The sequence below is a fragment of the Polypterus senegalus genome, chromosome 6 (assembly GCF_016835505.1).
Source record: "Polypterus senegalus isolate Bchr_013 chromosome 6, ASM1683550v1, whole genome shotgun sequence".
In the NCBI taxonomy this organism is placed as follows: domain Eukaryota; kingdom Metazoa; phylum Chordata; class Cladistia; order Polypteriformes; family Polypteridae; genus Polypterus; species Polypterus senegalus.
The window spans coordinates 94,825,770-94,969,948 of NC_053159.1; the positions used below are offsets into that span (position 1 = coordinate 94,825,770).

At 38.6% G+C, this 144,179-nt stretch overlaps 3 protein-coding genes and 1 long non-coding RNA gene across 4 annotated transcripts; 2 read left to right on the forward strand and 2 right to left on the reverse strand.

The window, feature by feature from the left end:
* Positions 1-2,688: 2,688 nt before the first annotated feature.
* On the forward strand, positions 2,689-43,095 carry LOC120530577 (L-asparaginase-like). The gene is made up of 7 exons (XM_039754998.1): positions 2,689-2,802; positions 7,167-7,262; positions 18,470-18,633; positions 21,514-21,597; positions 31,664-31,763; positions 42,277-42,339; positions 42,504-43,095. The coding sequence occupies exons 1-7, from the start codon at positions 2,698-2,700 to the stop codon at positions 42,600-42,602; spliced, it is 711 nt and encodes a 236-aa protein (XP_039610932.1). The 5' UTR covers positions 2,689-2,697; the 3' UTR covers positions 42,603-43,095.
* A 2,888-nt stretch (positions 43,096-45,983) lies between these two features.
* Positions 45,984-64,034, reverse strand: ncf1 (neutrophil cytosolic factor 1). Its single transcript, XM_039756553.1, has 11 exons — positions 63,933-64,034; positions 62,219-62,299; positions 58,363-58,438; positions 57,520-57,685; positions 56,260-56,318; positions 54,914-55,036; positions 54,334-54,441; positions 51,352-51,469; positions 49,481-49,594; positions 47,897-48,090; positions 45,984-46,782 (listed from the first exon to the last, which is right to left on the reverse strand). The coding sequence occupies exons 1-11, from the start codon at positions 64,002-64,004 to the stop codon at positions 46,640-46,642; spliced, it is 1,254 nt and encodes a 417-aa protein (XP_039612487.1). The 5' UTR covers positions 64,005-64,034; the 3' UTR covers positions 45,984-46,639.
* A 91-nt stretch (positions 64,035-64,125) lies between these two features.
* On the forward strand, positions 64,126-117,463 carry LOC120531289. The gene is made up of 3 exons (XR_005634090.1): positions 64,126-64,276; positions 73,118-73,193; positions 117,041-117,463. It is a non-coding gene; the product is annotated as an uncharacterized LOC120531289 (long non-coding RNA).
* On the reverse strand, positions 91,624-115,103 carry prkrip1 (PRKR interacting protein 1). The gene is made up of 6 exons (XM_039756554.1): positions 114,914-115,103; positions 110,131-110,209; positions 108,134-108,234; positions 107,596-107,681; positions 95,172-95,236; positions 91,624-92,079 (listed from the first exon to the last, which is right to left on the reverse strand). Exons 1-6 carry the CDS (start codon positions 115,055-115,057, stop codon positions 91,973-91,975), a joined length of 582 nt encoding a protein of 193 aa, XP_039612488.1. The 5' UTR covers positions 115,058-115,103; the 3' UTR covers positions 91,624-91,972.
* Positions 117,464-144,179: the final 26,716 nt, after the last annotated feature.

Consider the following 144,179-nt stretch of genomic DNA (forward strand, 5'->3'; position numbering starts at 1 on the left):
TAGTTTCTTTACACTGGCTATCTGTCAGTTTTCGAATTGATTTTAAAATCTTCCTGTTAGTTTTTAAATCTTTACATGGGCTTGCTCCTGTCTATTTATCTGAACTGTGTGTTTTACACCAGCCATCCAGAGTGCTTAGATCTTCTGCTCAGTTGTCTCTTGTTGTCCCTCATACCAAGTGTAAAACCAAGGAGGACAGGGCTTTTACAGCTGCTGCCCCTCGCCTGTGGAACTCTTTACCTCATCACATAAAGGAGTCGTCTACAATTGAACTGTTCAAAACAAGATTAAAAACTCATTTCTTTTCACTTGCATTCAGTGACCTTCAGTAATACTCATGGATTCCTCTTTGTGATTATATAACATTATTTCTATTTATTTTTTATCTATCTTATTTTATGTTCATATATTTTATTACTATTTATGTTTTATTGTTTATTGTTTTTGTTTTTTCTTTTAGTCTATTATTGTAAAGCACTTTGGCCGCAGCATTACTATGTTGTTTTAAATGTGCTATATAAATAAATTGACATTGACATTGACATTACACATTTATAAATTTCAATGGCTGGTCTCTTCTGACTTATCAGTGTTGTCGTTTGTAATCAGAATATTTGTTTGATGGATGTCTTGGTGCTTTTGCTTGTATTTTTTAAATGAGTGCATAAAGAATCATTTCTTACCAGTGCTTAATGGGTGATAAAGCAGGGTGGTGATATGTTTCATGTTGATAAGTAGAATTTCACTGTACTCTGCACATGTGAGAATTCCGATCCTATTAACCTAAAAATGTGTAATGTGTATGTAGTACACTGGTTTGCCAGACACTTTGCTTTCTCAAAGCTAATAGGACGAGGTGTTCATTCACTGAGAAGCCATTATCAAACTGTGGCTGCAGCCATTGTTGTTGAAGTTATTGAAATTCATTTAGGAAAACTTCAAAACTTATTGTAGTTAGACAGCTGGGCCGTGTTAAGCCTTCAACAATCCTTCAGTCACCTCCTAAGGATTCATCCTAATATTCACTTCCTGGACTGCCTTTTTCCATGATGGGAACCCAGAAACATTCTAGAAACACTGTTATGATATGGCCAGTGCCAAATGGGTCTGCCCGGCAGTTTTGTTAAGTAACTTTTATAGAAGTTTAATCAAATATTTTAATCAATACATGGTAATTTTTACAATTTAATACAAATATAAACTTAAATGAAGTTGTGTCAGTGGATTATTAAAAGCACTAGCAACTTGGCGCGCGCTACGCTGCATGTTGGATGACCACAGTTGAAGGACTCAATCGTAAGGACCTCTCGTCGGGTGTCTCATTGGCACGCTTTTGCCTCTTTCTTTCGTGATCACGGCATAATCTGTCTTCTCTCTCTGTAGGGGTTTCAGTTGCCTTTCGTTGTGCGGCAGAGACGTGTCATTGAGCTAATCTGTGTGAATGCTGAGTGTCCGTTTCTTGCAACAACAACAACATTTATTTATATAGCACATTTTCATACAAACAGTAGCTCAAAGTACTTTACATATTAAAGAATAGAAAAATGAAAGACACAATTATAAAACAAAATAAATCATTAATTAACATCGAATAAGAGTAAGGTTCAATGGCCAGGGGGGACAGAAAAAACAAAAAAACTCTAGACGGCTGGAGAAAAAATAAAATCTGTAGGGATTCCAGACCATGAGACCGCCCAGTCCCCTCTTGCGAGGGACTGAGACTTTTCTACGGGGCGGCTATACAGCCAAAAGGAATGCGGACCCGGACACGGACACCACACTGGGCTTTTATTATATAGATAAGGGTAACTATAGGGTTAATGAAACACAGAAGGTTGCCCACACACACTGACACACTCATCTTAAGAATGAAGTAAAAGAGTAATAAACACCCCCCGATAAAAAGTGAGAACAAACTAGTGAGAAATTCCAGTTACCCCTATTATGAAGCGGTGATAAGATCAGTGGGAAAACCAGTAGGACACCCCTACTAACGATGCGATGTTTAGAATAATAAAATGAATCGACATGTATATGAAGTCACTGGTGGCTGTGGCTGATTGGCTACGATGATAGCATTATCATTATTAAATAAAGTAATGGTAATAGGAAAGTATAAAAGTGAATGAATTGTTTTATTGATGGCTCACTCCATGAACTGAGACATTTGTGCATAGCTATGTGCAAATAAAGAATCATTCTGCATTTTCATCTCGTCTCCAAAAATGATTTATTTAAAAAAAAAAAGGAAAGTTTTTCCCACAGCCCATGTCCCGTGGATTTGAAACCCCACAGTTAAGGTTTCAGCCCGGCTGCTGACTCCCAAGCAAAGTTTGTTAGTACTGTATATGGAAGTGCTTGTGCTAAAAGTTATAAATGTTGGAAGCCAATGTGCTCAAGTAATATATACATGTACAGTACATATATATAAAATTTAAAAAGTGGAGATTGGATAATTGCAGACTAATTGTAACTTCGAAGATATAACTGAAGATGTTTGTTAATTGAATTTGCTGTTCCTTATTGTTTGCTTTGCCAACACTTGGCAATCATGGTAGGGATGTTCTGCAGCTAACTTTTACTGACAGAAAGTGCATGCTATGAAATGATGGACGTGCCATTTGGAGACGGGTGACAATACAGATGTAATCCTCCTGTTTTTAATGCCGCTGGTTTGTTTTGCAGCTACCCACCACCATGGGAGTCAAAGTCTCCAAGGCCCCAGAGGAAGGATACAAATTTTACGCTGCCATTGTGTCAGCTCTTGGAATGGACAGAATAGGCTTCCCAGACAAGTATAAGGTACCTTGGGTGTGCAATTGTGAAGAAAGTTGCAAGAAGGGATCCTACTCTGTTGGGCCCTTGAGCAAGGCCTTTAACCTGATAATTGCTCCAAGGGTGCTGTACAATGGCTGACCCTGCGCTCAGACCACCAAAGGTCATGCAGAAAGAACATTTTCCCTCAGGGATTAACAAAGTATATAAAAAAGTGATTAGCAACAAGAAGATGTCTAACTTTTTAATAGATCAGCAATTCAACTGCCAAAGTACTTTGTCCAGGCTGCCAAGGAAGTCCAGCCATGACATTTTAGATAACATTATGGTGCCACTGGAAAGTGGACAGGATTGTCATAAATTGGTGCATTTTTGTTGGCCAAAATCTTATGCCTGTGGAGGATAATAAAAAAAGCATATTTCTGTGCTCATGGCCACAACTTTTGGGCAGTATAAAAAAAAGTATACTATAAAAAGTATTCACCCCCTTGAAAGTTTTCATATTTTTTATTAAACAACATTGAATCAAAATGGATTTAATTTGGCTTTTTTGTCACTGACAAGCAGCAAAATATTCCTTAATGTCAAAGTGAAAACAAATCTTTGCAAAGTAGTTTAAATTAATTACAAATATAAAATACTAAATAATCAGATACGTATCAGCCTTGAGTCTGTGTGCGCAGGTCTTTCTCCATCAGCTTTGCACATCTGGATACTGCCATTTGTGTCTGCTCTTCTTTGTAAATTTGCTCAAGCTTTGTGAGGTAACATGGCAATAATTGTGAGTGAACAGCCCTTTTAAGTCCAGCCCCAAATTTTCCATTGAATTCAGCCACTCCAGGTCACTAACGTTGTTTTAAAGCCAGTCCTGTGTAGCTTTGGCTTTATGCTGGTAAGGTTTTTGTCTTGTTGTAATGCAAATCTCCCCCCAAGGTGCAAGTGGATTACATGAGGTTTTTCCTCAGGCATTCCCTTGTATATTTTTACATTCATTGTACCTTCTACCTTCGCAAGTCTTCCATGGCCTGCTGCCACCACCATGCTTGACCGTAGGGATGGTGTGTTTTGGATAATCTGTAATTTGTAGCATTTATTCTAGCGGCCAGTTCTCATCAAACCATAACCAAGATGTCCTTTGCGGTTCTTTTTTTTTTTGGCAGTGGCTTTCTCTTTGTCACTCTCCCCTGTAAAGCCATGACTGTTGGACACTGTAGCTTGTACCTCCTTCAGAGTTATCACATTTCTTTTGGTGGCCTCCCTCTCTAGTCTTCATTTTGCACAATCGCTCAGTGTGTGGATGGCCTGCTCAAGGCAGATTTCCATCTGTGCCACACTCTTTCCATCTCTTCTGTCTTCTGTCTTTCCTTCTGACAGAAGTATATAGATATTGTTTGACTTTAAACTTTAAGTCGGAGACTTGTAGAACGTCTAATTCGTGTTGCCATCCAGGAAAAGTAGTGTTTCTTCCCAATAAAGAGGCGTATCTGCGAGAATTAATACATTTGTTATTTGGTGAAAGGGAAATTCACATATGCAAGTGGCAGAGACTTGAAGTGGCTGGCACAAAGCGACTGTGCAGGGGTTGGTGAGTGAAACGAGCAGTGGGCAGAGCCCCCTAGTTTGTAATGAATTTAGATCTGTGTTCACTGTGACATTAAGAGCCTTTTTCTGTTGATCATTAACAAGGGGCCTGAGTTGCCTTGAAACCTTGCATAGTGTAATCTTTTTAGTTAGCCAATAAAAGATGTCATTTTGTTTGATTTCTCACTGCATCCATAATGGCTAACACGTGCAACCCCTTACTACTTCTGTTAATCAGTGTGTCTTAAAACCCAAGTTAATGTTGTATAATAAAATAAAATGTAAAAACTTGCAACAGAGCAAATGTTTGTATAAGCACTGTAAATACTGTAGCACCTTTGCATTCTGACTTTTGTAAATTGTGTTTTCCAAATGTTTGTCCAAAGTATTTTGTAACTTTATATTTTTGCTTGAGTAAACAAGGCCACTCAGTAAATAAATAAGATGTTCATGCCAGGTTAATTTAGTTAGTAGCGCTGCGGCCTCATAGCTCCAGATCACTGGCTTTAAACCTCAGCCCAGACACTGCTTGTATGGAGTTTGCACGTTGTCCCTGAGGCCGCATAGGTTTTTCATTTTGTAGTCTTGATATTCTCTCAAGGACGTATAAGTTTGGTTAGTAGGCATCTCAAATTCGGCCCAAATGTGTGAGGATCTTAAGGTGACTCAAATATTGATTGATAAAAATGATGATCACTGTACTGTTGTTCTGGCAGGCATGGAACCTGGTTTTGTGTGACTATATAATTCAGTTCAGCAAGCTCTAAAAATGGATGGCTGGAATTACTGATATCATTGTACCTAGGATAGGCTCTGGCTCACCTTAACCATGTAGCGAGTTTAGCACAATCGGATGGTTACTACAGTTAGAGACTTACTGTGTTTATTACTTTCTTCCTATTTATATGAAAAAAAAAATCAACGTCAAGTTTTAAATGGAAATCTTGAAATCTGTAGTATATGTTGGATAGATTCTCTTTCTGTTTTTGAGTTTGTGTGTCCTTGATTTCAAATTTCTTATTCTTCTAAGAGCTGGAGTATGCTATATGGTAAAAAGTATGTGGACACCCTTCCAAATTATTGAATTCAAGTGATTCAGGGACATACATTGTTAACGGGTGCATAAAGTCAAGCACATGGCCATGCAATCTCTATTGACAAACCCTGGCAGTAGAAGGGGTTGTACTGAAGTTCACAGCGACCTTAAATGTGGCTCTGTCATAGGATGCCAACTTTGCCACAAGTTGGTATGTGAAATTGCCACTTTACTAACTGTAAGTGATGTTATTGTGACATGGAAGCATCATGGAGTGACAACATCATGGAGTGACAACAGCTCAGCCACAAAGTGGCAGGCCACATAAACTCACAGGATGGGGCCACTGAGTGCTGAAGCTCCAAAAAATCACCTATCCTCTGTTGCATCCCTCACAGCAGAGTTCTGAACTGCCTCTGGAAGTAACATGAGCACAAGAACTGTGCATCGGGAGCTTCTGGAAATGAGTTTCCATTATTTGACCACAAACCTAACATTACTATGTGTAATGGCAACTGTAGGCTGAAGTGGTGTGAAGCATGCCGCCATTGGACTCTGGCACAGTGAAAATATGTTCTCTGGAGTGGTCACACTTCCGGCAGTCTGATGAATGAGTCAATGCCATGAGAATGCCACCTTCTGGACTGCGTAGTGCCTACTGTAAAGTTTAGTGGAGGGGGGCTAAGCTCTGGAGATGTTTTTCGGGCTATGGCCTAGGCCCCTTTTTTCCAGAGAAGGGTGATTTTAATGTTACCGTATTCTAAGACATTTTAAACAAGTGTACACTGGCAAGTTTGTGATAACAGTTTGAGGAAGGACCTTTTCTGCTCCAACCATGCTTTGTCTCTGTGCACAAAGCCATAAAGACAATGTCTGATGTGGATGAACTTGAGTGGCCTGCATAGAATCTTGACCTCAGCCCTCATAAATAACCATTGGGATGAATTGGAACACCTATTGTGAGTTAGATCTTCTCCACCAACATCAGTATCTGACCTCACCCGTGCACTTTTGGCTGATTGGGCACAAATTCCCACAGACACACTCCAAAATCTTGTAGAAAACTTTCCCAGAAGAGTGGACGCTCTTATAGCTGCATGTTAATGCCCATGGCTTTGGAATGGGGTGTCCAACAAGCTCATACAGGAGTGATGCTCAGGTGTCCACAAACGTTTGGCCATATAGTTTTGCTGTATATGTTTTGGTTATATAGTGTAATTTGGCTTGAGACCTTTTGGAGCTACTGCACTCTCCATTTGTATATTTAAACAAAAATATATAGCATATACAGCTGCAACAAAGAGAGGCTTATGTCATCCTTCATTTCATATATCATCTTTCTGTAACAAATACCATATTGTTGTGCTTTCCAGCTGCAGAAAAATTGTTCAAATAAGAGGAAGCACACTGGAAACCAATCTAATTTTAAATAAAGTTGTAAAGAAATACTAAAATGGGGAATTTATTAGTTTCAAACAAAGAAATAAGTTCAGGGAGATCATTAATCTATTCATCCATTTGCTGAACTCAACCACTTCTGAATTCTGGGATGTGCATCCCTTGCTAGCAACAACGGACACAACCAGAATTTAACAGGACATCAGTCTAACTTCCGTACAATTTACTAGTCTCACTTAACCCAGTTTTAGGGTCACTAAGGGCTAGAAGCCATTACAGCAAAGTTAGTCAAAGGTAAGAACAAGCACATGAGTTTTATTTAGGCACAGATTACATGTTTGTGTAAGCAGGATTTTTTTTTTTTTAATGTTTGCAGGAAACCAAGGTCATCCAGGCAGCCATGTTTCCCTATCTGATGTGCAGTTCAGCCAGCCAGGGAGATATTCTGAGTGTGAATGAGCACATCCGAGAGGTACGTCAGTGCTTGATATCTAGTGTTTTGTTTTTCTAGATGTATGGGAACAAATCATCTGACAACATAATCATTTTTGTTTTGGCCAGTTCCAGTCTTGGTTTTAAGTACCTCCATTTGCTTAGATTCATAACAGAAATATAATTTATTTCAGGCCAGTGGCGTAACTGGGGGCGGTCCACCCCGGGTGGCACATTTTTGGGGGCGGCATTATTGGCCACAAGGCTCAGTACAATTCGTGTGTAAGCATCACTCATGTATGAAAAAAGTCCAATTTTCTGATTTTTAACCACAAATGCTTGAAAAATAATGTTCAGACTGTATGGCGTTATTTCAGTGCCACTATTCTGAGCGCACGTAAAAAAATATTGCAAGTGCAAGTGTTGCATTTTGAGGAGAAATTTATTTTGAGCGTACAAAAGCTGAATTTGAGTGAACAAAATTCATTGCTGCGTGCAAAAAATGTATTTCAGTGTTTGCACTTATCCATATACACACACAATAGCACCCCCCTCTCGCTCAGTTTTTCATTTAAACTTGCTTGCAATGTGTTGCTAGCTCACAACATTCTCTGCTGCGGCGCTCAACTCTCTGTACACGTTATAAGTGTGCCACAAAACCAACCAATCACAGACTTGGTTTCAAAAATTCTGATTGGCTCTTACGGTCTCCAATCAGCTCGCTAGCTGCTGCATTCGGAAACAGTCGAAATGTAGCTAAATCCAACTAAACTCAATTAAACCCCAATTTGCGGATAATATCTTTAATTATTTTATTTTATACGTGTGCTCAGAATAGTGGCACTGAAATAACGCCATAAGACTGTCTTTCTGCATCAGACACAGCAGTTGAAATGTATGAGGCAATGACAAAAATAAACATAAACGTTACACCGATAATAATTTCTAGGAAGATAAACAACTAATTTACAATTTATAATTTCGTTTCGTTATTAATCCGAATGCATTCTTGCTCTGCGCAGAAAACATCCCTACCTATTACTTTGGTTCTGGTTTTCGTAGCGTAATTATATTAAACTAATAATTAGAACATGGCGTATCAGTGCATCTATACTATATTCTTGTCTAGTTGATGCTTATAAATGTATATAAAAAATGATTGCTGTTTCTTTATATATGAATAAATCTATGCAAAATGTATCTTAATTTTTCTCTATACGTCATTTTAATTTTCTATTTAAATAGTTTAACATATTCAGATATGTTGGTGGGCGGCAAATTGAAGCCCCGCCCCGAGCGGCATGAACTCGAGCTACGCCACTGTTTCAGACCTATGGATAGGACAAGGCAGATACCGCAGGTTTCTCAAAAAAGATAATGACAGCCACCAGAGATGCTGCAGTTCTTCACTAGCGAAAAACAGGGAATGGTGGACTGTACTCTGTGAGCAAAACGTCTTTTTTACTTACTGGGCTTGAGGTCACAAAATTGGCTGAGCAGGTCCCACACACGTTTCTTCAGGACAAACCGTAGCCATTTCCTAAAGAGTCCTCTTGGAGTTGGTGACAAACTTGTGGAATTGCTGTGTTGACATGTTATTAGATGGTCAGGGAGGTAGTATCCCAGTTCTTCAGGGCTTTTAGGTAAAAGTCATGAAATATTGTGAAGTAGTATAGAGGCACCTAGCCAGGCAGGCAGAATGACAGAAAGAAAGCAGAGTTTCGAGCAAAACAGAGTGACGCACAGTGAAGGCTAACAGGCTGACTACACAGAAATCCAAGTTGGCTGGTAATGTCAAATTGCTTATTTTTGGTAAAGCAAAAACAACAAATTACTACAGTTAAGTTAGTAATATCTATGCATATCTGTATTTCACTCAGGATTGCATGTCACAGAAATAAGAACACAGCAGGAGTGTTACTATCATTTTAAAGGGTGGGGAGACAAAGCTGTGTCTCTACACTGCATGACTTCTGAAAGGGGGCAAAGGGGGTCAGCATTAGAGACACTTTGAAAAACAAACAGTACTAATTTTCTTAATGTTGATCACTTTGGCTGGGAGCTCACCTTTTAAAAATAGCCCTGACATGATTACTGGTGAGAGGAATTTATTTAAAGGAAAGACTGCCAGTCATTATGTACTGTAAATTATTGATGTCCATGTGAAGATTTTTACAAAGCAGCAGGGATATTCATTCCCTTTTTTGATGACAATATAGTGACTTTTAGAAATGAGATTTGAGTTTACAAAACTACTGACTACTATAGTCTTTGAGGGACAGGATGCTTATAGTAGCCATCTTTTTATTTTCTAGTCAGCAATATTTTTTTATATTTTTCTGCTTTAGGCAACACCAGAGGCGTGACCACGGGGGGGCTGGGGTGGGCACTGCCCCCCTGAGACAAGCCGTGCCCACCCTGCGAAGTGCTCTGTCTGTCCAATGAAAACTCTGGAGAAGAATAACATTTGGTTTTCAAAACTGAGTTTCTTTCCAATTGGCCCGTTTGAATTTTGGGCGTATCCGTCAGTGCCTCCTCCACTAGACAGGCACCGTGCTGCTCAGTGCTCACAGTTCACTTCGCCGCACATTTTGCAGCATGTTTTGAACCAGTTGACCGCATTCGTTAATTAAAACAGCGTATACGTTCCATTCTTCTTTTATTTTCTGGTTGGTAACACCAAAGGCTATGCATAGGTGGCTTATTAAAAAGTAGACATCTTCAGCCTCTGTCCCTCTGCAAGCTGCTGGCTCCACGGTTGAGCCCAGCACCGCTGCTACCAACACAGAGCACAGCGCACCCACGTCGGGAACTGAAACTCCAAAAGATGTAGATAAGCCTACACAATCCTCCAGCTCTGCGCTCGTTTCGGGTACTCCAAACCTCTGCCTTCAACAAAATATACAGTCCAGTCTGTCTGACTTAAATATGGATAGCCCATCCCAGCCCATTTTAATTAAATATCCCAAGCGCGCATTCGGAAAGACACTCAGATGTTTTAGTGCCAGCTGGTATCAGTTTCGACCATGACTTGAATATTCTGTTGTCCATGATGCCAGCTTTTGCTTTGCCTGCCGCAAATTTAGTGTTTCCAATTCAGACTGCGAGGGCATATTCAACATACACGACTACACTAATTGGAAAAAAGCTCTAGAAAAAGACGGTGGCGGCTTCCACAAACACGCGTCTAGTATCCTGCACGTCAGAGTCATGTCTGCATGGCATGAGTATTGGCGCCGGGCAGAGACGGGTGAAAGCATAGTTCAACTACTGGGTCCAACCCAGATAGAAAAGATATATAGATACAGCATTATGTGAAAAGCACTTGGGAGGCCGTTCAGTTCCTTGCAGTCAATGAACTGGCTCTGCGTGGTCACAATCAGAAGGTGGGGAGGAGGGACTTTTCCTTTCTTTGATTACACAATCAAAAAAGATGCAAAACTTGCAGAAAATATAAAATGCATCTCAGGAAACGCAAAATACACATCCAATGTAATTCAAGAGGAAATAATTGAGACTCTTGCCAAAATGGTGATAAAAGATATCAGGACCAAATATGACAAAGCTGACTCTCCTGGACTTTGCATTAAAAGTGATGGTACCAGGGATCGCTGTAACATTGAGAATTTGTCTGTAGTGATCAGATTTGTCCAGAACTCCATCCTTGAAGAATACCTGATTGCCTTAATTGAACTGAATCAGCTTGATGCTAAATATATTTGTAACCAAATTCTGTCACATCTCTCTGAGCTAGGTTACAGCCCAGACAATTTAGTGTGTCAGTGTTTTGATGGTGCTTCTGTCATGCCTGGGGGAAGGCGTGGTGTCCAGGCTTTATTACAAAACAAAGTTGGTAAGTACTGTACATTCCATATGTACACTGCTACAACCACCAGCTCCATTTAGCAGTGATACATGCAATGGAATCAGAACCTCTGGCTAAGAAGTTCTTTAACTGGTCAAATTCATTGAACACATTTTGTCACAGACATTGTTTCACACACATACAATACACCCTCACTGAAAAGACTTCTAGAAATACGATGGACCAGTCATTATTATGTCACAAAGTCCATTGTCAACAATGAGGAAGCTATAAGGGGGCTTCTGTCAGAGCTAGCAGAGGCTGACACTGCCCCTTTTGACGTTTGCATAGAGGCATGTGGTCTTTTGACCCAATTAAAAAAGCAGAATTTCTTCAATACAGGAAAATTCCTCCTTCATGTGCTTGGTGTGCTGAAACCAGCCAATGCAATTCTACAGGCACATGCAGTGGATTTGTGCACAGCTGGGGAGGTGGTGGCAGCTTCACTGGCCACACTGAAGGAGATGAGATGCGACTCATTCTGGGAGGAGCATTTCTCTCAGTGTGAAAGTAGGCCTACCAATTCGCTCAAAAGGAAACGGAAAAATAATTCACAGCTTGATGATAGTATTATCGTGTCTACGCTTGGGCATGGTGACTCTGATGAACAAATTGCTCCTATCAGACTTTTAAAAGGGCTATGTTCAACATTCTTGAAAGAGCTATTGTGGAAATGGAGACAAGATTCTCTCAGAGAAATGTTGAATTATTGAGGGCCACATCGTTTCTCCTGCCAAAATCAGAATTATTTCTTGATCATTCTCTCCTGAAATCACTCCAGGCACTTGCAGGCACAGAGCAAAATAGCATGAGCTTGCAAAATGAAATGGCTGTGGCAAAAGCAATGTTGATCAATAAACTGCCAGCTGATGCTAATCTCTCTGAAGCATGCAAATGCATTCAGCAGCACAAAGAGGCCTTCCCTATGTTGCATTCGCTATATGTCACAACACTCATCATTGGTGTGTCTTCAGCTGCATGCGCCGAACAAACCTGCATTCAAAGAAGAGAAATTTAGTCATTCTGGCACATGAGAAAAACATCACAGAAAATCTAGATATGAATGAATTTATTTCAGAATTTGCCAAGAGAAACTGCAGACCGGTCCTATAGATAATATCCAGGTTATACACTAGAAAACTGATATCCTATAGCCTTCCTAATGACTACAATGAGCGACGTTTCTGTTCTTGCTCTCATATGTTGTATACATTTGATTTTATTGATATTTACCTTGTAGATGTAGTTCTATATTTGTTCACAAAAAATAATAATACAAGTTCCATTGCCTCTGTTAATTTTATTGAACAATAGGTTATGCCACAATTTTTGCTTTTATATGTTATATAAAACTATGTTGTTGTTATTATTTGACCCCCGTACAAAAATGGGGATGGATGAATGAATGGATATTTTTTGCTCCCCCAGACAAGCCAAATGCCCACCCACACATGATGTTCTGGTCACACCTCTGCAACACACACCCAAAGCATCTGCATATATATTCTGAAAATGTCATCAGATCCTCTTTCACCATGGTTTATGGTCTGCTTGTTTATAATGATGACTTTCACTTCTGTCTTTTAATGTCACTCGGTCAGCCACCTTTTTCCTGTTTGTCACTTTACTGACAGGAGACGGTAATAATATATAACAATATCCTCATATATTGTCACTTTGTCAACCTCAGAGAACCATGGCACTGTAGAAACATCTGCTTCTCTCCTAGTTCTTCAAATTTTAGTGATGTCATAGAATAATAATAACCTAGTCAATTAGCTCATTTGTCAATAGAAATTCTAGAAATAAAGTACAATAAAAAAACACCTGTAAATTTAGCTGTCGACATGGCCAGCTAGCTAGCTAAACTACAAGTGCACACAAACCTAGTGACTCTATTTGAATGCACACACACAAACACACAAATAGTAAAAACACAAGGGGAATATGAAAAGGAAGCACCTTTTAATGTCCTGATGAGAAATAAAAAGAAAGTTAGTTGGCTGTGATCCATTTGTTGCAATGCTCATGAGATCAAATTGCAGTATATTTCAGATGGGAGCTCCGTACTTCACTTAAGAAGACCCAACAATGAATGTCATCTTCTGGTTGTGCAGCTGGTTATAGGCAAGTCTTGTCACGTCAGTCATCCTCCAGTGGCTTCTGTTCCATTTAAGAAATAACGGAAAATGCATTTATTCTAATGCATCATTTTTTTCCTTCCCCCTGAAACAACCTGGACTGTTACCCATGAGGCACACCGCATGCTCATGTATTTGACTACATATATTGTCACTTATGCGTGTCCAAGGACCTTCTCACAGGCATGGTTCGAGGTATGTGATAACCCACAAAGACAAGAGGGGGCTCTGCTTCTAACATCATCATCTTCTTTCTCCACAGTGCCGAGAAGCCACCCAGTGAGGACATTTGTCCCCGTCCCTTCCTGTCCAGCCGCCATAAAAACCTGGGCATCCTGGAAGGAGGCACCATTTCTTTCTTCGAGCGACCCACTGGGTTAAACTCCACTAGCTATGAATTTGCTGCCCAGCCCATCTTTTTAACAATTGACCGAGTTTTTTCTTAATAACAGGTCATTTGCCAAAGTGATTTTTTTTTCTTTTGTTTTTTGCTTTGTCTTCAGACAATAAATGGGATGACACATTTGGCACCCTAAAATTTCTTGGAGTCTCAGAGATGTAATTCCTGGACCCATCTAAGACATGTTGAAATCTCAGTAATCAATGTAGACCTTGGTGAAGTCAATGTTAACATTTAAAGTGCACCATCTATAATGCAGTTAGAAAAAAATATGCAATTCATTTTTCATTCCAACACATGGTGTATCACCAACATTAGCACTGCTTTGCTGAATCGCATATCAAATGGGATAAATTATATTCATGCATACTTCTTTCCCACATCCACACTCTACTACAGTGGACTAGAAAATAAAGGTATTTTATGTGTTATGTGTTGTTTTATGATATATTAAGTAATAGATAAAGTTTATTTCTTAAAATACAAGGGTGCGTCGCCCCCTGCTTGCTTCACTCACTAACCCTCCACTAACACTAAGCCACTTTGTGTCTCTGCCGCTCCCGTATGTGGATTTCACTTTCACCAAACAACAAATCTTTTAATTCTCACGGATATACCTCTTCATTGGGAAGAAACACTACTTTTTTTTCCCTGATGGCAACACGAATTACACGATCTACAAGTCTCCGACTTAAAGTTTAAATCTGAACAATATATTCGACCTCTTTTCACTGTTCCGTTATGTCACCGAGTAATAATTTCCATTTGTTTGCGCTAATGTGATCTTTATTATAATTTTTTTGAGACTTTTGAATTTTAGTACTTTCATTATCTCTAACCTGCTCTGCATGTGTATTGCGCCAATGTTTTTGAATTCTTTATGATGTTCTACTTTGTCATCTACTCTTTGTCTTTTATTTCTGGCTCCGGGCGTGGTTAAATCTCTTGGCATAAAGTCTCATCTCACGGGACTTGAAATTATCTCTCTGAAAAAGTCTTGTCTCATCCCATGCTAAAAAATCTAATCTTGTCCCAGGATATTTTTATTATAATAGAGAAATTGTTAACTATTTTTTACCATAAGTAAAGTAAGTTGTTTAATTGATTTTACTGTATAACAAGAACAATTATAATTAGTAGTTGGCTTCATTTTTATTCTACAAGTGATTTCTGTATTTATCTTTTAGAATCATTATTTCCTTGGGGTTTTTCATTGTCAACAGGCTCTCTCCAATTTTATCTATGTAAGCACTCTTAGCCTCTCCTCAGTGAAGAATAAATTTAATGGAAGTAAATTGTGTTTACATGGTAGTTATTATGTGCGCACTTTCTGGTTAGTGAGACCTCTGTTTCCTTTTTTGTTAGGCCCGGGGTCTCCTTTCAGGCAGAGCACTGTCTCTTATCACCCAGCATTTGGGGCATGTGGCCTGATGAGCCCCTTGGCTCAGAGTAAGTGACCTTCTGGATTGTTTTTTTTGTACGGCTGTAGTCCCCAGTCATTTGGGTTCTCCAGCAGCTGATAAGAGACATTGAACATAAGTGATGTGTTTGAGGGCTTTTATCATATGGTATACCTGTGTATCCTCCTTCCATGGTCAAGTTTCTAATTGTTTATTCAGAAAGACACAGTTTGAATCCTCAATAGCTCTTTGACATGATTGGGACAGCATCCTGCATAAAAATAAGAATCTGATTTCTAAAGCAAGATTTACGCAGGATACCAACACATTCTCTACAGCTCATTTGTCTAACAAAGAATTCACACTCCATAAGCATCGCATATGTGCTTCATGGTGAGAAAAGTTACCTGACAGCACCAATTTTATTTTTAAAGCAATAACTACTTTTACAATAAGTTCCCATGTTCTGTCTGTTGTGATGGCATGCTGTACCCATCTAAACAGTGTGAGTCCTGTGTTTATTGCCTTACTGCCTGTCAGTAGAATGTAAAAGACAGACTATAACTGAATTAAAAGTGTGAAGTAGAAGAATAGATGGACATGGGAGTTGGCTGAAGTGTGAGAGTAGACAGCCTTTTTGATAATATCTAAAAAAGAAAACAACTCTTTGGTACTAAAGCGAAAACGAATCTCTGCAAAGTGATCTAAATTAATTGCAAATATAAAGCACAGATTAAGTATTCACCCCCATCAAGTCAGTCTTTAGTACATCCGACTTTGGCAGTGGTGACAGCCTTGAGTCTGTGTGCACTGGGCTTGATCAGCTTTACACATCTGCCATTTTTTCCTGTTCTTCTTCTTTGCCAAACAAGCTCAGTGAGGTTGTGTGGTGATTGTGAGTGAACAGCCTTTTTCATGTCCATCCACAAATTCTCAGGTGGATTGAGATCTGGACTCTGGCTCTGACATTCCATTGTTGTTTTTAAGTCATTCCTGTGTAGCTTTGGCTTTATACTTGAGGGTCATTGTCTTGCTGGAAAATAAATCTTCCCTCAACATGCTTCAGATTTTCCTCCCGGATTTCCTCTGTATGTTGCTGCATTCATTTTACCTTCTACCCACACAAGTCTTCTAGGGCCTGCTGCAGAGAAGCATCCCCAGAGCGTGACGCTGCCGCCACCATGCTTCACGGTGGGAATGGCATGCTTTGCATAATATGCCATGTTTGACTGACACCAAAGATGGCGCTTAGTCTGATGGCTAGAAAGCTCAATTTTAGTCTCGTTAGACCATAGAATCTTCTTCTAGCTGACTTCTGGAAAATTCTAAATGCGATGTCATGTACATTTTTTATTTTTAACAGTTTCTTTCTCTTTGTCACTCTGACTTGTGAAATGCCTGGACTTCAGTTGTTGTCTGCACTACAGCTTGTAACATGCAAGTTATCACAGGTCTCTTGATGGTCTGTCTCACTAGCCATCTTCTTACATGATCACTCAGTCTTTTTACATGGTTTGCTCAGGGCAGATTTTCAACTCTGCCCTACTCTTTCCATTTCTTAATGACCAAGGGTTATTCGATGACTTGTGTCTCCATCCTGACTTGAGCTTGTCAATCCCCATTTGACAGAGTTTCTTGGAATGTCCTTTTGTCTTCATTGTGTAGGTTAGTCCACAATACTGCCTCCCCACCAGTGGGACCTTCTATATAAGGGGCCCTTAGATTACAATCAACTGTAAGAACAGACAGGTGATCTCCACTGAACTAGTTATGTGACTGTGAAATCTGATTGACTACCAGAGCAATGATTTAGGTGTGATGGATTATTACTTGTGCAACCAATTATTTTGTGTTTTATATTTCTTTATTATAAAAACAAATCTTGTGACGATACAATACTTTTTTCCTACGAGGAGACGTGATCTTTGGAAGAGAGATCTTTTGAAGAGAGACAGAGAGACACTTTCACAACCCGCGAGACGGACAAGTCACATCATACTTACAACCTTTGGAAGCAAGAGCAGGTTAGAGATAAAAGTAGAAGTAGGAAAATTCGAAAGTCTGAAAAAAATGAGAGTAAAGATCGCATTACCGCAAACAAATGGAAAATATTACTTGGTGGAATAATGGAACAGGGAAAAGAGATCACATAGTGTTTGAGGATGTCTGGGGGACAAGAGAGACAAGGCAGTGAGACAAAAGGACAAGTGCTGTACAGGCTTTTAAACGTTTGAAGGGCTGCACAAAATGCAGATCACGCAACACAGCAGCAATCCAGCAGCTGATCAAGCAAAGAGGAGGTAAATAAAAACAACTGTTATTTGTTTCCTATTGTATCACCATTTAAGAGGGGTTTCGGAGAAGCGGCCGCATCTCCTTTTGGTATGTTCAGCCCCCTTCTTCACAACAGCGTGTAGCGCTGGTGAGGTTGGGGGAAGAGTGGTAGACAAGCAAAGTGCAGATCACGCCACACGGCAGCAGCAAGCCAGCAGCTGATTGAGCAAAGAAGAGGTTAGAAATATATATATATATTTGTTTCCCGTTGTATCACCGATTAAGAGGGGTTTCGGAGGAGCAGCCGCACCTCCTTGGGGTGCATTCAGCCCCCCCTTCACAACAGCACATAGCGCTGGTGGTGGGGGGGGTTTGGGAGGGGTTGGTGAGTGAAGCGAATAGGGGGCGAAGTCTTCTACTTTGTAATTAATGTAGACCACTTTGTAGAAGAGTCTCTTTCTGCTGATCAGTGTCAAAAGGGCCAAATTACATCCAGTATGATTTAATGTTGTATAACAAGACAAGTGAAAACTTTCAACGCAGGAGATTAATACTTTTACATGCACGCCATACTATCTGGAGCTACCTACAGCATACTAGATGATGTGTCATTTCAGGAAATGGCTAGAGAGGTCATGAGAAAGTGATTTAATGGAGTCCTTGAGAGTGACATTTTAATTTCCTCTTCTATACCAAAACAATGTCAATGCCACTAGATAATAAACTATGGGAGTAGCACTGGACCCTTGGGGGGTGGCGGCAGATTGCAGTAGAGGGGGAGGATTTGTGAATGTCGTATAATTTTTGCACACTAAACAAGGAAACTGTCTACAATGGGATGTTATCATCATGGGGATTTAATTGCACTATTATCTTGTGACATGCTGTAGGTAGCTATCCAAGATAGGAATCTTGATCGAATGCAATAAAAGGTTAGTCATTAATGATAAGTCACTATGCCAAAACATTCTGTCATTGGAGCACCATTAGAGGAACTGCTGTATGCGTTCTAAGCTATATCGTATTATGGTCTGTAATAAAACTGTGTCTCATATTGGTTGAGAGCAACATATTGTGGTTATAAGGTTAATCTTTTGTTTTATATCTCTGCTAAAAGCAACCCCAGTTTTCTTCAACTGATGACCACTAATGTTCTCTATGTTGAAGGGTGCAGATGTCATGACAAAAGACAGCGATGGTCGGACACCACTTCACCTGGCTGTAGCATCAAACAAAATGGAAATGGTCAAATTCCTTCTGAGTAAACGAGCCAATATTCATTGCAAGGACAATTTTGGTGACACGCCATTGAGGGATGCAATTCGTTGCCAGTAAGTTTTTGTTCATGTCACAACTTTGAATTCAAAGGATTTCAGAAAACTGCCTGTTATCACTGGAGCCCAATTCTGGGCAGGCCAGGGGTTATGTCAGTCCTCCGTTTCTGGTACCACTCTTAGGATTGTGTTTCAGGCATTACTACAGTCACTACGCAGAAGCCTTAACTGAGAGAACAGGATGAATGAAATAGTGAAAGAGTTGTGGTTTATATCGTTGTTATTGTCACATGTACAGAGTACTGTGGTAAATGGAGGTGGATTGAAAGGATACGAGCAGTCTTCATTTTTGTGCCACAGAATGCTAGAGAGTCCTACTCACAAAATGGTTTGGATTACTTTGCATTAATTTTTTCTTAGAAGGGCATTTACTTATACTAAAAGAGACATAATCAAAATCCTATTAATGTTATCTCTTATATACTGTATATAAAATCCAACTGTCTGTCTGTCTGTTTGTCCGATTTTCGTGCGAGAACTACTGAACAGATTTAGACCGGGTCTTTTTCTATAATTTGCTTGAACATTCCAGATGATTTTGCGACTTCTCTCATCGTGCATAGTACGCTTACAGGAGCTATTTATTCACGCTAATTTGAGACAGAGGCTGCAGGCCGAGGGGAGGGGGAAGCGTTACGTCAGGAGTGGTTAGTCAGGCAAGGCCCTTCTCACTTACGTGCCAGCCTCCATTCAAATCATTGTAGCTCAGGCCACATGTTGTAGCATACCTTGCATCCGCTTAGTGATAGCTGTTTTGTTTATTGATTTTTAAAGTTTGTCCTGTTTCACTGCTACGCGGGTGGAGCCGCAGGGGATGGTTAGTTTATAATAAGAATGTATATAACGTATTTTGCTTTACACAAAAATGTAGCTAAAGAGTAATCTACAAACACTCTGCACATTCATCAGTTCTGGTACCTTTTAGCAATACGACAGGAACCAACTATGGATGGGATGCCAGACCATGAGTGGAAAAGATATCTGTCCCAAGGGGGAAATTTAGCTTTTTACATTAGCTCAATAAATAAATGACTATCATAACAAGCAAACAACAACTCCTTGAAGTACATACCAGATTTACTAAAAAGAAAGAAAACTTCTGACTTCACTAACGACAAAAAGTACAGTCACAATGAAACTTCATAAAGGTATATTGCTATTAATATACAGGCAGTTGTCAACTTAAGACCTATGCATCTTATGACCATTCAACTTACGACCACTACTGCGTCTCACGGGCAAATGGCAGCTTTTGCCACACCACCTCCATATGCTGCGACTCATTCATGTCAATCTCAGTTTATTACATATGTCTTGCAATTACAGCAAAAAAGACAATTGATCTCGACACACATGAAGCAGTATGTGGGAGGAAAGAAAGCGAATGCGATCACATGTGACTTTAAGTTATCCCATTATAACCAGTATTTACCACGTGCACTGTAATAGCACGCTCTGGCTTTGAATCTGGTTAACCTCCGAAGCTTCTGCGTTGTGACTCACAATGTGCTGCTTTGTGCAAACTGCCACAATGGGGCAATGAAACCTGCACACTGAACCCCTTTATGTGTTAATGTTTGTTATTAAAAGGTTGAAATGTTAATAGAGAAAACATCTGAGTGCTCAAACTCTGTTGGTACAATGCCTGCTCTCACAGTTAACACAGTGAACATGTGAAAGGCTCACACTGATGACACAACATAACACGGACAAAGAAAAGATTTAATAATGTGTTAAAGGATAAACACCCATACAAGCAACAGTAATAATGAAACAAAAAAATAAAATAAAAAATAATTTTAAAAAATTACAGGAAATCTATACAATGTGCTAAGAATCAATCAATCAATCAATCAATCAATCAACATTTATTTATATAGCATATATTCATACAAAAAAATGTAGCTCAAAGTGCTTTACAAAATGAATAGAAAAATAGAAGACACAATAAAAAATAAACATAATTCAACATTAATTAACATAGAATAAGAGTAAGGTCCGATGGCCAGGGTGGACAGAAAAAACAAAAAAAAACTCCAAAGGCTGGAGAAAAAAATAAAATCTGTAGGGATTCCAGACCAAGAGACCGCCCAGTCCCCTCTGGGCAATCTACCTAACATAAATGAAACAGTCCTCTTTGTACTTAGGGTTTTCATGGAAGGACCTGATGATGATTTTCACGTAGACTAAGAATAATGATAAAAGAGGATATAAAACAAACAATATGACTTATGGGACTTACTATACATACGGTCAGGTTTGAATACATTTCCCAGTCCGTATTATGTCCAGATTGACTTACAAATGGTCCATCAGATCTGAATGTGGTCATAAGTCAACAACTACCAGTATACAGTAGGAGCCCCAGTAGTGTTTCTTGATATACTTCTGTTGAATAACTCATTGGTTGAAAGTACTCAGTCAGAGAGAGGATGTGTGGCATTGTTCATAATGGCCATCAGCTTAGTCTTCCTTCTCTCCTCTGCTGCTATCTTCAGTGAGTCAAGAGTGAGTCCCGTACCGTAAGCCTGTCTTCTTAATTAGCGTATTGATTTAATGTGCCTCTCTTGATGTGATGTTACCAGTCCATCACATCATAGGAAAGAAGATCACAATGACTAGCACAGAGTTATTAAAACACAGGGGATGTCACTACCCAATGGTTCCACTGGTACAAAAGAATGAAGCCATGGCAGTGGGGTGAGTCCACAACTGTTACTGAATTCAGCTAGTTTGTGGGGTCACTAGCAATAACTGATGATCTGTCATCAAAGCAGAACCTTAAATATGAACCCCTTACTTGACCAATTATATTAACATTTCAGCAGGATAATGGCTACCTTGACTTTTCATTTGTATGCTTTTGTTCCTCTAAAGAAGTCTAGAAATGGTGGAGTTTCTGGTCTGCGAAGGAGCCTGCCTAACCATTCAGAGTGAGGAACTGGGAAGAGAGCTATGCTGGTGAGTCTACAGTTCTCACAATGACATCCGTCTAATTTTTCGCACCTTCTCTCTCCTTTATTTTTACAATGAAGGATCCTTTTAAGTCCAGACTGGAGACTGCACAGTGTGAGAGGAGAATAGAATAGAAATATTCATATTCAACCAGCCTGATGGTGACTTTTTCACATTTTACTGTGTTCAGATTTTTTTCCGGTATTGCGACAAAAAAAGCGACAGTTCTACACATTATTATAAATGTAGCGTGTGACATATAGATGCCATGTTTCTTTCCAAAGTCTTTTGATATCCATGTTTGTTATAACAATCAAGTGATAAATTTGATTTTCAGAAATAAAGATGGAAAGCCTATCTGGGATTGAAGTCTTGTTAATGCTTGATGACTAAAGGTTACACTGAATGCATAGCCCTAGGTTTAATATTTGTCTTGGGACCATGGACTTGATGTTCAGCAGTTTTTGGTGGAACTGTTCAATTCTGGAGCATTTACTGAAGTTTGGGTTTGGTGGGGGAATTGTCACTGTTGCTGCTCAGAGTGTCCTTCTGGCCACATGGAGTTGCGTGTAGTGAGTCCCTTCTGGCTACTGGATGACTGGATTGATTGCAGCTTTGATGCTGGGTTAATGCAGAGGGACATTTCTAACCCTGCTGTGGGCTGGTGCCCTGCCCAGGATTTGTTCCTGCCTTGCGCCCTGTGTTGGCTGGGATTGGCTCCAGCAGACCCCTGTGTCCCTGTGTTAGGATATAGCGGGTTGGATGATGATGAAATTTCTAACCTCACACATTGAAGGTAACAGAGATGGAAATGTATGCTTTAAACTTTCTTTATAATGATCAGTACTTGGAGAGTAGTGTGAGAGCAGTGTGTCTCTACAAAAGGAAAATAATCAGATGTGGCCAGCACGTGACTTTCTCTGTATTTTCAACATGGGTACAGTACTATACAGTCTGAATTTGATTTGCTAAATAAGTTGCAGTGTGCAGTACCACTTTTCATGTTTTATTTAGCAAGTGAAATTTTCATCAATTCCTTCATTCATAGTTGATTTAATTTGAGAGGAGAAAGACTCCTATCATGTAGCTGGGGTGGTATTGGGGCTACCACCTCCATCTCATAAGCTGAAGTTTGCATGTCCAAAAATAAAACATTTGTTTTAAACAAATATACACTGTGGCAATTTAATAAAAGCATACAGTCTAATCAATTTTCCTTATAGTTAGATTTTGCATTCTGTGACTATTCCATCTGAAAATTTAACTAAAACTTAAGCTATATATGGAGCTCAAAATTCATTCTGAAATGCCAGATTTTGTGAACTTCTCAGCAGTTGTCTGGCTGTTGTTTTTTTCAGCTTTAAAAATTTGGAACTTGATGCTGAATATTTACAGTTTACGCAAAACCTAATGAGACCATAAGACTAATTCATGTGATTTGTCTTCAAAATTTCATAAGAATCAGTCCTCTTGAGCTACAACGTCCTCAAATTGTTTACCACAGACACAGAAACACACACAGCCTTCTAAAATTGCTCAAAACATGTTCTTGGGGTGTCAAAACATGTATTTCCTTCAAAAACTGGAAGCTGATGTTTTTCATTTAAACAATGCTTTCTCTGTATTTGAAATATGGGAAAAGTTTTCTAAAGTGGAGGTTATGCCCACCACCTATATGTCTGTAACTTTAATTTTTTTTTTTTTTTCAATACAGGGAGTAGTTAAAATGTGCTATACATTGCTATGGACTTTAAATTAAACTCTAGTAAGTACCTTTGGAAAACAAAACCTTTCAATCAGTACATTATGAAACACACTGAGTGCCTGCTTCCTTACACATGCCTACTGTGGAGACCGGCCCAAACACAGACAGGCGGACATCGTAGGTTCACCCACAACACGTTTATTATACATAATTATAATTACAATAAGTGCACAAACCCCAAAAGTCCCCCAAAGTCCTAGCCAACACCAAATGCCTCACTTTCTCTTCAGGCCCCCTCCTTGCCTCCTCTAGAGACCTCGTCCTCTTCCACCTGACTCTAGCCATTGTATGAAGGGAGGCAGGCCCCTTTTATGCTCCCCCGGATGTGCTCCAGGTGTGTCCCGGCAATCTTCCACCGACACGCCCCAGTGTGGTGGAAGTGCCGGCTGCATCCCCGGAAGTACTCCGGGTGTCCCTACTCCTCTTCCCCCCAGCACTTAAGGGTGTGGCGGAAGTGCTGAGGTCCAGGGCGCCAAGGGCATAGGGGAGCCCCCTGGTGGTGACCATGGGCCCCTACAGGCTTGAGCTTCAAAGTTCTGTACCCATGGCTCCCAAAGGTACCAGGGCGGTCGCCACCACATGGTCTGGGGAAGGCACAAGCCCTCCTCTGGTCCCCCTGGGCATCCCAGCCGGGTCGCCACCCCTGCCATCTCCGACACTACCTAATAGTGAGTTAGTCACCCCTTTGTGGTCAAAACAGAACAGGGAGTTTAAAACACATCACAGGGGTGCCAGTTCATGTTTACTCCAGCTAATAACTAATCAGACCTCCAACTCATTCTATCTCGTCCCACAAATGTTTAATGTAATTGAACTCTGGAGACTTGCAGTGTCAAGACATTACAACAAACTCAGTGTCTGATATCCGAAAACATTTCATATATCGATATACCTTTTGGCAGGGGTCTCCAACTCCAGTCCTGGAGAGCTACTGTGGCTGCAGGTTTTCATTCTGACCCTTTTCTTAATTAGTGACCAGATTTTGCTGCTAATTAACTCTTTGCCTTAATTTTAATTCATGCACAACTTAAGACTCGGGCTCCTTAATTATTTCTTTTGTTCTTAATTAGCAACCAAACAATAGTAAAACACAAAATGCATCAACACATAAACAACAACCTACATCCATGACACAATAACTGAAAATAAAGAAAGGTGAAGGGCTCAGTAATGTTGATCTGCTCAGGTCCACAAAATATTTTGACAGCGCTATTAAAAAAGAAAATCAACAGTTTTGGAAATGTCTGCCATGGCAGAATGAGTGCCATGGAATTAAATAACTGGCTTAATTAGCAACGAGATTTAAGAAACTAAATGAAGTGAAGTTGGTTGGAGTTTGAGGCCCCAACTTAGCTGGTCATCTGTTGGCTCACTTCACATCAAATTTATGTTTAGATGCTGTTTAAGGAAAAAAGAATCAATTCAGCAGTCAGAGTCTCAAGAAAAGTCAATTAAAATAAAGGGAAATAGTTAATTAGCAGGAAAAACTGGCCAGTAATTAAGAAAAGAGTTAGAATGAAAACCTGCTGCCACAGTAGATCTCTAGGACTTGAGTTGGAGACCCCTGCCTTAAGTCATTCATACAAATTTAAATTAACTGGAATTTCCACAAAACCTGGCATTCCCGTCATTGTGCATCAGCAAAAAGTGTCATTCAACAGACCAGGCAATGTTTTATATCATCCAATGTCCGGTGTGTTCATTGCAACTGCATCTTCTTGTTTCCCCTGACAAGAGTAGAGCTTGATTGGATTGTTGATCCCATCTGTCACTTTGTATGACAAATTGTGTGTTCTGATACGCCTCTTTTCAGCACTCCTTTTGTACTCAGCAGTTGGTCGAGTTGGCTTCCTTCATCAATTTTTTTAAAGTTGTTATGATTCTATTTTTTTTTAATATATTATAGATGTATTTGATATTATTTGTGTCTTTTTGTTGGTTTTTGTAAAAACAGTCATTATAATCTTATTAAATCTTATTACAATGCCTGCGTGTTTATTGTGGACGGTATGTTGGGGTCCTTATACGATATATTTGTTTTACTCAAGGATTCACCCTTGATATTCTGTTGTGGATGTAGTACAGACATGAAAGAGTGGCTTGGGTGGCTAGAAGGAGCTCTAGAAATGATTGTTGATCAACAGCCCCTTCCTGTTGTTTACAACAACATTTATTTGTATAGCACATTTTCATTCAAATGATGTAGCTCAAAGTGCTTCACAAGATAAAGAAAGAAAAGTTCATAAAAAAAATAAAAATAAGATTAGGTAATACTAAGTAACAAAGAATAAAGTAAAGTTTGATGGCCAGGAGGACAGAAAGAACAAAAAAAAAATAAAAATCTGCAAGGGTTCCGAGGCCACAAGACCACCCAGCCCCCTCTGGGCATCACCAATACCTCAAGTATTTCTTTTAGTTATGTAATATTTTTGTTTTATAAATTGTTAATTTGGTTTGTTTATATCTTATGCTTTCATTGCTGCTTAGTTTGTTGTTTATTCTATTTTTCTGTTTCTTAGGGGTTTTTTGTTATTTGCCCTGTCTCCTGTATGGGGAGCCTAAGGAGGTGGTGCCACCGAATTATAATGCTAGGGAACTGGCTTCAGCAAGTACATATGGAGATGCTGCAGTTTTGTTTTTTGATTCCTTTTCTCATTGTGCATTTTTTTGATTATTGCACTTCCTGGCTTTTGATACTTTTTATCGCTCTAAGGCAGGGGTCCTCAATCCCAGTCCTGGAGAGCCGCAGTGGCTGCAGGTTTTTGTTCTGACCTGGTTGCTTAATTAGAAAGCAATTCTTGCCAATAAAGCACTAACAAGCTATGAAATTAAATTAACTCTGCTATGTCAGGTCATTCTCATATCCTAGATTTTCTTTCCCTTTCTATCATGCAAATGATTTGAAGGCTAAAACTTTTTTCTCTTCATTTTTCTTCCAAGTATTTAATTAAACCCAATAGTGCAGATAAATACACACAGGTGTAAATGTAAATAAGCTAAATGGAGAAATGCTGCTCTCTCTTGTCATTTGCATGTTATAGATAATAAGGAGCAATTAAAATAGCTGTTTAAGACAAAATTAAGCAATAAGGGCTCAAAATCACTAAAGTGAAGCAGAAGTGTTACTTTAGCAATAAGTGCTTTTTATTAAGCAACTGGGTTGGAGCAAAAACCTGCAGCCACTGCGGCTCTCCAGGACCGTGATTGAGGACCCCTGCTCTAAGGTACTGTACTGTTTTTTGCTTTTGGATCTGTTTGTTTCATTATTTATTTTGTTCCTGCCTTACTGATTTCTATTTTAAACAAATATTTAAATATAAATAAACTTTTTTTTTATTTGGATCAGAGGTATTATGATTTTCCTCTCCTTTTTGTGAACATTTTGTTATTTAACCTCCTTAGCGTTAGACCTGAGCATCACTTGGGCTGTAAAAACAATGCTAAAAGTGTTACTCTCAAGCATTGCTCAGGCAACTGTATAGACGCGTCTTGTGTAAGCATTAGACCCGAGGATTATTCGGGCTGTAAAAGTGCCAACAACGTTAGTGCTGAGCATGCCTTGAAAACGATATAAGCATGCCTTGCATAGGCGTCGGGTGCAAGTGTTACCCAGGCAATGGTGTAGACATGTCTTCTCCCAGCCTTATAATGCATCTCATAAGAAATGTTTTTCAGCAGCCCAAATGTTGCATGCTCTCAACAATGATATGAGTGAAGTGAATCTCTCTTCAGTCAGTGAAATTGAAATGTATAGTGAAATCGAAAGTGATTCTGATGAATCCAAAAGTGGCGCTTGTGTCAACCGCTGAAAAGAAAATCTGCAAGGAACCATGTTACTATTGTCCCAACTGTGACGCTGAATTGTGTATTTCTCTGTGCTTCAAGATATACCACACAAATGACACATTACGACAGTATATACAGTATTAGCATTATTTTTTGTATTATTATTCATTATTAATATTATTTGTATCATTATTATACTTTCTACACTTCTGACTTTGTACTTTTAGTATTTGTACTTTTTAGATTTAATAAATATGTAATTTTTCAAGTCATAAAATGCAATGCTTTTTCAAGAAAAAAATGTAACGCCAAGGAGGCTAGTGCCTTTGCTCTATTTTAGTGCCTGTGTAGGCCGCAAGCCTGTCTATTGAGTATAAGAGTGCCTGAGGTGATGAGGCTTGCTTCTTTGCAGCAGACCTGCGGACAGTGTAAGTCTGGCTGTTTTTTTTTAAGCTTGCTTGGTGTGTAGCATTATCACGACCAGAGGTGGGTAGAGTAGCCATACATTATACTCAAGTAAGAGTAGCGTTACTTCAAAATAATATTACTCAAGTAGAAGTAAAAAGTAGTCATCCAAAAAATTGCTCAAGTAAGAGTAAAAAAGTACTTGGTGAAAAGACTACTCAAGTACTGAGTAACTTTTTAATCATAATAAATAATTTATTTTTTAGAAATGTTGTAATAAGACAGACAAAAATATAAAATAATGTGAAAATTCTATTTCCAAATAATAAAATAAAAAGCGAGTAAAAATAAATAACATCTTTACAAAAATAAAGATGCACAAATAACGCAAAGTTCCAAATCTCAGTTTTTCACAACAAAGCTTTTGAAGCCAATACCTACAGTAGGTAACATGTATGTTTGAACAGTGCAAACTGCTTACAGTGACAAGATATTCTGTTCACTTGCAGCATAATACTGCATATTCACTTGGCCTCCAAATAGCACAGTTGATAGAAAATAACATTAGAACAAGGCAGCTTGTGCACGTACAAGAAGTCTCACTTTACCTTGACTGTCTGTGTCTGTGCATGTTTGGTTAAAACGTGCTTGTTCTTCACTCAGTGAAGTGATGGTTAAGCTTCAGCAGGAGTTGGCTCTCATTTTTTATGTATTCTTTCTTTCCCTGTCTGCTGTTTGTGAGGAGTTTGTGCCGCTATGCTGCCACAGTTTGTGTGTGGTCATGTGACTGCATGGCTACGTCTGATTTGTGAAACGGAGCCACATGATTATTTTTCCTATGTCTGATTGGTGAAACGGAGTCTTGTGATTATTGTTGCTACGTCTGATTGGTGGAACAGTCATGCAGTAGATCCACTGGCGGCTTCTCTCTGGCAAAAATATAGGGTATCTAATGGAAAACAAGTAATGATTTGAGTGTTGCCCAATGTAGCGGAGTAAGAGTAGCGTTTCTTCTTCACAAATGTACTAAAGTCCATCTATCCATTATTCAACCCACTATATCCTAACTACAGGGTCACGGGGGTCTGCTGGACCCAATCCCAGCCAACACAAGGCGCAAGGCAGGAAACAAACCCCGGGCAGGGCACCAGCCCACCGTAAAATGTACTCAAGTAAAAGTAAAAAGTATGGTGCAGTAAAACTACTTTTAGAAGTACAATTTTTTTGAAAAAGTTACTCAAGTAAATGTAAAAGAGTAAATGTAACTCGTTACTACCCACCTCTGATCACGACACCTCCACCCATGTGACCATATGGCCTGTAGTCAGGAAGTGAGCATTTACCAGATATTCAACTGGCAAGAGGAAGTAAAGTCCTGTTGGTAAGAGATAGGATGAGCAGGAAGAGCTTTTGCACAATTCTTGGGGTAGAGCAGCCACTGTACATGGTAGTCAGTGACATCTTTAGGGCATCTGGGCATTAAGCTGTCATTTGTCTACTTTTATGTTGCAGTTCATGTTCTCCCTATTGTGTTTAATATTGTCTATACTACACCCTGAAATTATTATACATTTGGCTTCCTTGGGTCTTCTTTGAGTTCAGGAGTGGCTCATGAGCAGCCTCTACATTCTTAACTTATAGATATTTTTTACATGCTCTTAGCACAGGGAGGGCAAGCAAATTGCTTTGGACCACAAAAGTAATCAGTGCTGGATATCAAACTAGCAACATTATATAATCCAACACCCTACCCACTACGCCCCGTTGTTGTCCTTAAATGCTGGCACTTGTGAGGTTTTACAGAATGGTGACTAGAACTTCTTTGCTACTTACCTTCACATTGTTTACTTTTAATTCTTAATTTAGTTGCATCTCAGTTTTACAAGTTGGTGGAGTATCACACACAAGACTCTCTTCATGAAAAGGCCACCTTGGTAAACAATTGATGATTAAATACATATAAACATGAAATGGCTGAGACTGTACTCATCTCATTTTTATGACACTCCTAAACTCAGGTGAACCAGTTAACTACAGAAGTCAAACATTGAGTATAATGTAGTGAGTGTATGTGCACTTGTGGTGGTATATATTTATAAGTTCATGACAAATAAAAGGACAGATAGGGCACTGAAAATTGCAGAAAGAGTTGTAAAGACCAATTTAAAGAAACAAAAAGAAGTGTTTGGCAAAGCATCTGTTCGCAGAGCTGGGCTAAGGGCAGGAGTCAAGGAGGACACCAAGAGGCTTATGACTACTTGTTTTGTTGTGATAGAGACCCGGGATCACCCTATTCTCTGTTTTATACTCTTTATTATGTAACCTGAAAAGAATACCTCAAATCTCATACTCTTATCACACTGTCAGGTAGTTCAGCACTCCTCCTTTCTTTTATGTTCTATGCAACTAGATTAGAGTACCAGAACAGGCAGGAGAGAAACGCTGCACATTAATTTATGTGTTATAGATAATATGCCCAAAACAATAGACAAAAGTACAATTGCAAGTGTTGGCAAAATAATACAACATGATAGTTGGCTATTAGACTCATTCTCTTATTGATTAATCTCTGCTCTGACCTGTTTGAATATGGCTGCCAAGAGTTGTGGTCTCCTCTTCCATGGATGGTAAACAGAAGAGAAAGACACTGTGCTTCTTTGATACTTTTGCCTTTACCTTAGCCCAGTGTCCTTGACTTCCTACTTCATACTAGTCCTATTCAGCCACAACTTAGTCCTCCAGTCCAGCCATCATTCTAGTATAGGCATTTCCTTCTGGAGATGGGGCATCATAATTTTTGCCTATCTCTTCCATTCCAGGATACACCAGACTGTTAACAGGCGTTAAGCTGAGTCCACCTGTATTCCCCCAGGCTAGCTGATCAGTCCATTCCTGGGATTTTTAATATTCCTAGTTTAAATCTGTATTAAGTTCTTAAGTATTTGTTTTTTGTAAATATATGTTTTTTTTAATCATAATATTGTTACACAGTCCTGATGACATTAGTCTAACAGTGTACTCACATTAGGCACGTTTGTTCCATACCATGCTCAAGCATGATCGTTCACCCTCCCTGCACTTACCTGTGATTAACGTTCTGGGCCCGGCCACGCATTCGTCATGACCATGCAACTTCATGTAAATCCAAAACAAAAATTAGAACACAGAGTGACAGTATGCATGTCAAAATGATTTTACTTATTTTGTGGTTGTTTTGGAGTCATGCATGGCAGGATAACACTCTACCCTCTTGCAGATTTATTGAGTGTGCAGCTCAGTATTTCACTGTTAATTGTATTGCACATATGAGAAGATTTTTATGGTCACAAATGATGAATCTGCAGCTTTTCTTGCCAACTACAGTTCATGTTCATGTGTAAGGTGAGAATAAAAACTGCATTATCTGACTTGTTGCATTATTGACGTTGTATCTGTTCTCCATGCTCGGGCACATTTAGTGTTCAGCAATGTTCCCGAATGGCCCACCTATTCTAAGCGGGCCAGGGCATGGCCAGGGCATGGTACAATCATTGACAATCACACTAGTCAAACAAACTAGACTTTGTGGGGTTACATGTGGACAAATATGATCGGGCATGGAACAAATTACCAGTGTGAGTACATCCTAACTTAGTTACAGGCTAAGAGGAAGAACGATTGCTGGAAGTAGATTAAGTTGGTTTCAGAAAATTACAATGTAAGCATCTTGTAATTAGTAGAATATTGTACCCTCAACCATAAATTGAAAGAGAGTGTTTGGATTATAACTTTTGGCTTATGACTGAATTAATTGTAAAGCATCCCAGGTACATACATGAAGATTGTGATTAAAGACTATCATTATGTATGCGTTCAACAAAGAGTGGTATCACTGTTTTTAAATATATAAATATATATATATTTATGCTCTCTATTTCTATTTTTAGTTTCAGTTTGTATTTCAATTTGGGAAGTACAGTATATCTAATATTTATCCACTTGGGACAATTAACTGGCTTTACATTGCAGAAGATAAAGAACCTGAGTAATGTCCATGTACTGTACACTGTGTCTGCATACAAAGAGGGTGCTGATGTACTGAGGAATCATATTTGCTTCTTGAATGCCTTCTTTCAGCCTGGCCTATCTTGGCGATATTAAGCAAATGCAGATCTGGATTGCAGCTGGAGCACGCTTGAGCTACACGGATTACGATGGCCGCACTCCCCTTCATGTGGTATGTTAATGTATACACAGTAAAGATTTGTTTAATACACAATATATGGTCAAAAGTTTGTGGACACTTGACCATTGCACTGATGTAAACTTGTTGGACATCCCACTCCAAAACTATGGAGTTAGCTCCATGTAAGAACCTCCAATCTTCTGAGAAGCCTTTCCACAAGACTTTGTAGAGTGTTTATGGGAATTCATTTTGTGCACTGCAAAAAATAAAATCTAATCAAGTGAAAAGTATTTATATCATGACTTTAAATCTTGTTTACCTTATTGTAAGAATTATTGACTTCTCAAAAAAATTAAGAAATAAGCTTACTTTAAGAAATCTTGTCAAGTAAATTTTGCATACCCTATTAGCAGATTTTTTTGCTAAATAAAAGCAAAACAACTCCTATTTAAAGTTTTTTTATATAATTTCTGTAAATGCGTTTTTGTAGGGACTGATGTTCACAATCAGTGTTCCAAAGGTGTTCAATGGAACTGAGGTCATGCTACTCAAGTTTATCCATACCAGACCAATCAAGCCAAGTGTTTATGAACCTGGCCTTGTGCACAGGGATACAGTCACGCTCGACCATAAATGGGCCTCCCCCAAATTATTGTCACAAAGTTAGAAGCGCTCAGTTGTCCAAAATGTCTTTGTATGATGTAGCATTAACAATACCCTTTGTTAGAATCAAGGGGCCTAGCACAAACCCTGAAAAACAGCTCTGAACCTCTACAGTCATATGACAAATTTTGGGAACCCCTCCTTAATTCTTTGGATTTTTGTTTATCATTGGCTGAGCTTTCAAAGTAGGAACTTTCTTTTAATATATGACATGCCTTATGGAAATAGGAGTATTTCAGCAGTGACATTAAGTTCATTGGACTAACAGAAAATATGCAATATACATCATAACAAAATTAGGTTCATAAATTTGAGCACCCCAACAGAGATATTACATAAATACTTAGTTGTGCCTCTTTTTGCAAATATAACAGCCTCTAGATGTCTCCTATAGCCTTGATTGGTGTCTGGATTCTGGATGGAGGTATTTTTGACCATTCTTCCATACAAAATCTCTCCAGTTCAGTTAAATTTGATGGCTGCTGTGTATGGACAGCCTGCTTCAAATCATCCCATAGATTTTCGATGATATTCAAGTTAGGGGACTGTGACGGCCATTCTAGAACATTGTACTTCTCCCTCTGCACGGATGCCTTTGCAGATTTCGACCTGTGTTTTGAGTCATTGTCCTGTTGGAATATCCAACCCCTGCATTAACTTCAACTTTGTGGCTAATGCTTGAACGTAATCCTGAAAAATTTGTTGATACTGGGTTAAATTCATCTGACCCTCGACTTTAATAAGGGCCCCAGTCTCTGAACTAGCCACACAGCCCCACAGCATGACGGAACTTCCACCAAATTTGACAGTAGGTAGCAGGTGTTTTTCTTGGAATGCGGTGTTCTTCTTTCGCCAAGCAAAACGCTTTTTGTTATGACCAAATAACTCAATTTTTGTCCCATCAGTCCAAAGCACTTTATTCCAAAATGAATCTCGCTTGTCTGAATAAGCATTTGCATACAACAAGTGACTCTGTTTTTGGGGTGAGTGCAGGAAGGGCTTCTTTCTTATCACCCTACTATACAGATGCTCCATCCATCCATTATCCAACCCACTATATCCTAACTACAGGGTCATGGGGGTCTGCTGGAGCCAATCCCAGCCAACACAGGGCGCAAGGCAGGAAACAAACCCTGGACAGGGTGCCAGCCCACCGTAGGGCACACACACACACACACCAAGCACACACTAGGGACAATTTAGAATCGCCAATGCACCTAACCTGCATGTCTTTGGACTGTGGGAGGAAACCAAAGCACCTGGAGGAAACCCACGTAGACATGGGGAGAACATGCAAACTCCACGCAGGGAGGACCCAGGAAGTGAACCTGGGTCTCCTATCTATGAGGCAGCAGCACCACCCACTGCACCACCATGCCGCCTATACAGATGTTTTTTGTGCAAATTGCGCTGAATTGTAGAACGATGTACAGATACACCATCTGCAACAAGATGTTCTTGCAGGTCTTTGGAGGTGATCTGTGGGTTGTCTGTAACGATTCTCACAATCCTGCGCAAATGCCGCTCCCCTATTTTTCTTGGTTTAACAGCAACTGTGCCTGTGGCCTTCCATTTCCTGATTACATTCCTTACAGTTGAAACTGACAGTTTAAACCTCTGAGATAGCTTTTTGTAGCCTTCCCCTAAACCATGATACTGAACAATCTTTGTTTTCAGATCTTTTGAGAGTTGCTTTGGAGGATCCCATGCTGTCACTCTTCACAGGAGAGCCAAAGGGAAAGAAAACTTGCAATTGACCACCTTAAATACCTTTCCTCATGATTGGACAAACCTGTCTATGAAGTTCAAGGCTTAACGAGCTAATCCAACCAATTTGGTTTTGCAAGTAATCAGTATTGAGCAGTTACATGCATTCAAATCAGCAAAATTACAAGGGTACCCAAATTTTTGCATAGCCAGTTTTTCACATTTGATTTCATTTCATACAACTAAATACTGCTTCACTAAAAATCTTTGTTCGGAAAACACCCCAGTACTCAGATGTTCCTAGGAAATGAAAGACATACCACTGTTATATTTTTTGTTGAAAGTAGAGTAAATTATTATGCAGGCTGAGAGGGGTTCCCAAACTTTTTCATGACTGTATCTCTCCTCCATTAAACTCTATAGTAAGCAATATGCAGTCTGGAAGATATCATTTTCATGGCATCTGCCAAACTCAGATTTATCCATCTGACCACCAGACAGTGAAGCATGATTTATCATTCCAGATAACAGCTCCGAAGTCTAGTAGTGGTGTGCTTTACATCACTCCAGGATTTGCTTGGCAATGCACATAGTGATCTTAAGCTTGTGTACATCAGCTCATCCATGAAAATCCATTTCATGAAGTTCCCAACCCACAGCTCTTGTGCTGATGTTGCTTCCAGAGGCAGTTTGGAACTCTGTTGTCAGTGATGCAGCACAGGATAGATGACTTTTACACTCTATGTGCTTCAGCAGTTGACTGATCTGCTCTGCGAGTTTGCATGGTGTACCACTTAGTGGCTGAGCTGTTGTTGCTCCTAGCTGCTTCCATTTCACAGTAATAGAACTTACAGTTGAATTGGGCAGATCTAGCAGAGCAGAAACTTCAAATACTGACTTGTGACAAAATTGGCGTCCTTTGACAGTGCCACTTTTAAAGTCATTATGATCTTCAGTACAACCTATTCAACTGCCAATGTTTGTCAGCGGAGATTGTTTGGCCATGTACTCCATTTTATGTTCCTGTTAACAACTGGTATGGCTGAAACCCTTGAAATTAATAATTTGGAGGAGTGTCTAGCTAAGTTTAGCCATATAGTGTATCTCCTTTGATAAAATGGCATGTGATCTGTGCTATCAGAATTTCTCTAATTTTATTATTCAGTATTTTAAACCTCTGCTTCACGCTGATCAGACCGGCTTTCTATTCTGAAGCAGGAGTTTTGTTTTGTTTTTTTTCCCTATTAGCTCTTTTTGTATGAATTGATTTTATTCTTTTGAGTATGAAGAGGTCTGCTAGACATTTGTCTACTGATGATGATTGTTGATGCCATCAGTCTTTATTTTATATTAAGTAGTATCTTTCACAGAATATACCAAAAGGTGCTTTATAAGCAGATCATCAACTACAGCGGTGGATACTTTCCCTCTGGGCTTTACGGCAAGCGGAGTATAAGAATTTTTACTGTTTTGCCATTTTCATAGAAAAGGATTTAACTTTGTCCTTTGGGATAAAAGGGACTACTGTGCTTTTCTTTAGGAGTATTTTGCACTAAACTAAATTAATTGGTTTTGTTATCTTTTGTTGGATAAGCACAAATGTATATGATTTCCTGATCTCTTTATTTTAGGTCTTTTTAATATTTGATGTCACTTTCTACCACATGTTTCACTATTGCAGATGTTGTATTTATGTGTTAAAAATCAGATACCCCACAGCTCATCTTCATAAATACTTCAGTAGCAAACATTTTTCTATCTTTCATCCTCCTGTAGGAATAAACCAAATTATCCCGACAACTCTCATAGAGGGAACAACTGGGCTGGGAATTTGAACCCAGGTCCCTAGAACTGCAAGGAAATGGCACAATCCATTGTGCTGTTTGGAATAAAATTAGTGTGAAGTCACCTTTCTTCCGCTGCTTTTAAGCCATTTGTAAATGTTTTTACAGTTTTAATCTTCGCCTATGATTTAACCTATGCAAGAGGCAAAAAGAAACCTACAATGCCCAGACATTAGAATTTTCACTAACAGAATAAGCCCAAAAGATCTGAGAGTATAAAGTAGAAATTGAGAATAGAGATAGGAATTAAAAACATTGAAGAGTAAGGAATTAGCAATCAGAATAGGAGAACAAAATCAGTACATGTGTATAAATTTGGGTACCACAGGGGCAAAAAAAGGGCCTGAGTGGATTAGTGTTAAGGCCCATTTAATATACTATAGCTTAGAATAAGTGAAATATAACATACAGTATGTGTACATTTAAATTTTGATTTTAAAATACATCATTTACTGTATCTGTCATCACATTGTGTTTTATATATTGGTTTGTAAACCTTACCATTAAGAGTAAAAACAGACTGAACAACAGCATCAAAATAAGTAATATAATTTCACTGTACTGTATCACAAAGAAATTTGAAAGAAGACTCGATTGTATCACACAGTTTCCTAGATTTTATTGGCTGCCATCAGGCTGCAGGTTTTGGTTTGGAAAGACCAGATGTATTATCGTAGTATTTCCCTCTACTTACCATTTACCTGTTTTCCTTCAAAGGTAAGGGTAATCGTCAAGTTCGTTATCAGGTTGGTCTACTGTTGCACTTTTAGATTAATGCACACATACATAGCTATAGGCATACACACAGACCCTAACCACAACAGTGCCCCATGAATGACACACACACACTGATAAACCTTTAGCACTTTAAACCACACAAGTGCTTTAGGAATAACACAGCCTGTCAGTCTCCCAGCACTTCAAAAGACTTACTTATTATAGGCACGAACAACATACAATGTTTTAATGATATCTCAGACCTAAATATTACTTTTGGTCTACAAGAATACATTTAAACATACAAAGACTCAGCATTCTTGACTATAGGCCATTTATCAGCGAAGAATACCTTACTTTACGTACAGTTCCCTACTATCGAGTGGAGCTCTCACTCGCAGCCTTAATAAACCTCGCACCACAGAGGTAATGGGAAACCTCTGGCCACAACAGGTGCTCAAAGAAATCTAACTTATTACTTCAATCACTCTATAGAAATTAAGACAAAACATAGAAAGTTAAAAGCAGCATGGTATTTATTACAAGAATAATAATACCACTGGAACAAACAATAATAGAAAAATAGGACTAATAGAAAAGTCTGGATATATATATATATTGTAAGATATGGCCGGCCATGTACCCCGGCCAATACCCCAAGCCGCCAGGTGGAGCCCTCCTTGCAGCATGGAGGTCCCCAGAAGACCAGCAGGGCATTATGGACCATGTAGTTTTTATGCACCGCCCTGCTGGATGCCATGGGGGCCACGAGAGGGAGCTGCAGGGAGGACCAAAGAGTTCTTCATGCCCTATGACCCGGAAGTTCGTCATAGGAAGAGCGACGGGCTTCCGGGGTGAGAAAAAACATTATTTACCCTGACCCGGAAGGAATAAGGACTTGTGGACTGTTGGGAAGGAACACCTCCGGGTCAGGGAATATAAAAGGACTGTGGGAGCTCCCAGACGATGAGCTGAGTTGGGAGGCAGTGTGGCTAAACGTCTGGGAGTGGAGGATTGGTTTATTGTATTTGTGATTTATTGTTTATTGAAGAATTGTGGAGAGGAGCGTGCTTTGTGCACTTTATTATTATAATAAAATATCATCATTGGATTTTACCTGGTGTCTGACGTATAGTCTGAGGGTACAATGGTGCGAGAAGCATCTTATTCTGTTACAATATATATATATATATATATATATATATATATATATATATATATATATATAGTCTTTAGAATAAGCTAACGAAAAAGTTACAGATGACAAGGATGAATGTCACAGGCAGCTTGTGATCTAGCACTTATAGTTACTCATGATGCTTTTTTGACGATCAGTGACGTCTTAGTTCCTTCTTCTTCCTCTCTCCTTCCTTACTCACTATATCACTCCTCAGACGAGGCATATTTATTCTAAAATTCTACTGTGGGGTTTTGCAAGATGTGATTGTTAGATATTCTGATTGGCTGGCTGTCACTATGAAGGATTAATTCACTGTCTGTTTTCTCGATATTCTGATTGGCTGGCTGTCACTATGAAGGATTTCCCAAACAATAAAACTTTTTTATGTTCTCTGAGGTGTCACTATGTCTTCTTTTCCCAGACTGTAAAATAATTAGATGTCCATCCTTTCTCAGGTCATAAAGTAATTGAATCACCAGCATATCTTCCTTTCTTTGTTGGAACATCTGTTTTAAAAGTGAGATATAACTGGGAAGAAGACATGCTTCGATTTGTCCTGAATGTAGTTCGTCTGTTGTCTTGTCTTGAACAAAATATAATGGAAATATAAACCAAAATGTACAGATTTTGTACCCCACAATACCAGGGGCCTTATGCATAACTCCGTGCATAGTACTCACACTATAACATGGCATAAACACAAAAGCGGAAATGTTCGTACGCACAAAAAAATCCAGATGCATAAATCTGTGCAAACGCCAACTTCCACGTTCTTCCGCTACATAAATCCCGGACAGCATGAAAAGTAACACACGTGCACGCGCCTGCTGTCCTGCCCCAACTCCTTCCAGAATTACGCCTCTTTGAATATGCAAATCAATATAAATAGCCCTTAAGCTCAGCCTTCTGTGAAAAGACAATGGCAAAAGCAAGAGGGAAAATAGAAGAATTTCAGCAAATACCAAGTGGAGGCAAGGAAAAACCTACTATTTGTTGGTTTAAACAGTGGTATAAACAACAAAAGGAAGTTGATCGAGTGACAGAGTGTCGGAGAAACTTGAAAGCTCAAGTTCACAAAGTCGCACAGTGCCCGAAACAAAAAAGAAGTTGTCACATATCAAAGTCGCCATGAAAAGGCGAGTTGTAGCCCACCGTCTTAGTGTCATATGAAAGCTTATTAGGGTACAGAGAAAAAAAAAAGGCACACAGTGGGGGAAAAAAGCACGAAATGTCAACTCTAATCTTAAAATTTCCACTTTAATCACATAGTTTATTTTGTCATTAAAGTAGAACATCATAAACTTCATCTTAAAATCATTTAATTTAGTTTCTCAAATCCCATCGTAACTAAAGTAGCACGTTAAATGCTTTGTTTTGTATTTGATCTTCTATGTGTTCTATGTGTGTGAATCACTATGCGATTCTTAAACAGGCTTTCTCTTCCTCCGACAGGACACAGAATCCATAACATTCATGATATTACAGCTCTCTGAATAACTAAAATACTGAGATGTGTACATGATATCATTTTCATGATGATAGGAGTTAAAGCATGTTATTAAACATGGGAACACAGTGGCACAGTGATTGTTCCTGTCTCACGCAAGATGGTTGCTGTGACATGAGCGACCTTCGATGAAATAATTTATTGCAGCAGTACTGTCTCTTTCAAACGTACTAACCCCTAATTCCTGTCTTTCCTTTTCTTTCTCCAAATACCCAATCGCCACACAATCAGCTCTGTAATAGATGTTAAGCCATCTGTAAGCTTAGAACGCCGATTCTTCAAAACTTTTAAGGAACATTGAAATATCTTCATAGTACATGTTTAATTATTCTATCCTTCCAGTGTTGTGCCAGCACCAGCAGGAATACAGGGCGAGGAAGGAACAATCCGTGAATGGAGTGCCAGCTCCTTGCTAGTGCTGTCCACCGTGTCCTCACATGTTTAATTATCAACAATATAGGTTATTTAAAATGAAGTAAAAATGTATTTGTATACTATAATAAACATATTTTGCTGCATTTCATCTTAAAAATTATATCCTTGTCATATGTAAATACGCGCTTTATAAAGTGGCTCAAGTTGTGCAATATTATAACTGTACCGCAAGTTTACAGTGAGGTGATTGTACTTATAAGTACAAATAGTTCTACAAGGAGCACTTGATGGACTGATTGAGTGCTTTTAGAGCTCTTGGGATGAAACTGTTTCTGAACCGTGAGGTCCGTACAAGAAAGGCTCTGAAGCATTTGCCGTGTGAGAGCAGGTCAATAGACAGCATGGCTGAAGCAGCGTGTGCTTGATGCTGTACAGTAATCCCTCGCTATATCACGCTTCGACTTTCGCAGCTTCACTCTATCGCGGATTTTATATGTAAGCATAACTAAATATATAACGCAGATTTTTCGCTGCTTTGCGGGTTCTGCGGACAATGGGTCTTTTTAGTTCCTGTACATGCTTCCTCAGTTGGTTTGCCCAGTTGATTTCATACAAGGGACGCTATTGGCGGACGGCTGAGAAGCTAACCAATCAGAGCACGCAGTTAAGTTCCTGTGTGCTGAATGCGGTGTTAACCAGGAAGTCTTGTCTTGCTCATTCAGCATCAACGTGTTTCGCTGTGTAAAGAGTTAACTTTTGTGCTCTTTTCTGTTTATCTTTGTGCATAGTCAAGCCCTTCATTAAGGCTCCAAAACGATCTGCTCCTGCTACTGCATCAGGGTCTGTGCCCAAGCGCCAACGGAAGATGTTAACAATTGCCAAAAAGGTAAACGTTTTGGATTTGTTGTAAGAAGGGAAAAGCTACACCGCTGTAGGACGCCATTACAGCATCAATGAGGCTACGATTTTTTTATTTAAAAAGTAGGAAAGGAATATAAGATCTACGGCCACAGTGTCCTTTTAACCAGGGTGCAAAACGAGTTGTAACTGGATGTAATAAGGCAGTAGTCTGGATGGAATCTGCTTTAGGGATTTGGATTGAAGAAGAATAACGGCGGTGCTACTCAGTTGCCTGAAGTGGCTCCTTTAGAAGGGCTGTAACGCTCTCCTTTGTTGTGCAGTAAAATTGAACTCATCGTTATCAGACAAGTCATCGTGTCATTGTTGGTGAGTAACCGTAATTAATTTTCTACTTACAGTACTTAGTACATGTACGTACGTTTAGTGTCACTGTACACACATTTACTGTATACAATTTTTCTTGCATTGTACGTATTTATTGCTGGTGGCCTGTCTATCGTAATGACTGTAACATATGTGATATCAGAGACACTCGATATCTTTAAAATAATATTTAGGTTTTACTGTATATAAACAGTGTGTTTACATCCATAATTTCAATGAATCTTACCTAATATCTAAGAGAATATAAAGGGATTATGCTGTATAACTGTGCGGGGAATATTTATAAACAGTGTGGGAGAGTTTATAAGGGCTTAAAATATATAAAAATAACCATACAAACATATGGTTTCTACTTCGCGGATTTTCACCTATCGCGGGGGGGTCTGGAACGCAACCCCCGCGATCGAGGAGGGATTACTGTATACCGATAATTCTCTTTCCTATCAGCTGCTGTACAGCTGTGATTCCCCACTCAGATACAGTGATATAAATACACTGAGTGGTACTGTGAGAGTGATATGTAAAAAGATGATCCGCTGTGGCAACCCCTAATGGAAGCTGCTGAAAGAAGAAGAAGAAAAAGGTGCAGTGAGAGTAACAATGCTAAAGCAGCTATGGTATTTGGAACAGTTTGGCTATTCCATGGATCATTATATTGTTAAAGGTTAATTACAATAAGATGCATTAAACTAATAAACAATATGCGGTTAATTTCAGTGTATTTAAAGCCATGTCAGGGAGGTGGACCTAAAATAAAGAGGGTAACCACACAGGAATAGTAGCACTGCTTTGACGCTGGGTGCCGCCAGTTTGCAAAGCCGAGCGAAGAACTTGCGTATGCCAGGGTTGGACCTACCATTAAAAATGTGCATGGCTTTACACCAAGTTTAGGTTTTATACATCGCGATTTGAGCGTGGAAACATTCGTACACAATATTTTTGTGCATACGCACTGTTTATACATGAGGCCCCAGGTGATTTAAGAACAAATTTATCCCCAGCCTTTGGAATTCTAGTAGACATTTGGATTCTGCTCTAAATTATTATTGTGTACTGTTTAAGTAAGCTCAATTTTTCCCCTTGTTGATATTCTAAGTGGGTGCTGATTTCACAAATAGCTGTTATTTGCTGCCTCTTGACTTTTTTTCTTGGATTTGTGCAACAATGTCTTATGATTGCATTTTTCTACTACAAACAAATTTCCCTCTATGATAGAAAATGCATACCTAACCTAACAGAAAGTTGTAATATTAAAATTTGTTTGTGAAGTACATTTATGTTTATTATTATTATTTTTAATCTAAATAAAATTCTCTTCATTTTCAGGCTGTCTGCACTAACCAGGTGGATGTGGTTGTATTTTGTATAAATAATGGTGCAGACCAGAAGGTACGCTATCTTTCAATCCTACTGTGCAGTAATATTTGATGTCCATTTCAGGCCTTTGTGTAATACGGGTACTGTATATTCTGAGTTTGGTTGGATAGTTAATACATTCACAGTATAAGAAAATGTATCTCATCCTTTTGTTTTGTGCTTCACCTAATGTTTAGCAGAAAGACCTGCTTGGCAACCGGCCAATTGATGACGCCCGGCGCATGGGTTACCTTCACATTGCGAACCTACTACTGCAGCCCGATGAGGTGTACTGAAGGACAAGGGGTTGGAAGACTGCCCAGCTGTCTAAGCCTGGAAGAATACCTTGCAGAGCTTTGGGCAATATTCACATCTTACAACAGCCCTGAACTATGTAAACATGTGCAGTAGTGGATGGATAAATCTAACTGAATTTCAGTAATGTCAAATATACTGGATATCATAAGCAGTACATAGTCAAGAAATTGAAAACTAGAACCTATCTGTCATCACTCCATCCATCCATTGCATTAACTTGCTTACTCCAAAATATAACCCACAGGCCCAATTTATCTCAGGAGACCTCCCCTGGCAATATTTGCATCTGCTGCATCTCACCTTTAACTCTGAGACAAAACAGTGGAGCAGGGTTCAGGTCTGCTTTCCCAGCAGCCCCACATACCCAGGCACAGTTCACAGACAAAGTTACCAGCACGTTCACTGTCTAGGTTGTCTCTGTCTTCTCACATTCCCAATTAGTGTACAAAATTGAATTAACCTGTTCCAGCGACATCGTGCATAAAACTGATGAGACAGGATCTAGGGTTTCTCCATCCTGTTTATTTAGAAAACTGATGATTTAATTGGTACTGTATGTTGGTGAAGGCATGCTGAGACCTTTGATCTACATCAGAAGGGGATCTCAGTGTTAAGTTACTGCTCTTCATTTTGTTCCTTTGCCAGCTGTAGTGTATAGTACCTTTGATTCAATTTCTGTCTTTTTTCTGTTTAAACAAATTTGCCTGCAACTGTGCTTGTTTTCCACTTTTAGAAAAATAGTGAAATAATTTTCCACACAACCATAACCATTTGACATCAGTTGCTCAAATCCTCTGTTAAATTCCTTTTAGGGCCTGCACACATGTGTGTTAATTTTGATTGTTGTAGTGATTTGTTCCCAATAAAATTGGTAGTAACACCCTTTAAGACTAATTGTTACTAAATGGGTTTAAGTGGTATGGAACATAAGATGAGAGACCTCATGGGACTGAAATTGCATTATATAGACTTTTCCGGGCATTGCCTGTGAGCAGTTGACTACCAGATTGTTCTCATTTTTCTCAGTTTTTGTGAAGAACAGAAAGCTGCTCTTCATGGTACCTCTCTATTTTCTAAATTAGGAATTTTCCCATTAGGAATAATGGAAAGTGAATTAATCCATTCCCATACCCTAAACAATGCCCATTTCAATACTCTTAAACAGCAAGTACACATAACTTAAAAGTAAAAATAACACAATAAAATGACCTAAATACATTAAAACAGAAACGATAAATACAATACGTAAATACTGTATAATAAAATGAGAATTGCATTTATTGTACCTTAGTGAGGAGTGCTAATGTCCCATGTGGCTGGTAGAGATGAAGAGAAAGGTTACTGTTTGGAAGAGGAGTCACTTTCCATAAACATGCTTCGTAATAAGACCCTTTCTCATCTTAATTGTTGATACTACAATCTTCCTTTTAGGCTTTGCTGCTTGCACACTTTTCTTGGAAGCCATGGTTAATTGATAAAGGTTTATATATATATATATATACTAGCGACTGGGAGCCCGATCAATTCGGGCTACAAATTCTGCGTTTGTGAAATCCTAACTTTCTGTGCAAAGAAATAATTATTTGTTTTTGTAAGTCCTTGAAATGATTTTGTTATCATGACACTGATTTGTGCTTAAAATAGACCTTTTCGGCCAATGTAATGAAGAGCTTCCTGTTTAAATGGGGCTGCGAGACATGAACTCCGCTCTTTGGCGCACCTCATTTGATTTTTTTCTGGCAAACAAATTTTCAACACAAGCCGTATTTTACGACTATAATCAGAGTCGGAGTAATAATTATGTTGGCATGGTCATTTTAGATCTGAGATCGGCTAAAATTTAAACAATGACCGTTGTTAATACCCAGCTGTCATTACTCAGTTTGCCAATGGATGTCAGAAGGGCAGATGCCAAAACCGAACTGCCCAAAGATAGATTTCGATGTACCAAGCAAACGGCGATATGTTCTAAATTACTTACGGTTCCAGAGCTGTCGAAGGGTTTAAGTCAGTCGACAGTATTAGTCCTGGAAAGTACGTCCCACCAAATCAACATTCCAAAAACCAACCGAACTTACTGTTACCTGCTCGAACCAACACCGACTTACTATACTCGGCCGTCCAGTGGCATCACTGAAGCATTCGAACATTCTTAGCCAATCATGCTATACTGCGTCCACATTTGCCACGTTATGTTCTAACTACAGAGGCATTGCATGGTTCTAGCTTGTATTGAGTGGAGGTATTGACACGAACACCATACATATGGATAGTATCAAATTATATATAAGGATACGCCCAGGAGGACCGGAGGAGAGCTCACACCTTCCCCAGACCATGTGGGGGTGACCTCTCTTGTGCCTATGGGGACCACAGATACAGAGCTTTGAAGCTCAACCCTGTAGGGGCCCGTGGTCATCGCCAGGGGGCGCCCTATTGCCTGTGGAGCCCTGGACCTCAGCACTTCTGCCACACCCGGAAGTGCTGGGGGGGAAGAGGAGCAGGGACACCCGGAGTGCTTCCAGGGATGCAGCAGGCACTTCCGCCACACTGGGGAGTGCCAGTGGAAGATTGCCGGAAAGCACATCTGGGTGATTATAAAAGGGGTCGCCTCCCTTCATTCAGTGACTTGAGTCGGGAGGAAGAGAGAAGTCTGGGAGGAGGCAAGGAGGCGGCATGAAGAGAGAGAAAGCATTGCTTGGTGGCCTGGACTTTTGGGAAATTTGGGGTTGTGTGCTGCACTGTACATAATAGAATGGTAATTAAACGTGTTGTGGGTGACATGAACGTTTCCGCCTGTCTGTTTCTGGGTCGGCTTCCACAATATACAGTATGTATATAAAGTGAAAAAACACTGAAAACACACAAGTGATGAATTTTACGTATGCTGTGTAAGCACCTTCTGTTGCTGCTTTTTTTCCCCCCACTGTGCTTGCTGTTCAAATATAGAAGCATCGTTCGAACTCTGGATCAAATTTCTCTCGAATTTAGCGTTCAAACTCTGGAACGTTCTCAGCTATAATCGTTCAGTGTACAAGGCACCACTGTAATTAAAAAAATAAACAAATTTGTTTTCAAAATAATGTTTTTTTTATTATAACAGTTCAACTTGGAAGAAAACCAGCTTCTGCAAACATAATTCAACACTCTGCAATTACTTTAGGTGACTAAAACATAACTTCAAACTAAGTGAATTATCACATACAGATATTGCCTCTCATGTGAAGTCAGTTCTACAACTCAGTTTAAGGACACACTTGGTTTTTATGGTCCCTAGATCAATTTTACTTTCCTTCCTTTTTCTCATACTGCTGGAACTGAATGAAAAGAAGCTATAAGTTGCCTACACAGGACCAAACATGGACAAAACCCATGATAGCAAGAATCATCCTGCAAATCTCTTGTGTTGTGGTCCTCATGGGATAAATATGCATATAAAAAAGAAAATAACAGTCCTATTGCCTCACTGGAACAAGCTATATGTGTGGTGGTCCATGACTACCACCTAGGGGTAGCAGGTCCACTTGTGCACATGTACTCCTGGCTCGAACAAAGCCCACACTCCTCCTTTCTCTATATAATGGCCTCTTAACCTCCACCCAGCTGAGTCCTTTACTCTGTCTCATCTTACAACTCAAAGCACATCTACCTTGTTGTTAAGAGGGTTGTAACTACTCCAAAGTATGCCCTGAGATAACTTTTGGGATTCCAAATACCACACAGACACTTTAGGGTCATTTGCCTAGAGCACCCTCTAGTGACCCTAGAAACTCTTGCAATTCTATGCTGTGGTCATCATCAATAGAAACAGGTGAACTCTAGATAGAATGTTTTCTCCAATAACTTAGAAGACCAAATACATTCTGCAAAGACAGCCTTGGATGAAATGTTCACTGAAAAAAATATGCTTTTGCTTCTTGTCATATATACAGAAATATTTGTAAAATAAATTATGACAGACTGGCTGGTGTTGCTCAAGCCTCTCCAGTATGGTACAAATGATTCCTCTGCAGTCTCAGCTGGAATTCCGGATGCTGACCTTCTTGCGTGTGGTTTCAGTACAGCGTTCCAAAATGACCTCCTTACTGGGTCGAGGGGGTATGACAGGAAGAGCCTTCTGTTCATTTGGCTGATCAGTCTTTTTATGGTCAGTGTTTTCTGTAATATACATAAATAGATTGTCAGTAATTTTTTATACAAAATATCACAGAAGGCTTTGAAGCAGACAACAATGCAATACAAAGAGACAGAAGATGCAATTTAATAAGGAGCAGATTAACCGGAGGAGTTGATAGATTCAGCAGAGTCAGTTTGATAACCACAATGAAAAATTGTAGGACTTAAGGTGCAATTTGATAGCTACCCAGCACCTCCACAAAGGTGAAAAAAAGAGAGTATTTGAAAGCTGCTGTACAGCATGGCTTTGAAAGAGCATGAATGATGGATTTAAATGATCTTTCTTATTTATGCACATTTTTTACAAAAAAGAAAATTACACCCAAAAGTATTAATACAAGATATGTCAGTTACCGGTATTACGTAATGAAGGAATAATTCAAAAACACATAAGGTGTCATATAGGTACCAATGTTTTTTTTTTTTATTTGTATGGTCCATCAGTCCTCCTATGAGCCCAACTTCTCAGATCCCTCCTGATGGGATGCAACAGCCTTTCTGAAGACAACACTGACAGCATTCACATCATCACACCTGTACAGCATACTTTGACCTGCGCCAGACTCCGAACTATCAAGGTAAGACAAAACTAAGTGGGAACTGTAAACAATGATGATTTCTACTGTGACAGTAACACAAAATCTGCTCACAGTTTATTCTCCTTAGTAGATCTTTTTTTGTAAAAAAAAGCCAAATATGGCATCCTCCAATCAGAGAGACAGTGTGATAAATAAACTGAACACAGTATTGGCATCATTAACAAATTATTTGAATTATAGAAAATATAATATTAACACATTCTTGAAAAACAGCTATTTACTTTTCCTTTATTCTGCTGTGATGATTTGATTATTGTCTTGCAGCCAAATAGGAGTTTAAAAAAATCCCACAAAATTAAAATAACTGCCTCTCGCTTTGTTCCATACAGACCTCATTCTTATCTTGCAAAGAACCAAAAACCTGACTTTAATTTAGTTATGCACCAAGTTGACCTCACCCAGTATATACAATTTTATTATGAATGGTGCTATATAAAAATGCAGAATATAATTAAATTGAAAAAAAAAATGGTTGAAAAAGACAAAAAGACAATTACCAGTATTATTCAAGATCTCCAAAACAGAGGTCAGTTTATTTTGCTGGTTGAACTGTCCACTTTGCACTCCTCTGTTACGGTTAGCATGCGGACCACGTTGCTGTAGGTATCTGCGGCTGTTGCGGCGGTAGGTCTCTTGGCTGATACGCTGACGTCCCTTCTGGTGAATACTCTGGGCATTTCTAATTGTTGACCTACAAAATTGTAATATCTTATTAAACCAGGAACTAAATGTGTGTAAGCTGTTCATTTTGTAATATGTCCATCAATATAACTTGAACTAAACATTTTTCTTTTATTTTTGTGTTTGAGTGATTATCATGATATATCTATCCTAAGACAGAGTTTATTTTGATTTTTTTAGTTCACCTACATTAAATTACACAATTTTCTGTAATACAAATTATAAATACAACATTCATGGGTAAAAGCAGTCCAAGGCTTCATTTCCACCCCAAGTTTATGACTTTTTGCAGTGATGTTGTACTGTTGTTATAGAGGTTGTCAACTTGTTATGAAATATTCAGATATGAATACAGCCCCACCAATTAGTAACAGTGAGAAGAATCCTAACTTTTTTCAACTGGAAATAGTAAAGTTGAAGGCATGGAAAAATTGAGACAGAGTAACATGAGAGCCACACTATGGAAAGCCACTGCTGTATTTCACTTTCACACTATTTCTTCTTTGTTTTTTCCTGTATGACTCATTTTGTCCGTCTCCATGCTTTGTAAACTGCTCTAAAATTGAGAATGTATCATAAGTCCACATTCACCCTAATGCAAGTAGATCACAACCAGAATTTCAACAGAACTTAACAGACACTTTAAGCAAAGTTGTTTTTCTTTTACCACCTGTTTCCAGATGCCAGCAAAAGAGGAACTAAAACTGCCAGTCAAGTTAGAGATGATACGACTAAGTGAACACATTTATGTATGAAACTCCATGGTCTATTTATAGCTACTTTCTTTTTGCATATAAAAACTACTACTAATTTTGGCCTTAACAATTTCTTTCTTCTAAAAGTTCTCAAAAACAATTTTCTAATACATAGTAATTGTAAGAGCCACATCCTTTAAGTTAATATTGGTAAATGTACTTTAGTTTGCTTAGTTTTGAACTAACGGAAGATTCAGTTTAACACCCTAGTTAGAGGTAATAGAATGCTTGCTCTGTGTGACAATAGAATAGCCTTTTGATTGAAGGTAGACAGCCATGAAAGAAACATGAACTGTTAGACAGGTATTGCTGACTGTTATGCATGGTGTACTTAGGTCAAACGTAAGTCCCAGTATATGCTATAACAGATAGAAACCTTAAGTCAAATACCATAGACAAAACATTTTCCTTTTTTTGCACGTATTATCAACCTTTTTCCATATTTTTTGTGTGAACTGTTTGATGTAAATTTTACTAAAAGCTTTAAAATTAAGACACTTGGACTGTGGATGTTTATTTTTATACAGCGGATCATACAAGTGGTGGAATGACTTTATAGTAGTAGCTGCATTTAAACTATTTTGAACTATTTGGAAATCCTTGACAAGCACAGGTACAATAATTCTAGAAGTCATCTGAAGTTACCTTCTTGGAGGAGGTTTTGCTCCCTCATTCAGGGTTTTCACAGGATAGTCAGTTCGCTTCTCTCCAGTTTTCTGCAATAGCATCGAGGGGTAATATCCAGTTTGCTCACCTTTCCTGTCAGCAGAAAGTCAGGTAATTGTCAGAATATTGTGACGTGTGAGTCTCTGTTTTTTGCACCCCAAAACACAAGGCTGAGACTCAGTACTTTAGCAAAACCAACTTTATTCTACTTGAAACGGAAACAGCACGGCTATTTATTGTAGCTGGATCTACCACTCTCCGATACACAGACACAGCAATCAGGCAGGGTCTTGGCCAGGTTAATGGCCAAGTAATACTGTTCCCTACAGTTATAATGTTCCTTGCATTACCCATCGATGGCAGGCGCTCATAGCATGACGGCGATCTTTTCACGTTTGTTCTTGCGGCGAACTGCCACAGTGGTGGGTGCCCGCTGTTGCCCCGGGAACAAACAGGCTATCTTCTATAGATGCGGCGATCGTATTTTGGGATGCTCTTCAGGATGTTGTCCCATTGTGGGGAGCCCCAAAAGAGTTTAGGAACCTTACAATATATATAGAAAATACATTTCTGTCCCATGTGGTGATTTTGAAAGAGCAACTGATTTGATGGTCATTTGAGATATTTTCTTAAATAATTCTGTTTAGTGCAGTTGTATAGTTTTGAACAAAGTATGTTTGTGTGGCTTATGTATACCATGGGACAAATATTTGACTCACCAAAATATGAAGCTCAGAGCAGCTGATTAAAAAGCTCTATATTATAATAAAAAAAATCCAGGGACGAGATGAGACTTTTTAGCCTGGGACAAGACATGACTTTTCCAGAAAGATACTTTCACGTCCCACAAGATGAGACTTTGTGCCAAGAGATTTAACCACGCCCGGGGCCGGAAATAAAAGACAAAGAGTAGATGACAAAGTGGAACATCGTAAAGAATTCAAAAACGTTGGCGCAATACACATACGGAGCAGGTTAGAGATAATGAAAGTACTGTACTAAAATTCAAAAGTTAAAAAAAAAATGATAGTAAAGATTTAAAAGAAAAACCTGAGACGAGACATCCTTGGAGATAATTTAAAGACCCAGGTGAGATAATTTCAAGTCCCATGAGACAAGACTTTATGCAAAGAGATTTAGAAAAGTCCTACCCACATCTAAAACATTTACAACCACGCACACGGTTCACGATATTCACTCACGGGCAGTTATACGTTGCGTTATAACAATGTAATTCCAAACACGCCATCAAAATACAATGAGATATTGATGAAAAGGTAATTCAAAATATTGTTTTTACTGAAATGTTACAGTAAAAAATGTAAGTTTAAAAAGTATTTGAGTGTGAATTTCAAAGTCAAAAAGTCGGAGACTTATAGATTGTCTAATTCATGATGCCATCAGGGAAAAGTAGTGTTTCTTCCCAATAATGAAGCCAGTCTGCGAGAATTAAAAGTTTTGTTGTTTGGTGACCTAGTAGGTCTAAAAAGTAATGATAGGAGAAGACCGTTTCTAATAGAGAGAAAGAAAAAGCAGGAAATTCATAAAGTGGCTGAAAAATATGAATGCAAAATTTCAATAGCTTAATTGTAAAAAGTCTAATGATAACAGTTATATTTGTCAATCAGATGGAAAGGTAACATTTCTCCCAAAGCTCTGTTAGCTAGTTTCTTCAACCCCACATCCACTGATATAGCAGTCACATTCTTCGACCTTTAAATCAGCTGCTTGAACAGCTTGGACATGCAATTTGCATTGTTTAAACCTTGATCAATCGGAGTCTTCTTTTCAGTTTTACATGCTGCACTGTGCAAGAAACGATGAGCTATAAAGTTACAGTACATACTTACCTCACAACCCACCAGCCATCCAAGAGTTTATGAATGACTTCAATGGTCACATCCTGCTCTAGACTGATCTCATCCTCTTGCTCAGCTTTGTACGGCTTGGTGGTCTGGTATAATTCACCTGTGTACAAAATAGGGAGACCAAGTCATGCAGATTTCTACAAACACAGTTTTTACGGGTTTATGAATAGAAAATACTCCAGTAAAGAATAATGTTCATAATCCATGGGGTATTCACAATGTTAGATAGTTCTTAATTATGATTTGCAATGATAACTGTGTAGTCATATAGCTGTTTAAAAAAGTACTTACCCAAAAATAAACAGCTGTGGAGTGCCTTGTAGAATTAATAATTTAACTAAGAATAATTCTAAGATGTCCTACAGAGGTACAGGGAGTGCAGAATTATTAGGCAAGTGAGTATTTTGACCACATCATCATTTTTATGTGTATATTCCAACTCCAAGCTGTATTAACTTGAATGCTTATTGGATTTAAGCACGTCAGGTGATGTGTATTTGTGTAATGAGGGAGGGTGTGGCCTAAGGAGATCAACACCCTATATCAAGGTGTGCAGAATTATTAGGCAGCTAGTTTTCCTCAGGCAAAATGGGCCAAAAAAGAGATTTAACTGACTCTGAAAAGTCAAAAATTGTAAAAAGTCTTTCAGAGGGATGCAGCACTTTTGGAATTGCTAAGATATTGGTGTGTGATCACAGAACCATCAAACATTTTGTTGCAAATAGTCAACAGGATCGCAAGAAACGTGTTGAGAACAAAAGACGCAAATTAGCTGCCAAAGATTTGAGAAGAATCAAACGTGAAGCTACCAGGAACCCATTATCCTCCAGTACTTTCATATTCCAGAGCTGCAACCTACCTGGAGTGCCCAGAAGTACAAGGTGTTCAGTGCTCAAAGACATGGCCAAGGTAAGGAGGGCTGAAACCCAACCACCACTGAACAAGAAACATAAGTTGAAACGTCAAAACTGGGCCAAGAAATACCTGAAGACAGATTTTTTTCAAAGGTTTTATGGACCGATGAGATGAGAGTGACTCTTGATGGGCCAGATGGATGGACCTGTGGATCAGTAATGGGCACAGAGCTCCACTCCAACGTGGAGGTGGGGTACTGGTATGAGCTGGTATTTTTAAAGATGAGCTAGTTGGACCTTTTGCATTGAAGATGAACTCAAAATCAACTCCCAAACCTACTGCCAGTTTTTCGAAGACACTTTCTTCAAACAGTGATACAGGAAAGAGACCATGATTTTTATGCAGGCCAATGCTCCATCACTTGCATCGAAGTTCTCCACTGTGTGGCCAGCCAGTAAAGGCCTTAAAGATGAAGGAATAATCACATGGCCCCCTTTCCTCATCTGACCTAAACCCTATCGAGAACTTGTGGGCACTTCTTAAACGCTAGATTTACGGGGGAGAAAAACAATACACCTCTCTGAAGAGTGTCTGGGAGGCTGTAGTCACTGCTCTACAAAAAGCTGATCGTCAACAGATCAAGAAACTGACAGACTCCATGAATGGAAAGGCTTATGACTGTTATTGGAAAGAAGGGTGGCTATATTGGTCATTGATTGATTGATTGATTTTTTTTGAAATGTCAGAGATGTTTATTTGTAAATTTTGAGGTGTTTGTTTATTATTCTCACTATAACAGATGAAAATAAACAAGTGAGATGGGAAAATTTTCATTTTTACTTTAGTTGCATAATAAATCTGCACACTAATAGTTGCCTAATAATTGTGCGCACATATGTATTCCCCTGATGATGTTCACACTCACATTTCCGTTGTGAAACATTCAGATTTCAGGTTTATTAACATTTTGGATTGACAGATAGCACTGTGTTTGTTTCATATTAAAATTAATCCTCAAAAATACAACTTGCCTAATAATTCTGCACACCCTGTAGATAGCCACTATCGTTTTAAGATAGTGAATGACTATCAGATTAACAAATTCATTACTTTAATTTATGAGTTATTTTCTCAGTGCGCAAACAACCACAATAATTCTAGTCAGTTATACTGTCACTTACTCATTTAACAGACAAATGTGTCAGTGAGGTAATTCTTGTAGTGCAATAGCATCAGTACACACTTTTTTGAAGTCACAATGATCCAAACCTGTCTAGTTATTGCCTTTTTGTGGTGAGAACTGTGCATCTCTCCGTGTCAATTTCCAGCTTAACTGACATACAAGCTTAATTACTATCGCACAAATGTTGTTGATCTCCTTTGCCAGTTTTCACATGAATTGCACGACTGCATCTGGGAGCAACTCTTTTTGTTATGAAGTGTGCATGATATGCAATTATGACAAATAATATAGGCTGTTCATTTTAAGAGTTTAGAAAATAGCTTTTTATTTGGTAAGCATCACATTACGCCAATTTAGGTGTAATGTGGTTATTGTATTCAGTCAGAATTTGGACAGTAAAGTTCAAAACTATTGTAATCTGTGTTGTGTCCACACCTAATCAGCTGTTGTCGAAAAATAATTTCCAACACCTTAAGCCATGGCATTGCTTAAAGCACTACCAGAATGTGCAGGTTTCACCCTGTTTTTTTCCTAACTTCATGGATCTGTACAAGTCTATAATGATTTAGATGCACTGCTAAGTCAAAATACAGGTTAAATACTTCTTGTTCATGTAAGCTGTTTTTAAGACACTGAAGCAGCAAATTGTGAGAAAAGAGCTTTGTCGGTTTTGTGAAAGTTACAGAAAGACAAAAGGCCATAAAATTCCAAATTGTTTCCTTATTTTTCTTTTCAAGAAAACAACAAAAACATGCTCTCAAGCTGTCCTTATAGTTTACAATAAAATGACAAAAACTAAGTTGAAATACAACGTAATTACTTTCAGTCACAATAAATCTATTCATTACTGGAAAACGTTTGTGGACGTTCTTATCGATTCTGTTATAAAGGAAAGACAACATTCTTCAAATGGTGTTGAAAAATACCTTCATAGTTGGGCTCCTGATCTTCTGACTCATCTGGACCTTCTAGAGGTTCCAGGTATGTTGCAGGAAGCCAACCACGATGAGACTCAGTTTGACAGAACCACCAGCCTGGACAAATATTGACAAAGGGGATGACATGAGAAAATAAAAAAATCCTATTGAGAAGTGTTTAATTCAGTGTTTACGTTACTTATTATATTCCCAGTAACCACATTAGCCAAGTGCATTTACTGCATGACAATTAACCATGCAAGAGTTTTCTGACCTTTTTTAGATTTAAAAAGAAGCCTAAAATATACATCTGGAAGGGACATTCACCTCCAGAAACAATGAAATTACAGTGAAGTAAACAGTTCTAAAGCAGCAACTTGAAATAAGAACACAGAATTCACATGAATGAACAAAAAAATATGTCTTGATTTATTTAATACTTAAACTTTGAAATTAATTGGCTGACAAATGATTAATTAATGTATACAGTCCAAGGAAAAATGGATAATGGGTCAGGTTTAGGTGAATCAGGGCACTTAGACAGAAAATCATGAATTATTATGTTACGTTAGTATAATTATAAACTTACCACTTGTACTCTTCTCCACAACTTCAACAAGATCTCCAGCCTTCATGCTGAGTTCATGCTTGGAGCTCTTTTTGTATTCTGCAATAAGCCTATATGTCTGTAAAATGATTGGCCCAGTGATTTCTGCGAGAGGAAAAACAGCATGTAACTCCATGAGAAAGTATGTAGAACATGATCCAGAATAAGTGTTACTTGAGCCAGACAAAAAAAAAATCTTAGTTCTTTTGAGTGGTAAAGGAGTCAATGACAAACAGTATTCCTCTTAGGTGCTGTATATCTAAGCAGGAGTAACCACCCAAATTCAGCTTCATTTTATTACAATTTTTTGTTAGGGTTGAAAAGCCAATACTAAGTGACCAAAAGACCAACCATATTCCACCCTACAACTCAGAAAATAAACCTAACATAAATCATCAGATCAATAAAATTGAATTTAAAAAAAATCAGGGAATTAGCACTCCAGCCACCATAAAAAAAAAAAAACTCACATTGGTTCCATTCCATCTGAATTAGTGTGGTGCTGAGGTGTCACTCATTGCATGGCTGCACTCGGGTCCTAATCTGGATCCTGAGTTGGTTTGTTGTGTGGCGAGTGCGGCAATGCGCTGTATCAGCGTGTGCTCCTAACCTCTCTCTCTCTCTGTACAAATCACCCATTCCGTACAACACAGTCATTAAAATAAAACCAATGATACTTAAAATAGTTCAAGTCGATGGATGATGTATACAGGAGAAAAGGTATAAATGTTTCATAAAATACTGAAATTGTACAAAATGATTGTTCTAAAGAAAAAGTTAATAATGTAATCCTAGCAGAATTGGTAGCAGCTTAGGAAAACGGCTTTTAAATAAGTTTCCCCCTAAGTGAAAACAGTTGTTCCGTATCACTAACAAGCCCATGACATCTTAACACTCACAACAAAAGATTTCACAAACCCAGACCCAACTTTTCCCCTCTGTTGGCTCCTACTCAAAGTTATATATTCACATACCAATCAAAATTAATTCAAGACCCACTTGCTACCCTGGACTTAAAGAGTTAGCTCTACTCATTCATTACAGTTAACCTACATGTATGTTTACAGTAACAACAGCTTTCAGATAGTACAACACTAACAGAAAATCATAATATAATGAGACTTATTACAACACTCTTGTTATACACTTTTTTGGTTTTAGTCAAAGCCAGATGCTATGGTTTGATGGTTTATGTAAGTGTCATTTTATATGAACAGATTAACAGGCCGTAGGTATAGCATGCAGTCTCTTCTCTTTCTCTGTCTAATACATTATCATCATAATCAGAATTAGACATCTAAATTAAATCTGTGTTTGATATTTTTTACCTGATTTATCAGTCCTAGTTTGTTCTTTTCCCATAAGAAAGGTCTCATTCCTCTTAAACCTGCAATATAACATGGAGAAATCAACATAAGGCATTGTATTCCAATATTTTAGTCTTAAAGAAATGTTGGATAAATGTAAATGTATTTCCAAATTTAGAAAAATAGACATATCCGGTTTAAAAAAAAAAAAACAGGGTGCCTTCCCTTGAAAGCCTTTGTATTCCAGTTTTATGCTTGTCTCAAAAGCAGGATTACCAGTAGGTTAAAGATATGCAAAAATCCATTTTAAATGTATCAGTGCATCAAGTGTAAATGCACTACCAAGCACCACAATTACTTAGGTAGACAAATACACTCAGACAAGGGCTATGTACAATTATTAAATTCTCTTTGAACTGCTGACACCTCAAGATTTTCTCTATCTTAGCTATAATTTTTTAAATACTATGCATCAGTGACTATAATGGATTACCTCCAAAAAACACAATAAATCATCTACCCAATGGAGAGTGAACCAGTAAATACAATGTTTCCAGGCCACCCAACTGGAAATCAAAACAAGTGACCAAGCTACTAAACTAATGTAATATTCCTGTGACCTGAAAGTGCTGACCTTTGGCTACTGACATAATTGTATTGTACTTGAATGCTGATTTATATAGCAATTTATTGTGGTAAATTTTGCATGTTTCTTCCAAAGAAATGCATTTAAAGTGGCTGGCAATTCTAAAATGGCTTGGCATTAGCAGTCTTGTGTGACTATAACTATAAAATGTGTCCTGCCTGTAACTCCAAATTACCCTTTTAAACTTGTAAAACGAGGTTCTCACAGAGAATGCTAGCATATGCTTTTTTCATTTTTCAGATCTCAGGAAGCTACAGCCCCTCCTAGTAGCATTAGACCAGTCACAGGTCCCCAACCTGAAGTTTACTACATTTTCTGTTAAGTCAAATCACACATGCAACCACACATATTCCCACATACTAAAACTGGGTTTACTTAGATTTGCCTATCAACATGTATTTAGATGCCAGGTGCAAGCTAGTGTCCGTGAAGGTGGGTAAATCGTATTATTCCATAAAGGAAGTTCACCGGCCTGGACCCACACTAAGGTAACATTAATCTCCACTATGTCACTGTGCTGCCCTTCAGTGCAAAGCATCCAAATTATCTTCTCTCAAAAATACTGATAAACATTTTCCTTTAAATAAATGTACATTTTCAGAAATGTTTTGGATGATATTGATTTGACTACTCACGGATGAGGAGCAGGTGGATTCTCATCATGCTGGCGAACTCGGAAGAAGTCAAGTACCAGATGACAATGAGAAATTTTAATAGGCAAGTTGAGTAGTGTACGGCAGTAATCAGCCAGAGTGCCCTGACGAGTTTCTGTGGTCTTCTGGTTGTCAAACCATTTAGGAGCTAATTAATAAACAAATAAACAAACAAACAAACAAACAAACATTAAGACTCCTCAAATTCAGGCATTATTCAGGTGGTAATATCTGGATGCGTCAGATGGGAGGCTGCTCTACCAGCAAATGAGGGTGTGCAGCATTGTGATTGCATATGTGTGAGGTTGATTAGCACAGTCTATATTTGGTTGCTTCAGGGTAGTTAGTTGCACTAACGTATACATATACAACAGGATTGTGATTTATAAAGGGTAAATTTCATAAAAATATGTGCTTTTTATAAATGTATTATTTTGCCACTCACATATTTTCACTCTTGAATCTAGGCAAAGTTTTATAAATGGTCTCATTCTTATTTTGTTAAGAGATTACCATGGGGGTCTGCTCATCCTGACCTGAACAGAAGTATCTAGACTAAACTGTATTTGTGCAGATGGAAGTACATTTACAGAATGGTTCAGATAAGAGCAGATCATTTGGCAGATTGAGGAGAGTAAATTCATTCATTTCTTTGTTTTTATTTTTTTACAAGCAGTGTACCACAATGCAGAACCATAGCACACTTATTCATATGGCATACAGTATGCATGCTTGGTCATACTGGGCCAGCTCAGAATGTGGCCACACTACTCACTCCATGTTACATAAATAAATAAATTGCAGGCAAAGACTTTGTATTCTTACCAGGTAAAGATGGAATAATTCTGTCTTTATTGTCAATTTCACCAGCTTCAATGGGAAACATCTCCTTTAAATTTTTCTAAAAAAAAAAAGTGAAAAACGTATTTTAACCTATTTTAAATCTGGGATAATTGTTTTATTCTTTAATTATATTCTACTAAATCAATATAGAGCTGGACTAGCTCCAATTGATTTAGTAACAATTGAGGTATAGGTTTTCCAGTGCATCCTACTTGGATTGGACTAAATTAGTATAATTTTTAATTTAAAAAAATGTAAGTATCCAGTTGTGCAGCAGTGAACTGAAACTGTAAGACTATCAATTAAGGGATGGAAAAACAAGAAATAGTCTAATGTTAAAATATTATATGAATCCTAGTGCTGCGTGCCAAAATAGTAATCTTTCATTATTTTCCATTCTGAAAAACAACAACATTAAGGAAACTTTATTAAAACACAGCATTTGTATGTTTTAAATGTTTTTTTAAAATATATAAAATGTTAGTAGAGCATTTCATAACTTCAAAGACTTTAATTTAACTCCTAGCCCAGTAGTTAAGAGTGAATAGTATTTATTGTGTGTCTTTAATTTTACTTACAACAAGTAGATTTTTATTTTACACAAAATAGACTAAATAGGTACAATTTTCTAAATGAAATCTAATGAAGACAGTGAAAACTTAACTTTTGATAACAGGATTAGCAACAAGACTAATTTAGAGATATTCATACTCATGTTGCAGTATTTTGAACATCTAGTGTTATATAAATAATTATTGCAGCTAGAATACACAAAATATACTTATATGCAAATAAACTGTACAAACCTAATTGCTACATGTGGCTGTATCAACAAAGTTGGTATATGTCAAATGTTAGCAAAAGCAAATCAGTCAATAAACAAATGGATGTGTTTCTGTTTTGAAAAATTCACAAATATTGTGCTTATCATATTTAGTTGATGCCTTTCTGAATAAAGACAAAAGAACTCAGGATCATAACTGCCCCATTTTTTTTTTCTATTAGCCCAGCAGAAATGTTGAAAGGTGAATATTAAACAGAGGGATCAGAAGTCAATTAAACAGTAGAATATAGCAGTGGCTCTCAAGCTTCTGGTCCTCGAGTGTCACAGTTGATACAATTTCTTATTCAGAGACACACTCTATAACATTAAAGTATTACTTTTGTTTTATTAACTGCCTCAATCCTGGTTTGACTTTTAAAGGCTAGAAACAAATTCCAGAATATAAGTAACTTATTCAAGAATTTTACAGCTCACTGATTTTTTTTAATAAAATGACATAGGTAAAGGTGAATGAATAGGTTAAATACTGTTTTCTTAATTTTTAGTACACAGAATACTTAACATTCATTACTCTTTCCCTTTTCATTTGTGTGTTTCTTTTTAAGACGTTTCTCCCTTAAACAATGCACTATAGTTTTGTTTAAAAATGATAATTAAAAAACAGCAGCCACTGGACAAAAGTACAATATGTCCTAAAGGGAGTTGAATATTGAGTTCAATTTGAATCTGTGCTGCTCATCATGTGGCTTAATAATCGGATGAGAAAAAATAACACAGAAACTTTCTCATGTTAGCTGTGAATAAAATACACATGTCCTTCCAAAAGTAGAAAAATAAAGCAACTTCTGATTCATGTAATAAAGGCAAAACAAAATCAAGTGTTCAGTTGTACTAAAACGTCCAATTAAATGTTAAATTTTCCAATGACTAATACATTGATCCGAATGTAAACTAGCAGTATGCGTGTCCTTCTAAGTTCGAAGACCCCTGCAATACTGCATAATTTTATTTACTACCAACAGCAATGATTGCTGAATATTACATATGCATTTAATCTACAAAGAAACTTCTCAAAAAACCTGAAAGAAGTTAGGAGTGGCTGTAGTTTCAGCTGAATAGGTATGAGAACAAAAGTGTCTAAAGATGTGTATCTACCATTCGTTAATTCAAATATTATACAAGACCTTTGATTTTTCTAACCTAAGTTTTCATCAAACCATGTATCTTTCTTATGAAAATAGGAAATGACTCCCATCTGACTGTTATAACATTAAAACATTGCAAAAATTCTGCCAAAATTCCCTAGATATTTCCTATTCTAAAGTCAGTCAGTGACCTATTTCACAACATTTGAAAAGAAACAAAAAGTACAAAAATGAAACAAAAAACATACATTTACCATAGCATTCTTAACTTAATTCAGCCCACAGATTTAGTATTTTTTACAGTCATGTACATTTATAAAACAGTCACCTTCATAATATGAGAAAAATAACCCATAATCATAGGTCACTTGCATTACAAATATGCTTGTTGTGCAATGTGATGCAATCCAGTGATTGACATAAAGCTGGGGTTCACACTGAAAACCAAGAGGTTGTAGAGTGCACATGTGTGAAAAATTAAGCATGGCACTGATAGTTAACATAACAAAATGTTTCTGGTACTTGGGAGGAAACTGAAACTCATGGGAAAAACATGAAGAAATGAAACTATAAAACACTTCTGACCACAAACCATGTTGCAACAGCACAAGCCAACACACCGCCACTCTAGCCAAAGTGACCTGCATATATCATTAATACTGGATAATTACAATTAGAAAAAAAATCCAGAATTAAAGGAAGACAGTTGTGACTATCTTATAGAGAATTTTTGTTCTAAATGTCAGAAAATTATGTATAGTTATAGAACCACCATATTTTAACCACCAAAACAGTAGACCTTGTGTGTTCTTCTGAAATGATTGCTTTGGAAGTACTGGTTATTTAGGATTCTCCTATCTTTATAAAAGCACTATATACATTATTAATCCACATTCAGTAAACATCTATCAACACTTGTTCAGATTTCTTTTCATTTTCCATCTACTATAGGTGGGTTCTAACAGAATCAGTTGTGGATAAGAAACCAAAATCTTGAAATACATTTATATACTGTACATATACATTTTTTAAAATCAGCTATACGTTTAAATTAATTACAGGTTTTAAGGATCTTGGTAATTTATTATATTTGCAATAGATGGTGCCTAATCTCTCTATTTAGGTTATGACGTTTAAATTTTGTCTAAACACATGTTTTGCCTCTTTCATTTTCAAACAGATATTTCTCATTATTAGTTAAGGGACTCTGTTGATCTATTCACATGTTCTGTACATTTTTGATATGCACAGGGTATACACATTCTTTCATAATTTATTTGAAACTTATCATCATGTTTTAATTATCTTCTACCTCACCTGCCATTTTGTTGCTTTTTAAAAAGTGATTTATTATTTTCCATACAAGTCTGTGCCCAGTTTGTGAAAGCTAATGATGCACTGTATTTATGAAAACACTGTTACATACTATAGGTATGGTTAGATGATACATACATTAAGGACGCTTTACTCAAAGAAACTAAAATATGCATGTCTTATTCATATCTTTAGTCAACTCTGCAAAAATACAATTGAGGCATTGTTTTTAACTGTTACTGATGCATCCCTATTGAGATTTTCTTTTCATTTATCTGCTGTGGCACTTTGTACTACTTCTTTATTGTTATGCTGCAACTCGACAATATCACATATTTTTTAGGAGCCTTGACTTTCATATTGTTTGCATGTTGTATATACCATAGAGACCATCATCATAAGTCGGAATATTGTAATTGTACAGTACTTCTGCTTCCACTTTTAATGTTTCATCTAGGTATTAATGAACTGTTGAATTTAATTCATAAATTACTTCTCTTAAAATTAGTGAAATGCAAGCTTTTCATGATCTGAAACTTAACCATACACATGAGTGGTGGTTATAACAACACAGGAGAGTTTGTAAGTGACTTACATGAAAAGAGTAGATTTCTGTGAAAGTCCTGTAAATCAACTTCTCTGACAAGTCACTCCATTTCACCAGAAACATATACACCTGCAAATTAAAAGAAATAAAAACAGCACTTCAGAGCGATTTGAAAATTGCAGGGTGGAGTGAAACCCCTTCTTCATATTCTTTAACTAGCACAGGCAATCAGATTTATACTGCATTTTGAATTATGTTTTAGGGGCAAAAAAAAAATTAACTATTTAATCAAGAACAGATTATTCCAACAAGTGTACATCTATAAAAAGTAGTATATTTGTAATACATAAGACAAACATAGCTAACGTGCAGGCTAGCCATTTACTTTTCCAGAAAAAGCATACTACAGATTGTTTTACATCTGTCTTTCTTTACTTCTTGTTTTCTGGAAAATGCTACTTCCTCTTTCTGAAAGCATATCTAATATCTGTTATCACCACCCAACTGTTCTATATCTGGTATTTTACAAAAAGGTCTGCTGTTACAAAATGCACAAATAAAACATGTGCTGATTATTGTACAGCTGCTTTAATCTGAGAAAGATATTCTAATAATGCATGATACTATAACTGTAATGTGCTAATAACAAGAGTTCATAAAACATACAAATGGGTGTAATGTTTACATTTTCTAAATGACTTTTGATTTTCACCCATTTCATTTTTGTAATATTATTTTATTGTCTTGCAGTTTAATCATTTCTCCTTTATTCCAAAAGAAGTTAAGTTAATTTGCAAATCCAAATTGGCCCTATGTGTGTGATAGAGGGTGTGAACACAAGTTGGCTCTGTGATTGACTGGTGCCCACTCCAGGGCTGGTATCGAACTTACATTTAATGGTGCCAGGCCTGCTGCCCTTCCTCCCCAAACTAGATAAAGAATGGTTTGAGAATGTTACGTTTTTTATATGCTCTTTGTAACTAATATGTCAGTGGCAATCTCATTTCTTAGTGTCACTATCTGCTCTTTACACATTTTAAAGGAGAAAATAATGCTACAAAAAAGCATACTGTAAAAATGATATCATTAGGATCGAAGATATAACGTGATCGTGCACACTTTTGTTATTCAAACTTCTTCATTTCACTCAAAACTTTCCAAATCGATCTGCATTGCCAGCTCTGGCCACAATAGTTCTGCTTTTGTGCGTTTCTGGCAGCATAGACAGAGAACATCTTTACAGCTAATGTGCCCCTGGACCTCAACTTGGATTGTCCCTATCGGAGTTATTCTAAACGTAGTTATTCTTTGAGGCATCTCCGGAATAGTTACTCAAAGTCTGGAACAGATCACGTAGCTACAAATAAAATAAAATAAACACAAACCATAAGTACAGTACATGCCACCTATTAATGTCGTTTTAAATATATTTTTCTGCTGTAAATACATTAACTCTATCACATTTATATTATTTTATATAATTACATGTCAATAGCTATCTTTATTATTGTTCTAGTTGTTTAACTTTTCCTATTAATGTACAGTAACGTTTAATTTGCTTGTTAAACTGATCTTTAAAACAAAAGTCTGCTGATTCAGGTTTACGTATGACACGATTGTCATTCTCCTTTACCCCCTTAACTACATGGTGTTATATGTACTCAATGAAACACGCTGTGTTCAATCGAATTCCTTATTAATTTTATATTACTAATACATGCCATTGATGCCAAATATATAATAAAGTGTAGAGTACACTCACATAGTGCTGGCTTGGGAAGAATCTCCGCTCAAAGCCCAGGAGCTCCACATGCAGAACAACCGAGTCACCCATCGTTCGTATTCCACGTTGATATGACCCCTGGAGCAGCTGCTTTTAAACAGTCAGCATGGGACTGCGAAAAGGGAAGGGGCGTGGATACGAGACCCCGCCCCATCACAGTCTATGGCGTCAGCTTGAGGTCGGTAAGAATAAATTCTTGCTTGGAATGTGTTAGTCTCTTTCACTTTGTAAACTCCTTTAATCTATCACTCACACTAAAAATGATCGCATGTAAAGTAAAAAATCATCAGTAACACACGGAATAAGTTGAAAAAAGTATAAAGGTAAGTAATGCAGAAAACTCGTAGCAGAGAAAAAGTTGGAACACGCTTTAAATCTAAACGATTGCTTGGAACAGATTCAAGGTTGGCTCCCCATATGCTGTCAATGCAATAGAGATAAACTCCGACAAAACATCTCACTACCGTCTGCAGAACTGTGTTCCTCTTTGCGCAATATATTAACGGATTATCTTTTAAAGTATAAAAGCTATTCTCCTTGCGTAACATAGTGTATCACTATAAGAACTCTATCCGAGTGTTTTTTAAATGAGGTAACTAACGGGGCATAACCGCAGTAAGATGGGTACAGTGTCTGTCAGTGATATACTAAATCATGTATTTTTATGATTTTGTTTTCAACCTTATGATGTTGTCTGCAATTCCATCTTGCGTTCTTTTTTAATGATGGAGTGCTCTGCTTTAGGCACTATTCAGTATATTATCCAGAATGTTTTTAATTGTTGCTTACTGTTTTGCTTCTTATTTGAAAATGTTAGACTGCTAATTATGTAAATCAGTGTATGCTATTATAGACACTTATTATTTTAACATACAGGACATGTTAAAAGATACAAAATATAAAAGTCTGTTTTGAAGTACCCGGGTGAAAGAAGCCTTTGGGATTGATTACAGAAGTTTCCAGAAACGCACTGACAGATTTTTTAATGGAACTGGAAAAAGAATGGGTTAAATCAAGTCATAGACTATTTGAGAGGTCAATATGTGGTAGAACAACAAGTCCTGGATGGTAAGGGGGTGTAAGAGGTTATTTTAAATGAATCTGTAGACAAGAAAATAAGAAATCTGACATAGGAGAGGAAACCTTTCAATTCATCAAGTCTGTTTGTTTAGCTAATAGCTAAACCGTCCCAATATCTCATCCAGATCCTTCTTAAAGGGTGTCAAGCTTTCTGCTTCAACTACATGTCTTGGTAGTTTGTTCCAGAGTCGCACAACTCTTTGCATAAAGAAGTGCTTTCTGGCTTCAGTCTTAAATGCACTTTCTCTTAATTTCCACCTCTGCCCTTGAGTATGTGATTCGCCCTTAAGATGAAAGAATTCTGCTGGATTTACTTTATCAATGTCTTTGAGGATTTTAAACACCTGGATTAGGTGCCCACGTAGTCTCCTTTGCTTGAGACTAAACAGGTTTAATTCTCTGAGTCTGTCGAGTAGGACATGTCCTTAAATCCAGGGATGCACTTGGTTGTTCTCCTCTGCACTGCTTCAAATGCTGCTATGTCTTTCTTGTACACAATACTCTAGATACAGTCTTACTAGTGCATTATATAGCTTGAGCATAATGCCCTTTGACTTAAATTCAACAGTTTTATGATATATCCTTGTCTTTTTTAATGATTTCTCCATTCATGTCCCCAAGATTTCTTAAATTCTCTTTTATTGTCTTTTAAATGGAGTAATACTGAAAAATTGCTTGTAATTTGTTTTGGCTTCTCTAGCAATTTTTATTTCTGCATTAAAATTTCTGTATTATAACGACCTCAGGGACAATCTGAATGGTTTAAATGGAGCGTTGATAAAGGCAGAACCCTGTGAAGCCTTGAATTTGCTCTTTGTTTTACTTTGCTGTGTGCCAGTAAAGCTCCAGAGACTTTCTTTCAGTTTTTATAAAGATTTACCATGGACACTGTTCAAAGTGATGTGTTGGCTGTTGTGTTACCACAAAGCTAAGGGTCAATGGTTATAGCTAATACCCTCTAAATCCCCCAAAGGGGAACCTTTGCAAAATTAGAAACTGGTGACCTTTCTGTTTAGGTACTATAAGAATAAGCAAAAGCATTCAACAAAGTTATTTAGTCGTAAATGGTGAAGGTTTCCCAATTTTCATAGTATCAGTAACAAAAGTCAAATATTGTAAAACATACCAGAAACTGACACAAATATACTACATAAAGATGATTGAATTTGTGGCAAGTTTTGCATTTTCATTAGCATATGCAAGCAAGAATTTCACCATACTCTATACATATAACAGTAATGATAAAATAAACCATTAAAATTAATAAAAATACTATCTTTTATTTAAATTACAGGTTTTACAGTTTGAGTAAAGACGGCATAAGAGAGTCCGGGACTGGGACTGAACTGACAACTTGTGGTTTAAAATCCCATGCAGAAGTCACTACTCCACACTATCTACTTTTTAGTTTGTATTTTTTATTATGCTGCTTGAAAGTTATAAAAATGTGCAATATGTTGAGTCTGCTAATACTAAAATACTCAGATATGTGTTTAGGAAAAGAAGACCCTTCTGGGTGTTCAGTAAATATACATGTTAGAAAAAAAATGTTCTTAGTATGAGTATAAATTATGTAAACATTGTTTTACTGTTTATTATCCACAACAGTTTTTTTTTTATTCTACTAGGCAATGGAGATTAGGTTGGCCACAATCAGTACCACAATTAGGAACTGATTTATTAACCCTGTCACTATATGAGCCAGGGTTGCAATTGTCAACCTCTGTGTCCTCATAAAAACTTTAAAACTTAATAGACTTTTCATTAAAATAAGTAAAATAAGTACACAGAGTCTAGAAAGAAAACCATTTCTACTCACAAAAACACAATATAAAACTAACTGGAGCTTTCTTTTAATAAATAGGTTTAAGTAACAGAATATAAATAAATATCCATTTTTACATGTATACTGCATTTAAATAGACTACAAAAATAACTGCTTGTCTGATATATATACTATATATTTATTTTAAAAGTTATGCTGCTTGTCAGTCCTGTAAAAATAAATAGCAGTCCTGGGAAAGTTAATGTGTTCATAATATGTTCCTTAATATGGCCTGTTTAACACATTAAAGAATAATAACGCATCTGCGGCCGGCAACACGGCAAACGGCTCAGGCAGTGCTTTAGGCAATTTCATGTAATTTTTTTTTTTACATTACGAAACAATAATACAAAAAAAGTTAAGTGTGTATCTAAAGAATTGCATACACATCCATTACTGTGTTTATATGCTACCTTTTAAAAATTGTATGAAATAAAATTTTCATTTGAAGTTTTAGCATTTTGTATTACACATTTCACAACGATATGCCGTTTGTCAGTATGTAGCTCTGATGTTCATTTCCTTGATATATACATAATGAAATAGGTGCAGGGGCATTGGAGGAAAGGGGCTGGGGGTTACAGCAGGCCTGTTACATCATTAGAGAAAAGTTGTGAAGATAACAGTTAATCTCTCTCTCTTTTCATTCCATGTTTCTGTAAAAAGATTGAATTAATGTTACATCCCATAAGTGCTAACTAAATAAGTTATCTTTGAGTTGCACTAAAACCATCCAATAAGTCTGTAGTATCTCTGTACTTAGCTTGACAGTCTGCTGGAGAGCTGACAATGCTGTCTGCCTTAATATAATGACAGAATTGTACGAAATAGAAATATAATGATTATCCCTACCTGCTATTCCAATCTGCAGTATCTTTGCTAATTTATGCAAAGAACGCAATATAATCATCTAAGCAATGCATGGTGTCATTTTTTAGCGAGATGGCAGCTATGGAGATCTTTTTTAGCATGACAGGAACAAAGGTGTGTAGAGCAATGTTTTGCAACCATTTTTCTGTGGTGATATGTTTTTCTAACCCAAAAAGTCCCAAGACACACCACGATTCTACCAAACTAAAAAGCATTAAATCTATAAACGTGCTAAACAGTCCAAAGGGATGGGACAGCTCAGAGATTGACGTTCAAAGACACAGCACTTAATTTTCAATCGTTGATGGTGATGAATAATGGGGATGGTATTTGTGGAGTTTTAACACAGGTTTTAATGTATGCCCAAGAGATGCATATTATTTTAATTAAATCAGTCTTTAGTAGTGCATTCAAAGTCAACAGTCATTTTGATCGTTTTTTTTATTTTGACACGTCTGTGTCTCATACGCAAATTTGAGATTTAATACCTTGGACTTGTTTTCTTCTTGCCTTCTTTTAATTTTGCCTTTTAGGAAGACATTTAAATTCAGGTGTTACTTGCTCAAGTAGTATTTTGTTAAAAGTTCAGGTGTAAGGTTATTGTTTAAGATTAAACTATGCGTTTATTTTTTTTAAATCATTTGTATGGATTCTGCGTTAGTTTTGTGATTCAGCAAGATTTTTGTATTAATTTCATAACTGCAAGTTTCAATGTTAGATGAGATTAATGTGATGAAATGCATATATTTATGTGATTAATTAGTTCATTTTTTAGTTGATTCACAGCCCTAATAAATACACAACACAATTGTAGGCATATACCATCCAAATACATATGTTTTGTGAAAGTTTTGCCCATGAGTCTCCTACATACATTAAAATGTTTTAGTTCCCATTTCTGAACTGCATGTGCTGATAGTCGGTGATCTGAATGACACTAGAACCTGAGATGCTGATCAACAGGTATGTGCATCATTGAAATTCACCAAATATCGGTTAGATGTAAGCTTATTGTCATGTTTGATTTTGAACCGCTTGAGTTGTGCTTCTTATTCCAAATGCAATGCTAGAACAAAAGTGTGCAACTCACATGTGGAGAAAATGACATGATTTACATAATGTGACAGGGGCTTGGCGTCCTTACCCACCCGGGACACCCCTGCACACTATATTCAGGGGGAGCAGCCATGAACATTGCAATACCTCCACCTGAATGCTAGTTGGCCGCTTCCCTGGGGTGGAACAGTGCCTCGGGTTCCTGCAGGGCATCCTGGGAACTGGAGTTGGGTGCAGCCCTGTTGGGTCCCACATGTACTGCCAGGGGGCGCTGTATTTGGGACTCCTGAGCCCGTGTGGGCAAACAATTCGTCACACCCGGAAGTGCAGCCGGAAATCGGGGATCAAGCACCTGGAGCACTTCCGGGTGAATTATAAAGGGAGCCAGCGACCAGCACTCAGTGGCCAGAGTCGGGTGGAAGGAGGACGAAGCTTGGTGAGGAGTGGTGGAGAAGTAAGACAAGATTTGTGTTATTGTGCGCTTGGGACTGACAGACGAAGAAAATAAAAAGTTTATTTAATTTTACTCATGCCTCCTGTGTCTAATCTGTGTCGGGTCGGGCGCTATATAGCGTCTTTCTTACCATACATATTTACATACATGTTATTACATCACACAGGGCATTTCAGTTTGGTTTCTTGGAATACTTTTGGCATTATTCACAACTTTTGACTTTATAAAAGGTGCTTTGTCTCAAGTCAAAGAAAACCCTTTTAAAGAGATAGCAAGTCTTATTTGTTGAAAACATTTTTTTTAGATTGGCTCAGAATTTCATAAGCCTGACTCATCTGTTACATAATGACCTTGCCACCATGCTGAAAATCATTGGTAGCTTGTGCACACCCTTCTCCATACAGAACAGGTTAGACAGGGCTCTTCAGTGTCATAGATTCTCAATTGCTGTGTGTCATATCTTTTGTTGTTAAACCCCTACTTAAGAAACCTAATCTCGACCCCTCAGCTCTTGAAAATTTTAGACCCATCTCCAACCTGCCTTTCTTAAGTAAAGTTCTGGAGAAGGCAGTCATTATGCAGTTAAATGACCACCTCAATAAACATGCTATTCTTGATAAATTTCAGTCGGGTTTTAGAACAAATCACAGCACAGAAACTGCACTCGTTAAAGTAGTAAATGACTTGCGGGTAAATGCAGACAGAGGCCATTTATCTGTTGTCATCCTCTTAGATCTGAGTGCCGCATTTGACACCATTGATCACAATATTCTTAGAAATCGCCTTAGTCAATGGGTGGACCTCTCTGGCACGGTCTTAAATTGGTTTGAATCCTACCTGACGGGGAGAAAATTCTTTGTGAGTTGTGGTAATCACATCTCAAAGACACATGATATCCGATATGGTGTTCCACAAGGCTCTATCCTGGGTCCACTGTTATTCTCAATCTACATGCTTCCGTTAGGTCAGATTATCTCAGGGCACAACGTGAGCTACCACAGCTATGCTGATGACACACAGCTGTACTTATCAATAGCTCCTGATGACCCCGATTCTATTGATTCACTAACAGAATGTCTGACTTGTATCTCAGAATGGATGAATAGTAATTTTCTCAAGTTAAATAAAGAGAAAGCTGAAATTTTAGTGATCAGCAATAATGGATACAATGAGGCTATTAGAAATAAACTGGATACATTAGGATTAAAAGTCAAGACGGAGGTAAAAAGCTTAGGGGTAATTGTTGACTGTAATCTGAATTTTAAATCACATATTAATCAGATCATTAGGACAGCATTTTTTCACTTAAGAAACATAAGTAAAGTTAGACCTCTTATATCACTGAAAGATGCTGAGAAATTAGTTCACGCTTTGTTTTCAGTCGACTAGATTACTGTAACGCACTCCTCTCAGGACTACCCAAAAAAGACATAAATCGTTTGCAACTAGTGCAGAATGCAGCTGCTAGAATCCTAACTAGGAAAAGAAAATCAGAACACATTTCTCCAGTTTTAATGTCACTACACTGGTTACCTGTGTCATTCAGGATTGACTTTAAAATTCTGCTTATGGTTTATAAAGCCTTAAATAATCTCGCCCCATCTTATATATCGGAATGTCTGACACCTTATATTCCAAATCGTAACCTCAGATCCTCAAATGAGTGTCTCCTTAGAATTCCAAGAACAAAACTTAAAAGAAGTGGTGAGGCGGCCTTCTGCTGCTATGCACCTAAAATCTGGAATAGCCTGCCAATAGGAATTCGCCAGGCTGATACAGTAGAGCACTTTAAAACACTGCTGAAAACACATTACTTTAACATGGCCTTTCTATAACTTCAATTTAATCTTAATTTAACTTAATCCTGATACTCTATATGTTCAATTTCCTTATAATAACTACTCATGGTGGCTCTAAAATCGGTACTGACCCCTACTCTCTTTTCTGTTTCTTTTTCCGGTTTCTTTGTGGTGGTGGCCTGCGCCACCACCACCTACTCAAAGCTTCATGATGCTCCAACAATGATGGAAGGATTAAAAGGCAGAAGTCTACGTGACCATCATCATCATCAAGCCCTTCCGTGAGAATCCTAAATCCAAAGAGGACTGTTTCATTTATGTTAGGTAGAATGCCCAGAGGGGACTGGGCGGTATCATGGTCTGGAATCCCTACAGATTTTATTTTTTCTCCAGCCGTCTGGAGTTTTTGTTTTTCTGTCCCCTGGCCATTGAACCTTACTCTTATTCGATGTTAATTAATGTTGATTTATTTTGTTTTATAATTGTGTCTTTCATTTTTCTATTCTTTAATATGTAAAGCACTTTGAGCTACTGTTTGTATGAAAATGTGCTATATAAATAAATGTTGTTGTTGTTGTTAGTGAGCTGAGAGGTGTGCTGACAAACCTCGTTTTCCCAAAATGTGCCCCAGGTCCATTTCAAGTGTCAACATACAAATTAAGAATGGCTTTGAGTCAAGAGAATGATGGCAGAAAGACCAACCCTCAAAATATATGAACAAATGTCACCTGCAAAAATGGTCCAAAAGCAGAATCATGTTGGATAAAAATTGAATAGGTCCCCCTGCATTTCCCAATCAACTTCCTTGAGATTTATAATGAAATACTGGTGCATTTCGTAAGAGTCAACAATAAATTTAGTTCAGCAAGTACAAGTGTGTTGGATGTCTTTACAAAGTAGGATGTACTGATTATGAAGGAATGTATAGAGTCTGTCTTTTCAGGTTGCTGGGAGGGTATTGTTTTACAAAGCCTCAGTAACGTATTTAGAAGTTTGCTACTTTCTATATCTCAGCTATAAAAATACTGGTGTTTTCATTTTGACAGGGATACAATGCGTTTTTCTGAGTCCAGTGGGAAACATGTGTCTGTGGTTCTATATGTTCAGAAAACATGTCTTAATGTTTGTGTAAAATCTACTCTTAACAGACTTCAGTCTGTGGCGCTATGTTGAAGAACAGCTGGGATCCACCATTCCTTTTGTATAGTGGTTATGGTTGGTTAGAGACATTTTGTTTGAATGTTTGAAAATGACTTATTACTCTTATCTTTATTATGGTTTACCTCACTGGTACCTTTCTGCACTTTGTATATCAACAATTATATATATATATGTGTATTGTTATACTTTTACATTTTCTCAAGTCACCTTTGGAATATTGCTTACTATGAAAAGTACTGTATAAATTAAGATTGACTTGTTTCTAACTTTTCCATGCTCACTATTGAGACCAGCGCATCTGGAGTCATTTGGCTTTACCTCAGCACTCAATTGGTCTGTTTCCTCTAACTGAGAAATAAATCCGATGTCTCCTGTTTACAGTATTTCAAAGCCACAACATACAGTATGTGCCTTCACGTTCTAAGCTTTATTACAGTAATGGTAGGTTAGTCAATCAGTTGCCCCTGACTTTGCTTCCACACCTTGTCTTCTTTTCTGTTAACGCTAAAGGAGTAGAGGTGTTGTTAGAAAAGATAATGGACCACAAAAGTCTAAAATTGTAAAACTTAATAAACTGACATACACATATGTCATAACACTGACAATGAACAATGGATAGAAATTATTTTCTTTATTATATTTATTTACAAAGTTATGCTTCAAATAAATATACTACACAATTGCAGACAAATATGTTTAGTGATTTTTTTTTTTTTGCCGCCAATGAGAGTCAAGTATATAAAAAAATGTTTTATCCCAATTTTTTAAACTGCTCATGCTAAGAGTTGGTAATCTAAAGCGCACTAAGGGCCGTCTTAACATATGGTCACAATGGACACTGGCCAGGGGTCCCAGGAGCATAGCCGACCATGGTTGTTCTGATGCCTTTTTTTATGTTTCTGTTTTGCTATCAAAACAGGGGCTCCAGCACACTACTTTGCCTGGGGGCCTATGATGCTGTTAAGAATGCCCTGAGCACACTGGACCCTAAACAGGTATGTAGATTTTTTGGAATCTGCCATATAGATGTACACTTACTATCTCAATTGTGTTTATCATTGAACAGGCACTGCTGAAATAAAATTGTAGAACTAGCTGTGAAAAACAGTTTGACTTACATAAACTGCATGTCTACACAAATTATATTACATTGAGCAGGTGTCTTGAGTTTGTTTTTTTGGACTTTTGGCTCACTTGAATTTCTATCCAGACTGTGAGTAAGCCATGATGTGAATCCTATTTGCTAACCACCCACTTGTAACTCAGCATATTGAAAAATGGGCTCATGGAAAAACTAGCATGAATCACAGATTTTGAGATTCATTGCAAAACATAAACACCATATTCTAATTATCAGAACTACTGCTGCAGAAACCTTTTCAATTCAGAGTCTTGTGCATTGCTTAGATCACATTTGAGAATAATATGACCTGTCTTACTGCAAAGTGTACAAAAATGTAATTTTTTTTTTAAATGTGATGAACAGTACTTTTCCTTTTAGTTCAGACTGCTGTATGTACTTTCAGTCAGCCAATCCACACAGTGAATGTAACAGTGTGAGGTTTCATCTTTGTCAGTGTTGGCAGAATGCTGAATTTACTTTTATTCTGTAATTTATTTATTGCTAATCCTTGTTAATCACCAGCACACAAGCCTCTTATGATGTTAGTTTTTATCAGGTACTTTTTAGTTTGGTTCATTCCTAGCAGTACATTGCAGTAGGCTGTGTACTGAATTGCATAAGCTGTATTTACATAAATTTAATAGTGAACGTTTACTGGATTGACTATATCAGATGTGTGTTGTGTTTGACACTACATCATTTGCCAGGTGCAAATGTATAAGGCTGAGGAACTGAATGAAGCTAAATTCAGGCGTATTTTTCATTGTCATTGTTTCTGCACAGAGCTTATGTACTGCTATGAATAAGTTATGTCCACAGAAGGTAACTCCTAAACTAGTTCCTGATCTTTTCATGGAACTGCTTGACACTCGCTTCATGACCTTTTTTGCGGTGTGTTTATTCTTGTCTTCTGTTTCTCTTTTACTTTCCAGGTACCCCAAGTTTTTGTTTAAAGAATGTCTTCTTAGTCTTTTTATTAATTTATCTTATTTTAATTTACTTACTTTTAAATTTTTTTAAATATACTATTTGTATTCATTGGTTATATATATTTAGTGCAAAAACCTATAACAGGGGTGATGCGTTTTGTCAAAAAAGGATATTTTTAGATCTATGTATACAAATTAAACATTTCAGTATACAAGTAATACAATTGTAAATGTGTACATTACAGTAGTCTCTACTGTATTTGGTTAGAATTAAAAATGAATTTGAAGTTAAACTATTCAAACTGAAGGAAAGGAAAAAAAATGGTTCAAACCTGCAGTTAATAAGTTATTTAAAGTCTTTCAAGAAAAGGTGAAGAAAAAATATACAATATTGAACAAATTTACTCTGAATATATAGCAAAATACATACTTAATGGTTGATGTGGACTGGAATAGTGTCCACATGATATCAATGAGACATTTGACCTTAAGGCACATAATGGAATATCTGACATAAAGGAAGCATATAAAGGCCACTTCCTGCCAAGCAAGTAGTCCAAACGTAAATGACTATATTTGGATAGTAGGGGCCAAGGTTTCCTTGAAAGAGAAAAAAAACAGGCAAAGAAAAGCACTGTCGGAGAGCATGTTACGCTGTATGAGCAGATATTCATTAGTCTGCTGTTTTATGGATAAATTGGTAAGAAGTTACCTGCCCTAATACACTGTATATTGGCTGTTTGTGCTAATTTTAAATTGCTACTCAAATCACAGATTATGAAAGCAATTCCATCCTGCCGTTTTGCCCATGTACGTAACAGGGCATTAGGAATTACACACTATCAGTTGGGGAGTTAGACAAAGCATCTGAAAACTGCTGCTGGAGCACTGTACAATGGCTGATCCTGAGCCCTGACCCCTAAAGGTCATATGAAAAGACAGTTTCCCCTTAGGGATTAACAGTCAGGCAGTCAGTCATTATCCAACCCGCTATATCCTAACTCTGTCTCACGGGGGTCTGCTGGAGCCAATTCCAGCCAGCACAGGGCGCAAGCCCACCGCAGGGCACACACACTCACACCCATAACACCAAGTACACACTAGGGACAATTTAGGATCGCCAATGTACCTAACCTGCATGTCTTTGGACTGTGAGAGGAAACCAGAGCACCCAGAGGAAACCCACACAGACACTGGGAGGACATACAAACTCCACGCAGAGAGGACCTGGGAAGCAAACCCGGGTCTCCTAACTGCAAGGCAGCAAAAAAAAACTGCTGTAAGCCAAATCGGCAATTATACTTTAAGTACTACTGACAATTTCATCAAGCAGAAAAATAATTTCAAATTTACTTTCATTGATGATGAATCATCAGCTGTAACTCTATAACTCACAATGCAGCCTCCTGTGCTGACTGTGCCTACTCCAAGTGCCCATTGGAGTGGGATGTGCTCTTACAGTATTCTGCTTTTTTAGCACATAAAGCTACAATTCCTACCATGTGAACATTTTTTGTAATTGCAAGGAACAGGTACCCAGCAATCAAACTGAACTCCCAGAGTTTATTCTTGAAAACCTGCCTGCCTTCTTCACCATATCAAGCCTATATAAGTGTTCATGGAGTTAATAATGAACTCTTATTCATTATTATCTTCTTTTGAGGGTGTTTTGTAGCAACGGATGGTTGGTGGTGATTTCTTTTCACCCTAAAGCCAGATAGACATTTCCTGTGCCTGCTCAGAGATCTTTTGCCATTTGTGGTCCAGTCAACTACAACAGCTTAATGCCAATAGTTCTGGATTGTCTAACAGTACTTTTCATTGTCCATTCTATTTGGCTGTTAATTAATATGCTTGTTAATTTCTGCACCAAAGTCTAAAACCTCAGTGTCTCTCCTGCCTTATTTCTGCTCTGTTGACATCAGTAATGTGCTCTGGAGCACGTAGGCACAATACCCTCCTATAGTTATTGGAAAGTACAATTAGGAAGTGAAACTGAAATGAGATTAAAAAGATAAACAGACATCCAGGGTTGCATAATCTATTGTAACCAGCATATATACAATAGTTCATCTGCCCAGAACTTTCCAAGTAAAATATGTTTAGGTTTTGTAGGCTGGCCTTTGTTTATGCTGCAGTGGTTTGACAGCAACTATATGGTTTTCATTCTGACCTGAATTAAAATTTTGAAGATTGACCCATGATAGGTGTAAATTCTACTACAATACAAGATTTCCAGAACAAACCAAAAAAAAAATGTCTATGTAAAATTCAAAGTTGACTGACTGACTCACTCATCAACATAAACACTATTTTCCGTTTGATTTAAAAACTGCAGTTTGGTTGGATTGTACATCTAGGGCATTATTTATACACTAAGAAAGGACATTTTGATATATCATTATTTAGGGGTAAAAACAACCACTTAAATAGAAAAACTAAATATCACAAAACCCAAAACCTGCTTTAACTGATTTGATTGAAATTTGGTTGCATTTTGGAAAAAAGAAAACAAACTGTCTTGTGTTTTTTCATTTTTCAATAATGCTGTATGATGAGACTATGTTAGCGCTTCTCATACATGCCTGCACTGCCTGGTGCAATGCTGAGATGGAGTCTCGCCAGCTGTTTGAGGCGTGCTGCTTTATGTAAATGAAGGCCGCGTCATGGACCAACAGCGTGGATAGACAAGTTAAGAAGGGTAGGTCCTTTTGAAAGAATAAAAGACACGGGATAATGTGTGGTGTGGAACGGGAGCTGTGAAGTGGAAAGGAGGAAATTTCAGCGAAACTCAAGTAAGAAGGTGTGAGGAGGTAACGCCTGAGGGTTTGTGCTACATGCTGTGGCTGCGAGTGTGAATCAGGAGAATCAATAAGGAAGGGAGAGAAATGTACAGAAGGAAGTGATGTCATTGACTCCAAGTCAAGTTGAGACTGATGGCTTCCAGCATAAGTAAAGATTAATTTTAGAACTGGTCAATCTAATGCATCTATACTAATAAAAGGCAAAGCCCTCACTCACTCACTCACTCACTCACTGACTCACTCATCACTAATTCTTCAACTTCCTGTGTGGGTGGAAGGCTGAAATTTGGCTGGCTTATTCCTTACAGCTTACTTACAAAAGTTGGGCAGGTTTCATTTCGAAATTCTACGCGTAATGGTCATAACTGGAACCTATTTTTCTCCATATACTGTAATGGAGTTCAGCTCGATGGCCATGGGGGCGGAGTTTCGTGTGACATCATCACGCCTCCCACGTAATCACGTGAACTGACTGTGAGCGCATTACATAGAAAACAAGGAAGAGCTCCAAAAAGCGCTGAAGAAAACATGCATTATACAATTGAGAAGGCAGTGAAATAATAAGAATCGAGCGAGTGACACATACAAGCATATTTATGACTGCAGCTACTTCGGAAACAAAGCATGGTGTAAACCTAAAGTTTAAATTAAGTTCATAGACAGGCTGCTGCTGGCGTTTGTCATGCCCACGACTAATGCAGGATACAAGTTTAATGAGAGGACGCAGGGTATAAACGAGAGTTTTGATCACTTTGTAACTAAGTTAAAATTGCTGGTGAAGGGCTGTGCTTATGCAAATTCCGAGAGACTGTGTTTGTGGGGGATTGACAGTTGAGGCGGGTGGGGGAGTCACGTGATCATCTCCCCTCCCATTCACCTCATTTCGCTCTGAGCTGAGCTCCGCAGCTAACACGGTCTTGCGGAAGCAACTTCGTCACACTGCCACCAAATACTCACAGAAAAATCCACAAATTAATACACACGCTGTCTCTAGAGTTTCTCCACACTCAATGTATTCCTCGCAACCCCGTTACACCCTCTGATCTCCCATTTCAATTCAGATGCCTCCAATTTCCAGTAAGGCTCTGCTTCGCGATGAGAAGTAAGAAGTCTCACGGACAGACCCAACAAAAGGTTGTCATTGATTTCAGGCAAGATTGCTTTTCTCCTGGACAAAACTATACGTTGCATTCTCAAGAGTGAGCTCGTGCAGCTTCGTCATATTACAACGAGAGTGATGAACTGACAACGTGATATATAAAGAGAACTATAATAATCGTAATATACGAACAATAAAACAGCGGAGAACCCGTGGATTAAATAAAAAGGCAGCTTTCTTGGCAAAGCAAGGAAAGAGGATGGCTTTATATGTCGTTCGTTTATAAAACAGCGGAGAAGCTGTGTAAAGGCTGCTTCACAAAAAACCAGCGGAGGGCCTTATATGAGCAGGCAGTCAGCTAAAGAAGGGAATCAATAAATATCTCTAATCGTGATAAACGAACAAAAAATAGCGTACAAGCCGCGGATTAAATAAAGGAAATGGGTACCTGAACAGTACAGTAAGTCTCGAATAGCTACACAATAACTATAACAATCGTAATAAACGAACGATAAAACAGTACAGAACTGCGAAGCAAGGAGAAACGACGGCCTTATATGGCGTTCGTTTATAAAGCAGCGGGGAAGCTGTGTGAAGGCAGCTACACAAAAACAGCAGAGCGCCACAATCTGAATGTATTCCTCACATCACCGTTATACCCTCTGATCTCCCATTTCAATTCAAATGCCTCAAATTTCCAGTAAGGCTCTGCTTCGCGATGACAATTAATAAGTCTCAGGGACACACCCCACAAAAGGTTGCCATTGATCTGAGGCAACATTGCTTTCCTCCTGGACAAAACTAGACGTTGCATTCTCAAAAGTAATCTCAGTGCACAGCTTGGTCATATTACAACAGGACTGCTGAACTGACAACGTGGTATACTAGGGGATTTTGCAATTTACAATATATATATATTTATATATATATATATATATATATATATATATATGTGTGTGTGTATGTATGTATATATATATATATATATATATATAATATGTGTGTGTGTGTATGTGTATAATATGTATGTATATGTATGTGTAAATATATGTTGATATGTGTATATATGTAGATGTGTATATGTATATATATATATATATATAGATATGTGTATATGTAGATATGTTTATATGTAACAGCAACACTCATAACAGTGACAAAACAATTACATTGACAATCATGTTACGTTATTTTTAAAATGTTTCCTTTTCTTTTTCATAACTTCTTTAACACACTACTTCTCCGCTGCGAAGCGCGGGTATTTTGCTAGTTATAAGAATATAATTTAAGTACAGCTTTCATTTTATATTATTTACCAGTTTTATCAATTCATCAGTTTATTTTATTTTTTTAGTCTAACCCAGAGTCACAAAGATTTGGTGCATGTGTTTACATCAATATATGTTAGTCAAAATTCAGTCTTTTAAAAAGCATCAGCCAGTTGAATGGCATGTCACAATCACACAAAGTAATTCAAGGGGAACATGCAGATGCCAGATAATTTGAAAACATGTTTAAACTCTGGGAGGAAATCCAGCCCGACAGGAAATATGCAAACCTCCATATTCAATCTTGGTGGAGTTCGCGTTTTCTTTTACATTTTGTCTGTGATGGTCGTGGTTTGCCAACACATCCTGGACATGTAGCGAACCCCCAACTTCTAGAAAGCACGGAGGTTGCCACCAGATTTACGTAGTATTTTAAAATAAGGGAAAGAGAATCAGGCCTAAGTAACACAGTACATCCACCCTGACACCGAAATATTAACGACACTCCAGAAAAATGACTATATATATTAAACACATCCAACAAACAAATATAATAACTATTTACAAACATGGTAAAGAAAAATAATGACAAAATTAACAAACAAACACTACGAACAAACCCCTTATACAACGATATTAACAGTCTGGAATATTAACAGTGGTTCTGGAAACATAAACAATGGTTCAAGAATGGAAATATCTGCAGAATACTCCCTTTTAATAAACTGCTTCCCGGACCTTGTATAGTGAACACAGTCCTACCTCCAGAGTCCAAAAGAAGAATATTCTTTGGAGACATGCCTCTTATCATGGAGCATTGGTGAAATGGATTGGTAGAAAAATTAACCCACCTCTGCTCTTAAATCCAGTGGCCATGCACCATCCTTCTCCACTACAAACGGACAGTTATTAAAAGGTTTAGGTGCTGATGATGATGGAGTGGATTGGAAAAAGGTACAATCAAAAAGTCCTACCACATCCTTCTCTTGTGGTTTTATCTGTACTTCCTCTTCTTCCTCTTCTTCTTCTTCTTTTGGCTGCTCCAATTAGGGGTCGTCACAGTGGATCATGTTTTTCCATACAGTGCTTACAATCCACAAACTACACATCCTTCAAGCCCCTCTGCATTCGTGCAAACCTGTTTAAAGATACAGACCCAATGTACAGACGGGAATCTGCGCGGCCAGTGTTGTTATTCACGTTTAACAAACACTCAGCAGGATATACGTACACAAAAATAAAACCCCCTACGTGGCACCGCTACACATTTCATTATTTCATGAATTTAAGTTGATCTTTTCTGTTTGTCTGCATGAAGTGCCCTGTAGTAGACTGGTGTCTCGTTCAGCACTGGCGTAGAGACATTAACCCTCAGTACTTCTGGGATGTGCTTTGACTTTCCATTGAAAAAACGCTGGGTCATAAAATCAACAATTGGATAGATATTTAGAAAGATGAAAGAGAATTTTTCACCAAGATTCTGTTAGTACATACAGTATTTATTTTTAAAATAAATTCTAACTACTGATTAATCACAGTCTATAAGTAATTAAAGCGAAAGATAACTTCAGGTTTTTTTCCATTTTTGCTTAGTAATATTAAAGCAGCCTTTCTGAGGTTGTAGAAGCAGATTATGCACCATGGGCACCCTCAGCCCCAAAGAAAGCACTCAAAGTCTCAGGACAGGCAGCAGAATCAACTTTATTGTACAATCATACAAGCTATTATTCATCCTCCTCTGACTCCTATCATTTCATTGCTCTATTCTTGCCTCTAATTAATTGTAACAATTTGTCTTAGCTGAGGGGGTGTCAAAACCCCTCTCTGTCCATCATTTCTATTTGACAAGGCCTATCCTTGCTCCCTGCTAGCTCTACTCTTGCTACCATTATTTACAGCCAAAGAGTTCACATTCCCTCTCAAAGCAAGGGGCCCATTCTTTCTCCAGCTCTCCTGCATGTCTAACCTTTGGCTTAATGATCTATTGGTAGTTTCTAGCTCATGAAGAATAATAAAAAATATGTAAGCATAAGTCTTTTTAATCCTTGCTCTTACATCTTAATGCTTAGTGAAATATAATGTTTACTTTTCTCATGTGCTTATAATACTTTTCTAATACGTAGAGATTATGAATTTTAAGAATACATTTTTCTATTAAGTCACCTAGACTTGTAGATCCTGGGACTATCCCAGCTATCTACTGACACGAATGCCATATGTCTTATTAGGAAGTATAAAAGTATAAACACTTCTCAGACAGTCATTTCATTAGCCAAACAGAGCAAGGATCACAAGTTTTGATGCATGATTCGATTTACAGGAAGGTGGCTGCAGTCCTAGGGTTTCCACATCACCCTCAAATGTATTGTGTTGTGAAAGTCCAAAGTACTTCCCCTGGAAGCTTCTTTTTCTAAATATGTAGTGCCTTTACAAAACAAAAACTGAAAGAACAGTGCTTTCTTTCTTGTATTTTATAACTACACACAACTTTGCTTAATGTAAATGTAATAACTTTCAGTAGAAGCTGAATGTGGTATAGCGGGTCTGCGGCTTCAAAAATAAAAAGGGCCAGGTTTTTTAACCATATAGCTGTGTCATTCTCTGTGGGCGCGACTGCACGACCGCGGGGAGTTAATGAGGTAGTTGGAGCGAGTTGCACCTGCACGTGTGGGTGCGATCGTTCTCGATTTCCTCATTGGCTTCCTGCGGCGTGTGATTAAGGCGCTGCACCCACGGAGATGCGGGGATGTACATATACGAATCGACACCAGGAAAGGGGGAGATATAGATGGATAAATGAATGCATCGAGGTGGAGAAGAGTATGATAATGGAGGTTAAAGGACGGGAAAGGCAGTCTAAGCAGGAGGATCTGGCCACCTAGAAAGAGCAGACAGAAGGAGCTGTGGCCCCGCGAAGGAGCGTTTGTTGGTGGCACTCTATGTGCTAGTGGGGTGAGCAAGGCAGGTGTCCTCCCGAGGGATCCGAGGAGTGACTACGGGAGCACGAAGGATGAAGGGAGGAGAGCCAACCTTGACGGTTTGGCAGTGATGTCCGTAGGGAAGCCAAGGCGGAGGGTGGCTGAAGGAGCTCGTTGCTGTTGAGTCTCCGCTGGCTCTGGGTGAGCCGGGGAGAAAGAGAGGTGGAGGTGGGCCGGAGAGTAATGAGAGAGACTGCATTTTAACTTCTGCATTTTTAACCTCGGGTTTTAGCGGATTTATTTACTGTTGTTTTAATCCCCACTGAAGACTTGGTTTTTATGGATTTATTGAACCTGATGCACTGCACTTTGGACACTGTTTGATTGGTTTTAATAAAAGCACTTTTGGATATATCCCCTGGCTTCATGTGAGATTTGTCCTCAATTGTCAGCTCATCTCGGTGACATTACCGACAGTATCAGGTTCATGGCTCCCATAAGGACGTCGGGAGCGTGGAACGGACCCGCATCGTCACACTGAATTTTAATTTAGTACAGACTTGAACGACTTAGCAGCTAAAAAAAAAAGAATTACTGTAAAGAGCAACGGCGCCAAAAATGGCATACATACTTCCTAATAAAATGCTTTATCCTTTTAGGTCTTTTGTTTGCCTATTCCTACAACCGAGAACTCATTTTTTGTGCAACCTCCAGTCATTTTAAGTATTCAAGGGATTTGCAATTGTAAAAGTAAAGGAAAAGTGAAGATCAAAGCATGTTTTTGTCTTTCCATGTCAAGTTTCAAGACGATGATGATGTGATAGAAATAAATGTATTATTTGGATGCAAATAATACACTGCTGAATATAGCCTGCATGCACATGAGATTTACTACATGTACTTGTATTTTTAAATAGTTCATCTGTTTCAGATTAGGCAGGACACATAATGGCTTCCCGTTCACACTATTTACTACTGTTTTGTAATGTTAGCCCCCGTGGAAAAAATCAGAAAGACGCAAAAAAAGGTTTGGCGTTCCACCCCATATATTAACAATAAGCTCTTCCTAATAAGGATCAGGCAAGATAGTAGTCTACAAAGACTGAGTCCAGATTGCCACAGACTGTGGGAGCCAAGTGGTAGGCTTTATATGCCAAGGACAGAAAGAGGAGGGTCCAGTGGGACCGGGCGGAAGTGAGGTCAGTTGGACAGCATGGTACAGAGACGGATGTGGAACACGGTTGGTTTTTAGGTGTTCTTTCCTTCATGTGATCTGCAGAGGTGCAAGTAGAGATATTAGTACACTTTGTCAACTCTTTACCCTTATCTAAGCCCCTTGACTGCCTCCAAAGCACACGTGTGTGACACCCCTTAGCATTGCTAAATAGGTCCAACTGAAATGCCTCCTCAGGACTAACAGATTACACTTTATGAGGAGTAGCTATAGTACATAAGCTAGAGAAAATAAAAAAACACTTATTTAAAATAAATTGATCTTAAATATATGCATGGATGCAAAACAGGAAAGCAAGTACACCCATCCATTATAAAAACTGCTTGTTCAGGTCAGGGTTATAGGGTGCCCAGGTAGCACAGGGAGAAATTGAGGAATGAACTCCAGACTGGACACTAGTCCATTGTAGGATATGCATTTGCACAAATACCACACATTCATGGATGGACACCTAGGCAATTTGAAGGTGCCATTTTAAGCAATGCATGTCTTACAGATGTAGGAGGGAAATTGAAACACTGGAGGATAAACACATTCTGACAAGGGGAAAATTTGAGATTCCACACAACCTATGTGCAAGACCTGTGCCCATACTTACTTTTTTTTATTATTATTTATTGTTTGTTTGTTGTCCTTGAGTGCTTAGAATGGCACCTTGTATGCATAAAATGTATTATTATTATTATTATGTTAGAAGTACTCCTAGGAATTCCACTTAAAGTCTTTCTGCTGATCGAATGCAGAGCTCAGCGTACTTGTGCGACATTTCATTGTTGCATCCATGAGCACCTCTGTGTTGATACAGTGGTATCACTTGTGATTCATACAATGCATCCGGAAAGTATTCACAGCGCATCACTTTTTCCACATTTTGTTATGTTACAGCCTTATTCCAAAATGGATTAAATTAATTTATTTCCTCAGAATTCTACACACAACACCCCATTATGACAATGTGAAAAAAGTTTACTTGAGGTTTTTGCAAATTTATTAAAAATAAAAAAACTGAGAAATCACATGTACATAAGTATTCACAGCCTTTGCTCAATACTCTGTCGATGCACCTTTGGCAGCAATTACAGCCTCAAGTCTTTTTGAATGTGAGGCCACAAGCTTGGCACACCTATCCTTGGCCAGATTCGCCCATTCCTCTTTGCAGCACCTCTCAAGCTCCATCAGGTTGGATGGGAAGCGTCGGTGCACAGCCATTTTAAGATCTCTCCAGAGATGTTCAATCGGATTCAAGTCTGGGCTCTGGCTGGGCCACTCAAGGACATTCACAGAGTTGTCCTGAAGCCACTCCTTTGACATCTTGGCTGTGTGCTTAGTGTCGTTGTCCTGCTGAAAGATGAAATGTCACCCCACTCTGAGGTCATGAGCGCTCTGGAGCAGGTTTTCATCCAGGATGTCTCTGTACATTGCTGTAGTCATCTTTCCCTTTATCCTGACTAGTCTCCCAGTTCCTGCTGCTGAAAAACATCCCCACAGCATGATGCTGCCACCACCATGCTTCACTGTAGGGATGGTATTGGCCTGGTGAGGAGCGGTGCCTGGTTTCCTCCAAACGTAACGCTTGGCATTCACACCAAAGAGTTCAAGCTTTGTCTCATCAGACCAGAGAATTTTGTTTCTCATGGTCTGAGAGTCCTTCAGGTGCCTTTTGGCAAACTCCAGGCAGGCTGCCATGTGCCTTTTACTAAGGAGTGGCTGCCATCTGGCCACTCTACCATACAGGCCTGATTGGTGGATTGCTGCAGAGATGGTTGTCCTTCTGGAAGGTTCTCTTCTATCCATAGAGGACCTCTGGAGCTCTGACAGAGTGACCATCAGGTTCTTGGTCACCTCCCTGACTAAGGCCCTTCTCCCCAATCGCTCAGTTTAGATGGCCGGCCAGTTCTAGGAAGAGTCCTGGTGGTTTTGAACTTCTTCCACTTACGGATGATGGAGGCCACTGTGCTCATTGGGACCTTCAAAGCAGCAGAAATTTTTCTGTAACCTTCCCCAGATTTGTGCCTCGAGACAATTCCTTTGACTTCAGGCTTGGTTTGTGCTCTGACATGAATTGTCAACTGTAGGACCTTATATAGACAGGTGTGTGCCTTTCCAAACCATGTCCAATCAACTGAATTTACCACAAGTGGACTCAAATTAAGCTGCAGAAACATCTCAAGGATGATCAGGAGAAACAGGATGCACCTGAGCTCAATTTGGAGCTTCATGGCAAAGGCTATGAATACTTATGTACATGTGCTTTCTCAGTTTTTTTTATTTTTAATACATTTGCAAAAACATCAAGTTAACTTTTATCACGTTGTCATTATGGGGTGTTGTGTGTAGAATTGTGAGGAAAAAAAAATTAATTTAATCAATTTTGGAATAAGGCTGTAACATAAAATGTGGAAAAACTGATGCGCCGTGAATACTTTCCAGATGCACTGTATATGCATGTTCATCCACTCTTGGGGCAATAGACCATTTTCAGAAGTATCTATGACAGCTTCCTGACACTTTCTTGCTGGGATTACCAACTTCCTGCTGAATGGTGGTCGGCCAATACAATGGAGCAATTGGGGCTGTTGTTCATCTGTTCTCCCAAAAATCTTCCCAAAATGACCATTGCATGTGTTACAAAATTAGTGGAGCACAAAATATCATGTAAAAAATTTGAAAATGGATAGAAATATTTTCATGAAAATGACCTTTTCAACTGTGAAGGTAACTGTTCTGCGGTGGGTTGGCACCCTGCCCAGGATTGGTTCCTGCCTTGTGCCCTGTGTTGGCTGGGATTGGCTCCAGCAGACCCCCGTGACCCTGTATTCGGATTCAGCGAGTTAGAAAATGGATGGATGGAGGTAACTGCTGTCTTGTTAATACTATTTTTCTAGATGGCATCATATGCCATGCTAATTTTTGAATGGGACAATTTTCTTTTGTTCTTTGTACGTGATTAGTATCAAACTTGTTAAATATGGAGATGTCATAGATCAATGAGGAAAAGAAAGGAGGCACATTTCCCTACAGGTTTTGTCTAGCAGTTTGCTAACCTACACTTACATGTGGTCTGTTGACATTTATTCACTACAGTTGCAGATCTTTTGTATACTTATTTGTTCTGTTACCCTTTTGTGTTTTGATATTTATTTACCGTAGTTGCAGATCTCTATAGTGAATGTTTCGATGCTGGTTATCACCCCGCCAACGCAGCTCCACTCAGCTCCAATATTTATGTTTATGGCAACGCAAGAGATTTAAACACAAAGTGAATAGTGTGTAATGTGCTTAAATTAGTCAGCCTGCAGTTATTAGTGACAGCAGATATCACTTATATTTAAAGATATGATAACTTGATACACAGTAAGGGTAGTCTTATTTTGCTTGATCAATCAATCAATCAATCAATCAACCAACATTTATTTATATAGCACATATTCATACAAAAAAATGTAGCTCAAAGTGCTTTACAAAATGATGATGATAATACAAATATAAAATTGATGGCTAATGTACTACCTGCAGTGTCAGATTGCTTTTGTTTTTCGATAAAATGATATTTGTAATTCATCCAGATGCTCCTCATCTTGATGCCAGCCCCGATACAAAAGTCTTTGATCCATCGTTATATCCATGCTTTGGGCTTGCCAAAATAAAATGTACAGATGATGAGTGTGTTTCAAGACACATAGAGCTCATCAAAGGTCAAGCTACACTTAAAAAACCTAGAAGTACTTCTGGCAGGTGCAAAGTCAACTGGTCAAAACCGGACTGTGACTTTATTACACACACAAAGGGAGACATCGCTGTGCAGAGAGTATGGAGGGATGATGATGACACGATCTTTAAAATGAAACATCCGTTGGAAGTGTACTACTTTAGTGTCTACATGGAAGAATATATAAAATCACTAAATAACTGTATACTTATGGGCATTGAAAGGAGTGTTTCTTTTAATGAAATATCAAGATGAATCCAAAGGGACAACAGTCTAGTGTGATTATTTTTTTTTTTCTAAAAATTGCTTCTGTAAGATATTTTCTTACAAAAATAAAATATTCTGATAAATCCATGCTGTTTATTACATATTTTTATCTATTTTAATATTTACCGGAATATGTTTAAAAGGTTTGAAATTGGAGGCTGGCATTAATATCTTTAACTTGGTCAAAATTTTTAAAAAGTGAGGCAAGACTTTAATTAAACAATATCATTTATTTAATTAAATACATTAAAGTTGTTTAAATATTAAATACTACAGTTGCACACAGTTAATGTATAAAATGATGATAAAATAATTTCTGTTACAGAGTGCAAGTATCTATTAGATTGACATTAGTTCTTGACGGCTGATTCTTTGTTAGTCATGTAAGTGGTACAGTGGATTTTAATAAAGATTGCATTAAAAATCATTCTGTTAAAACATATAAGCATACTGATGGAGGAAGTGCATAACCGTGGTCTGTCACACACTTTTCCCATGCCCATTTCTGATGTGCCAATCGAAATGCAAGAGATAACAGGCAGACATCTCTCTGCTCGGTCATGCACAGAAAGCCGCCCTTGTTTCCCATCTCCCCAGCTGTTCCATTTAAAGTGGGACGGGACAGGGCCAATTTTCAAACACTTATAATATACAGATGGAAGGTAGTCATTCTCAGTACAACGCAGACTGCACACAAAAGAGCTACCTTGATTAACACGAAACACTGAACCTTCTTCACGTCTTAACTGTGGGAGTCCATTTCTTTTTTTTCACCATTATCAACTTGAAAATCATAATAACTCAGATAATGGTTGATTTTGTTTCAAAGTAAAACAAAGAGGAACAATACAGAAACTCTTCGACTTGGCTTCAGACATTAATATAAGTGGATATGCGAGATCTCAGCAAGCAAACGCTTCCGACTGTGAAAGTGGCCTATGATCTTAGCTTGTACGCCATAAAGCACAAAAACAACTCGAACTAAACCAGCTGTTTGCATGAATGCAGCTTGCTTTACCGTTACCTCATGTGTTGTGGTGGGGAGATGTATTAATCTACTGTATATATTGCCTAAGGGCATTCAAGTTTCTGAACAAAAATTGAGAAATGGTTGATTGTGACATGCCCATCACAATTGCAAAGCTGTATTTTCCACCATGATCAAAAATGGAACATTAGCAACACTGTCATTTAGTTTGACAGAGAATGGCTTATTTGTGACGTGCAGGATTTGTTACCAATATTGTCCATCTCTGCCAAATTGTCATTTTCTTCCAAGTTCATTGCTGCCCAAACCTTTGGAAAATATTGTCATCTTTCCAAGGATGTACAAGATACAATAAATTTATTGTCATATATACAGTAAAAACACATGTTAAAACCATGTAATGAAATTCTTACTTTGCTTGCTCACCTTCATATACAAGACAGAAAAGGCAAAAAGTATTACAAAAAATAGCAATTACAAGATTACAAAGTAAAGTGCACAGTGCCTGATGACATACTGCAGCAGTCAGTACATTTATGAGGCCATGAGCTGTGGTTTGGATTGACTTTAACTTTTAGCTTTGTTCAGGAGTCTATTACTTGTGGGGAAAAAATCTGCGTCAGTCTTGTGGTACGTGATTTCACACTTTTGTAGCGCCTCCTTGAGGGAAGCAGCGTGAATAGCGTCTGTTGAGGATGTCTGTTGTCTTGTAATTATGTTGTGCGCCCTCCTGATGACCCTACTAGCGTAGATGTCCTGTAGGGAGGAGAAGGCTGCTCCAGAGATGTGCTGTGCAGTTTTAATTACACGCTGAAGTGCCTTCCTTTCCTGCAAGGTGCATTACTGTGCCATACAATAATAGAGCAGGTGATAACACTCTCTATTGTACCACTGTAGAAATTGGTGAGAATTTTGGTTGGCATGCTAAATTTCTTCAACTTCCTCAGAAAGAACAGTCTTTTGTGTGCTCGGTTAATGAGTTGTGTATTATAAGACCAAGTCAGATCCTCGCAGATGTGGGTTTGAAGATTTTTACTCTCTACCTCAGCCTCACTGATATAAATGGGAGTGTGCTGAAGCTTCCTCTTCCTTGGGTCAGTCATCATCTCCATGGTTTTATCTGTATTCAGGGAGAGGTTGTTTTCCTGACACCAGGCCATGAGTCCTGCCACCTCTATCCTATAGTCTGTCTCTACCCCTCTTTAATCAACCGTATTACTGTATTGTCATCAGTAAATTTAATGATGCTGGTGTTGTTTTGAGAGGCCACACAGTCATAAACAGGGTGCAGAGCAGCGGACTCCGCACACAGCCTTAGGGGCAGTCAGTGCTGATTGGTCTTGTGCCTGATGTCTGGTTTCCCAATCTGACGGACTGGGGTCTGTCTGCAAGGAAATTCAGCACCCAGCTGCAAAGGGATGTCAGTCCAAGGGAGACGAGTTTATCGCAGTTTCCATGGGACAACTGTACAGAGTGGTCCAGATCGTCTGGATGACTTTGATTTATGTGGGGACGATTCTTCATGTCGTCAGTTTGCACACTTCTCGATGGTCTGGGATTTTTCAGGTGATTTTTTTCAGGCCTGTATGGTTGAGTGGCCAAACGGAAGCCACTCCTTAGTAAAAGGCACATGGTAGCCCGCCTGGAGTTTGCCAAAAGGCACCTGAAGGACTCTCAGACCATGAGAAACAAAACTCCCTGGTCTGATGAGACAAAGATTGAACTCTTTGGTATGAATGCCAGGCGTCACGTTTGGAGGAAACCAGGCACCGCTCATCACCAGGCCAATACCATCCCTACAGTGAAGCATGGTGGTGGCAGCAGCATGCTGTGGGGATGTTTTTCAGCAGCAGGAACTAGGAGACTAGTCAGGATAAAGGGAAAGATGACTACAGCAATGTACAGAGGCATCCTGGATAAAAATCTGCTCCAGAGCGCTCATGACCTCAGACTGGGGTGACATTTCATCTTACAGCAGGACAACGACCCTAAGCACACAGCCAAGATGTCAAAGGAGTGGCTTCAGGACAACTCTGTGAATGTCCTTGAGTGGCCCAGCCAGAGCCCAGACTTGAATCCAATTGAACGTCTCTGGAGAGATCTTAAAATGGCTGTGCACCGACGCTTCCCATCCAACCTGATGGAGCTTGAGAGGTGCTGCAAAGAGGAATGGGCGAATCTGGCCAAGGATAGGTGTGCCAAGCTTGTGGCCTCATATTCAAAAAGACTTGAGGCTGTAATTGCTGCCAAAGGTGCATCGACAAAGTATTGAGCAAAGGCTGTGAATATTTATGTACATGTGATTTCTCTTTTTTTTTTTTTTAATAAATTTGCAAAAACCTCAAGTAAACTTGATGCGCTGCGAATACTTTCCGGATGCACTGTAGAACTTGTTAAACTCATCTGGCAGTGTGGCCTGGATTGCTGTAGCCCACAGCGCAAGCCAATCTCTGCCTGAATCCTATCTTCTGGTAGATGCTAGCCAGTCAGGACAGCTCAAAAGCTCTCCTAAATCTTGGTAAAGTTAAAAGTAGTTTCCAAAATTTAGGAACACTGATAAAATCCCAGTAATCCTGCTCCTAAAAGTAGGCCCAAATTTGCATCACTTGGATTTTTAAGTCAGTTTTCATACTCTGAGACACTGATAAATACGGGCACTAGAAGAACACCCACAACTCTGAATATGAAAACAAACAACACAACTTCTCATAAATAATTTCCATCCATCCATTTTCCAACCCACTGAATCCGAATACAGGGTCACGGGGGTCTGCTGGAGCCAATCCCAGACAACACAGGGCACAAGGTAGGAACCAATCCTGGGCAGGATGCCAACCCACCGCAGGACACACACAAACACACACTAGGGCCAATTTAGAATCACCAATCCACCTAACCGGCATGTCTTCGGACTGTAGGAGGAAACCGGAGCGCCCGGAGAAAACCCACGCAGACACGGGGAGAACATGCAAGCTCCACGCAGGGAGGACCCGGTAAGTGAACCCGGGTCTCCTAACTGCGAGGCAGCAGCGCTACCACTGCGCCACCGTGCCGCCCCTCATAAGTAATTTGAATAATTAAAATGATACAGAAAATAAATCTTTTATTTTTCGACCCATCTGCTGTTAATGACTCTGAGTGCCAGATTTACTGCACAATAATAGAGTCTGACAAAGTTTGTACAACATACACTTTTTTTCTGAAAGATTCAAACTATAGGGACTTTAAATCCTCTGTAAGACTGAAAATGTGCACAACAACACAAAAATCATATTCCTCATGTCACCAATGTGAGTACTGCATTGCTCCTAATGCAATCAACTTGTTTCCACAGAGCACACTGTTCATTTCCATTCTTCTGTTTGATGACTAGATTATGGGAGCTGGAATGCACTTTTGGTGCTTCGACAGACTCTTTTATTTGAATTCTCACTATCATCTTCGACCCATGATAAAGCTTGGTTCCTCCCCATCATCTTCATCATCTCCTCTTGATTCTTCATCTTCACTTTTGGATTCTTTTTCCAAATCAGGGCTAGACTCTGTCAAAATAGGAACAGATTAAAATAACAGTTCTGCTTCTCAAAGTATTGATTATATCTTTCATGAAGCTTTCTGTTTCAAATATAACTTTTCCAAAAAAAAAAAAAAACAAAAGTAATGCAAATAGCTTTAACAGAAGAAAAGCAGCATTCAATTACCATTTATCACATTTATTCTTAAATAAAACCTGCAGTGTTGATTGTTGCAGACTACTATGCTAACTTTCAGAATCCCCATTTGATTAATGTGTATAATTTAACACTAGAATTACCAGAGCCTACGAAAAAACTCGTAATTCCGTCCCACCTTAAACTGCTTCTTAAATCCCTTCACACCCCTCCGCCAGCGCCCTTTGTCTTCTAAATGTGCTGATAAAGAGAAGCTTGTAGCAGCTGGCTATTCCATCCCCCCACCAATTTAGAACGTGCACGAACTTCTCTCAGCTCATGCCTTGATTGAGTATCTGGGAGTGAAGTAGAGTTTTAGAGTGGAAATAATAGATCGTTGTTTGGAACACACGCATTTCATGTCTGTTCCGTTTCTACAGTAATCTGTGTCAACACATTGTTAAAACAAACGTTTTTTATATTCTAGTAGTAGATGACAAAATGAAGGCATAAACTATATAATGTATGAAGCCTGAAGTCCAAATAGCAAAGAAACATTGTCACAAGAATAACACAATTGCGCTTTTATTCAAAAATATAACTGCAGAAACAAAAAACCGCCTTAACATGCGACATTGACACCAGTTTACTGTAACTGCCTCCGTGGTTCAATAGACTCAGCCCCCGCTTGGGAATCAAGAGGTCACGAGTTCGATCCTGCGCCCCTCCGTTTTGAGAAGTAAACTGCTCTTAATCTTACTATTTTTAAGTAAAAGCATACATTTGATTTCAGTCTGTAACAGCCGGTGCAATTTATGATCCTTGTAAAGGTTAGCTTTTTTTAATTCACTTTTCATTCTCTCAGTCGCGTTCAGAATCAATCCATACAACCCCATCTGACACGGCTGTTTTCACTAAAGACGCGCTATAGCTCTGCAGTGTACCACGATGCATACTAACGCCAACACCCCCCCAACGGGGTTCTGACACACAAACGTTGGCAAAGCTGCCTTCTTCGTATCTCAACGTCACTTGATTTTCTTTTTATTCAGTTTTATTGAGTGTTCCTGCCAGTCCCCGCATGTTGCTGTATGCTGTTTCTTTTGTACTCCAGGACATGCAGAGGAAAGAATGGTAAAGACCAGTAACTTCGGCGCTATTTGCAATCATCAGACACTCCCCATCTGCCCGTGTCGTTCAAACACAGGAACATATATTGGTGTAAAATTATAACAAAAGTGCACTTTTATTCAAGAACCGGGGTGGGGGAGGGGGGGTGTGCGGCGTTAGTATGCATCGTGGTACACTGCAGAGCTATAGCGCGTCTTTAGTGAAAACAGCCGTGTCAGATGGGGTTGTATGGATTGATTCTGAGCGCGACTGAGAGAATGAAAAGTGAATTTAAAAAAAAAAAATAAAGCTAACCTTCACAAGGATCATCAATGTGTTGAAACAGATTACTGTAGAAACTGAACAGACATGAAATGCGTGTGTTCCAAATAACGATCTATTATTTCCACTCTAAAACTCCACTTCACTCCCAGATACTCAATCAAGGCATGAGCTGAGAGAAGTTCGTGCACGTTCTAAATTGGTGGGGGGATGGAATAGCCGGCTGCTCCTAGCTTCTCTTTATCAGCACATTTAGAAGACAAAGGGCGCTGGCGGAGAGGTGTGAAGGGATTTAAGAAGCAGTTTAAGGTGGGACGGAATTACAAGTTTTTTCGTAGGCTCTGGTAATTCTAGTGTTAAACTGTTTTTTGTAAACAGTTTGTGTATTTTATGTGTGAAAGAGGCAGCAAGATCTATCATTGTGTACATTTGATCAAAATTGCAGTGCATTCGTTATCTCATAGAATGACACACAATTACTGATGTTTTAGCCCCTAGTTGTGTTTTATGTGTATTTCTTAAAATCTTATATTTCCAGAATCAGATCACCAATTCAATGCTACATGCATGATTCTTGTTAAAAACTGTACAGTAAAATTCCACATGGGTGAGCTGCACCGAACAAATATATTTGAAGGCTCTTTTATTACATCAAGCTAGTTAATTTTTTGTTTCGATCTTCCCATTGCTTTATAATTTTCCACATCTTTATACTTTCTATAAATGGTTTTAAATCACAATTTAGAATGTGTTAATTCTTTATTACTCCTGTTATATTCTTATTTTTAGGTGAGCACTTCAAACAAATATTCAAAAGTCATCTTTAACTAATTTACCCTGGGCCTGGTGATTTACAAATTAAAGCATTTTGCTCTATTAACAAATAACTAACTGTAATATTCTGACATTAAGAATTACATTTCTAATTTGGTATAACAAAATGGATGGAACACACTATGTTGTGCCACACTGGATATTTCACATGATTTACAGGAAATGTTTTAAACCACATATTTACTATCAATTTTGAATTAAGATTAACATTTTTAGTATAGGTATGTATTGTATGCTTTTTATATGAACCAGAATTTGCCAATAAATATTTAATTAGATTTCACATCATTTTTTAGATGTGAAGGTTATATCATATATAACATTGTACATAAAGTAAACAGGAAGAAAACAGGTATTTCATCATTGTTCCAGTCAGTTTGTATTTAAATGAGCTTATTCACTGTACTGGCCCAAAACTGAGTCTATTTGCTATATAAGAGGCACCCAGTATCCACACCCAGCACTTCTTCTGTTTGAACTCAAAAATAATAAACTTCAAATATTAACAGTACATAAACATTTTAGGATGATTTTCAGCACGATTTTACCAAGTATTATATTTAACATGATGAGGTACAGCTTTCAGACAGAAAATAACTTGCTTATTACTGTTTTGTTTTTTATATAAAAAAGTATGTTGTAAATGGCTCCTAAATCCTTAAATGTTTTAAAGCCAAAAAACAATACTGCCTGGAATTAGTATGCTAACTGAAGGAAACAGGTGAAACAATGTACAGCATATTGCAACCAATACCTACCTTCACCTTGAGGGTCCTCTTGTTTAGCTTTCTTTGCCAAATGCTTCTTCTCTTTCAACTTTTGTCTACAGACAAATACACCAAAACCATCAGAAACATAATCACCGATATAAATAGTAAAGAAAAACTTTTTTCTTCAGTGAGATATCAATTACATGCCTCATTTGTTTATGTTTAGATAAATGAAGAATGGCTGAGAAAATGTCTGCTGCTACGTAAAATGCTTCCTTGAAGACTGAAGCCTGCTCTGCCGCTCTAAGAAAGATAGTTTTCCTTCAGTTACAAGTCTGTCTCAGGAATGACAATGAGCAGCGTGGGTGTTTTCAGGAGTTAGGGGTATGTGCAGCAGGAAGCATGTTCTGTTCAAAAATTCACCTTACAAAGTAATTTTCAGTAAGAGATTAGCTCATCAAAACCAGTATTAATAAAGGCACAGACTTTAAAAATGTCAAATTCAGGAAATGAAGCAGTATGGTGGGAGTATGGTAAATACAAAATGTGGTTGGTTATATATACTTGGAAGAGTATATACTTGTCAAGAGAGGTGAAAGAAAGACAATATGCCTTACTAGCCAACCCACGGCGTACCATACGCCGCATAATCAGGCTGGTTTTTTAATGATTTTTAAGCACAGGGAGAAAATTAACATTTGAAAAATCGGTAATGTAATAAATCAGCAAGAAATGCAACATTGTAACAATGCACGGAACGAACCAACACACAATCGTCCGTGACTGAAAACTGGCGGACCAATCTTGTTGATGTGAGCGAAGGTAATGTAGACGCGCACCTTCTGTTCTGACATATGCGTCGACAATGTATTGCTGGAAGAGTTTGCCACTGGAATGCAAGACACTAAACGAAGATCTCATGGCAAGCCTGAAGGCATAAAATTGGAGCCGTGTGACTCGCATTCTTTTCGCGGTCCGCTTTTACTCAACATGGGTAAATTGTATGTGCCAGGCTGGATCTCCGTAAGGGAATAGCAGTGGAAAAACAATGGGGTCACAGTTTATATTGAGAACAGAACTTGGAAGCATCTCCCCTTGGATATATGCAAGTGTCGCGTTGTGCAGGAGGTTCCCCGTCTTCACCTACAAAGCAGTAACATCAGTTTGACAGGACGGGGCATTATACCTTCTCATATCCAGACCTGGATTTTCCATTAACACCATTCGTATAGCAGTAACAGAGTAACCGTGAGTGATAATGTCATGCATTGCATGCAAGACTTTGCGAAGGGATTAACCTGGCGTATCATGTTGTCTAGTTGAAGCAACAAAATGTCACTGCAAGCGCTATTACATTCTTTTTGCAAACGTTGACTGGTAGCCTCAGCAGAATCGAAGATATATAGCTGACCGTATTGTGGTGACGTGTCAGGATTGTTATATAAAGGAGAGACCTGGTGATAAATTTGACCGTGGATTCTGAAAGCATACGGTCCTTGTCCAGATGGTTGAGCGATGTGTGCACCCATTGACGAAAGCTAAAGCAGAGTTGTATTCCCCGATATGATGACAGTCATTTCGGGACAGCAGGTTCTTGCCAGTCAAGAGGTCTTCTAATAAAAGAGGGGGCTTGGATAGCGGTGGCAAAGACACCTTGCCGGCATGACAACACTTAGTGTAATGTCCGGATTTGTTGACCTCTGCTGACCAATGAAGAGCATTGCAAGAAGCACATAGTGCGGTAGGTAGGCCAATGTTATGTTCTTGGACGTGAATGGACTTGAAAAGCTGCAGAAAAGTGAATGTGATGTTTGTGCATGAATGATTTAGTGCTGTGTTGACACTGAAGGGAATTTGAATGAGTTGTGTCAAAGCATTGCTGGCAATGTTCACATTGCATAATTCGTTCAGTGGAGTGTGTTTTTAAATGCATGTTGAGAAATCTCTGCACTCGAACGTTTTGAACAAATCGTGCATTCAAAGATCTTTTGGAATGCGTTCGTTCAGTGGAGTGGGTGTGTAAATGTGCTTTGAGATATTTCTGGCGTGTGAAGGTTTTGGAGCATAGTGTTGACACAGAAAAGAATTCATCAGGGAATGTGTTTTGAGATGGTTAGTAAGGTATCTGTGTGCGTGAAAGCGTTTGTCTCAAATTTTGCATACAAATCTTTGCGTTGAATGGATCTGCATATGGTTGTGGAGATCCATCTCACCTGTGAAGTCCTCGTTACAAAATGTGCAATTGAAGGTGAGAGTGGAATGAGTTCGTAAGTGTTTTTTGAGAGCGCGAGTTGTCTCGAAGCATTGTTGGCAATGTTCACATTGCATCATTCAGTTAGTGTGTTTTTTCAAATGTGTGTTCAGATATCTGTGCACTCTGAAGCTTTTGGAACAAAAGGTGCATTGAAAGTCCTGTGTGGAATGCGTGTGTTCAGGGGAGGGTGTCTTTAAATGTTTTTCAGGAAGAGGAGAGTGGGCAGGCGACGTCAAATTAGTGTGGCGAGCAAGTGGGTGTGCACATACCGACAGTGTCAAAAGATGTCACCAGAAGGTAATCACATGGGTATTTGAGAGGCATGAGAACCTTGTAATGCCCATGATCCAAAGGACCGCTAAATAGCAGGGATATGAAGAGACGATGGGCCGGATTGTAAACTCGAGGAGAGGCATGAGGACTTTCTTGGAAGTAAATACTGATAGTAGCTGGAAGGATTCGGGACATTGCCACAATTTCTGCCTCTCCACCATAGACTCCGGACGTATTCATGTAATCAGCGTATTGTTGAGCAGACTGTAAAACAATGCCTCTGAGACTAAGAACAACAGACACCACGTCACCGAAGTTATCCCAATGTTTCCAAACAAAGCTAACAGCCATGTTACGAAGTTTGAGAGCAACAGTTTTGTCAATGACATTTCTCCAAAAAAACCCGACTGACAGAAACAAACAGTTACCTGAAGCAGGAATTTCTAGAACATTGAAAGTGTTGTTTCCATGAAATACATTTGAAGCGGTAGCCATGGAGGGCAAAAGAATAGTCAACGTGGCTCACAGCTGGGTTTGGACCGCAGCACAGACCAAAGTGAGTGAGTATGTGTTTGATGAGCTGTTTGATTTGGCGGGCAGTGGTCCGTGGTGTGTTCCTGAGCACGTGGGAGATGGGGTAGAGTTTCTGGGCGGGGCTTCATTGTTCCTTTCGCATGGTTTTTCATGGTGGACGCGGTCGGGTGTCGAAACCAAAAAGAATAATGAAAAGTCAACGTGGCTTAGACGTGCATGTGGACTCCTAGCACAGATGAAAGGGGCTAACTGGGTGGTCGGTGAGTTTTTGCATCCGGGCACATGGGCAGGCAGTGTGAATGCCTAGAGAGCGAGGGTAGAAGCGGGCTGGTGAAAAAGGAGTGTTAAGTGGGCAGGGAAACGTCTTCCGTATTTCTGCAGGAGCATCTAAGAAGACACATGTTTGTCGCAGATGCGAATTGCTGTATGTAGCGTGTAAAACAGTTTGCTATGGTGCATGCGGTCGTGTGTCGTAACCGAAAACTCGGTTTTTAAAGACTGCTTACTTCATTGTGTTTTACCTCAGTTGGGATACCCCTCGCAAACCATTTTACACGCTGCATATGGCGATTTACCTCGGCGAGAAACATGCCTCTATGAACAGTCAACGTGCAGGTGCATATGGCCTCTACGACAGACGAATATAAATGACGCCATTTCTTCTGTGTCGTCGCGTCCGAGTTGGTGGGCGTGGCTCCTTCCTGCGTGTGCCATAGGTGTCTTACTTGTTGGCGGCTCAGTGAATCCACGCCTCTTCCGGCGTGCTTTCCATGGTTGTCTTGCCTTAGTGAATTATATATATAGATTTGCACAGAAAGGCAGGATTTAAAGGACAGGTCTTCAAATGATTACAGTGGGGGAAAAAAACATGCTCACAGTGTTTTAGTTCCATGGGGTCTCATTTTTAAAACTTGAGTACACACAAAAAGAGGCTTGAAATTTGTACAGGGAGTGCAGAATTATTAGGCAAATGAGTATTTTGTCCACATCATCCTCTTTATGCATGTTGTCTTACTCCAAGCTGTATAGGCTCCAAAGCCTACTACCAATTAAGCATATTAGGTGATGTGCATCTCTGTAATGATAAGGGGTGTGGTCTAATGACATCAACACCCTATATCAGGTGTGCATAATTATTAGGCAACTTCCTTTCCTTTGGCAAAATGGGTCAAAAGAAGGACTTGACAGGCTCAGAAAAGTCAAAAATAGTAAGATATCTTGCAGAGGGATGCAGCACTCTTAAAATTGCAAAGCTTCTGAAGCGTGATCATCGAACAATCAAGCGTTTCATTCAAAATAGTCAACAGGGTCGCAAGAAGCGTGTGGAAAAACCAAGGCGCAAAATAACTGCCCATGAACTGAGAAAAGTCAAGCGTGCAGCTGCCAAGATGCCACTTGCCACCAGTTTGGCCATATTTCAGAGCTGCAACATCACTGGAGTGCCCAAAAGCACAAGGTGTGCAATTCTCAGAGACATGGCCAAGGTAAGAAAGGCTGAAAGACGACCACCACTGAACAAGACACACAAGCTGAAATGTCAAGACTGGGCCAAGAAATATCTCAAGACTGATTTTTCTAAGGTTTTATGGACTGATGAAATGAGAGTGAGTCTTGATGGGCCAGATGGATGGGCCCGTGGCTGGATTGGTAAGGGCAGAGAGCTCCAGTCCGACTCAGACGCCAGCAAGGTGGAGGTGGAGTACTGGTTTGGGCTGGTATCATCAAAGATGAGCTTGTGGGGCCTTTTCGGGTTGAGGATGGAGTCAAGCTCAACTCCCAGTCCTACTGCCAGTTTCTGGAAGACACTTTCTTCAAGCAGTGGTACAGGAAGAAGTCTGCATCCTTCAAGAAAAACATGATTTTCATGCAGGATAATGCTCCATCACACGCGTCCAAGTACTCCACAGCGTGGCTGGCAAGAAAGGGTATAAAAGAAGAAAAACTAATGACATGGCCTCCTTGTTCACCTGATCTGAACCCCATTGAGAACCTGTGGTCCATCATCAAATGTGAGATTTACAAGGAGGAAAACAGTACACCTCTCTGAACAGTGTCTGGGAGGCTGTGGTTGCTGCTGCGCAATGTTGATGGTGAACAGATCAAAACACTGACAGAATCCATGGATGGCAGGCTTTTGAGTGTCCTTGCAAAGAAAGGTGGCTATATTGGTCACTGATTTGTTTTTGTTTTGTTTTTGAATGTCAGAAATGTATATTTGTGAATGTGGAGATGTTATATTGGTTTTACTGGTAAAAATAAATAATTGAAATGGGTATATATTTGTTTTTTGTTAAGTTGCCTAATAATTATGCACAGTAATAGTCACCTGCACACACAGATATCCCCCTAAAATAGCTAAAACTAAAAACAAACTAAAAACTATTTCCAAAAATATTCAGCTTTGATATTAATGAGTATTTTGGGTTCATTGAGAACATGGTTGTTGTTCAATAATAAAATTATTCCTCAAAAATACAACTTGCCTAATAATTCTGCACTCCCTGTATTTGCAACTTTCCACAAAAACATCTGGGGCCTCGTGTATAAACAGTGTGTACGTACAAAAATGTTGCGTAAGAAAGTTTCCATGTTTAAATCGCGATGTATAAAACCTAAACTCAGCATAAAGCAACGCACATTTCCATGGTACCTCATACCCTGTCGTATGCAAGTTCTCCGCTCGGTTTTGGAGACTGGCGGCACCCAGCGTCAAGCTGTGCTACTGTTCCTGTGTAATTACCCTTTCTTTCTTAGATCCACATTCCTGACGCGGCTTTATAAATACACTGAAACTAACCGCATATTGTTTATTAGTGTAATGCATCTGATTGTAATTAACCTGTAACAATATAATGGTCCAGGGAATAGCCATAGTATTCCAAATACCATAACTGCTTTAGTGTTGTTACTCTCAATGCACCTTTTTCTTCTTTCAGCTGCTCCCATTAGGGGTTGCCACAGCGGATCATCTTTTTCCATATTACTCTCACTGCACCACTGAGTATTTATATCACTGTATCTGAGTGGGGAATCACAGCAGCAGCTGATCGGAAAGAGAATTATCGGGATACAGCATCAAGGACACGCTGCTTCAGCCACGGCAAAACGCTTCAAAGACTTTCCCGTACGGACCTCGCGGTTCAGTAACAGTTTCATCCCAAGAACTATAAACACACTCAATCAGTCCATCAAGTGCTCCTTGTAGAACTGTTTGTACTTATAAGTACAATCACCTCACTGTAAACTTGCACTACAGTTATAATATTGCACAACCTGCGCCACTTTATAAAGCGCGTATTTACATATGACGACAATATCATTTTTAAGATGAAATGCAGCAAAATATGTTGATATATTATACAGATAAAACTTTAACTTCATTTAAATAATCTGTATTGTTAATAATTAAACATGTGAGGACACAGTGCCGCAGTGCTAGCTAATTCACGGATTGATCCTACCTCGTGCTGTATTCTTGCTGGTGCTGGTGCAACACTGGAAGGATAGATGGATATGGCAATTGGGTATTTGGAGAAAGAAAAGGAAGGACAGGAATTGGAGGTTAGTACGTTTCAAAGAGACAGTACTGCTGCAATAATTTCATCGAAGATCACACACAATCACTGCGCCACCGTGTTCCCATGTTTAATAACATGCTTTCATTCCTATCATCATGAAAAAGATCATGTATACATCTCAGTATTTTAATTATTCAGAGAGCTGTAATATTACGAATGTAATGGACTCTGTGTCCTGTCAGAGAAAGAGGAAGCGCAAAAGCAAGTAGTGATTCACACACATACAGCACATAGAAGATCAAATACAAAACAAAGCATTTAATGTGCTACTTTAGTTACGATGGGATTTGAGAAACTAGTAAATTAAACGATTTTAAGATGGAAGTTTATGATGTTCTACTTTAATGACAAAATAAACTACGTGATTAAAGTGGAAATTTTGAGATTAAATTTGACATTTCATGCTTTTTTCCCCACTGTGTGCCTTTTTTTCTCTGTACCCTAATAAGCTTTTCACGGCGACTTTGATATGCAACTTCTTTTTTTATTTCGGACACTGTGCGACTTTGTAAACTTGAGCTTTCGAGTTTCTCCAACACTCTTGTCACTTGATCAGCTTCCTTTTGTTGATTATACCACTGTTTAAACCAACAAATAGTACGTTTTTCCTTGCCTCCACTTGGTATTCGCTGAAATTCTTACATTTTCCCCTGTGCTTTTTCCATTGTCTTTTCACAGAAGGCTGAGCTTAAGAGCTATTTATATTGATTTCCATATTCAAAGAGACATAATTCTGGGAGGTGGGACAGCAGGCGTGTGCACGTACATTACTTTTCACGCTGACCGGGATTTATGTAGCGGATGAACGTGGAAGGTTGTGTACGCACATTCCCACTTTTGTGCTTAAGCCATGTTATAGTGCGAGTTCTATGGACGGTGTTATACATGAGGCCCCTGGATTTATAAAAGAAAATGTGACAGGGAAACGTATATATTTATAGCAGCTCTGACCTATGTGTGCACAACATTTCAGAAAAACTGGGAAATCACTACACCCTTAATCATGGGATATACAGCCAAACCACTTACAAGAGAACACAATACACATCACCAAGTCATTATTACAATGAGCACTGACCTGACAAATATATTATACCTTAAAAGTAATTAATATATACGTATGTATAAACTATTTTAGTTCTCTTTCAAGAGAGCCAGTGTTGTACATTTGCAAATAAAGAGTTTTTTTATTTTGGTTATTCATCTATACTAATAAAAGGCAAAGCCCTCTCTCCCTCCCTCCCTCCCTCACTCACTCACTCACTCACCAATTCTCCAACTTCCCGTGTGGGTGGAAGGCAGGTTCATTCCTTACAGCTTCCTTACAAAAGTTGGGCAGGTTTTATATCGAAATTCTACGCGTAATGGTCATAACTGGAAGCTGTTTTTCTCCATTTACTGTAATGGAGATGAGCTTGAATGCCGTGGGGGCGGAGTTTCGTGTGACATCATCACGCCGCCTACGTAATCACGCACTACATAGAAAACCAGGAAGACCTCCAAAAAGCGCTGAAGAAAACATGCATTATATAATTGAGAAGGCAGCGAAACAATAAGAAGCGAGCGAGTGACATATACAACCATATTCATGAGTTCTGCAACTTCGGAAACAAAGCACGATGTAAACCTACACTTTAAATTAAGTTCATAGACAGGCTGCTGCTGGCGTTTGTAATTTAGTGCCTGCCCATATACTGTAAGGCCGTCCGTCAGCGGCAATCCAATAGCAACCTCCCACTAAATATTCACGGGTGAAGGACTGTGTTTATGGAGAGGAAGATGAGATGGTCAGGGTGGTGTTTGACACAAACTCAGCGAAACTGCGAGAGAAAGTTTTAAGTGCCAAGACTAAGGTAACATTAAATACAGCCACGGACATAGCACGAGATGGCACCAGCACAGCTGGGAACCTTCGATGCATGTACACCGAAGCGGCTCACGTGAACTGACGCAGTGCACAGATAAAAGACAACAGTTCCAAAGAGCGCTGAACAAAAACCGAATTACACAATTGAAAAGGCAGCAAAAAATATGAAGCGTCTGATAAGCATATTCATAAATCCAGCTACTGCGGAAACAAAAAACACGGTGGAAAAGTCAATGTCCCGCTAAAGGAAGACAGTGTAAAAAAAAACCCGTGCATGCAGTGTGTCAGGTCTCAGATAAAGAAGAAGACGAGCTGTTTATTGATGCAGTAAGAAACGAATCGATGAAAGAAACCTGTCATCTTTACAACGATTGACAAACACGGAATGTAACTTGAACACAACACATCCTACAAATACGAACCTGATTGAAAGAAATAATGATAATCAAATCCTTGATGACAGCAACACTCAGTAACACTCACAAAACAAATACTGTATATTGACAGTCATGTTAAGTTATTTTTAAAATGTTTCCTTTTCTTTTTCATTGCTTCTTTAACACACTACTTCTCCGCTGCGAAGCGCGGGTATTTTGCTAGTCAGTTTATATAGGTTACCTATTGTCTCTTCCCGGGGAACTGGTGGACAGGCCTGCCAGTCTCAGCCAATGTTAACGCTGTCATGCCAACTGTGATGGAAGCCATTAACTAACCAATGAGGCGATACATCTTGTTTTTATTGTGTCAATGCACATACATAAAACATAACACTGCAGCAGTGTCGGGTCATTCTTACATAATCAAGGCACTTTACTGCACTCATATTGCAATAAGGGCACCTAGCAAGAATGAAGCTGCTTTTGTTAATAGTAAGCAGTTACATTTCATTAACACAAGTCATCTGTGAAGCCAAGGTAAGACTGACAAACATCATGGTTATAAGGAGGCCCTATGTGACAAAAACAGGAAAGCTAATAAACTAAATCTAGGATGACCTGATATCCCCCATTTCTTGATATACTGTACAGTTAAATGTATGGTCATGCATTCTAATATTGTTTTGAAAAATTGTAGCAAAGAATTAGAGAGTATGAAAAAAAACAGCTACAGGTAAGAATCAAAATAAGCAATACAATCAAAATACTTTTTACTCATACTGTGCCATGTCTTTACCTAGAGAATTTTGTCACTCTCGTTAAAAGCTAAAATCTGTCAGTGTTTTGACAATTTTTACTCCAACCAATGGATAGCATATCTGTTTGCTTTAGTGTTTAAAGGAATACAGCAGATTTACAATTACATTTATTTGCTTAGCAGATGCTTTTATCTTACAAAACAGCTAATATAAATGAGACTAAGGAAGTCAGAATTTTGAATGGAGGCAGGCAGCTCGTTATGCAATTTAGGGCCTTCACATAAAGTGTCTGGACAGAGATTTGATACTGCACAGATGTTTTATCGCCAGATGCTCTTCATCAGCTGATGTGAGTAGTCGAGAAGCAGCACAGGACCTCCCAATTGTCTCTACATATACACTCATGCGCCAACTTTTGGTTTCATTTTGGACTGGTCATTTGGCAGCACAGTTGTAGCGCTGCTGCCTTGCAGTAAGGAGACCTGGGTTCGCTTCCTGGGTCCTCCCTTCGTGGAGTTTGCATGTTCTCCCAGTGTCTGCATGGGTTTCCTCCAAAGACATGCAGGTTAGGTGCATTGGCAACCCTAAATTGTCCCTAGTGTGTGCGTGTGCCTTGCCTGGGATTTGTTCCTACCTTGCACCCTGTGCTGGCTGGGATTGGCTCCAGCAGACCCCCACGACCCTGTGCTAGTCTGTGGTTGGTTGCACTACCACAAGTATGTGACATACTGGCATATGGTTGCTATGGCCGTTGGACCTAAGTAAAAATGGCCTCAACTCAGTCATAACTTGTGTAAGACTGTATAGGTGCTGACCCACTGACTACTATGTAGGCAAGCATCAAGGATTTCAGCTTAATAAGGCTCCAATTGGGTGCAGGTGTGCACAGGCACGCATTGCTAATTGGGGTACTTGGCTGATCGCGCTGCATACAAGTGTGCAGGCAGGTGGATCAGTTAGACTCCTCGGAGGTGGTGGCTTGTCACATGATGCACCCAATATCTCAGGAGTGATAAATGGGAGCCTGCACTTTAGAAAGGGGGGAAAACAGAGAGATAGAAATGAAAGGAGGTTAAAGGTGGAAGAAGAAAGGCAAGAACAGGAGAAAGCTGGTCAGAGAGGCAAAAAGCAACCAGAAGGAGAGACCCTTGGGGAGCGGGAGGCTGACTCTTGGGGCTGCTGAGGGTCACTCCAGCTGATCAGCTCAGGCACCTGGAGTGATGCGGTGCTTGTTCTGGCATAAATCAAGGGAGAGGCAGCAGGAGCTGCAGGAGTGAAGGAAAGCTTGGTGCGATGCCCAGCAGGGAAGCCATGGACCGCAGTGACCCAAGCCTGGCAGTGGGATTTAGGGAGGCTCTGTGCGGCACCCTGCAGGGACCAGAGTCTAAGAGAAATGAGGTTCAGTGTGACACCCTTCTGGGAGTCATGGGCAGTGGGGACCCGAACTTGGTGGAGAAGGTTTGCTGTGACTGTCAGTTAGGTGCCTCCTGTGCTGCAAGAACCTGTTCAGGGTAAGCAGAGGAGACGTTAGTTTTAAAGGGATGTACCAGGGTGTGAATTTTTAAGAGAAGGTTCCTGTCTGTGTTATTAACCCAATTTTAAAGGAGAATTTATTGAATTTGTTACGTCCGCAATCACTTTTGTTTTATTTGATTATTTATCTATGGAAGACTTTTGCACTGCACTTTAATTTGTAGACTTTGATTTTGGATTGACTTTAATAAAAGCACTGTTTCACTTTTGCACCTACCCCTTATCTGGATGTACGTGTCCTCATTTGCCTGGCTCACCTTGGTTATGACTATCGATGATTTGGGTTCAGGAGGCTCCCTGGACGCAACAGGGATCATGGAGCCAACTAGCACGATCACACTGGCAAGTGTATGCCTCATCTGGTTGAACACTAGACATGCCGTTGCATTCTGAATCATCTGCTGCAGTGTGGGGACAAATGCTGGTACTCCAGCCAGCAGAGAGTTTCCAGTAGTCCAGACATGGCAAGACCACAGTCTGGACCAATAAGTTGTGCAGCATATTCTGTCAGATATGGTATAACTAGCGGTGTGTGGTCTTCGGGACAAAAAAAACAAAAACAACCTGACCAAGACTCCTTAGCAGTTTTAATATATTGGTGAACTTGCAGACGCGTTAGCTGTGGGCCAGGACAGGTAATAACTTGTCCGAGATGGACATGTAGTCCTGTGCAGCTGTAAGGCCATCTCACCAAGTGCCAAGTCAAACTTGTATAAGCTTCTACATCTTCTGTAGAATTCTCACCAACTCCCATGGCTGTGATTAAGGATGACAGAGTGAACTGCTCCTTACAACCACATCTTTTGTAGTAAGAACTTTGGTGCTTACATCCACAATCTAGTGGCTGTGGTTTAGTGTGGGCAGAGCAGATATACAAACACACACAGGTCTTTTGTTTATATATGTCTAATCTTTTGGATATTGCATAGAGTGAATCTTCAAGACAAAGACAAAGTAACATGGTACCTGAAGAACAGACTGACATTGATCACTATTCCAAGGTTAAATACTGACATTGTCTACCATTAACATGAGTTATTTACCTACTGCATTTATTCCACTACAGTAGATTATATTGCAGCTAACTCACTTAATTAGATAGATATTTATATTGCAAAACTGACAAAATTAACATTAGGTTTTTCTTTTTAAGCATGTATTATACTATCCTGTTTCTAAGCATGTCTCAAACAGAGAAACCTTAAGACTATATCGTGTAAATGTAAACGGCCACCCAAGGATTTCAAATAATTTTAAAAGCTAAACTATGAGGCTAAACCATTCAAGCAGTTCCTTACCGTTTTTTTCTGCGTTTGGCTGTTCTCTCCTCAGCCCTTTGTTGATTTTCCTGTATTTTCTTCTGAAATTCATCATCTTTTTTATTCTGTAACATCAAACACTGAGTTTATGTAATTTCATATTAACATCAAGCTTATTTTTATGTAGAAAATAGGAGTGTCAGAGTAGCTGGTACTGTTGCATTCTTCTTCCTCTTCATACTTTCCCACTTCCATGTAGAGTCAATGTGCCTGATCAACCTTCTCCATAAAGTTCAGTACTGCACCTCCTACCCAGGGCTACCCTTGCGCCTAGCACTTGCTTACTGCCTCCAAAGCCTAAAGATTGGTTAAAATAACTGAGGACTCAAAACTGGCCTGTTATGAGTGTCTCCTGAGGTGGGCTGGTGCCACGTCTAGGGTGAGATCCTGTTTACTACCAATAACTGATTATTTCTACAAGTTGCTATAGTACATTAATTAAATTGTCTGTAACAGTTGCTTAGTAAAACTCAGTATTTACTTGTAAACCTAAAATATGCATAACAAATATACAAACCTTTTCTGACATTGCATCCATGAACTCTTGCCGTTGATATTCCCTGCGGCGTAAGTGTCTATAGACATGAAACTCCCCGCTGCCTGCACCAGCACTTGACCCTGAAAACACAACATCATGTAACATGGTTTAACAGAAAAGAATAGAACATGGAAAATATATGGAAAAAGTAGTGAACTGGATCATTTAAATATCCATCCATCCATCATCCAACTACTATATCCTAACTACAGGGTCATGGGGGTCTGCTGGAGCCAATCCTCATTTAAATATCTAATACTTAAAACATTTACAATAAGCAATATTAGATACACAATATTGCTACAAAATAGCAAAACAAACTTTTCCATAAAGCATTTCACTTATGAAACATTTTAAACTTATGATTTGTATGATGGCCTTGGTTAAAACTGCATATTTACATGGATATTAAAAAGCTACATGCCCACATTAAAATGTCACCTTTTGTTTATATAATGATTGAAATCTACATAAATAGTTCCAAATAACAATTTAGTATTTATAAAAGGTGTTATTTTGCTTGACTTCAAACTCTATACAACTCTAAGCAACTGACACGCAGGTAAACAGACTTGAACTGAGAAAACTGTGCAGGGTGGGGGATGCGATAGCAGGCTGCTTGCTGTTTGCTGCTTATCAACACATTTAAAGGACAAAAGACGCTGACGGAAAGGTGCGAAGCGTTTTAAGGTGGGACGGATCTATGAGTTTTTTCATAGGCTCTGGTAATTCTAGTGTTAAAGCTCTACATATGTTGTTTTTTTATTCCTGATTAGGTCATTATATAGAGTTGGCATTCTCTGCCCACTTTCATTAGTGTCTTCTCCAACTCTAAATTGCAATAATATGCGTGAGAAAGTATATCCTATTATGGACAGTATCTTATACAGTGTTGATTCTCAGCTGTTGTTATACTAGTGACATCCATTCTTAGTTCTTCTAACCCCTTAACAGAAAAGGTAGGGTCAAAACAAGATAGGTGTGTTGCTGGATAATCATACATTTTCTTGGGGGGTACATACATTACCTTGAAATGTTGGGGAAGGAGTTTACAGGTTGTAAGAGCCAATCTTAGAAAGCTAAAGTTTTGAGTTAAACTCATATTAATGTTTGCTTAATTTAAATGGAATATAAATTTATTTCACAATCATAACTTATGGTACAGTCTTTTCTCCCTATAAGTTAGCAAGAGATAGAATCTTCTTACTAGAACTGAGAAACAGTGTGATAAGCTTTTTTTAAGGTGTCTTTTATTTTTCTATTCTTCATTTTGTAAAGCACTTTGAGCTACATTTTTTTGTATGAAAATGTGCTATATAAATAAATGTTGTTCTTACCACAACTAACAACAACAAGTCCCAGTAAAGAGGGACTTGAAAGACCCATTTTCAAGTTAGAAATGGGATAAGCATACAGTTTTCTGACCGTTTAGAAATGGTCCAGAAACGTTTTGAAATGGTAAAGATTTGAGATGTAATAAGATTAAGCCTAGAACTGAATTTTTCTTAACATTAATTTTTCTTCTCTTTGCTATTTTAAATTTTACTTTTTGTGTGAAGTGTTTTACTTTGAAACTTAACTAAACTTTTAAAAACAAAGATATTTTGTCTGTGGAATCATTTCTGCACGTCAGGCTTTTGTTGAATCCCATTTTTTGAGTTGAAGCTGCAGAACTTTGGTAATTTTGGGAAAATGCAGCTACACAGGTCATAATGAGATTTCAATTGCAATGGCATGTGCCTACGGTCTGTTTACAGCATGGAAAATTCACACATTCTATAGAGGCTGTACTTTTGTTGCTCACTTCAACTTTCAACTGCCTGCTGGACTTAATTTAATACAATGAACTTCTCTATTGCATTTATTAATATTAAAAACATAAACAAAAATGCCTTCATGACTGCAAAAAAATAAATAAATACAAAATTTCAACATCTCTATCAAATGCCAGAATGAGAAGACCTAACTTAACATACCCATCACGTCTCTTACAAACTCGGGAGGAGCACGTGGATTCCATTCCTTTGGCCTTTCAGGAACTGGTACAGGCTTGTCCTTCAGGAAAATATCAAAATAGTCCAACATGAATATAAAATGTTAAAACACAGTGGCAAAACAAATCCTGTAGAATCTATATAAGTAAGCAAGCAAATCTGAAATTTGAATTTATGATATCTATCATACAAGTGATTTCTTTTATTTATTTTTTTTTATCTTATACCTTTTCCCTAAATTTCACCCAGGGACACTTTGCAATTCCATGTGTTGTCACTGCAACACATTTCTATGGCTAGTAATTTATTACAGAATTGTATGAATTATGGTTCTCACAATGTCAACATTTGAAACTTCAATGCAATATCAAGTATTGAAATTCTATACCATTTTCAATAACCAATACAGTATCCAAATCAATAAAAAAATCTATTTAAATAACAACTTATTCCTTGTACAGACCAAAATCACATAAGGAATGCCTCAATGGTCTTTAACAGTGTCAGAACATAAAAAATTATCCCTTTACGCACTATTTTATAACCGATGGATAAGCATCATGTTTGCCAAAGTGCACACATTATTGTTCTGAAAAAGTATTCGAAACCTTGAACAATTCCTAATTTAAGTGAATAACAAATTGTTCACTTAAATTGTGTTTGCTGTCACATTTTTATTCTCAACATGAAACTCAACACTTTTTAATGTGAATTTGCTTTCTCTTTGTTAAAAACAGAAACATGCTGTTTACATTCACATTCAATCCCTATGTTGTGTATCCTCTAAGATTACAACAACTGTATATGGTGGATACATTAGTAACATAAAGCAATAAAGATGTTTCTTGTAAATGATACATAAACAAATTTAATCAGGAGTTGGTTAATATACTGTGGCTTTGTAGCTTTGACATTCTGCATGCAGTTTTTGTCTACACTTCTTGTGTACACTAAAATACTGATTACAAGTGCTGCATGAGTGTCTACTTCCTGCAGCTAATCAGACTTGCTTACCTCAGCACCCCACTTCATCAGTAAATGCCTTAAATAATTAGCTGTGCTCAACATGGTGACTGAATGTTTCCATGAAATGAATCCATACACCATGACACAGTTCCACTTCAATCATATTTGTTTGAATTGTTTGACTCATGTTGAAGCCTTTCTACTGGCTAAAGGACAGCTTTTGAAGATGTACAACAATTACTTTTATAGCACATTGTCATACACAGGATGTAGCTGAAGGTGTTTTACAAGATGTCAACAAATTGTTACAAAGGAAAGCAAATTAAAATTAGATAAGAATAATAATGAAAAAAATAATATACAAAAAATAAATAATATACACTTACAAAAGGTAGATATATAATTAATAGAGAAGCAGAGTCCTTACACCATATATAGAATTTGTTCAAGTCTGTAGAAATGTGTTAAATGATAAGGTCAGATGGCCAGGGAGGTCAGGAGGAAAAAAAAAAAAATTAACCCTTTTAATGTATGGGATAATTGTAACACATACTTTTTTTTTTTTTTTTATTGACACTGCAAATCATTTACACTTGGTGGATTTTAAAAATCTGTATTTCCTCCAAAATGTATATTATATAATTGTTCTACACTAAATTGCTTTACCACATTAGTAACTCTCTGGTAAATATCACTTAGTTTATATGGTTTTATGCGACTAGTTTTTTCATATTATATATAACTACATTGCTGTTGCTGCTGCTTCTACATACCCAAGGAAGAAGGATTTTTTTTCCTTTATAACTTTTGGTCTTCAAGACAGGGAGATTGCAGCTACAGTTTGTCACTAGATGTGTCACTCGTACTAGAAATGCTACAATAATATTGTATTTTTTCCTACACTTTAAAATGTAAAGAGATAATATCACTTAAATTTTAAACGTGTGAAATATCTTTAGAAAAAAGTTATCAGGATACTTATATACAAAGACTACAGCAGGAATTACAATTTCCTGTTATGTTCACACAAAATTACATGGTTTTATTTTACATAACAAAACATGGCTGGACGATATGACATTGCTGTAATTAAACTATTTTAATCAATGATTAATTAATTATGCTGATTTAAAAATGCCAAAATTGTTTAAATATGCAAAACAATTGAAGCAATGAACAGCTCATTTAACCTCTTAAAAATAGTGTAAGACATTTTTGAAAATACAAAAAAAAATTTACATTTACGAAACATTTTAATATACTTTGCAATGCACATTTCAATGTCTAAATATTTAACATTTAAATAGCAAACTAAATGTAGCTCACACAATAAATTTTAAGTTAAATTACCTAGAAATATACATTTTATGAAAAAGATTTGAGGTTTTAATTTGTTTTGAATTAAAGGTAAATTTAGAAGTTACCTGATTTAATACCAAACAAGTTAGAAAAAGTATGTATGGCTTTAACATTTAGGTGAGTTTAAGGGCCAAGCAGGCAGCATAACCCTGAATGGGGTGCGAGTTTAGTAGGCAGATTCTAGAACTTTCTCAATGCATTTCAAGGTTATGGAAACCAAAGGCTGAAAGAAGGCATGGACAGGACTCTAATCCATCACAAAGACCACTATCACTCACACACACAAACCACACATTCACACACCGTGAACATTAGAAACTGGCAATTAACATAAGCTAAATAAAAATAATAAAAAAACAAATTGTGATTAATTCATTTTCCTTGGCTATTTCTTAAGAAATGGGACTTGTAAAGCTATTCAGTTATGATAGGAACAGCAGAAGTGAAAGGCCAACTTTATTACAGCAACTGACCATTATGATTAATCGGGGTAATGTGGCACAGCAGGACACTTGTGTTGCAAGTACGCACACGCATACCTTCATCATCAGTGAGTGATCAGGGTACATTGGGGGACTCTTTCACAAATTAACACTTACAATTCCACGATGTGGTTGATGTGAAAGCAAATATGTGGCAGTACTGTCTGTTATTGTTCACTTCTTGGTCATCCTCACGATGATGTTCAAATTTAACAAAATTTCTTAATCAAGCTTTCCCTGTCTGAGGTATGACCACATTATCATATGTATATTACATCAAATATAGGCTGTTCTAAATATGTTGTGAGAATATTTGTTACAGCTTAGCAATGTCTTATTAAATGGACAGCCTATTAAAACATTTTTATACTCTTCATTTATTTTCTGGCATGCAAAGCATGAAATTCAGACTGTCTCCCTCACTAGAATGTTACATCTCACTACAAAATTATAGTGAAAGTGAAATAATGAATCATTATCATCTGGAGATAATGAAGCTAATGATGCTGGCTGGTTCTGAAGATGGAAATGCCTATTTGATGACAGAGGAGAATGGTCAGACTGGTTCAAGGGGACAGAAAGGCTATGGTAACAAAGGTAAACACAAGGTACAACTGTGGTGAACAAAAAAGTGTCTCCGAATACACAACACATCAAACTTTGAGAAAGATGGGCTACAAAAGCAGAAGGCCATGTGGTGTTCCACTCCTGTCAGCTAGGAATAAAGAGGTTTGACCACAGTGGACACAGGCTCAACAAAACTGTACAGTTAAAGCTTGAAAAAACATAGCTTGGTCTGAAGAAATTTGATTTCTGCTGAGGTTGGCATTATTAGAATTAGGTGCCAAAAGCATTCCCAGCTACCCAATCTGCCTTAAGTCAACAGTCCTGGCTGGTGGTGGTGGTGGTGTAATGGTGTGAGGAATGTTTTCTTGGCATACTTTTGCCCTGTTAATACCAATCAATCATCGCATGAATGCCACAGCCTATCTGAGTATGGTTGCTGACCATATGCATTCCTTCATGGCACAATTTACCCATATTCTAATTTTTACTTCCAGCATGACAATGAACCACGTCTCAAAGCATAAATCGTATCAGCAAGTGTTAAAAACATGACCACCGGTTCAGTGAACTTCCCGGTCACCATATCTGAATCTAATTGAACACCTTTTGGATGTGGTAGAACGGGAGATTTGCTGCATGAATGTGCAGCTGACAAATCTGTAGACACTGTTTGATGCCAACATGGACGACAATCTCAAAGGAATATTTCCAACATCTTTGGAGTCCATACCAGGAAGAACTGAGACTGTTTTGAGAGCAAATGCAGGCTCTACCCAGTACAAGTATAATGACCTTAATAATTTGTTCAGCGAGTGTACACAGTACTTTGTAAAAAGAACACTGGCCAATAAATTAATGAAATTACGTTTTTTTCTCTTCTTTGATTAAACTTCCTCTATTACCTCAGGTAAATTGCCTCTACGAGTTTAAGAATATCTTTATATAGTACACAGTTAAACAGGGCAGGGGCTACCATTACGTGTAAGACTTAAAAAAAAAATGACATATGCTTAACACAAGTAAGAAAGCAGGAGAAAGTTTTGCAGTATGATGGATAGTGTGGAAAAACAGATTTTAAAGACGCCGATTATCGAAGACTACCAAATTAATTCATTTTAAAATAAGTTTTAAGTTATCATTAGTTTATCCATCATTTTAGACCTTTCTGTAATAGGAGTGCCGGGGATCGCCTCCAATCCTAGCACAATTGCTATTTATTATTCTCTGGACGTCCTCACACTTTTTACCATTCAAACACCCCAGATACTGTTATTGCATGTTGACCTGTTTCGTTCAATTGCTCTGCTGTGCTCATGAGTTATTTGTGCGTGTGTGTATTCCCTGTCTAGGCATACATGTGAATAAAAAAAGCCGTGCTTATCATAACTTACAGGATTTCTCATTAACCTCTCCAACTTCAGCCGCTGCTCCTCCGCTGGAGTTTTAGCAATGACAAGAGGCTGTGCATTTTTCCCTTTTGGCTTCTCAGTTTGAGACTCGACTTTACCGCTTTCAGACATTCTCTCTTTTAGCATACTAGTTTTCTGCTGCGACGCTCCGGAAGTTATTACGGATGAATGTCTGTTTATCATTATTGGAGGTGCGGTGCGCCCTCTAGCGAGGCCTCCGCGCGCGATCTAGAATGCGAAGAGTTCAAATGCATAGACATATATAGGTAGACGACAGCCGCATTCAGTGTTTCCCAGTTGACAAGATACATCAGCGCGTCCGCCATATTGCGAGTGGCAAAAGTGCAATTTAAACTAATTCAGGTAGACGTAAAGACCGGGTTTTCTTATGTAAAAACAATAACGTTTAAAACAGTATCGTTTACATACAACAGATTTTGGCGAATCGTTTAATTGCAATTATTTATATCCATTTATACACTAATAATGGCAATTATTGAGAAGAAAACTTGACTAATGTCTGAAAATCAAAATAGTCAGACTGCAACTGGCAGTCTGGTCTTTCTTTTAACAGTGAAATTAAACTCTCAATGACAAAAATAAACAATTTTATTGTATGCAAATTGGCTTAATATTTTCTGAAAACATTTCACTCATTCCTCTCTCAATCTCTCTCTCTCTCACACACACGCACACACACAATGTGGTTACTTAAATATATACAGGATAGGATCAAAATCCATGAACTGTCTTACATAGCTTTTTCCGTGTGTTGCCACTCTGTAATTTGGGAGTATTCAGTCTGGCAATATGGTGCAACCTTAGTTTGTGAAACACAGACACAACTAAAGACATGAGCATAAAATGATGGTTGTCAATTTCAAACTGTGTTTTGTCAATGTGGTCCTTGAGAAAAAACACATTTATCTGAACCAATCTCAGCAACTGTCGGATAACACACTCAGCTACTTTGACCACCTTGACTGTACCCTCAGAAGGAATCATCAAACCTCCTTTGTTTTTTAAAGTGAGCAAGTGGTAGCTTTGATCATATGATGCCCGTACAGCATCTGTTACCAAACTAGCAGGGCACACATCACAGGACAGCTTTGTCCAAATCCTGTCTAAAGGCTACCTCCCACTGCTTCCTGAGGTGGATTTCTTTGGGAAACCTTCAAAGTTTGAGAAATATTAACAGCTAACAACAATCTACGTAGTTAGTGACTAAATACATTTAGTCAAAACGTTGTTTGGAGGTTCACTTGAGTACATGAATGCATAGCTTTGCTAGCTTAGCCTGGCATAGCTAAAGTTAAGAATATAAAACGGGATTTTCTAATGGCCAAATATAACCAAAACAATTGTTCAGCCTTACCTATGAAATGAATTCCCCAGGAACTGGTTCGGAGCGTACAGCGGTTTGTACAATCCCAAACAGCACATGCATGAGGCATCCTTATCCACTACTTCACTTCACAGCAGTGCCACTTGCAATTTGGCAGCTACATTGACGTACGATGCTGCTGGTCATGCAGTGTCTAGTAATTCTATGTCTATGCTCAAATGGAGAAGGGTATTGCTGCTGTCTGGAGACAATAAGGGTGAATTTAGAGGCAGCATAAATGTCGAACAAATCCAACTTCAGGAGGACTTCAGCAAATCAAGTTGCTGTTCTATACGAGCTAGTGGACCATTACCACCACATTCTGCAGTTTCTCACAGGTGTGTGTTTGCTGTTTATTCCTCCTATTCCAGGCTAAGACTTTGTTACTTGCCTACATTAAAAAAGGATAAGTGTCTGTCTGTTTGTCCATCCGGTTGCTATCTTTCTGTCATTCCAAAAGATGGTGCATCAGAAACAATTTTAGTAATATAATATGTTGCTTTTGCCATTCCAGTAGATGGCCCAACACAAACATTAACACGTTTTTTACGAGTCCCATTAAATAGCAAATAACAGAGACATATGCATTGCATGGCACGCAGCAAACGTTTAACAGTGAGGTCTATACTGACATTATCTGTAGTTCCACATTAGTTGACCATAATGAAAATATTACTGAAATACTTTGTTTTTCAGCAGAGATTCATTGTAGTTTATTTTTTCAGGACTGGATATATATAGTGATGTACAGCTGGCAGCTCACCCCAGCTGGGACGCCCCTGGCATGGAAGGATGGGAGAAGACAGCTACCTGCCAACATTACTTCCCCAAAAACGCTAGATGGCAGCTCCTCTGGAGTGTAGCAGGGCATCCTGGGACTTCATTTGGTTACTCAGCCCTGTTGGGTGCCACCAGGGAGAGCTGTTGAAGGACCTAGGAACTCATCCTTCCCTTAAAGCCCGTAAGTACGAGGTAGTCATGAGGACAGAATCCCCGAAGTACGCCCGGGCTGAAGAAAATGTGATTTCTTCATTAGACCCGGAAGTGCCGGCCAGTAACGTGGTCGGAAGGAAAGAAGCATTTCTGGGTCAAGGACTATTTAAAGGACTGATGTGAACCCAGCAAAGGAGCTGGAGTTGGGAGGTAGAGGACGGAGCTTGCTGGGAGGTGTGTGTTGTATCAGAAGTAGCAGTTAAGACACGTGTAATGTTTAACTATCTTTTCTTTATTTAACATCCACACCAACAACCAATACTTCCATTTTCCTCCTACAACTCCCCACATCCGCTTCTGCACAGACATCACATTTCCCCTCTTTTTTAAAATGAAGGCCTCCTTGGTAACATAGTCCTTAAGCCAAGAGGGAGGTCTTCTATGCCTGAATGAACGTGAAACCTCATTGGAAACCCATGATTGAGGAGCAGCCACTCCATTTCCAGCCACTGTTTGGGGCGCCCATGCCATCAGACTATGCATTTTTGGGCCATGATGAAGCTGACTTGGTGATGTGACTTTTTTCAGGCTATTTGCGTGACGCCTAGAACCATCTTGCAGAAGAAAAGTAGCTGGTCCAAAGAGATAACAGAAGAGAGGGGAATATGCAACATAAACACCAGATCTGGTTCCAGGTCACAAATCTGCTGTACTGCAGTTGGCTCAACTGCTCGGGATAAGAGGTCTGCTACTGCATTGTGCCTACCCGGTGTGAATTCAAGCTTAAAATTGTACTGGTGCAAACGGTCTGCCCAACACAGCAACCTGAAGGGCTTATGACCAGATCCATTTGTGTGTAACAGTGTTGTAAGGGCCTGGTGGTCAGTACGGAGAGTAAAAGACGTGCCATACAAGTAGAGGTGCCAGCATTCACAAGCCCATACACGGGCCAAAGCTTCTCTTTCTTCAATAGAATACTTCGGTTCAGCGGGAGACAGTGCCCATGAAGCATAAGAGACAGGCCTTTCTACGCCATTGTGTACTTGGGAAAGGACTGCTCCCAAAGCTGCTACAGAAGCATCACATGTCACAATAGTGGGAGCTGTAAGACTAAAGTGAGCTAAAGTAGGAGAACTGGTGAGCTGCTGTTTAAGTGTCTCCATTGCCTTCTAACAGTCTGCTGTCCAATGCCAGGGAACATCCTTCTTAAGGAGATGGCGTAGAGGTGCTGTTGTTGAGGCAAACTGTGGGAGGAAGCGAAGATAATATGTAGCCATTCCCAAAAAGGATGCCAGTTGTGAGGATGTTTGAGGTTCAGGAAGAGAGTGGATGGCATCCACATGCAACATTATAGGCATGATGCCTTGCCCTGAGAGCCTGTACTCCACAAATTCAATTTCTTGCACCCCAAAAATACACTTTTCCGAGTTAAGAGTGACATTTTAACGTGAGAGTTGGTGGAGCACCTAAGAAAGGCGTTCATCATGTTGGCCCAGGGTGGTACCATGCACTACGATGTCATCCAAATTAATGGCTACACCTGGAATTCCTGCACGCATGAGAGACATGACCTTCTGAAAACAGCTAGGTGCTGAGCTAAGGCCAAAAGGCATCCTCTTATAACGGAAGACACCGAGATGTGTCACAAAAGCTGTTAGATCTCTGCTTATAGGATCAAGGGGAACCTACAAATAGCCATGATTTAGGTCCAGTTTACTGAACACTGTAGACCCATGAAAATGTGTGGTCAGCTCCTCGGCAGTTGGCAAAGGGTATTTATCGGGAATAATTGCTTTATTTACAGAACGCAGATAAATGCAAATATGCAAACCTCCTGTTTTTTTCTTCGCCACAACTAAATTTGAAATCCATGGGGAAGCATCCATTGGTTCAATGATGTCCTCTTCCAGGAGCTGGTGGAGCTCTGTCGAAACTTGCTCTCTTAATGATAGTGGCACTCTGCGCAGCGGTTGGATACCTGGAGAAATTGTTTTATCCACTGTAGGTCAATGGATGAACCCAGTAATGCAGCCCAACCCAGTAAATAACATTGGGAAGGCCTGTTGCCATTGTGATGTCACCTGCATAATGTCAGTGCTGTTTGAATCACACAAATTAAATTGTAATCTGTGGAGCAGATCCAAACCCATTAGATTTGCACCCATTGTGGTAACAAAAAATGTAAAATCAAAAGGCCCTTGGTCTTTATACTGAACGGCAAGACAAACAGTGCCCAGAACTGGTATGGCTGAATTGCCATATCCTGAAAGTGGTACTGAAGTGTGTTGGAGTGGGACATGAAAGAAGTGTCTCTCATATGTCACTTTATTCAACAAAGAAACCTTGGCTCCTGTATCAATGAGTAAAGGGAGAAGAATGTCGTTTACATAACAGGCACACGTTTTGAAAGGGTTGCCTGGTCTGGACACTGAGTTAATTATTGCTGAAGATGAAGGTGTCTCAGAAGAGGGTGAATTTGGAGCAGAGCGACACCACCAAACAAAATGGTTCATTTTTTGACAATTTCTACAGTTTTGGCCGAGAACAGGACAGTCTTGTGCTTTGGTAAAATATCTGACGGAGCCACAGTTTCCACAACGCCATTGGCGAGCCTGCGGGACATTCTTTACAGCCTGCACTGGGATTGGCAATGATGTGTCAGTAGGTGGTGCTGTTGCTGTGCCTGACAATTTAGACGCGGCCACTATTGCTGCTTCAAGTTGTTTTCCAATATCTATGGCTTTACTTAAAATTAAGGTATCTGGTTCCAATAATAAACGCTCTCTCTCCTGTTCACAAGAGTAAATGCTAACTGACTACTAACTTTCTCTCTTTCTTTCCTAGGTGACGAAGCGGAAGCGTTTAAGTAGAAGCAGACAATGGCCGACAGTGAGATGAATCGCGTTGCCATCGTTGTCGAGGAACTCCAGGCACTCGACAAACAGATTCAGAAACTCCTGTCTAGACGAAGGTACCTCAGAGACTTGAAGACTCGGCTGCTGTTAAATAACTTAATTTTTGTTCCGATTACCGATAACACGCATAAAATTCAGCTCTGCCCTTCAGAAACATTAAATATGGCACTATTAAATGTTAGAGCTTTAACTAACAAGACATTTTTTATAAACGATCTTATTAGTGATAGAAACATTGATTTTATTGCGCTAAATGAAACATGGCTTAATTCCAATGGGGCGGCAGTTTTAATCGAATCGAAGACAGTTAAAAAATCTTCTAGTATTGTTATTCCATGGAAGACCCAAAGAGTGTCTGATTTAAAAAGAACATGTCGTAGAGCTGAGCGTAAATGGAGGAAAACTAAACTAACTATCCACTATGAAATATTAAAAGTTAAAATAACAGAATACAATAACACTGTCCGTCTTGAGAGGCGCTGCTATTTCTCTAATATTATAAATAACAATGCTAGTAATCCCAGAGTCTTATTTTCAACAATTGACCGTCTGTTAAACCCAGGGAACACAAAGGAATGCCCCCAGAATACTTCCAGTGAAACCTGTGAGAACATTGCTGTATTTTTCACTCAAAAAATTAATGATATTAGAGATAACATATTATATCTCCCGAACACTGCAGAACCTCCAAAGCCCCGGTACTCCGTTATAAACAAATTAAAATGCTTTCACCAGGATAGATTTACCTGAATTACATAGGATAATCTCTCAACTGAAATCCTCCACCTGCGTCCTTGACCCAATACCAACCAGGTTTTTCAAAGAAATATCAGGCGTTCTAATTGACAATATTCTGGACATAGTAAATTCGTCATTAGATACGGGGGTCTTCCCAGACTGTCTTAAGACTGCTGTAGTTAAACCCCTTCTTAAGAAACATAATCTTGACCCTCTGCCTTTGAAAATTTTAGACCCATTTCTAACCTGCCCTTCTTAAGTAAAATTTTAGAGAAGGCAGTCATTATGCAGTTAAATGACCACCTAAATAAACATGCTATTCTTGATACTTTTCAGTCAGGCTTCAGAACAAATCACAGTACAGAAACTGCACTCGTGCAATGACTTGCAACAACAACAACAACATTTATTTATATAGCACATTTTCATACAAACAGTAGCTCAAAGTGCTTTACATATTAAAGAATAGAAAAATGAAAGACATAATTATAAAAAATAAATCAACATTAACATCGAATAAGAGTAAGGTTCAATGGCCAGGGGACAGAAAAACAAAAACTCCAGACGGCTGGAGAAAAAATAAAATCTGTAGGGATTCCAGACCATGATACCGCCCAGTCCCCTCTGGGCATTCTACCTAACATAAATGAAACAGTCCTCTTTGGATTTAGGGTTCTCATGGAAGGGCTTGATGATGATGATGGTCACGTAGACTTCTTCCTTTTAATCCGTCCATCATTGTTGGAGCATCATGAAGCTTTGAGTAGGTGGAGGTGGCGCAGGCCACCACCACAAAGAAACGGAAAAAGAAACAGAAAGAGAGTAGGGGTCAGTACCGATTTTAGAGCCACCATGAATAGTTGTTATGATGAATTGAACATACAGAGTATCAGGATTAAGTTAAATTACGATTAAAATGAAGTTATAAAAGGCCATGTTAAAGTAATGTGTTTTCAGCAGTGTTTTAAAGTGCTCTACTGTATCAGCCTGGCGAATTCCTATTGGCAGGCTATTCCAGATTTTAGGTGCATAACAGCAGAAGGCCTCCTCACCACTTCTTTTAAGTTTTGTTCTTGGAATTCTAAGGAGACACTCATTTGAGGATCTGAGGTTACGATTTGGAATATAAGGTGTCAGACATTCCGATATATAAGATGGGGCGAGATTATTTAAGGCTTTATAAACCATAAGCAGAATTTTAAAGTCAATTCTGAATGACACAGGTAACCAGTGTAGTGACATCAAAACTGGAGTAATGTGTTCTGATTTTCTTTTCCTAGTTAGGATTCTAGCAGCTGCATTCTGCACTAGTTGCAAACGATTTATATCTTTTTTGGGTAGTCCTGAGAGGAGTGCGTTACAGTAATCTAGTCGACTGAAAACAAACGCGTGAATTAATTTCTCAGCATCTTTCAGTGATAAAGAGGTCTAACTTTACTTATGTTTCTTAAGTGAAAAATGCTGTCCTAATGATCTGATTAATATGTGATTTAAAATTCAGATTACAGTCAACAATCACCCCTAAGCTTTTTCCCTCCGTCTTGATTTTTAATCCTAATGTATCCAGTTTATTTCTAATAGCCTCATTGTATCCATTATTGCTGATCACTAAAATTTCAGTTTTCTCTTTATTTAACTTGAGAAAATTACTATTCATCCATTCATTATTGCGGGTAAATGCAGACAGAGGCCAGTTATCTGTTCTCATCCTCTTAGATCTGAGTGCTGCATTTGACACCATTGATCACAACATTCTTAGAAATCGCCTTAGTCAATGGGTGGGCCTCTCTGGCAGGGTCTTAAATTGGTTTGAATCCTACCTGGCAGGAGAAAATTCTTTGTGAGTTGTGGTAATCAAATCTCAAAGACACATGATATCCGATATGGTGTTCCACAAGGCTCTATCCTGGGTCCGCTGTTATTCTCAATCTACATGCTTCCGTTAGGTCAGATTATCTCAGGTTACAATGTGAGCTACCACAGCTATGCTGATGACACACAGCTGTACTTATCTATAGCACCTGATGACTCCGACTCTTTCGATACACTAACACAATGTCTTACTGGTATTTCTGAATGGATGAATAGTAATTTTCTCAAACTAAATAAAGAGAAAACTGAAATTTTGGTAATTGGCAATAATGGATTCAGCGAGGTTATCAGAAATAAACTTAATGCACTAGGATTAAAAGTTAAGACGGAAGTAAAAAATTTAGGGGTAACCGTTGACTGTAATCTGAATTTTAAATCGCATATTCATCAGACCACTAGGACAGCATTTTTTCATTTAAGAAACATAGCTAAAGTTAGACCTCTTATATCATTGAAAGATGCTGAGAAATTAATTCACGCTTTTGTTTTCAGTAGACTAGATTACTGTAACGCACTCCTCTCAGGACTACCCAAAAAGACATAAATCATTTGCAACGAGTGCAGAATGCAGCTGCTAGAATCCTAACTGGGAAAAGAAAATCCGAACACATTTCTCCAGTTTTGATGTCACTACACTGGTTGCCTGTGTCATTCAGTATTGACTTTAAAATACTGCTTATGGTTTATAAAGCCTTAAATAATCTCGCTCCATCTTATATATCGGAATGCCTGACACGTTATATTCCAAATCGTAACCTTAGATCTTCAAATGAGTGTCTCCTTATAATTCCAAAAGCTAAATTTAAAAGAAGTGGTGAGGCGGCCTTCTGCTGCTATGCACCTAAAATCTGGAATAGCCTGCCAATAGGAATTCGCCAGGCAAATACAGTAGAGCACTTTAAAACACTGCTGAAAACACATTACTTTAACATGGCCTTTTTATAACTTCACTTTAACATAATCCTGATACTCTGTATGTTCAATTATTCATAATAACTATTCATGGTGGCTCTAAAATCCGTACTGACCCCACTCTCTTCTGTTTCTTTTCCGGTTTCTTTGTGGTGGAGGCCTGCGCCACCACCACCTACTCAAAGCATCATGATACACCAACATTGATGGACTGAAAGCCAGAAGTCTACGTGACCATCATCATCAGGTCCTTCCATGAAAATATGATGATTTATGTTAGGTAGAATGCCCAGAGGGGACTGGGCGGTCTCTTGGTCTGGAACCCCTACAGATTTTATTTTTTCTCCAGCCTTTGGAGTTTTTTGTTTTTCTGTCCACCCTGGCCATCGGACCTTACTCTTATTCTATGTTAATTAATGTTGACTTATGTTTATCTTTTATTGTGTCTTCTATTTCTCTATTCATTTTGTAAAGCACTTTGAGCTACATTTTTTTTGTATGAATATGTGCTATATAAATAAATGTTGATTGATTGATTGATTGAAGACGTTTTCTCAATCAGTTGGTCCCTTATTAACTCGTCTTGTAGTGTCCTGAACTTACAGTGTTGCACAAGCTCATGCAACCCTGAAACAAACTGTGTGATTGACTCACCTGACCATTGAGCACACTGACGAAACTGGAAACGGCTCAGGAGGATGCTTTGGATTGGGCCAAAATGGCCATCCAGTGCTGTCACCGCGGCTGCAAAAGACTCGTCAGTCATTTGCAAGGTAGAATAAATGCTCTGTCCTTCCACTCCCAAACAGTGTAACAGAAGCTCCCTTTTCCTTGCTGTCTGAACATTATCCGACCCGGCCACCAACAGGTACGTCTCGAATGAATGATACCAGCATCTCCAGGGAACTAGCGGATCACCAGGTACTGGCAAGAAAGAAGCTGGAGGAGGTAAACCAAACTCTGCCATCCTCGTCGCCAAAATGTTGTATCAGAAGTAGCTGTTAAGACACGTGTAATGTTTAACTATCTTTTCTTTATTTAACATCCACACCAACAACCAATACTTCCATTTTCCTCCTACAAGCCCCCACATCCGCTTCTGCACAGACATCACTGTGTGGAGGAGAGATTTTGAGAGTTAAATATTATTGTATTTATTTGTTTATTGTGGCTGTGGTACTTAAGGAGCATTGTACAAAGAAAAAAAGAAATTAAAACAACTTTTTGGTGCTTTTAATACATGTTGTCAGTGTCTGTGTGTTAGGTTAAGCGCTGGTATAGCACCATCTAGTGTTACAATGGTGTAGTCTGCAGGATTTCAGGCCGTCTATTTGGCAGAAACCTTATTACATTTTTTAACAAAACCTGACACGACAGTGCTGAGACACATAGAAGCCCGTGAAAGAAAGGCCTTCTATTTACATTGAGATGTCATGGTGAAGAAGAAGACGAAGCAGATTGGCAACAACTACAGATAAACAAGCGCTCGAGGATGTCGGCATCCATAAAGAGATGTAAAGAGAGAGTCATTTTCAGGAGAAAAGTCTTCTGGATAATGCCGTGCAGGGAGAGGTATGTGACGGGGAGGGACTCAGTAACTTTTACAAATTAATAAATTTTGTCCCGTGTGTACCTCACAGATGAAGATAATGCTGAAGAATAGCACGGAGACTGGAATAATCCTGATGACGAGGATGTTCTTTCCGAATGGCATCTGAGCTATGAGGACGCTTATCTGCAGCTTGCCAAAGCAGGACACGTGACCTGCCCCGAGACTATTTAAAGGACTGATGGGAACCCATCATGGGAGCTGGAGTTGGGAGGTACAGGACGGAGCTTGTTGGGAGGTGTGGAGGAAAGATTTTGAGAGTTAAATATTATTGTGTTTATTTGTTTATTGTGGCTGTGGTACTCGAGGAGCATTATACAAAGAAAAGAAGAAATTTAAACAACTTCTTGGTGTTTTCAACACGTGTTGTCAGTGTCTGTGTGTTGGGTTAAGCGCTGGTATAGCGCCATCTAGTGTTACTATATATACATATATATGTAACATAGTTTACTGTCAAATAATGCAAAGAGTGCTCGACACGTGTTTAATCCTTATTTGGGCTCATCAGGCGTACACACTCCACGGATGCTATGAATATATGAATATATTATATATTATATATATATATATATATATTATAAAAAAAATCTTGGGGAGGAAAACAGGGAGACGAGACGTGATCTTCTCGGAAGACAATTTGAAGTCCCGTGAGAGACACTTTAACTTGCTCCCAGCTCTTAAAACAACGATAAGTGACAAGCAAAACACACAGCTCGCCAGCAATAGAAAGCCAGCAGATGATCCGACCGCTTCTCCTTGTGTGCATTCATCCAACCTAACCCCAGAGACACAAAGTAGCAAAAAGGACAGTGGCTGTACAGGCTTTAAAATGATCGACGGGCAGCGCGACAGCAGCAGCAGAAAGACAGCAGATGACCCGACGGCATCTCCTTAGCATGTGTTCAGCCACCCCCCTTCACAACGCAAGCAGCGTTATACATCCTGCAAGAAAGAGATTTAATCACACCCAGGGCTGGAAATAAAGGACAAGTATTGTTTTTACAACGTCATGCGAGACAAGGCAGTGAGACATCATTTAAAACAAGTCCACTGACATCTAACCTAGCAGTTGTTGGATTGCTTTTGGCAGACATGCTTCATGTGCTCCCAGCTCTTCTAACAATGACAAGCGACAAGCTAAACACGCAGCTCACCAGCAGCACAAAGCCAGCAGATGATCCGAGCGCTTCTCCTTAACGTGTGTTCAGTAGTGATGTGTCGTTCGCGAACGAGCCGGCTCTAAGAACCGATGCTTTGAAGCGAACGAGAGGAGCCGATGCCCATCGAGCAGAGCCGAAGCTTCAGCCGCTCCTGCTCAGCTCTGCTGAAAATCCATTCGGCAGGGACGGGACTTTATTTATATGGACACACAGAACATTTGCTCATAATGCCGGCTCGTTCACAAACGACACATCAGACTAGGATCATACCACTATGTGAAAGAAGGAAGGGGGGCAGATGCTCCGAAGACAGCGAGTGTTGGTACAGGGCAGGTACACTGTACCTGTCGATGCGACAGACGAGGAGCCAGATTTAAATGCAAGCGCATCGTGAAGAACAAAAGAAGAGTAAAGAAATGAGTGAAAGCCGAAAAAGCAGCAGCATCTGGCTGCAAAGCTAAGTGCAGAATTTGTAATATGAAAATATCCATTAGAGCAGGGTCAACAACAAACCTGCACAGACATAGGCAATAAGATCCACCCACCCATCCGTGCAACTGGAGGAGAGCGTGCCCTCTCTCCTGCCATCCACTGACCCTGGAAAAGAGACAAGTACTTCTGCTGCAGCATCCACTGTCTTACCGAAAACTGCAGGTATAACACGGTCTTCAGTTCAAACCAAAATAAGCACATTTATTTCAAAACAAATGACGCCAGACAAACAAATAAGTGCCGATGAGGAGCTGGCTAAAATGATAGCTAGCAACTTTCAACCATTTTCCACTGAGGTTTTGTGTTAAGTTGTTCATTTAAAGCTTTTATTAAAATGTTAAATAATAGTAAAGGTGTATTTTTCGATTGGAAAAAATGCATAAAAATAGGTAATGTCTGAAAACAATGAATAAGAAATTGCTTATACACAAACCATTCATAATTGCTTAATTAGGCTAAAATATAAGCATCCAAGTGATACTAAACGAAGAGCCATTTGGGAGCCGTAAGAGCCGAAGCTTTGAAAAGAGCCGGAGTTCCCATCACTAGTGTTCAGCCACCCTAAACCCCCACCCCCCACCCCACTTCACAATGCGAGTGGCAGAGACACAAAGAGGCAAAAGGACAGCTGCTGTACAGGCTTTGAAATGATCGGGCAGCGAGACAAGCAGAACAGGCAGCTCGCCAGAAGCAGAAAGACAGCAGATGATCCAACGGCATCTCAGCGTGCGTTCAGCCGCACCCCTTTCACAACGTGAGTAGCGTTATACGTCCTGTGAGAAAGAGATGTAACCACGCACAGGGCCGGAAATAAAGGACAAGCATTGTTTTTACAAAAGTTTTAAAGTAAAACTAAAAATAATGCATATGTAACAATCCCTTTAAATTTTATATCCGGTAAACCAAACCTGGGGGTGGGCGAGTGAATATATATAGAAAGAGAGAGAGAGAGAGCTATTATGTATATAATTATTATATATACAAAATCCTATATAATGTCTGTAGTCTTTTTATTATTGAATTATATATGTCTCCTTTCCATTTTGAACTATTTCTGTACTTTCCATCTGTGTATACATTGTTCTTGTTTGTTTACAAAATTGTTTTAGATATTATTATTAATAAAACTGGCATTTGTCTTAAGGCATTAGATTTACAAAACCTAATGTAGACTACCAACTTTATACAAATAAATGGCCCTTTGCCAGTGTTAACTGTGAATGTTCACTTCTTAAGGTTCTTTAATCCATTCTCAGTTCCAGTTATTGCAATCGGGTCACAGACTGAAGGAAGAATAAAAGAATAAAAAGAAGTTGGTTCAAACACTGTTTCATTTCAGCTGCTGTTAATCTTTTTAAAAAGTTAAACTTTACATAAACAGATTTAAATCATGGAGTGAACTGTACAATCATTTGTCAAATCTAAATGTTGCTTTAAATTGTACATGTATAATATGTTTGATCTACTGTAATGTTTTGCCATCTTCTTGTTTTTCTGAATTTATTATCATGGATGTAAGTTGGTGCTTTTACTTACACCCACGGTAACCTTGTTGAACCCGCACTTGTGGAAAACTCGACTGCTGTGCAGTTAAGCTAAAAAGCACACAATGCTATGCGCCTTGAAAATCACTTATTTAATAAATCTTAAATAGTGTGGAATGGCTGGAAACCAAAAGATGCAAACTAAAAAATGCTGGTCTTATAATCAAAATCAATATGCGCTGCTTGATCATGACATTTCAGCTAACATCCGCATAATAGTGTTATACAAAAAACTTAACCAGCACACAAATTTTAGTATAGTTTTTTTTGTAGGATTAATAGCAATATTTATGATAGACCATGAAAGAACCACTGAAAGAACTTTTATTCATCTAGATTCATAACAGGCACCATACAGTAAATTACATAATCATGAATAGATAGTGTCATATCTGTGAAATACCTGATTTTCAAGGACTCTTGCTGCATAAAATAAAACAGGCAAAGTTCAAGTTTTCTTTCTAGGTACTCTATTATAGTATATGAATGAATTTGTTTTTTTTCTGTACATATTAGGAAGTTTTTCAAAGCACAAAGGACCAATTTCATATGCCCTTCCCAGAATTAAATGGTGCTTTGTCAAGAAATGGTTCTATGAGAAACTGCACATCACAATAAAGAACCAAAAATTGCCATTTAAGAATCCTTATATTTAAGAGTGTAGCTTTAACAAAGCTGATTGCTTATCATTGCCTTTTGTCTGTTTCTTACAACGGAAAAGTAGTGTGCCCTTGTGCGTGGGTCCGATCTGGAGACATGGACACTCAGGACAATGAAGGGAATGGGGCAAGGGCTTGAGCCACTGGAGCCCAAACTTTTTGCATATCCCTGAACTGCAGTGAAAATATATAAAGAAATGAAGCACGGCAAGTGACTTGTACTATTGAAAGCTTGACATAGACATGACTCACACACAGATGAGAAGAACAAAAAACTTCAAAGAATATGATCAATTGAGAACAAAAAAATACTTCACTAGACCAAGAGCCAAGTCTGAAACACGTTTGGGTACAAATGCCCTCAAGTCTGACACAATTATTAATAATACAATAGGGGAAAGTAGATCTCGAGTACTGAAACCCTATTCTAGTAGTAGTTCTAAAAAGAGGAAGTCTCCTCTGCCATTCCACAGAGAGGTAGGCAGATAGGTAAAACACATTTAAATGTTTTCTTTGAAGCCCTGGTTGGTGCTGTCAGAAAGTGGAAGTGCCCCATTCCTGCCCACCTATCTAGCTATGCAGACTGCCCTGACTGCAGCCTGCAGAAGGCAGTGGGACTGGACGTTGGGGGGAGTTTATTGGTAATCACAAATCACTTTTATTGGCCATACCCAAACCCTTTCATTCTCATGTTTTTATAAATGACTCACATATGGATTATCACCCATCTCATTTCAGCTACCTCTGCTGGCTTTCTAGCCTTCCTGTCTAAATTCCTGTTTTGCTGCTTTCTCCCTAAGGGTGTCTCCAACCTGGCTATGTACCAGACATATTTTGTAATATTTTCCAATACAACAACTGAATGTTCCATACTATAATATAGTCAAATACATTACATAATATAATCTACTAGGGGTATCTGCCCCCTGTTCGCTTTGCTCACCAACCCCCGTGCAGACCCTACGTACTAGTCATTTCCCGGAACTCCCGCTCGTGCTGTGCTTTTGGATAAACACAAATATCTACTCTGTCTTTGAGATCTCTGTCTTTCGAAACTATTATCGCTTATTATCGTCACATGTGGGTTTATTATATATGTGAGCATGATTTTTTGGACTCATATAGAAATCCAAGAAAATTTCTTTGTCCGTGTTTTTCAGATGAATTTAGTGTAAAGTGTGATACTTTTGGACGTATGGATTTGTATGTAATTTCTAACACGTCCGATCGTTTAACTCTTTCGATTCTATGTTGTAGATTCAGATATTTTGCCTGTAATGTTTGTGGATTTCACTTTCACCAAATAACAAATCTTTTAATTCTCGTGGATACGCCTTTTCATTTGGAAGAAACACGACTTTTCCCTGATGGTAACACGAATTAGACGATCTACAAGGCTCTGACTTAAACTTTAAAGCCGAACAATATCTACATACTTCTGTAATATCACATATGTCCATATATTCGATCTCTTTTCACTATTCCGTTATTTCACCGAGTAATAATTTCCGTTTGTTACTGCTAATGCAATCTTTACTATCTGTTTTTTCAGACTTTTGAATTTTAGTACATTCATAATCTCTAACCTGCTCTGCATGTGTATCGTGCCAGTTTGCCAACGTTTTTGAACCCCTCTACGGTGTTCTACTTTGTTTTCTACTCTTTGTCTTTTATTTCCGTCCCCACAAAAAGTTATAAGATCTGAGAGCACAGGAACTGTGTCTGACAATAGCATTCACACAAATGAGAGGTGAGTGGACCATGGGCGTGGTTAAATCTCTTGGCACAAAGTCTCGTCTCATGGGACTTGAAATTATCTCTCTGAAAAAGTCTCATCCTGTCCCAGGATTTTTTTATATAATAGAGAGGTATATATGAAAAGCTAAGAGTTGTCTGTCTGTCATGAAAAAACGGGTGAACCCTTGGGCCTTGAAGCTTGACCTTGGTCTCTTTTGACAGCTTATGCTGTGATATGCGCAACACCAACTATGAATTGGATGTGCGGCCTACAGTGGCCATAATATTTTGGTTTTGAATCCTTATGCGATGTAGAGATACAGATGAGCTTCTTGGGTAATAGATAAAGCACGGTAGCACACACTGTTTTATCTTGGTAGAGTAATATATTCCTCTACTTTCCCCTATTGTATTATTAATAAGTAGCCTTTGTCAGAATGCCTCATATCTCCCAGACTTGCCACTGTTTATAAGGTATTACAGTATATAACTTATCCCCACCTTCCCTTCTATATCTATAACCTCAGGCAATTAAGTGTAGTACAAAGACAAGCAGGAGTTAAGTTACACATAAAATACTGTACTATTGATAATATTCATAAATAATAACAATATGCAAAGTACATTTGAATATTGGCTACCATACAACCAGATTAAATGGTGATGCATAGTTTCAGACGGCACACAGACTTGTTAGTTACTTAAAATGTCTCTAGTTATGGCATCATTGGTGCTCAGCTTTTCTTCAGAACAGGCCACATGCCTGTTTCAGTATGGCTGCTGAGCTGTGCTCTTCATTGTGTTGTCCTTTCAGTTCATGGATCAGTTTGGTAAAAGAGAGATAGTGTGAGGTTAAGCAAGTAAATTTATAGATGTTCTGTCCAACCCCTACAGCCAATAGGGCGTCATAGTACTTAAAGGCCTCGGAGACAAGCCAATTCCAAACAGCCATACCTCAGACCAAAACATCTTAACACCTGCCATCCCCCCCAAAGGAGTGGGGTAAACATGAAGGCTTCTCACTAATGTAACACTAAATTACATTGCTTTGCCTAAATTACAAATAAACACATACAAAATATTTATCAAGTTATATGCAACATCTTACATCACAACACACACAACATAACTGCATTACTAAAAAGCATGTGGCATTAGATGGCAGTGAAGGACATTACAGTAACCACAGCAGAATGACCTGGGGCTCTGGGTTTCCTGATCCAACCTGTATGTGACTGACAGGAAAAGAAACATGGTGACAGCTGCTGACGGTGAAGTGCATTGCACTGACTGACTGATCGCCTTCATCGCCTATGTAAGACACTCCAAAAGAAAAACAAAGTCCTGGATTACGTTAAGTCATAAAAAAGGTGGTGGCACCTTCAGCAGAGAGACCTGGAATTCTGTGTTTTTTGCTGGACGCATTTCCTGCCAATCACTGTGAAGCACATTGCACAGGCTGATCATACAAATGTCAAGAATAGCTGTGTCATCTGCAAGTGTGGGATGTGCACTTTATCACAAAAGAAAATGATACACACCGGCATGTCACAAAGAAGATCAAGACCAGCAACCTCTGCTCAGTGTCAAGCTAAATGCAGAAAGCAATACAGTAATGAACAACATTTTGTGTTTTGTGAGGGAGTTCTTGTACAACTGGAGGTTCGAGTATTGCTAGTATTTATAATGTACACAAATAAATGTAGAGTAAAATGAAAAGAGGAAAGTGGAAATTGCATTAAATTAACAATGTAAATCATATTTAATCTGAAACCAAATACATTTGCTCAAAAGAAGTAAACAAGTTGCATAAACATACAGGCTTTTACAAGGATAATGTAGCCTACTTAGCATCATGTTTGCCCCCAGAAAAAAGGAGCCAAAAGCACTAAAATGTTTTCAACAACAAAAAGTGTTACTTTGTGTAACAGAAACATGCAAATATGAAAAAAATGAACATAAATACAATAGGAAAGACATGCCTTATGTCCACTGCTGTACTGATACAGATGTAGTATACTGTATGTGCTTCATGTGATATGTTTTGAAACAGTCGCTAATACACATAGGCACGATTGGGAACATTCTGCATATTTTTAATGATCTCCTTTAACACTTACCACGCTCTGTACGGTTTTGGTGTTTGGTGATTGGTATTTCATTATTCATTTCATTCGAGTGAAAAACGACACTTACTCATAACTCCAACGAAAATTAATGTCTGCAAAAACTGGTTTGTGGATGACTACAATCTCTGGACTGGTCTACTCACTATGCCTGGCAGTATCAGTAGACTGAAAAACATCCACATGATGTCTGCCACAATAAGCAAATGGTTTACTGTGACCTTCCTGGCCCTGCTCAGCACAGCGGTTTATTTCAAAAAGTTCTTTTTTTCCACCAGACTATCATAAACAAATCATAAATAATACATTATAATGATCAGGGCACCCGTAAATGGGCAACGAGGAAGTACAGAATTGTCAGCATGAACATTACTGAAATTTGCAGGATGTAACCTACCGGACAGGTGTCAGTTTCACTGTTTGTGTGAATGTCTGAAGACCCGTTCACATTGTCATCACCATTGTGTGAGTTAAGCAATAGCCCTGTTTCAGTTTGATCTAAAAACTGTCTTTGCCATTGTGTTTTTGGCTGAGGGCTCCACCTCTCACATGAATATTGATGGCGTACCATTGTGTTGTCATGAACTGGCGGAAAGCATAGACATTCATGATTTTTTTGCAGCATGATGTTATTTTATCCACTAGATGACAGCAGAATACAGATTTGAGAGTTATTTGGGCATAATTCTATAAAGCAGATCATTACAGGTCCCCTATTAGTCTTGAGAATTGACCGTCAAGGTTAACACCAAGGAAGTTAATGCCTCTGTGCATGTCAACCTTTACAGATCTATTATCTGTATATTTCTTTGTCTTCTTCATCATCAAGCATGTGTTTTGGTAGGACAAACAAGCTGTCAGCTATATTCACTTATAAATTTCTATGAAAGCGCGTGCATGTGTACCTGCTTGTACATACCTCTGTGTGTGCGTACATATAAAATTTAAATAAATGTTTCATACTTGTTTTCAATAGGCCTGGTCTCAAGACTGAATGGGGCAGACTGAAAAACACCCTGGTTAAATTAAGCAACATTTAGTGCATTTAACTGTTTTTGAAGGAAACAATAAGTCTGGAGGATGTAACAAGATAAACATGATGCAATTTGTTTGAAGAAGACAGGAACATTTTTTTGGACATTATTGTTGTACATCATTCTTAGTGTTCAGGGAGGTTATCTTAGAAATCACTTTTTTTTAATCCTTTGTCTTTCATGGGATGCCTGTAACCATACATTTTAATTTTAAAAAGTGAAAATCATTTTTGATCTTCCACAGACATTATGCTAAAGTCAACTGTTCTCAACATTTTGAACACTGTAGAATCAGAATCTGAAATTAACTCATTGGTAGATTTCCGTGAAAAAAGATTTGCATTATATGGTTGATTGTTGGAATTGTACTAGTGTATAGATTCAGAAATTAATTTCTTATTGTGATATTACAGAAACACAGCTTTATTTCATATCTACTATATGATAAAATACTAAAGTTTGTGTGTCCAGGCCCTTTGAATAATCTGATTGGTCAGTTTGGCTTTGGTGATGCAATGCAAGAGGAGGTGTAGGGGTGAGGCACACAAGGAGGAGGAATGACATGGGAGATATGTGGAGAGTCACCTCCAAAGACAGCAAGTATAACACTGGATATGACACAAGAAAACCACCTTGGGAATAAAGACAGTTACGTGAACACGTTTGAGAGAAGGAACAACAGTGAAGAAACATTCACACATATGAGAATACTGAGCAAAGAAGCTGAAAGTGCACAAAGGAAGCAGCAAATATTTTTAAATCACTAAGGGGCTTTCCCCCACCCCCTTCCCCCCCAGGGGCACACTACGCACCAGCCAACACAAGGATGCTGAACACACGCTAAGGAGATGCAGCCGCTCCTCCGAAACCCCCTCTTAAATGGTAATACAATGGGAAACAAATACATTTTTTTTACCTAAAATGTGCTCAATCAGCTGCTGTCTTGCTGCTGCTGTGCTGCGTGATCTGCATGTCATGCAGCGCTTTTAAAAGTCTGTACAGCAGCTGTCCTTTTGTCTCACTGCCTTGTCTCACGGGATGTTAAAGTGGCTCCGAGAAAATCATGTCTCATCTCCTTCCAAGCATTCCCAGATTTTTTTTTATAATAGAGACTTGTCTTTGACAGGTAGTGGGGCTAGTAATTTGTATTTTGTTACATTACATTGACTGGAATACAGTAGGTGAATTGCTCCTTGGTGTTTTAGTGACGTCTGAGACATGCCAACTGCATGCATTCTCATTTATCACAGGGTGTATTAATGGTAGACTGGAGGCCTGGTGGATCATTTTTATGGAGTGGTGCAGGTTACACCCATTTCAGCTCAGTGTTTGCAAAGCTATTGATCTCATTGTTTAATTAGCTGTTCCTTTTTCTTTGCTTATTTAGCATTCTTAAAACTGTGACATTTCCGTGTATAAGAATTTTAGAAATATCTATATTTTTGCTGTAGCTTCTCTTTTATCATTTTCCAAATAATTTACCTTCTTCTGTGACATTTGCGCCCTGATTGCAATATAATAATGACAATTAACAACAAATGGAGCATATCATAGAAAAATAACACCAAATGATGAAAGGCAAAATACCTGAAAAATTGGGATGAAAATCTTGAAAACCAAAACAAAAAAACACAACGTTATCCCCATTTTGCATACATATGTGTGTGCTTGCAATAGTCTAATAATTATTTAACAAATCCAGTTTGTCAAAACAGCAGCATACCTAACCACGGTAAAAGTCCACTTAAAAGCAGGGGTTAGTGGTGGTGAAAACCTAAAGCCACTGTGGACCCCGATGGCTGAACTTGAGAACTTCTGTTCCATGGGAGTGGCACCAAGAGTCTTTTTTACCAGCTGCCATCAGGCTTTACAACATGTAATCGGGCTAGACATTGTTTTTCTGTCATTGTAATAGGTAGATTGCGAATAGATTATGGATGTATCTATTTCTCCATCCATTATCCAACCTGCTATATCCTAACTACAGGGTCACGGGGTCTGCAGGAGCCAATCCCAGCCAACACAGGGCGCAAGGCAGGAAACAAACCCCAGACAGGGTGCCAACCCACCACAGGGCATGCACACACACACATATACACAGCAAGCATACACTAGGGACAATTTAGGATCGCCAATGCACTTAACCTGCATGTCTTTGGATGGAAACCGGAGCACCCTTGAGGAAACCTACGCAAACACATGCCAGGAGGAAACCCAGGTCCCCTAAATGCAAGGCAGCAGCGCTACCCACTGCGCCACCATGCCACCCTATTTATTCATTGTTTATTTATTCACTGATTACCAATGAGTGTCTACAGTCAAGTTTTTATAGTATCTGTATCTGTCTTCAATTAATGTGTATAGACTGTCACAACAATGTGATTTCTCCTTTGAATCTTTATGTATCTTCCTATCAATAGAAGTTGTCACAAACACCAACCATACAATCTTACAGATATGATTCTCAAAAGACTTTGTTGCCAAGTGCTACTTATGCATTTCAAGAGGCCACCAATCTTGTTTTCTGCAGGAATATCAGGCTCACACCCAGTGGGCTTGAACTGTTATGGGGGTCCGTCACAATCAGCAACAAGGTCATCACTGTTAACTTCTTTGCTGGGGCTGTTCAATGACAAATCACCACAAATTGTTTTAAAAAGGGACCACTACATCTCAGATTTTGATAACAAATTGCTGTACTAGATTATTTCACATGACAAAGTCACTGGCATGAATAAAAATGCTCTATGCTTTATGGTTTTAGAATTGTAGGAGACAAAAATTAGAGAAATGTTACATAAATGCATGATGCATTATAGCAGGGTGAAATAAAACATACACAATATTTTAGGCACTTATGAGAATACATAGCACTTGAAGTAAATTATACAAAAAATATTTTTTTCTGTTTTGTTTAGCAAGATCTTCATGCACAGTTTTGTCTCATCATATTAATTTTTATTTTAACTATTATTTTGTATGGAATTACTATACATTATTAATTTTATTATTAAAAAAAAACTTCTCATACAGTAGACACGTAAAACGTTTAAGCAATGTGGACTAAAGTTGCTTCCCTTCCAGAATTAGAGACCCCAAGGCTTAAGCTTCATTAGTTTCATAGCAGATCTGCTCTTGCTCACCCCTAAATACTACGACAATATGAAGAAGGTAAGCCCAGAATTAACAAAAAACTTATTTAAATACACCTTTGATTTACCCATTCATCCATTTCCCGAAATTGTTCTACATCAATTGTGTGACACTCTGGTTTTCCTGTCTGACTGGGTGTGAAGTACAGTAACTGCAGTTAATTTGCTTATTCTGTAGTACCAAAGTAAGATTTAAGTGTTCAGCCAACATCACTCCCCTGAATATCATAGTCACACACTAACCACGAGCATATTAAACTCAAGTGCCCTACCATCCTCAGACCCATTTGCATAATAGGAATAAAAAACAGTTAATAATAACACTTCAGGTCCAAATTGTTTCATTATTATTATGTTAATGCCACAGCAGTTTTCCCCAAAATTGCAACAGATTGGCCAGACACAGTGCACTCTCTGAAAAGAATGTTTATTTGAATAGTTGCTGTCTTCGGAGGAGAATGGCTAGTTACCCGGATGGAGGTTCAACTTCCACTATTGCTGGGGGAGCCGTGACTTCTGTGCTGCGTCAGGGGACACAAGTCCTTCACAGGACACATTTATTCACAAGCAAATTTAGCGTTGATGGTTCCTGATCATAAAAGGTATCATTACAACTCCACATTTTCATGTATGCATATTACAGCACCAGTCAAACTTTTGGACACATCAGGAAATGTTTTAGAAATTGAATCTTTTTTTATCAAGATACCATTAAATTGATTTTAAAATGCAGACAAGACATATAGGGTTGCTAATGGCTATTACTGCTTGAAACTACTGATTATTAATGTATTATTCACATCCATCCATTTTCAAACCCGCTGAATCCGAATACAGGGTCACGGGGGTCTGCTGGAGCCAATCCCAGCCAACACAGGGCACAAGGCAGGAACCAATCCTGGGCAGGGTGCCAACCCACCGCAGGACACACACAAACACACCAAGCACACACCAGGGCCAATTTAGAATCGCCAATCCACCTAACCTGCATGTCTTTGGATCGTGGGAGGAAACCGGAGCGCCCGGAGGAAACCCACGCAGACACGGGAGAACATGCAAACTCCACGCAGGGAGGACCCGGGAAGCGAACCTGGGTCTCCTAACTGCGAGGCAGCAGCGCTACCACTGCGCCACCGTGCCGCCCTATTATTCACATGGAACTCCCAAACCTCATTTTCAGCAGCCATCCCCCCAGGGTCCTCATGGTGAACTATCTTAGCTTATCATTAAATAGTCATATATAAATGATGATTATTAGAGAAACTATTATAACTTCATTAGCATCACTGAAACAAGTTATTCTTTTCACTTGGGTTGGAAGGTAAAGGCGTTCCTAAAGTTCAGTTCCTAGTTTAAAAATACATAAAATTAAATAACCTTCTGAAGAAGCATGTCAGTCTACAGGTACTGTATTCTTTTTTTCAGAATGACAGCTACTCCTATTGACAGACTGCAAAGAAACTAGAGATTTCATACAAAGGTATCTGTTACTAATATTTGTAACTAGCGTATTCCTTAAATACACACCAAATACCAGTGTCTTCTGCAACTGGGTTAAGACGACTTAGCACATTGGCATTAGAGGCCCCGTTTCGAAGAAAACGCCATATGTGAAGCAGACAAATAAAAAGAAAAGATTAAAATTGGTAAAAGAACACAGGTACTGAAAAGAAGACGACTGGAAAAGCATATAATGCCATGCCATTAGCCTCTGCTAATCTACATTCACTCTTCATTCGCTGAGATTATTGAGTGCAACTATTTTATCTTGAAGCTTCTTTCTTCCTTACCTGAAATAACTGCCTTACCTCCCTCTGACCGATAATGAAGTTAAGGACAATTCATTTTGTCTGTTTGATTAAGGAAGTATGTCATCATCCGAGTGCATTTCTGTGCGGATGTCTTTAAAGCACATTAAAATTATAAATTAGTCCTTGGGGTGCATGCGTATTGACAGGTCATCTAACTCAAGTTGAAACTGTTATGAGTAAACAACTCTGAAAATCATTTTCTAGGCTGTCACCTTAAACCCATCGTTGCTGGAATGGCTACTGGGATTAGAAGTGGAAAAATCGGCGCAGTGCAGTTGTATCGCTCGTGTTTTCAGAGACCATGTTATAAAACATACCAATCATAATATAAATTATAATAACGTAAACTCGGCTTAATCCAAAACAAACTTGCGTGGGGCAGGAACCAGTCCGGAGCAACGAAAAACACAGGGCGTCTTCACAAGCACACTTGGTCCATTTAATACAGCCTAACGTAAGGGTATTACTGCAGCCCGGAAAATTTATAGGCGGATCGGGGGCAGGATAAATATGGTTGAAGTCGGAAATGATTGGCGGATGACCACGTCCACCCCGTTAAGACCATTTCACTCCGAGTTGCTGCAATACCAACTTGAAAGTATTGCCTTGCGAAAAAAAACGACCATACACAGGAAACGTGCAAACTCCACCCAATCAGTAATCTTGGAAGAGGTCTTCAAACCCAGGGGACTGTATTCGTTGTGCCATATTCAGAAGGCATGCACTGAAGAAACAAACGGAGTTCTCGTGAGAGCGCGGAAAGGAGTGGAGCATATTTGAATTGTCCGGCGGCAGCTACAGCATCATTGTTGCTCCTGATGGCAAAGGGAGCCCATGTGTGACTTTGTAGTTAATGAGAAAAGGTAGGTGTTTACCGGTCTTTTAGAGTACTCGGGCAACCCTTTCACTTTAGCATTGAGAAAGTGTCTGTTTCAGATGATAAAATAAACATTTCAGCCTGTTTCACGAACTGACGCGCTTAAAGATGTAAAGGATAGATTCGTTGTTTGTGCTGGAATAACAACAACATTGCAGTATTGCGGCATTTTGCTATAGTGCTGATTCACGAGCCGCTTTATTAGTCGAATAAATAGTGGTATAGAAAAATTTAATGTTGGCGTTTTTAGGTAACATAAAATAAAACCATTTGAACTGCTAACTCACAACATCGGAGTCCAGGAAAAAGTTGTCTATTCTTACATATTGACGTGGGTTTCTTTGGTTTATAGTTTGAAGACTTTGCTGCTGCGGTGACTTTCTGCCCAGTTTCTTGTGTTGTGTGCTAGTCAGCGCCTGAGTGTGATCTGTGTTAGCCTGACATGCTGTCCAGACTTCATACATGTGCTAAGCCCGTTGTTGCTCCTAATGGCTCCCATTTCTTGCACGCTTGCAATGAAATAATTAGGTTCGGAAAAGCAGCAGTTTATTCCATAATAGTTCTGGAATCTAGGGTTTAATTGTGATCTGAAATGCATTCACTGTGAATGTACTATGGCTAAGTGTTCCCAATTAGGTCATCACTTGATGTTTGTTTTTACAGTGCAACAGACCGCTTCCCAGGACATCGTGCACTGAAACTGCTGCTTCTTCTTCTTCTTGGGTTCCCCCCCAAAAATAATAGATTTTATTACATTAACAAATACAAAATATGTAAAATATAGTAATACTGATGAAGATATGTTGAAATTAATTATATTACTATTGTGCCTTGTATGATCTGTTCTGGTTTCTGCTCTTTATTTCAGGAATGGCTTGGGTCCCAAAATGCCAAGAAGGTGTAAAGGAAAATCAGTCATCTGGGACCCAGGAAAAGGGTGGTTCAGGGGACAGGCTTGTGAATGTATCAAGTGTTATTGACTTAACTGTAAGGCAAAAGACTTCACATTTTATCTGTAGTGTTTCTGTTGCAGTAGTATTTCATGGGCAGAGCAATTTGTCCAGAAGTGGTTACAAAATTAGTAATAAACAGCTGGTACAATTCGCAATTTCCTTTAAAGAGAGAATGCAACATTTTTATTATAAAAATGATGACAATTGAAAACACAATAGTATTTGTGTACTTAGTTAATTCTAACGCTGGTATTCTAATATGGTAACATACTAAAAATCATTATCTGGCTGAAATGAAATGTAGCACAGGTTAATTTTAATTTAAAAGAGACTACTGCAGTTTTATGTATAGATAATGTGAGAAGTAGGTGTATGATGAATGCCTATGAGAAAATAGAAGAGATTAGGTTCTTAAATAGTAAGCTATATGGGGTAGTTACTATTGTTGGGATCCTTAAATAACAATAGAGTTTTAATAAAAACATAATAGTAAAACTGATGCACAAAGATCCTTGGTTATTACAAATTACATTGATGTATTAATTTTGAGTGGCACCATAGTACGTAGACAGCAGTGCTGCTGCCTCATAGCAATTTAATTCTTTGCTGTTATTTGTATGTTCTACCCCTGTTTGTTTTCTCTAGGAACTCTGGGTTTCTTTCCATGAACATGTCAACAGCTTGGGTCAGCAAGAGTGAGTTTTGGTGTGTGCTAGAGTGCACCTTGTGCTAAACTGACATCTTATCCAAGGTGGCACTCAGTGCTGCTATGACAAACTCCCTACAACCTTGTAGAGTAGAAATGGGATGTATGGAGTGAGGTTCTACCTTTGTTAGCAATGATTTATTGCAATCAAATAATAAAAAATTGTTTGATTTCTTTCAGAAAGATGATTCAGCAGAGAGCTGTTATGATCAGGTAAGAAAAGGATAATCTACTGCTTAAACTGCAGTACCATGTCCAGAACTGTTACCCGACATTTGCGCGATAGACATATGCGCGCCGACAAAATAGCGCCGTTTGTCAAAATCGCGCCGACAAAATCGCGAAAGTTTCATCAAATAAGAATTACTAGGTTAAAGCATATATAATAATGTTTATTGTAGAAGTCAATATTATGAGACGCGGCATGCCATCAGCACGGCACGCAGATAGTCCTTAAGATCACGCCCTGCATATGTAGGAAGAATTGCAGCAAGTGCGTCCCACTCTCTTGGCCTCTCGCGATTTTGTCCGTCGCGGTTTTGTTGGGGCGCATATGTCTATCGATCTTTTGTGTAGTGCAGTAGACGCTGGGGATGATCCTCTAGTCTATGTTTTGTTGCACTGAACAACAGAAGAAAATCAAAATTAAGTTTAACTAATCTTCACTTAGTTCCGTTCAGTTTATCGCCTGTGTGGTCAGCTGAATGTCTGATTACTGATTAAAGGTGGTGCACCATTAATTTAACTCTTGCAACTATGCATTTCCCACACATCTAAAGGGTAAGAGGACTAGAAAAAAGGTAACCTTTACAACCTCATGAAATCTACAAAAAACTTCTATCTTCATCTACGTTCTTTGAAACACTGCATTAAATAAATTATGTCAAAGTAACTGTCATTGCCAGGTGTATTGTCGGATTCTTGTATATAGTATTCATATTGGTGCTTATAAAAAGCATTGAAATTATCATATGATTACCATTCACTGTAATATTCAGTCAGGATTTTATTATGTTCACCCTTTAATGTTGAATAGTTTTAACCAGCAAATCCAATATTTTGTATCGTTGCTTCATTGAAAAGCAACATTATCGTCTATATCTTTAGTGAGTGCAAAATTAACAGAAACAAAAATGAATGTTCAGAGAGTAATTAATTTTACAAGAATTTGAATTTATTTATATTTAGAATTACATGTGTTTGTGTGTGTCCTGCAGTGGGTTGGCACCCTGCTCAGGATTGGTTCCTGCCTTGTGCCCTGTGTTGGCTGGGATTGGCTCCAGCAGACCCCCGTGACCCTGTATTCGGATTCAGCGGGTTAGAAAATGGATGGATGGATGGATGTTAAGGTGGTTTATGTTGTTATGCAACTTTGTTCCCCTTTGCCAGCTCCAAGAGGCACACAACAGCAGTTAGTCTTAGCCCACAGCTAGTTTGGGCTCTAGTGCACAGTGCAACAGATTGCCACAAATAAAGCTGAATTCACACGGAAACTGAATCTGGATGTAATATGTAAACATAAATGTGTATGTGTGTATGTACGGGGGTATGTTTAAATTTAACTCTAATAAGTCAATAAACCTATTTGTTTGATCTTTCAGGATGATTCAGAGGAAAGATACAGTGATGATGAGGTGAGATTAAAGATGCTGTCTATCTATCTATCTATCTATCATTTCATATTTTATTTTTTTATATTTATTGTATTCCGTGTTATCCTTGTATATTGCACAAATATTATGAAGACAAATTCCTAGTACACATTAGGTGTATGTGGCCGATGAAGTAAATTCAAATTCTGATATATCTATCAAATTATAAAATATCAATAATTGTATACATAAAAATATATTTATAATGACATTAAAATGGGAGGCGTATCAGTGGGAGTGCCAGTTTTCACCAACTGTTTTCTTTTTTTTTTTTTTTGATTAAGAAAAATACGACATAGATAATTAATTACCCGTACAGATGATATAATAAGAGTAACCTTGTTTCAAAAATATGCTTTCTAAGCTTAAAACAATCTTTATGTATTTCATATACATGATATGAGAAACGAACAAACAATGAAAGATACAAATTGTGTAATTGCTATTACTGGCATCATTTTAAAGCAGTGGATTTTAAAATAACCATAATAAAAGTGATGTATAAACTTTTGACATTTAGCAGTGGAGGAACCTTTTTGGCGTGCTTAACCTTGTATGGGTAATTTACATTTATTTCTCTGTTCAATATGTACCATTCTGACTTAATTCTATGTCATTTCAACAGTTTTTATTGAAATATTTAAGTTGTAAAAAGACAACTGCTTGTGGATGTAAATGCCACACAACAGCTTGTCATTTACATGGAATATCATTCCTTGCACATTGCTATTTTGTAGGGACAGATAACAGATTTGTGTCACGCTATTCTACAACAGGCTGTCATAAAGGATGATTAGATGAATGAGATGAAAAAATGAGAGTGCTTATTTGATTAAAACTGTAGTTTCTAAATGGATTTCAAATACTGCTAAGCAATTGAAATGCCCATTTATGTCACTGAAGCTAATAGTTAAGGCAGTAATCCTTAATGTGATAATCTTTTATTGTTTTACAGGAGGAGCCCATGGAGATCAGTGGGGCA

Bases quoted from the DNA above. Each gene is read 5' to 3' on its own strand.
- LOC120530577 (XM_039754998.1), top strand. From the start codon at position 2,698: ATGGGAGTCAAAGTCTCCAAGGCCCCAGAGGAAGGATACAAATTTTAC. The intron at 18,634-21,513 runs GTAAGTTTTTGT...GTTCCTCTAAAG, and splicing joins AGGGATGCAATTCGTTGCCA to AAGTCTAGAAATGGTGGAGT. The intron at 21,598-31,663 runs GTGAGTCTACAG...GCCTTCTTTCAG, and splicing joins CTGGGAAGAGAGCTATGCTG to CCTGGCCTATCTTGGCGATA.
- ncf1 (XM_039756553.1), bottom strand. From the start codon at position 64,004: ATGGGTGACTCGGTTGTTCTGCATGTGGAGCTCCTGGGCTTTGAGCGG. The intron at 58,439-62,218 runs GTAAGTCACTTA...TTTTTTTTTTAG, and splicing joins CAGAAATCTACTCTTTTCAT to AAAAATTTAAAGGAGATGTT. The intron at 48,091-49,480 runs GTAACTTCAGAT...ACAATTTTGTAG, and splicing joins GCAAAACCTCCTCCAAGAAG to GTCAACAATTAGAAATGCCC.
- prkrip1 (XM_039756554.1), bottom strand. From the start codon at position 115,057: ATGCTAAAAGAGAGAATGTCTGAAAGCGGTAAAGTCGAGTCTCAAACT. The intron at 110,210-114,913 runs GTAAGTTATGAT...ATTTTCCTGAAG, and splicing joins AGAGGTTAATGAGAAATCCT to GACAAGCCTGTACCAGTTCC. The intron at 95,237-107,595 runs GTAAGGAACTGC...ATTTGTCTGTAG, and splicing joins GCCAAACGCAGAAAAAAACG to ACAAAAGTTGAAAGAGAAGA.